The sequence below is a fragment of the Ooceraea biroi genome, chromosome 12, assembly GCF_003672135.1.
Source record: "Ooceraea biroi isolate clonal line C1 chromosome 12, Obir_v5.4, whole genome shotgun sequence".
Classification (NCBI taxonomy): Eukaryota; Metazoa; Arthropoda; class Insecta; order Hymenoptera; family Formicidae; genus Ooceraea; species Ooceraea biroi.
In genome coordinates, this window is record NC_039517.1 from 5,016,136 (window position 1) to 5,138,031 (window position 121,896).

The following is a 121,896-nucleotide window of genomic DNA, read 5'->3' on the forward strand; positions in this document are numbered from 1 at the left end:
GTGAGAAAAATTCTCAGTGAGATACGCGATCACCAATCGTTCGAGAAATGAGTGGAAAACACATTCTCTAACGAGCATCTCCCGGGCCATCGATATCCTGAAAACGGCCGAAACTTGAAAACGTGTTTACCCGCGAGAATGGAAATGAACGGCGGGTTCTCCTGGCGCTAAGTTAAATGAAAACGAAAACGCCCGTTTTCGTACATCGACGGCAGAACATCGCGGATTGTTCCTCTAGCGTAAAATCTTTAGTATATTTGATTAGATATTTTGATTAGATATATTTGCATCCATATCTTTAAAATATCTTTAAAATATATATCCACATGTTAATTTTTACAAATATATTTGATTTTTTCATATACTTAACAGTCATTTTTCATGATAATTTTCGTCTTCTCGCATGTGCCAATGGAATACCACTTTGAATTATTTTGCGTATATAAAGACCGAAAAACAAGAAATTTTCTCTTGCGTGCGTCATGATAAAAGTATTTCTGCTATTTTAACTAATTTTTCGCCTAACAGCTTGTAAAAAAAAACTTGTTGTTCTTGTTATAAAGGTATTTCTGCTATTTTAACTAATTTTTCGTCTAACAGCTTGTAAAAAAATTTGTTGTTCTTGTTATAAATAAAATTAATCTAATAATATAAATTTAATAATATTTAACAATAAATAAAACAATAAATAAAAAATATAAACACATCGAATTATACAAATTGAACACATCAATTCATTTTTTCATAAAAAATCATTTATCAGTTTTTGAAGTGTCAGAACTGAATTTTGACTAATACTTTAAAGCGATTGATCTCAAAAAGATTTACGCGAAACTTTGTACTTGTATATCGGCAACTATTCGTGTAGTATTCACGAGACAATCGTTTCGCACAGAGAGGCGATTATCTGCGATCAGAAGCTCGCGATGATTTATTTCCGAGTGCCGTGATTCGCCAACGCGTTCTCTTCCATTTACACACTTACTCCCTCTCAATGTTTTCAGAACGCATTCCATTTCCATTGCTTCGCACGGTCGATGGGGCTCAACTCAATCGTCAGATTTTATTAGTGAAATACCCAAAAATTGGTAAATAGGATTCGCTGGGTACGGAGGATTCGCCGACGATCATGGGAGACGAAACAAACAAGAAGAGTGAAGGAACCCTTTAAATGTGTTCTTTGTTAAAAAATTTGTCGCGCATGGGACCAAGATAGGTGGCTCGTGACTTGGTGAAACGTCGCATTTTGAGGCGGTCACGCCACTTAAGCCTTAAATTGGCTGTTATTTCAATGGGTTTATTCATATTCTGCAACGATGATTTGATAACGGGGACATTTATCAACTGTATCAAAGTTAGATTTCATCTAACTCCACAATGATGCTAATATATCGCATTTAGCTTATATTTGCCGCGGTGCCATTGCATCGAGCGTAACGAATTAAATCGTCTCCCTCGTTTATTTCATGAACATTGATAATTTCTATCTAGTTTGTGTCTGAAAATGATGATTAGCGAAGTTCTTGTTTTACGCTGCTGGCCACGATTTGCCAAGCGTGTAATATTAATACTGCGCTATTACTAGAACGTAATTTATTTATGTGTACATCCGCAAATATACTGTGAAATAATTCACGGGGGCGGAGCAAGAGGAGGATAATAAATCTGAAATGATGAGGCTTTTGTACAAAGACTTCACGTAACGAGAAATATTTTTTTATTATACATAAACTTCTTATACATATTGACGGTCACAAACCGGAAGTTATTTTAAAGAAAATAAAAAAAATATTTCAATGCTTAAAACATAATTTTCTGTAATATCAGAATCCATTCCGAGCATCCACGATTGTACTTTAAAATCAAGAGTGTAAGGGGGTACAAATGTTGGGGAGTGTCAAAGTCGGCTTTCGCGACAATGGCGGGACAATGGCGGCGGAGGATGCAGATTTATCCCGACGATGAACGACGATGGAAATTCCTCGTGCGAAGGGGATATGAGAGGCATCTCGCATCTGCCGGATCGCTTCGGCGCGATTTACTTAAACGTTATCACTCGCCTTTAAATCCCACCGTTCGAGATATAAATCACACGCATCGATGGAGCTCGCCCGCGTTTCATCTTGCACGGTCGATGACGTCCAATCAGATTGGATTCGATTTCAATCCGTCGAAGAATACCGGTAAATGGAGGGACTGTTGTCAGAGGGGTACATATACTTATCTTCCGAGTTGTAAGAGTGCATTTTGACTACCTAAAATTTAATGCTCGCATTCGCAATTTTCATGAGAATCTGTGACGAGAATCTGTGAGAAATTAAATTAAGGTGTAACGATTTTACGGATTTTCTCAGACTTATTATGTAATCTGTAATTTTGTAATGTGATTACGTTGGAAACGATGGAGCGTCGCGAAGCGAGCATTCCCGAAGAACTGGCTGTTCCTTTTAATTTTCAAACACTAACTAGTAGTTTGAGTTACCTCAGTTTAGCAAAGGTGCTCTACGCTTTTGATTAAGACTTCATAACTCTAGTGTACTTTGGCAAACTCTCGCAAAGTCTGCACTCTCTTCCGCTCAAATTTACTCTGGTTACCCCGTTTGTAATCTAGGTTATTGGTGAAGAGAGAGTAACCATCCGGTTTCTTCGTACACTTCATGCTTACGTTAACAGTTGGACTTTCCAACATCTATTGATTTTACATGGTCGGGGGCAGCCTCCGTTGGACTTGTAACTCTTGTTTCAATCCGCGGTGGGTTCTCGCAGACAACTCGCGGTTAAAAGTATTATATAAATGGAGAAAAAGATCTTGCGCGTAATTTTCATACATGGAATTAATGAAATTAACGCGTAGGGTTTATCTCGCTCGAAAATAAAATTACAAAATCTTTTGAAAATTACGAAAAAAGTAATAAAGATAATAATGAAAAGGTAGAGATAATTCCATAAAACTGAGGTGCAATTAGAATTCCATAGACACTGATAAATATTATAGAATAAATAATAAAAAGATTTCAGACTCTTTTTACTATACATTTTCTTTTTGATATTACAAAGAACTAAACAAAGTGCGAGAACGAGTAGAAGTGTAATATAATGAGACATTATTTTGCATAAAATAATGATTGTCCTTAAAAAAAATAAAAAATTTGCAATACAAGTGTGGTGTTCGCATAATGTTCGTTAATACCACCGAAATGTTCACTGATACACATAATATACAGCGTAAACACGTAGCGAGCATAATTCAGAAAAATAAGCATCTGGTTTTACGGGTCAGAAATCCGTGAACATTTCGCTATCTCCCTCGTCCGGCAGCTGAATAAGCCGCATGTTCACCAACGCGTCCTCCCAACGAAAATCCCGGAGATTTTTGCGAATCTCGCGACAGGGCTGGAGTATACCTAAAGGACTGAAGCTGCCGTGTACCTAAGAGCTATCCACTTGACGGTCAATTCGGAGAGAACGACGGGACCTCGAAGAGGAGCATGCTGACCGTACGGGACCACTGATGCATGTCCCATTTCCCACGGGTACCCAATCAAGCCCCGGTCCGGATTGAATCCCGCTCCGCGGAATGTCCCAGTGAAAGTGCGAAGAGAGCGAAAGAGTGAAGTGGGGGCGGTAGGGGAGAACGGGGTAAAAGAGAGAGAGAAAGAGAGAAAGAGGCGACAATTCGGATGTAGGACGAAGTCGGGGGAAAAGTCCGTGACGATGGGAGCCTCTTCTTCCCTCTCTCTCTCTCTCGTCCCCGCTCCCCATCCGCCATCTTCTCTGTACGCAAAGGGGTAGGTAGGGGTGATCTGGTCTACTCTCTGGTGCTGCTGGCGCGCGCGCTGGTGCTTTTGGCTTCCCCGGGACGGACTCCCGCCGCCACCGCCGCCGCTCTCTTCGTCGCCGCGATAGCGAGCGCGGCGTCGCGCGTCCCGCGAGAGGAGGAGTGAGCTGCTGGCCAGAACTGCTGGCTGCTGCTCAGTCAGTTCGATACCGTGCGCCGGTCGCGTTCGGTCCGCTGTGATTCCGATGGTGCCGTCGTCGTCAACATCGTCGTCACCGTCATCACCATCGTCGGCGTCCTCGACATTCCCCGTTACTGTCGCGCGTCACTGACGGGCCCCCTGCGCCGGTCGGGGAAACTGTGTCGGTGGGGGAACGACCGGTGAGCACGACCGCGTCGTTCGGAGGTCGCGACACACGGAAACGCACCGCGGCCGCACATGTGCGCTTCGCAGTAATTCAAATGGCGAGTCAGCTCCGGAAAGAAACGATACATTCAGACTGACAGAAGTCCTACGTGCACTTACAGGAGCAAGTTCTTTTATACAGATCGAAGGGTGTCTAGTTTCCTCGTCTTCCTTTTCATAAAGGAGGTCGGACAAGTCGCCGCTCCGTGCGGGACGTTTAATGTCAGCCCAGTGCGGGGCAATGCGCCCCGAGCATGTGTACTTTTGAAGATCTTTGCTTTGCCACCGGTATATAAGCCCTTGAAGACTCAGGCCGCGTCGTCCGGAACCGCAAGCACCGCGGGGGGCACGGTGCTCCTCTTCAATGGATCCTCGTGCCGCGGAGGTGGAAGAACACCGGAAGAAGACGCGACTCGAACGTTAGTGATCGGCCCCCTTCGCCCACCCTCTCAAGAGGGTGAGTATACTCAAGCGCACATATTCGGTTTACGGCGCGCGGATCATTACGCGTTAAACTTCATTATCCCCCGTGGCCGAACCGTCGCGCGTCGGTTAATTACTTTGAACGCGTAACAGCGAGGGCATTATGTTGGCTTGGGGGAGTCGACTGTGCAAAATTCTCCCGGGGACGATAAAAGTTCGACTTCTGTGTGCGTGAGTTTTTCCACATTTTAGGGGCACCGAGCTGCTCGTTGGTCGCCGCAGGGGGAGGCATTAATAGTGTTATCCCGTCTGCTGCCCTCCCCCTCGCTCTTTAGCCCTTGAAGTTACGCGAATTAATCTCCAAAGATCGCACTAATGACTCGTAAAGCCGTCCTCAGTGAATGGCGAGCCGTTTAATTTCTTAATTGAAATCCCGCGGTGGTGGGAGGGCGATTTATTTAATTGTTTGCGCGCACTCGAGAAGTAACGTTCGAGAGTAACGCTCATGGAGGATTAACAGAAAAGGTAGAAGGAAGGGGAGAGGGAACAGGGAAAGAGGAAACGACGCGTGTACGAGAGGATGCGGCGGGGTAATAATGCCGCACGCAAGCCGAGCAGGGTATGCGTGGTTTCACTGCGCCCCGTGCATGCTAAATAGCGGGATAGGCCCGTAATGTGTCGAGCGGGGGTATATTACTTACGCGCTCGGCGTATCGACCATCTCCATCCTATACCCCATTAATTAAGCGACTAAACGATGTGATTCCGGATGCCAAAACAATTCGACTCGGTGAAACGAGGAAGAACGTATCGTGGGGGATGCGTGCCGCGTGTACCGGATGGAGAGGAACAATGGCCTGGCCATTCGCCAATAATGCACGGGAAGGAATCGCATCGAAAGCGCAACATGCGTGTAATGCATTAATCTTTGATTAAATTAATGCGATTCGATCAGATGAGGCTGATCGAGGTGCCTTGGACGATGTTTTGGGGATGTTGCGAGGAAGAGAAAAAAAGAGAGAGAGAGTGCAAATTATGAGCGAATAATATTCTCTCAATATGAGTGACTTTTATCTCGTTTGGCTGTTTAGAATTTACTATGCAATTTGCTTCATTTAAACGCGCGGATTACCGGCTCACTCGGAGAGAATTTGCGTAGTTGCGATTATTTCCGCTCTCTCGGCTTTGCATCTCTCTCCCTTTCTCCCGCCTTCCTTTGACTCTGATATAATGCAATTTAATTTCTTCGTAAATTGCGACAGCGTTACGAGACATCACTCGGGAGGAATTCCTACCGCGTTAACGTACATGGGCGACATTCGCGAGATTTCCGAGATATTCGTTAATCTGATTTTCTTCGCGGTGCATCAGGATAACTCGTTCATCTCTGTCATAAACGGACCGCGTTAAATTTCAGCCGTGCAGTTGTGACGCAAGGACCAATTCGCATTTCGCTGAGACCGCGAAAATCTCGCGAGAGAACCATACTTAAAAAATTATGATGGAAAAAGGGGTTCCCGTTTGTGCACACGATAAGCATGCGGGCTGCATGTTTTATGAAACGAGATGCAAACGCGGGCAACAGCGTCCGCATCTCATTTACTACGTTCTAGCACTCGAGATTACGAGAAGGAGACGCAGCGCGAAAAAGAGAAGAAAATCTATTAACTTCCGAGGACGTTTCCCCAAAACATTCTCCGGCAAGCAACGGTAACGATAAGAAGGACAGCGTGCACGTCCGCGGATTATACGTGTTGTTTAGCAGCAAATTGCTCCCAAGTATCTTTAAATTTACTAAATACGTTATCTCCCGCTCCGGCTCCTTTCAAGGAGTAACAACAGCAGCAGTAAAAGTCCACGGAAACGTACTTCCGGAAAAGCCTCGACTCCGAGACATAACTCCTTCTGCACTCGCGCAAGTTTCGGCGGATAAAGTCGAGATGCAGGACCAACATTACAGATGACTTGCTTCGCCGGGTTTGCACGCGGAAGTGTAAAAGAGCTCGTAACTTGGAAAGGAGGTTCTTCCGGGCGCGTGGATCTCCCCGAACTTTTGTCATTACATTAATGAGCGCGGTATGCCCCGGGGGTATTTAGCTCCGAATCCCCAAACAGCTTTACGAGCGCGGCAAAATCGATCATTCGGGACGGGGAGGAGGGACGGGTGAACCGTGAATTAATGTACGAGAGCTTGCTGAGTTGGGAAAGAAAGCCCGAGACGGCTTTTCAAATGAAAGGAAGCTGTTCTCTTCGTCTGGGGATATTAAATGTAACGGTCCCAAGGTCGTGGCGGAGTTCCGATCGGAGTCTTTATTAGGATATGTCCGGAAGCCACGTTGATCCGGCATTATCGCCCCTGCGCAGAATACGGAATGAAGTGCCTCGGCGATGCGCCTTCGTCGCGCTTATTTGTAATGAAGCGACGATCGGGATTTCCAGAATGGGATTCGACGGCGATATCGCAAATCGCGACTCCCGCCAGCGCAGTTTGGGATGATTAAAACGGTAACTTTGTCCACCCTCCTTCTCGACCCTCGTTCCTGCAGCTTTTGTTTGAGTATCGATATTAAAGTCCGTCGATTGTGTTGACTTTCTCGCGACAGTAAGATGACTCGGTCGTCGGTTTCAATCGCTCGCAGTCACCGATCGCTACTATTAACGTTCGCGAGAGCGCAAGATTTAGTAAAATTCCCCGTTTTAAATCTCGCGTTCGCGCAAAAAATGCACGGACGTGATTTCAAGTGCGGGAAATATTCCGGAACGTAGAAGAGGTCACATGTGCGAGGAATTTCGCAGCGCTCAACGTAGATTTATACGGCTTTGACGGAACTCTGGCGGAATACTCGACCTTCACGTTGCAAGTTCCGCAATCGCGTTAAAACTATATGGAGATTAGAACGAAGAATCGTCGGTGGATCGTTCCGACGTTCGACGAGTAAATGGATTATATCAAGCGAAATACGCGATTTGACGAAACTGCATTGTTCCAGTTGCGGAACGTAGTTAGTAGTGGAAACGAGCAAACACGTGCTACACGAAATGTCGGGGACATTCCGCACGCGAGACACGCACGTTTTGTTTAGTCCGTTAATTGAAAAATAACAATTTCCTACTACAATTCTGTCGCTATCTCGGTAGCGGAACAGCACTCGCATGCTTCCATTATGTACGCGATTTGTTCAAAATTGTTTAATGGGATCCGAATGACGTGGACTCGACGAAGAGAATTGCTGATTCCTGAAATTTAGTTTAGGGCATTTCGCGTCAATGAAAACTCGGGAATAAAATAAAAGCTTCATGAAAACCTCACAAAACCGAAATAAAATCAGCGTTTCATGTCGCGTAACGATGCGATGGACGACGATGAAGCGCGCGCTAGTGGACGGTCGCGGTAACGCGCCATTTTCGTCACATATCGGAAAATACTGCGCGGCGTTTTGTATAATGAGCCGGTAATTATCCAGCGACGGGGATATATTGGACGCCGCCCGGTTAGGGGTATTTTTAGTGTCGGCGCATCTCTTCCCCGAGGCCGGCCTACTGGAAAATGTTTCACGGCGCTATGACCAACAGGGAGAAAAGGCACGTTTCCCCTCCTTCTTCCCCCCCTTCGCCCTGTTCTTCAGGCGAGACCTCAGACGTGTCGCGGAGTAGCTCGAAGCGAGGGACACGATAAATTCTTTATACGTGTACTCCGTGTCCTCCATGGATTTAGGGGTTGGTTTTGTGCAACCCCTCGAAGCTAGCCGGGGAAAAAAATGTGTCAACAGAATGAAAGAGGAGTGGACTCTTACTGTGGAGCAAAGGAACTTGTCGTTTCTCGTTTTTTCTCTTTCTCGTTTAGCGAACGTAAAAATGCGTGCATGCAGTTTCATTTTTGCCGATATTGAAATTCTCGTCAGGCGTCGCGGCTGTTATTGATATTAAAATTTTATAAGCTCGCAACCGTGTTGTTTCCTATCGATATGAAAATTCCATCAATTTGGGACGCTCGACGGGGCTGCGGAACGTTATAAAAACCGCTGAGCGCGATATTGGCAATGGACACATTGCCGATATTACGGTAATGGCACGAAATGTGCATTTCGCGAAAACGTCATGTACACCCATTTCTCCGCGTCTCTTTCTTTACAATCGCGATATGTAGATTTTGCGATATATTGTAAAAAATCATCGCTTATATCTCACAATTTCACGTGCACCACATGACAGAGAGCGCGCCTGACAATTATTGGTTGCTCCGTTACGTTTGTTAGATGGTACAAAATTCAATTTTTTCTCGCTGAAAAATAGTAAAAATAGTGAAAAGAAGATTGCAAACATTGATGAGAATTGACACTGAAGCACGAGTTTAATGAGTATTTTTCCAATTTATGTTGGATCCTTGATAGATCTAGACTGGCTCGTTTGATGCTCGTTTAGATCTACATCTAAACCCTCGGCTACCCTCGGATCCGCATTATTGATGTCGACTCACACCAGACTAGTTTGTTGTCTCGATGTTGTGAGGCATTCATGTTTACAAACGTTACGTGCAACGTCACATGCAATCGCTCGATGGAAAACTAATCGTTCTCGAAACGCAGCGCAGCTGCGCCATAGTCGATTTCATAAATGTGGATATAGTCGCGCGCGTTGCGAACGGGAAACGATGGCAGGCGGAAATAAACGCGCGACATAGACATTGCGCTGCCGATAGACATCGTGATCTTTATCGCTTTTTATTTGGGCAACTGGGCCACCCCGTTGAGCTGGATGCGACCGTTACGGTCAACTTCAGTCGCTCCGCCTTAACTTAAGCGGTTCGCTTCGCCTGCAAATATTTGGGGAACCCGGCGAGATCGTCCCTCTGCATTCTCGCGAGCCAGATGTGAGAGAAATACCGATGATGGCGATGAGGTCATTGGGTATACGTATAGATATACGTGCACGACTGGCAATGTAGCCGCGGGTCGGTGCAATACGTGATCGGAAGCTACTGAATACGTTTCCTCAACCGCAGATGACGAGGAGCGGGGAACCGGCGATTGCTTCGATATTTAATAATAAAAATTCACGATCGCTGACCGCATTTCCGGGTTTCCACTTGTCGAGATTGGTATTAGTAAAAATTGTAGCGGAAAAGTGTTGGCAAGTTGATAAATCACAAAATGTTGTTTTCATATCATTTTTAACTGATTTGATAGAGACTTTAAGATAATGTTTCAAAGCTTAGCGCAAATTAAAACTTTTGTCACTCGATGCGCCTCCTCCTCCTCACATCGAAATGTTATATCCGAATTTGTTCAGTTTGTTTCCAATCGAGAAACATTCCATTAATTAATTCCGCGGATGTAATCGCATTTCAGCGGTTTCGATTTTGCTGAGATTTTAAATTTAAAATAAACTCGCCCGCAGAGCTAACGGAACAAATCACTCGTGATTATGTTTAATACACAACGCTAATTGGAATTCTAATTTAACCTAATTACGGACAATTTACGCTAAAGTAAACGAAATTTCGATGTGTTTGGAAATAATGCGATCGTTGTCTTTAATCTTTGTTATCATCAAAGGGATTCGATCGTAACGCCGGGTTACGGATTTTATAATTTAATCTCTCAGCTAATTGCTTTTCCCGCACGTACAATGTAATGAATATCACGTTCCATCGGCAGGAGGAGTTGCTTAACAAATTCGCTAACACAGTGGCCCGCAAATCGTTAAAAGTTGATGCTTTTAATTAAAAACAAATGCCAGTAGCTTCATGATTTCCATTGGAGCGGGATTACATGCGGCCGTTACGGGACGGGGGATCTTGTGTCGGAATCTGTGTCTGGGTCAATAAAAAATCCATTTCGCACGGCGAAAATGGAAAATGTCCCGCTCCCACGTTCAATTCCGAATCTGAAATACCAGATTCCATATCGCGTCGAGTCAACAAACATGTGCACTCTCGCACACAACGTGTCTGCCCTCACAAACATCGTACTTCGCGATTTCAGCAAACGGAATTGACGCAAATGCGACGTATCGGGCCACGCGAGCTCTCACTGGCGCGAGGCACTTTCGCCATTATCAGAGAGGTCTCGTTTACGGTCTTGGACTTGTGAGGCCACGCTGAGGCCAATCTGCACCGTGCATAAAGCAGGAGACGACGACAATAAAAGCGACCCTCTCGAATGAACGATCTTTTCAGACTTGCACGTCCCGGTGCGGTGCGGGACTGCGTCCGCTTAATAAATGATTTGCACGAGTACCGAGGGATGTGGGCGGGAGGGAGGAGAGGGGTGAAGAAATGCGAGGCAGTGGTTTCACCGGCAGCGCATTCTTCTCCCCCCGGTTGCTCATCCCCGTCGTGTCCATCCTCGGTATGCGCGTCCTGCCTTGTGAGGAACATAACATCCGTCCTGTTGCGTCGTTGCGGGTCCTCCAGGGAACTAATATTTCCCGTGCACTGCGACAACCGCGCGGATTCTCTCCGCGGCTTTGACACGTGTCTGCCCGGATCGCGAGCGACCTTGCGACACCACTAACAGGTTGTTAGACGTCGCATATTTTCCATAAATTGAAAGAAATGACATTTTTCTTTTCTTTCCTTCTTGTCCCGTTGCCGGCGCATGATTCCTGACAGTTCTATGTTAGAGCGAATATTGCTTTACTAAATTAGACGAAGAACAGTTTTGCCACGAGATTTTGCCAGGAAATGGTAAACTTTTATTTCGATTTATTTATATATTTATTTCCATTTAATTTTTATATTACTTTTTATTAATTTTTATAACGTATATATGATATGTTGTTAATTTATATGTAATTTTTTCGAATTTTTATATTACGACGTGTCCATTTTTAATAACTTCTTTTAATAACATTTTTAATAACTTCTCATTTCGCAATGCTTAATACCACTATTAAGCATTGCGAAATGAGAAGTTATTAAAAATGTTACGAGATAAAGAAGATAAGAGATAATTAAAAAATCGATTATAATCGATAGTGGCGGATCGCTCTCATCATTTAGGATTATTGCAAGGATAATTTACTTGCGCGAATGTCCTGACAACCGCGTCACAATGCAGACGTTGCAAATTTGCAGGGAAAGTGCATTATAATTAGTATTCAATGGCTTATTTAATAATTCGACAATCGCGATCGCGGCGGAGAGCATAACATCCGTCGCGGCTGCTTACGCTTCGTGTAACATTCCGATTTGTTATCGCATGCGATAACAAGTCCTCCGCGATCGCTGCGCGGAATAATGGACATTTTTATTCAGCCTCGCTTCTCGATATCTCGATTTTGCGCCGTTTATTCATCGTACAGTTGCTTTGTATACCTGGAACGCTTCACCAGCCGGTTACGTTATATAAAATGATTGACTCGCACTACTGGTTGAATAACTGGTCACAATAATGCGACGAAATCAATAATCATCCCAACACCGCGCTCCGTTGTTGGTAATTTTAGAGTGCTATCCTCTTTTGTGCGCGAACCGCGCCGTGTATTGCATTTTGGAAATTTAATATCTGGGAAACAACGGGCATTGTGTGCAGTTACGGGTCTTTGATATCATTGTTTACACTTTTACACAATTTCACGTGCACGGTGCACCACATGACAGAAACGCGCGCGCCTGACAATTATTGTTTGCTCCGTTACGTTTGTTAGATAGTTAATCCTCCGAATGAATCATAATTTTTTTCGCTGAAAAATAGTAAAAGAAGATTCCAAATATTGACACTTATGAAGCACGAGTTTAACGAGATTTTTTCTTGCCTCGAAATATGAATAAAAATAATCTGGAGAGAACACAATACGATGAAATAATAAATAATATCGAACGAATTAATAAATAATATCGAACGTGCAATATGATGAAGTAAAAAACAATTGAGCAGAGAACGCGTAACGTAACACACAGAAAGGCCAACTTCTTCCACAGGAGTGTTCGTATTTGCTCACCCCTGTGGGCTTCAGATCGAGGTTCAATCATGTCGCAAAGTTGCTAGCTAAGAAAGTCAATAAGCTTCGCGACATTGGATATCAATCATCAGGCCGAGGCGGTTTCGTGACAACGTCTCCCGCGAGCTTGCGCTTGTGAATTACCCACGCGGAAAACCACCCCACCTGTGTCATCTGACATTTCTGCGTCGCTGAGACGCAGGGGTTGCGACATTAAGCGTCGTCGTACGACGCGCAAATCGCTGTTGATCTCGAAAGGACACAAACTCTGATTCGCGATAGCTCTGCACACACAGTCGGTGAGCCAGAACCAACCCCGGAGTACGGGGCAATTAAAGGAGGATTATGTCGGAAACCACATCCTTCGCGGAATCCCCTTCCAGGGCATTGGCTCCCGTTTTCTTAACGAAGTCCCGCTAAATTCGCGGGATCGATATCCTTCCCTCGGTAATGCACAAAGTTTCCCGTCGACAACGGCGACGCGGGGGAACATTAAGGGAAAACGAATGACATTGCTCGGACATGTAGGACACGAAAGGACGGTGTAGCCACGGCGCTTGTCGGTGTCGCAGTGTTCCTTAAATGTCGATTCTCCTTTTAAATTTTTTGAGCGGGTGCACAATTCTTTATGTGGGGGTGAACTTTATATTTCCACGAGTCGTGAAATTGTTACGCCATATTTACTGTCACAATGCAAATTTTATCATCGATTTCCAATTCTGATATAAAAGCAAATAATGGTTCGACTATTTTATTAATTTTTATTTAATTTTAATTGATGAGAATTGTAATATACGCATCATTAAGCACGTTTTTAATTTCTTATATGTTTGGAGTAACATTATTATACATTGCAATTATCCGATAACAAACTTTTGTCAGTATAGTAATGCAATTTTCGTCATCATCTTCTAATAATAATAATGACAAATGTAAAATCAATTTTTATTTAATGTTGATTCATAAGAAATTGTAATACATGCACCATTAATCGCGAGTTTGACTCCTTCTACGTGCTCAAATTGATATTACATTGTAATCACATTCACTAGCAAGCAGCACATTTGTCCGTGTAACTTTTATTGCAATTGCAATTTGCAATTTTTATTCCCATCTTCTGATTATGATAAAAACAAATAAAACACCACCGCTCGAAGGCACCCTATGTGCGCGAGTTGTGCTCGCAATGGTCATGTCGGGTACACAAAGTACAGCTCCTCGATAAACAAAGTGAATTTCCCCAACGCATTCATTAAACACGTTGTACATCATCCGGGACGGCGTCGCGACGCCCGCTCGCGGAATACGACGGGGAGTCCCGCGAACGATATTTTTACGTCGACGCGGACAGGTACGGATGGCGACACGCGCAAAAAGAGATAAACGGGTATCCGTTATTTCCGCCGGTCGGTTTTGCGCGACGAATAATCCTCCCGCGCGGAAAACACGCGCGTTTAACATCATCGCCGCCGATGAGCGAGAGGCGACCAGCGACAACGGAAGGAAATTGGGTGGGAAATCTCGGTGAGGTGAAGCTTCACAGCACTTCCCATACTTCCTGATGTACTGCACGATTGGAGGATTATTCTCGCAAATGTCCGTGATTGAGTAATTTTCATTATCTCAATCGATTGTGCACGTGTACGCGCGCGCTCGTCATAATTTCGACGATCATCCGAGTTTTCCCGTACCAGAAGCGAGAGAAGTATCTCGATTGCTACGCCGGATAAGCGTGTCACACACGTATTACACCGTGATCTATTATAAAACTTCGTTCATTACGCTTCATTCAGTGGCACAAGATGATACGATCGCGGCGAATAAACGTGGTTGGCGCGTGATCCTCGCAATCTGATGCAGTCTTGATACCGCGACGCAGATACGTGACGTCACAAGTCGTTCGTGGGTGGGAGAAATAATTCAGATCCCGTGGTAGTCTAGCGTTACATAATATACAAACGTGTAGGATCCTTAACTGGAACGGCGCGATCTAATCCCCTGGTAAGAAAGCTTGTTCTACATGAAATATAGTGTGTAATATTATTCCAGCGGATGACTAGATCCCTAACTCTAATGGAATAGTATTACGTCGGATCCTTATCAAATGGGGCCCGACTAGAAGATTAAGTAATCTACTTAAACCCCAGGAGAGTTAACTGACGACTAGAGGGTAAATGATGGATTAAGTGGACTGCTCACAGTCCCACCTTAATGTAATTTATGTTAAGTTAAGTGACGGATTAAATGGAATATCCCCGTAGCGTGGCTTCTTGGTATCGTCTACACTTGCTTTATGAACTAATTGATCGAATTTGATGAAATTGAAAAACGCTCACGTGACTGACGAGGTTACGATGCCGCCTTTCTAAAGGGTCTCCCTCGTGGCTCGGTGTAAAAGCGTGAGGAAATATGGACATGTTCCTTCGTTCCGTGGCACGTCCTCAGAAATGGAAACCGCGACACATTTCTCTCTCGGTCCATTTCTGAAATTTAATAACTTTACGTTACTCGGGTTGTACGGTAACGTCGAGGGTAAGTTTATATAATACCCGCTCGGGGGGGGGGGGGGGGGGTGGAAGACGAGCCTGTCGCGAGACATACGAGCTCGCGAGATCGACTCAATTCTGTGGTTTCGAATAAATCTATGGTAAAAAAAGAAAGAAAAAGGAGTAGTACGCTATGTAGGTGCATTATGTACATACATTTGTTAACGATACGGGCTGCCGCACCGCGCGATACGTTTGCACTGTACTATACATATTTCATGGGAAAGAAATCTTCTCTCTCTCCTTCTCTCTCTCTCGCACGTGCGCAGCCACTGAATTCCAGCAGGTGCACATTTATAATCGAAAAACTTTACTCGTTACCGGCGCGCCGCGATATTCGCGCGTAATCGCTTTTATTCGCAAATTTGCGAGCCCGTTTGTTTTTCTTTTGCCTTTTGGCAGCGGCGGCGCCAGCTTTCCATTCGTCTCTCATTAAATATGATATAAATGCCTTGTGCATACGAGCCCGTCGCGTAAAAACAAACGCGCTCGAACGCGCCACTCGCGAAATCTCTCTAACGAGTTTACACGCTTGCTGCGCGACGTCATGATCGCTCATGGGTTTTTTTTCCAATTTTTCGCGCGCGTAAAAACGCTTCTTGGTGGGAAATAAATGATTATTTCGCGCGGCGATATGCGAGCGGCGGGGCTTTTTTGTCACTAGCAGATGTTAACGATGTGATTTGGGATCTGCATTAATCGTTATTACTCCGATGAGACTACTCATGTACCGTATACGAGAAATTGGAAACTGCTCTTTTAATTAATTCGAATAATTAGCGCGCGCTCTTATGCAACGCGAGACTCGCTCTTGAGAGCCACATTGAAATTGATTGCGCTTCGAAAACCTGACCGTGCATTATTAAGCGCTGATGCTATTAGTGTTGCGGATCATGACGTTCCGGATGACGCAAGTCGATTCTTTATAATTGTCCCAAGAATTTTACTCTTTCGCTACGTCAGCATCGATTAGAAGAGATTATAAACAATATAAACTATTATTAGCGTTACGCAATTTAACAATTAATAAGAATCACGTTCCTTACTCCATTGTTTCAACTGATATTATTAAAGATATAACTTTTCAAGCGTAAAAACAAAATGGATTTATAAGAAAAGAATACTTTCTTAAACTCGTATTTAGTCTACTGGTTATTCATGAATGACGACCATAGTCGACGTGAGAAGGAAGGCTTAAGGGCGTGTTTGAACGCCCTTCGTTCAAATACTTGATCCGCCTCTTTAATATATTCAATGAGACAGTGTGTCCTTAAGGGGGGAGCCTGCTTTAGAACGCTGAAAATAAGGTATATTTTACGAATTGTTTTTGGAGAAACTATACAGCGGATCATTATAAAACTTTTATGCATTTATTAGTACATGTTTAAAGATAAAAAAATTATTTTTTGATTTGAATATATCGTCTGTAGAGGTCGTCCTGGAGAAATCTTAGTGCAGCCGCGTCGCCGGCATTGCAAATTGGTGAGCATTCTCCTGCCTCCAAATTTCGTCTAAACTGAAAAATTTAAATATGTTCTCGTTATTTATGAATTCCCATCGTCGATGAACCAAAGAGAGAAGAAAAAAGTTGAAAAGTGCCAAAATGGTGGAGCTTAGAACACAAAAGTACGATTTTTAGGTAAAGTTTTTGAACTTTTTCATGCAAAAATAATTGTTTAACTTAATGTTTTTATGAATATTAAAGGTTCATCGACGATGGGAATTCATAAATAACGAGAAAATATTTCAATTTTTCAATTTGGATGAAATTTGGAAGCAGGAGAATGCTCACCAATTTACAATGCCGGCTGCACTAAGATGCCTCCAGGACGACCTCTACAGACGATATATTCAAATCAAAAAATAATTTTTTTATCTTTAAACATGTACTAATAAATGCATAAAAGTTTTATAATGATCCGCTGTATAGTTTCTCCAAAAAAAATTCGTAAAATTATACCTTATTTTCAACGTTCTAAAGCAGTGCTCCCCCCTTAAACTGGCACTATAATTAATTTATTTTTCAGTTTATCACGTAACGAGCACGAGGACTCGGTGGAATTAAGCCGGGATTAATCGCGCCTTGCAATCCCGGGCTTTCATTAGCCGTCGCAGTTGCACGCGTGCACGAAGCTCATCAAGTCTCACTTATAGGTGCCATAAATGCGTTTACAACCGTCCTAACAAATTCAACGAGCGCATTTGCAATGTCGCGTTTATCCGAATCAATTAGCAGAGCGGGAATCGCGTTTACGATGGACTCGACGGATTTATTATTATATAGTCGCAGCGGACGATATCTCGATTTAAACTCGGCTGTGATTAAAATCCGTTATTATTCGCAGATCGCGATAAAACACTGGTCTCCATCAGCTTGTCGTAGATCGCGTCGATTCCTACTCATAACTTTCATAAATTCGTCCGCAGTCAATTTAATGAGTGCTCTCTTAGCGGACAATATCTGTCGGAGCATCAGTTCGAGTTTGATGGATTTGAATTTATTGTTACGCGCTGCATAGTATCCCGCGACCGGATTGGTGCGCCGGAATCGTCGGCAGCTCATAATTAGCTAATAATTAATTTGGCTTTCATTGTCTGTTGCAGATCATCATGTTGCGAGGGCACGCGTGATCTTTCTGCCCACCATGCACAATGATGCGTCATAATCGATGATACGGCTGTGACGTCATCCCGTCAGCGATCTCGGCACAGGCCTGTGGTCAGCCTAATCTGCCTGGTGTCCCGAGAGTACGTTTCCGGAATTTCTCTCTCTCTTTCTCTCCTCTCTCAACCCCCCTCGAGGTTCCACGATGTGACGCGAGTGCTCGGCGAACTCGAACCGGATGTTGCACCGCACGATCAGTGGCACTCGAGGTCGCCGGGACGAGGCGGCGGCCGGACGCCCGGCACCGGACGAACTTCCGAATTAGGGCGAATAAGCCTTCGGCGATCGAACCCGGACTCTTCCCGCAGGCCAGAAAGAAACGAGATTGACTCCAAGATGGAAGCCCCTACGGCTTACGGACTTTTGCGAAGATTGGGTTACCTTCAGCATTCGGTCACCTACGAGATGGTGTATTCTAATATGGACACGGAGACGATAGGCAACTTGATGCATTTAATTTTGGCACTTGGCGAATACATAGGAACCGACCTTGACTGCAGGCATTACCGTGTATGCTCCACGCTGATCCGTGGCGTCACAAAATTCATTCTGGAGAACGTTCCTGACAGCTTGACTGCTTCGTTACGGCAGCCCGACCCGCAAGAAGAGTTTACTCTCGAAGAGGAAAACAGAACGCCCTGAAAAACAGCGACCTCGATCGCCACCGCCGTCGTCGCCATCGGGTGCGATCGATGTATCCCGCGGATAGACGCTTCCGGGACGGATCCGTGCACATGTATGTATAAAATGTGCGGCGCGGTGTAGTGTGCGAACGACCAGAGTCAAGGTCGAATCGGCCATCCCGGTCGGCCGTCCGGCGGACCGATATCTGAATCATGGACGCGGTCGGAAATAGCACGCTCGATATCCTGATCGCGTCTCCTGCTAGACGCTGTTCCTGGCTGCTGAAGCCTGAGCGCGCTTTATTGTCTCCGATTGGCAGTAACTGAAGCTAAGATCGAGCGTTAGCCTCCCCCCTGCCTTCTGCCTTCGTCCCCAGTCTCCCTCCTATTATCAACCCTCTTGCCTCTTGTATTATCTGCACCGCTCGGAACTTGAAGCGGATGTACCGTGGCCGAGATAATGTCGATGTTACGAGGAACGGTGTCTCTGGAGGGACATTAATATATCGGAAGCGGAATTCCGCTCATGATATCGCCATGAGCAAATCGTCGAGGAGGATGAGAGATCTTTGAAATCGCGCGCTCTGCGGACGTGCGTACCTCATGAAGATAGCAGTGTCATTCCACGGGATCAAAATGGACGTTTCTGCGGGATTTACTAATCGCGCGAGCTCGATGAACCGAGCGAGCGCTGCGTGATCGCGCGCACACACGTGTGACTTACCTAGTTTTCAATTCGAGGCGAAGATCTCCGAGCGTGCGGCGCGTCGTTTATCATGCTCGGCCAGCGCAGTCTCGTAACTGTCTGATACTCCTGCGAGTGCGACGGTGAAAGATTACAATAGATCGCGAACTGTCGCGAACGTCCGCGATTGACGAGTGATATATCGATATATCGATATATCGCGGCGTCCATTACGCAGAAATTGCGTCATTACGAGTTATACAACTGTTGCTGCCGGAAGATCTCAGGTCAGCGTTTCCGGATCTCGCGCAACGTGCGCATGGAGGGGGAAAAAGCGCGCTAACGCGACTTTAAACTCGGCGGAAGCAAAAAAGCAGCGTGACGCGGCGTTTTTCCTCCGGCAGCGGCGGCGGCGACGGCGGCGGCGGCGGAGCGCGGCAACAAAATATGGAAGTGCAAAAGCGGGTCGTACGAGATCCATTTCGAAATGTGCCATTTTAACCACTCCGTGCGGAGGAGTGTTTTATTGGACAGCGAGGAGACCGGGCGACGCGTAAACGCCGCTATCATGTAGAGGAGAGGAGGTTAGCGAGATGTCGACCCAAAACGCACGAGAATTCCGTTGTCAACGCTCAGCGTTTTACAGGTACGTAACTCTCTCCTCTCTCTCTCTTACTCTTACGTTTTTTCACGATATAAAATTATATAATTATATAAGAAATTATATAATTATTTATTACATATCATTTCTTTTTTTATTTTAACCTCCTTTCCTATTCCATGTCGACATGAAATTCACGAAAAAGTGAGAAAGAGCGTTTCAGTTTTTCGTTAGTTTAATTCAAAGATTGCTAAAACTGAAAAATTGAAAGAACGTTAAAACATTCGTGGAACTTTTGAATTTTTAATATAAAAATTCCCAACTTTTCTTATGGCATTATAGTAGATACGTATAGTATTACTTGTTAAATATCTCCTAAACTATTGCCGTGTATCGAGTTATGTGCCCCCATGTTGTTTTAGCAATGTATCAGTATACTTGATCCTTGGTCGCACAGAACTGTGAAACACTTGACCCGATTTTCCAACTCGCAACGTACTGCGACGCCACTTTGACGAGCGAGATCAACGAACCTTGTTTGCTCTTGCTTCTTTGGCAACAGTCAGGACTAATATTTTGAGACTAGGGACTTTCCGCGCCCATTATTGAAACAGGATCGATATAGGATCTTTACGTACAAAGGAACGTGCAAGATTTTACTTTTTTTGTAAACAGCGGCTTATGTAAACAATATAATAATGCAACGGAAAAAGCATATGAGGAACATGAACCGCAGACGGTACGATAAAGAGTTACTTGAACAGAAAATCGATCAAATTAAGCGTTGCAAATTAAAAAAAAATTTTCTTTCCAAATTTTGAGTTTGATCCTTCGTGTTTCTAGCTGTACCAACGAATTGCATTCGAAAATTCGTTTGGTGAAGATAAGGTTACGTGAATTCGATGAACGGATCGCGCTCGGTGATTCGCCAATTGAGTTTCGAGCTGTCGAAAAGCCGACGACTGTTTCGCTTTGAAATTCTCAAAGCCGCTAATTTGCCTCGGGCTTATGCCATGGCCGATTCGTCACCTGTTGATCCCATTCTTTTCGCCTTTGACGCGAATTGAACCGGATTCAATGTGTCAACGCGCCCGTCGGAATTTATGATTCGACAGGAATTAAGTGACTGCGAGTAGCGCAGCCGTTGCTTTGGGCGAACGTTATCAGCCCGTGCAGGCTCGCTCGGAAATGCGGAGCACTCTTGACAAACGGAAGAGCTTCTTTTGGGAAAAAGGACGTGATATTGTTTTATTACGACTTTCCTTTTAAAGCCTAATCTTACTCTCCTTGCTCCATACCTAAATCATTGTTATCAATATTTATTAGAATATTTCAGACGATGCTTTTAAAAGCAGGTTTAAAAGATTAAAGCTTTGCATTTGAAAAGAAACACATCGAGGAGTATATACAGTAAACATCGAGGATATAAAAGTAAATATTCTTCCTTTGGTATGATAATCCTTGTTTTTAAGAGTATAGCTGGGATGATAGAAAACGAAGTTATCGAGATGTATTTTTGCACACACACATTAATATCAATCTTCTCGACACGTAATTCATTAGAGATGCTTTTGCTTCACGCTCCCGCTCAGACCTTTGTAACTTTTTACATCGAGAATTGCATTGGTCGCCGGAATCGATCAGCGGCAAGTAGTTGTGCTGAATTTCGCGCGAGGCACGTAACGCGATTAGAACGCGCGAAAGCGCAATCTAATTTCGATGATGAGCGAACGGTGTATTGATCCGAGTGGAAAGGTATAAAGGAGCTGCAGAAAGAAATAATGGAGCTGTCAGATTGCGAATGGGACTCTTAACTTGTGCAATATTAAGAATCGAATCGGCCACCGTAAGACTTAATGAGGCAGCGATGGGTAAACTTAATTCTATAATTAGACAGAGAGGAGGGGGAGGAGGGAATCGATTATCCTATTCCTCGCATATGATATAACATCATTCCGATGTAACATCATTACGGAACGATGAATAATATATCGAATTACATAAAGCGTCGATACACGACGGATGTTATATCGAGATCGATTATATCAGGATAACATGCATTTTTAATGCATTCCCGTCACGGTTGCTTCATCCAGTGTAACTAAATGATTTAATGAAAATTCTATCGTGCTTACTCATGCGCGTAATTCAGATGCAGACGTAATTCAGGAATTTCCCGGGGGACAACCGATAATGCGAATACACAAATAATGGAAACGCGCTAATGAAATTGAATAGATTCGTTGGAAAAATATTGTGTAGGTTTGCAGTCGCAAATGAGCCGCGAGGACGTTCTAAAATTATTTCCCCCGTTTTTCAGCAGCGTTTACGAGAGGGAACAACGGTGTTCGCTCGACGAGCGAGCGCGTGAAAATTCAAAAGATCGCCTCGTCACTTTTATTCAGAATCAATCGACGTCTTCCATATTTTTCCACACTTTTTCCCGCGTCCGTATCGATAAATGTCATGCACATTTTCAACTTAGAGTCGCGATTATGTCACATTTTTCCGTCGCAGACACCGTCGTCCCATGTTTTCCGCCGGAAATCATCACGAGTACCCATCAGGGACCATCGATACCGGTTGTCGACGAGCGCTCGAAAGTTGTTCGGGCTCGTAAACACGGAAATCATGCTCTCGAAGCGCCCCGCGGGCGTTAGGGCGAATTTCCCCAGTTAATTTGCACGTTACCGGTATTGGCATTACCGTGTTAACGAGAATGAGAACGAGTTAAAGGGGGGGGGGGAAGGGAGGAACGCGAATTCGAAATCGGATCATAGTCCAGCGATCTTCTTCAATCGATACCGAGCACTCGGACGGTAATAACTTGGCGATCTATAATTACGTTACGGCAATTTTCCCGCCGTAACAAGCTCGCAGTCGACCGTAAATGTCCGCGCAAATCGAAACTAAGGCCTCCACCGTTGAACATTGTGCTCGCAACGATTATCTGTGTGTCTGAATCCCGATTCGAAACGCGGCCTCGCGAACGAAGAAATGCTTCGAGATGGCGATCGCGATCGTGTTTCCGCAGATCGCGCGGGGATTATGCAAAAGCAAGTTATTTTTTCATCCTCGTGACGCGTCAGAGGAATTTGCCGAGGAGGTTTTGCTGTCGGGTTTTCCGACGTGCGTCGCTTCGCTGGTGGATTTGCGGCTTCACTCTGCATTGAATCCGTTGAAGCCGTCGATGGATAAAGGTCCCTCGGCACACGGAAAACGCAGGTCGCATTTCGCGCGGTGGTACGACCCCTTCGTGAACATTTACGTCCCTTCAAAAACACGGGTACAGTGAGAGACTGATGCTTCTTCTATCGTAAAAATCTATCCATTTATTCCGTGCCGCGCATTTCATCGCGGGGCAATCTTCCATCGATGTACGACCTGAGAACCAATTTAACGGTCCGTCGCGGTGGATAAAGCGCGCCTTTCTTCTCCTGGAATATATGGCGTAATAATAGTAATTATCACGGTTAGTGGAGAGAAAGAGAGGCGCGGATACGATGAGCGTGATAACCTCCGCCTAAATTTCGCGCGGAGAATAAAAATTGAATTAAAGTTGTTCGAAATTTTTATTAACAACTTAGTAAATCTATCTCTTTGTCGTTAATTTTAAAATATTGATAATTATTGATAATTTATGCATAAAATATGTCATCCTATTCAATTAATACTTAATTAATTCTGATTCGAACCAATCACGACGGATGGATTAGTTAAATATTTTTCCTTCATTTCGATCGTTTCTCATTGCTATTACTGCAAATATGAGAATTAACACAGCGAACGTTCCTTCTATTTTCCAGAGAAAATTCCACGTACAATCTGCAGCAGTTCTTTTAAAAATGTATTTAACTCTTTCATTTTTATTTTCATTTTGGGAGAATATTACATCATTTATGTCCCGATAATTCATCATCGAAGTACCTCGTTGTATGCTTCATTAGTTCTGATTTGAATTAATTATGACGAATAGAGAAGCATTGCACATTTAACTTTCAGTTTTACTATTTTATTGCTATTGGCATAATATAACGCGCCGGTCAGCTAAAACTAAAGATAAATTCGCACTCACATCGCGTTTCCTTTAAGTTGTCATATTACTGAATTGAAAAATGATGAATAAGTGAGTGAGCTTCCAGCGCATTTCCAGAAATTCCGAATGTCAGCAACGATATTCCACGACTACGGATATTTCGCGAGCTCTCAGTCAATGAAACAATCCTTCCTTCAATCCAAGTTGTTGGAAGATCCCGAGGGGAGAGTCACGTACGAGCGATATTCAATTTCGCGAAAGCGACATCAGCCGACGGTGAGAAACGCGAGTGTAGAATTACGCGCGAATCTACTTACGTAACGTGTAGTGCTCGGCACTCGGGATATTATCCGGGAGGATTAGTAGGGTGACACTTCCGCATTAATTGATTCGTTATCGCGATAATCTCGCGCGAAATCAAACCGATAAATCCGACAAAACGGCTAAACTAATAAATCGCCTCGTTATGCATTAGATTGGTGAGTTCTAACGTTCTTCTTTATCTTTGAAAATTCTCGCTTTACTTTCATAAAGAGCGCCCACCGGGTCTCGTGACCCGATTTTCGAAAAGCTCGGGTCAACTTTCCAAAGTCGCAAGAAGACGAAAACGTATTTCAGCTTTAAATCGTTGTTCCGTACCGCCGGGGAAAGCTAATACCGTAGATGCACCTAATGCACACGGTAAATAGAGTTAAGCCGACAAATTCACCGCAAGTTCACACGTGAAACACTATCGCCTAACTTAATTCGCCTAACGTTGTCGCGGAGCGTGTCGACGGAATCGAAAAAACGGCGGGCGCGAACGAAGTTAGCTAGATTAATTTCTTGAAAACACGATAAGCTCGTAAAGCTCCTGTAAAAACTCCATGCACTGTGTGTAGTTTTGATCGTGCAGTTGAGCTTTTAACCTCGTAAAAACCGGTACACGCCTTTTATCATGCGATAATGTCATAACGGCGTGTTTTCGATGAAACCGGAAACACGCTCACCCCCTGTCCCCTCCTCCACCCTGTTGTTGTTACCGTTTCCTCTCTCGCTCGACCAAACGGTTTTAAAACCAATGGATTGGCCGAGGGGCACGAGTGACAACGGAAAGGGACTCTTTTTCGATTGTTTTGCGCTGAAAAAGTTTTTTTCTCTTGCCTGGTCGTGGCATCGCTTTTTGCTGCCGATTCACTCCTCCCCTCGGTACATCGCGCTGTACATTTCCCCGTGGCGATAACGGTGATGGTCTCAATGGCGTTAATGGCGAGCGCGCGTGGCGACGAGTTCGAAATAATTATTTTGACATTCATCAAACGGCGGTGACATTTAACCTTTGTAACCCCGCGGCGGGCAATAAATAATGCAATTATAAACGATAGCTCTGAATATCACCCCTTTCTCTCTCTCTCTTTTTCCCTGTCGCTTCGCGAATCCGAGGGTTCTATGAACAATTCATGACCGAGGTTCTTCAAGAATGAGATTGAGCCATTTTCTCAGAACTTTCCAACGTTAAATTTTTAATGTTAATTGTTTATGGATACGAAGAACCAATCACAAAATTGCACAATGTCTATTCAGAAAAAAAATCTATACTGTTTAGGAATGCTGGAAAAGTATTACATATGTAAGAGACAGCATAACGAGTAAATAAAAGCGATTTCATGTACGTGAATTTCTTTTTTATCCATGATGAATTATCGGCGTATAAATAATGCAATGTACTTTTGAAATAAAAATAAAGACGGTCGAGAGAGACAGAGAGAGCTTAAATAAATTTTTAATACACTTTTAAAAGGATTTGCTTTTGAAAATAGACTGTGCCTGCAATTTTACTCTGAGCAATTAAAGCAGCATTCTCTTCATGTTAATTCTTATATATTATATTTTATATATCTTATAATAAGATGGAAGTCAAAGAAAAGCGTTTTACACTATTCCTTCCAGTACGCCATTTTTCACATCTGGAGATTCTTCTATTTCAAGATATTTATATATATTATATATTTATTATAATATTACATAATTATATATTACAGATAATATTTTATTTATTTATTGGTCTAACATTTTTTATGACATTTGTTATTCCGGATTACCTGTTGTTCGTCGGAGCTACTCGAAGGACTCGCGTAACTTGTGTAGAGATTTCTCACGTTCGTCTGGTCGCGAAACCGCGACTTTTCCTTCAGCTGCAAGAAAAACTCGCGTCAATCGCATCAACTCACTAGAAAGCGACTGGATGCTCGGGCCACGGTACAGTCCCTCAAAGAGCTAATTACGCCGCGGAGCGCTCCTTGTTCCCACCGCATTAAAGGGAACGGAAAACGCGGTCGCGTCTCATCACGGAATACGCGATGAACAAAGGGTCGTCCCGATTTCATTGGCTCTCGTAGTATCTATCCTCGAGACACTCCACGCATCTTCTCGCGCGTAACACAGACAGTTCCCAACGCTTCCGTTGTTTCCGTGAATTCAAGTTCCGATCGAAAGCGGAACGAAAAATGTGAACGGAGGATGAGAACGCGAAATTGACGTATCGATTAAATCGAACATCGTAAATTCTATTCTGTTGATATAATTCAGTCATAAGCGGTTAAATGTGTTTATTATGACGCAGTGTTGCGCGTATTATAATATTATATTATATAATTATTATATTATTATTGTATTATATTATAGTTATTAATTAAAGCATACACATGGGGAAAAAGAGTAAGTGAAAACGAAGTTCCACTGTAAGATATTTTATAATCTAATCGCAAATGAGGACGTTACAGATTAAAAAAGTTAGTACACGCGAACTCTATTTTGTCCTTTAAGACTGATTTTTCAACATATACAGTAAGTTGTGAATGTGTATATTATTCCCAAGTATTACATGAGATAGCTTTTAGCTTGCAGAAACGCTCTTATATGGAAGCCTCACACGCAGCAAAAGATTTAATCTCGTCTTACCTCAGTATGTTCTCTATCATGCTTTCATCAAAGTGAATTTGGATTTATTATTATATTCCATACATAACTTATTATTATTATTACTGTTACATTTATTACTAAAATGTATGTGAGAAGAGAATATTATAATATATTAAGCAATGTTGTTAGTAATACAAACCTCAATTATAAAATATTTCACGATCTAATTGGAAATAAGAATGTTGCAAATTCGACATTACATAATTCGCGAAAATTCCCATTTCTTAATTGATTTTTCTTGGCATATGCGGGTCTCGGATATCGAAAACGCAACGACGTATTATTGAGCGTATTATTCTCAAGTGTTACGTGAAATAGCTTTTAGCTAGAAGAAACGCCCTCACACGTAACAAAAAGTTTAAATCTCATCTTATTATATGCTCGAATGCACTGCCTCGTCATTAACGCATTAACTGCTCAACGAATATCGCATATCCTGTTGTACGTATTATAATGAAATTTTCAAACCATATTGCAAAGCATGTAAGAAGCTTTATTGTCATAAATGAAATATCCAATTACGTAACAACGTTCGCATTTTTTAAACTTTTTATGCTTGTTATAAATTATATAATTATATAACATTAAGAATCTTAATTTTTTAAATTTTTATCCTTGTTATAAATTATATAACATTAAGAATCTTACAAATGTCGCGAATTTTATTCATTGCACTATTACATACAAGGTGAGGCACCTAAAACAGGCCACCTGAATATCTCGGCTGTTATTGGTGATAGAAAAAAATGTGTCAGACCAAACTTACATGGTTTCGAGGGACACATAATTTGTTCTAAATAGGTTTTTATTAGGTGGACGCGTAGAGGTCATATGAAAGTCAACTTCGTTTTTTTAAATGGTATGATATGTTTCTTTACGTACCATCTAGTAGAGCGTTTGAAGATGCGCACATTGATCTACGAGTCAAAATCATTCAAGGTCACTGAAGGCTAAAATTTCTAAGTGCTAGAACTTTTTCATTTCTGAGTTTACGGTATTTTCAATAGCAGAGAACTCTAGGCAATATAAGAAATAATGATATGAACAACTCAGAACTTCTCGGAAAAGAAAAAATTTCTAAGAGCTAGAACTTTTCATTTCTGAATTTACGGTATTTTCAATAGCAGAGAACTCTAGGCAATATAAAAAATAATGATATCATCAACTCAGAACTTCTCGGAAAAGAAAAAATTTCTAAGAGCTAGAACTTTTCATTTCTGAATTTACGGTATTTTCAATAGCAGAGAACTCTAGGCAATATAAGAAATAATGATATGAACAACTCAGAACTTCTCGGAAAAGAAAAAATTTCTAAGAGCTAGAACTTTTCATTTCTGAATTTACGGTATTTTCAATAGCAGAGAACTCTAGGCAATATAAAAAATAATGATATCATCAACTCAGAACTTCTCGGAAAAGAAAAAATTTCTAAGAGCTAGAACTTTTCATTTCTGAATTTACGGTATTTTCAATAGCAGAGAACTCTAGGCAATATAAAAAATAACGATATCATCAACTCAGAACTTCTCGGAAAAGAAAAAATTTTAAACTCGAGAACTTTTTCATTTCTGAGTTTACAGTATTTTTAATAGCAGAGAACTCTAGGCAATATAAAGTAAATTATTTTCCCTTGCAGTTGGCCTTCAGTGACCTTGAATGATTTTGACCGGTAAATCAATGTGCGGATCTTCAAACGCTCTACTAGATGGTACATAAAAAAAACATATCATACCATTTAAAAAAACGAAGTTGACCTTCATATGATCTCTACGCGTCGACCTAATAAAAAACTATTTAGAACAAATTATGTGTCCCTCGAAACCATGCAAGTTTGGTCTGACACATTTTTTTCTATCACCAATAACAGCCGAGATATTCAAGTAGCCTGTTTTAGGTGCCTCACCCTGTATATTAATATTAAACACATTCGAATACGCCAGTGAAATATAAAAGTGCAACTGAAAAATCCAGGAGCCACCCACCAGTGGCGCTCGCAGCAGTCAACGTGTTAAATAAAAAATTCATTATACCATTACACAATATTAAACATCACATTCGAACGGAATGTCATATGTCGGAAACATCAAAGCGCCACTGAAAAGTCCGCGGGCCAGCCACTGCTGCGGTCAAAGCGTATTAAATAAAACAATCCCCGAAGCAGATCAGGGAAGCATTATCATGTCGTTTGTACGTGTCCCGCAGGTAAAGGCGAGGGTGAACGGGGCGGGGACCGACAGGACAGGAAGCCGTCTCGTTTCCCGCCGTGGTGGTGGCGACGTCGTGATCGGCAGGGTCCGGGGGCCCATGGCCGGGAATTGTCTCCGTCAGTTCTGGTGGTGGTTGCCGATCGCGATCCTGTCCGGGTGCCTTTCCCCCCTCACGGCCGACGCCGGTCATATCACCTGCACGTCCGTCTATCCGGAGGTGGTATACGGGGAGCGATCCCCCTCTGACGTGGTAATCTTCCTGGGCGAGGGGTGCCACAGGGAGATCAACGTCACCGAGATACAGGATCGTGTGGAACGCGTGAAGGACCGGGCTGGTCAGCTCACGATCAGCGTGTTGCCGAGATCCCGTGAGTGCACTGTCTCTTCCGATTTCACGTCTAATGCTTCATCCCTCGGTATCGACATACCGTCGATAATAGAAACGTGAAAGCATCATGTCGCTGTCGTTATTTTTAAATACGATACTTCGAGGGGAAGCTTACTGCAGAGTACACATACCGGCGTGTGATTGAAAATTACTTTCATTTTAACATTCTTCTCTTTTCCATATACTCAAAGTACAAGCTTCTCTCAAGAAAAATTTCGTATGTCTTTATTATATTTGTAAATCGCGTGTATGACGCGATTGGAAAATACTTTTAATTATAAGAGATAAGAAAATTGATACATCAAATAAATGATATTTTTTGACAGTTAATTATTGGATTGACCGGAGAATCCGTATAAATTTTGCGAAAAATATCCACACCGACTTTCCGGTCAATCCAATACCAGAATTCGCATGCGGGAAATAGCAATAGTATTTAATAATTTTCATTTCGTGCATTTAAGTGGATTGTAATTCTGAATGCATTGATTAATCCGAGAGTTACTTTCCGTATACAGTAATTAATTGCATCGTCCGTTCATTCGCGTGTTCGCTGCACACCAAGGGAACAATGTTAAATTTTAACGTAACATTCACTTCGGAGAATAACGTTATTACACAGGTATCCGCAATATATAGAGCGTGCGGTCATAAATGTGATTACTCGCGCGCTTCCGTACACTCGTGTATCAAGCGCGCGTGAATCACGTGATATCCAATACTCTAATTACATTTCAAATCGAAATACTCCGGTTATGCGTCCGGCGTAAGTGGTCTTATGGTTTGGCGAGCCGCAAAGAGCCCTCAAAGCGCTCGCGCTCGAATCGTACTTATAGTCGGTCTAAAGCGCGACTCACTCGCGAACCATAATCTCAAAATTATGGTTCATAATTTTTTTGTACTTACAATAGTAGCCGATTATTCTTCTCGCGATAATTTTTATTCTCTCGAATAAAAATCGATGTGTGAAATATAGCGTCCATTTCATAAACTGCTTTGAGTGGCATTCTTGAAACAGTTTTCTTTTTGCCAAAGACTCGGATTGTAACTGAGATTTTTTCTATAATTCATCATAGCGACAAAATTCTTTAGCTTTCTTATAAATTTCTCAAAAATTTTCCAGAAAGGAATTTTGTCCATCACATTCTTATTAAACCGCGGTTATATCGCGGTTTCATGGTTGTAACGAGATATGAATTACTAAAGTAATCGTATCTCGTCAATCTGATGTGATTTTGGGATATAATACGCGATCAGCGTGGCGCAAAATTGACACACGAGTTTCGAGAGGCGGTAATTCTCGTCATGCGCGGAAATTCTTCTTGCAGGGGGTGGTCGCGCGTCACGAGGATTCCATATTCAGAAAGTGGCGCTAATAGCGTTTCTATCCCGCGTCGTTTGCGCCATTATACAGGGTGGTCCACTTAAATCGATCATCTTAGATATTTCACTTGTTTTTGATGATACGAAAAAATGTCTAAGGAAAAAGTTGCACCGTTCGAAGGGGCTATCACGATGACAGAACAACAATTTTTTCAAGGCTATTTTTTTCGGAGATTCAAAGGTCAAGATAATTTTTTTAAATGGAACTACATATTTTTGTTTGCGCAATTTTATAGCCAACATCGAGAGGAGTTCAGCGACCTATGACAACATGACCTTTTAATGATCTTGAACGCGGGAAACAGAAAAATCAAACTTTATGCTCTTCAACACAAAAATTTATTTAAGGAGGTGTTCGAAATGATGTCCTCTGACTTCGATACATTTTCTAAGGCTCCATGGACGTTCTACTCATCGAAGCCACCTTAGATTTTCGACGGTCCAATAGTTCATATTTCTTCTATTTACTTGTCCATGGTTAGTGAACATTGATTCATCGGTAAACACTCTCATGTTCTGGAATTCAATGGAATGTAAGATTGAAATAATTCCATACATGTATTGTGTGCGTGTGTGTATGTGTATGTAAATATTTATGATCGTGAAATGCTTTCGCAGTTCAGTTCATTTCCTGAGCTTCTCGATATCAGAGTTTAAATATGACTGATTATACGAAAGAGGAAAGAATAGAAATGCTTCTTATTTACGGTGAAAGCGGAAGAAGCTCTACAGAGGCGCAGAGAATGTACGGCCAAAGATACTCTGAAAAGCGTTTACCGTCTCGCGCTGCTTTTGACCGTCTTATTAAAACATTTCGTGAAACTGGAAGTGTTTGTTCACGTAAGAAAATGCGACCTCGTTTGCAAACTAATGAACTAGCAGAAGTTACTGTTTTGGCTGCAGTGGCAAATAATCCACATATCAGTTCTCAACAAATACAAAGAAATACTGGTATTTCCAAGTCAAGTGTTTTACGCATTCTTAAACGCCACTCATTTCATCCATATCACATTGCATTGCATCAAGAACTTCATGGAAATGATTTTATTAATCGAATAGAATTTTGTCAATTGGCGCTACAACAGTTGGAGGTCAATGAATTCTTCTTCAACAGAATATTGTTTACCGATGAATCAACTTTCACTAACCATGGACAAGTAAATAGAAGAAATATGCACTATTGGTCCGTTGAAAATCCAAGGTGGCTTCGACAAGTAGAACGTCAACGTCCATGGAGTCTTAATGTATGGTGTGGTGTTTTACACAATCGAATCATTGGCCCTTTCTTTATTGATGGTACATTAAATGGTTAAAAATATGCTGATTTTTTGTCCCAACAATTACCAAACTTATTGGAAGAGGTGCCGTTAGAAACTCGTTTACAAATGTGGTATCAGCATGATGGTTGTCCGGCTCATAACGCACGTGTTGCACGTACAGTTTTACACGAAATGTTTCCGGAACGCTGGATAGGAAGAGGAGGACATATCAGTTGGCCAGCACGTTCTCCTGATTTGAATCCTTTAGACTTTTTTGTGGGGAATGTTAAAGAACACTGTTTACAACGATGTACCAACTACACAAGAGAGCATAAAGAGAGCGCATTTTGAATGCATGTGCTAGTATAAATTCAGAAATGATAGAAAGGGTAAGAATATCATTTGTGCATCGTATTAGAAAATGTATTGAAGTCGGAGGACATCATTTCGAACACCTCCTTAAATAAATTTTTGTGTTGAAGAGCATAAAGTTTGATTTTTCTGTTTCCCGCGTTCAAGATCATTAAAAGGTCATGTTGTCATAGGTCGCTGAACTCCTCTCGATGTTGGCTATAAAATTGCGCAAACAAAAATATGTAGTTCCATTTAAAAAAATTATCTTGACCTTTGAATCTCCGAAAAAAATAGCCTTGAAAAAATTGTTGTTCTGTCATCGTGATAGCCCCTTCGAACGGTGCAACTTTTTCCTTAGACATTTTTTCGTATCATCAAAAACAAGTGAAATATCTAAGATGATCGATTTAAGTGGACCACCCTGTATATATCATAATCGCCCGCGGTCGCGCGCATATCCGAACACGTACATACGCATGCATATCTGAATAGAATCTCGACGCGTTTTCGCGAGTAACGAGCGAGGAGTATGTGTGACGGAGCGCGTAGCGGGTTGTCGCGTTATTATCCCGGAGGTAGCGATGCATAGCGACGCGTTTTACCGAAATCGATAGCCAACTGGCGGACCTATTGAAAATTGCGCCATTAAATCAATATGTGTCCATACACCGACCCCGCTCGCGTTTCTGCTCGCATCCCCTCGGCCCTCCCTCGCACGGGGTTGCTCCACGTGGAAGGCGGAGGCGGAGGAGATCCTCCGCGGCCGCGGTAGTCCGAAGAAAGCGATACGACACGATTAATTAATTTGCAGTGACGTGTGAGACTGAGACCGGCGGCCTCGGCGCGCTGATCCACCTTCTTGGCGGGGGTGACACGAGGGCGGTGATAGCCACGCTCGACGCTTCGATTTGCGAGGTAGCCGCTAAGCTCGCGCATCTTGGGAATAAACCCCTGCTCACTTGGACCTGCCCGTTGGTGAGTGTTGTCACGTTCGCTTGTAGTTCACCCGGTTACCCGAGTCGTTGAACGGCACCAATTGCCAATTAAGATACGGTTCCCGGGGTGGCTTGAGAAACGAGAGTTTATGTGGATGTAACACGTGAAATAAAACTGTCCTGCTAGAATTGTTTTGTGTTGTGCAAAAAGATGAATCACGATGCTTTTGTGATGAAGAAAATGTGGAAATGTTTGAAAGATTTTACGTTTTGCGCGGAATAATTGTGTTTCTTATAATGTCGGATTATTGTTGATTTGTATCAAGAGTTTAACTTAAAAATTCGTTTTAGATACTGTTGTTATTTATGTAATTTTATGTGAAACTCTTGTACAATTATAAAATAGATATCTAAATAACAACCGAAACATTTTTTTTAAAGGAAAACAAGAACTATGAACTTTTTTATAAATAAAACAAATGTAACATTACCTAACAGAGTTTACATTTTGCCAGAATATTTAAATGTTTTATTAATACCTCGAGCTGTTGATTCTAGTCCGTCCAAAATTCGGTTTTCGTAAATATTCTGTCAGTATTTACATAATCTAAAATTACTGTATATTTGAAATAATCTCGAACAGAAACTATTTCTGTCCGAGAAATATTAAAACAAAATATTAAAAAGAAAAAATTAAAATATAATTTTACAAACAGATCTACAAATATATTTCGAGAATTAATTAAATATGTAGAATATTAAACGCTATACTTTTTAAATGTGCGCTAATCACTCTAATTCGTCTTAAAAGCCGATTTTTGTACATTTTCTATCCATTTATATATATTGTTATTTTCTTAATTTATTTGAATAACTTTAAATTTAGAGAAATAGACTAACATTTCCTGCCCAAGTGACATTTATTGTGCTGATGGATGTTCTATTTTTTTATTCCAATTAAATCAGCGCAAACTGTTTTACATGCAGAATCCGACGCGTGTTTACTTATTGTCACTCGCGTCGTACTTTGTCTGACAAATGACAAAATATTTGCATCGTTGAATAAATGTATCTCAATCACACGTGTATGAAATCATTAAAGCTAAAGACTCCCGCCAAGTTCAAACGGAAAGGAATCTTAGAGAGAGAAAGGGAGAAAGAGAGAGAGTTATAAATTCCGCGTTTATCGCGACACGTTCGTAACAAGTTGCAAAGTGCGAGCGGTGTTATTAATCGTTGCGTCGCATTCTTTTTCGTCGGGGTCGCGAAAGTTAAAATAACGAAAATTTGCATGCCCATAAATAATCGTCGCGTGCAGCGACTGGTGGGCCGAAATTCAGCCGAAGCCATAAATCTTTCGCCTCGCTCGCTGCGCAATTGATTCCAGGGAAAGGGCCAATTTTAACGATCGACCGTCGAACTTACAGGCACGCCATTTCACAACTTCGAACCGGACAAATGTCCATTTCCCGTTATTCAGTTTCGTAAGTGACGCGAAATTACGGATTGCTTCTCGCTCGACGAGGAAATCGGATTTGCAGTGTTTCCCTACCCTTCCCCCTCTCTCCGACTTCCGTCAATCTCAATCGAATGTCTCGAAGCGCAATGTAGACTCTTAGGCATGTAAGAAGTTATAAGAGATACAATTTAAGCAATAAGCGAACCACGATCAATCGCAATCGAGATTTCGAATCTCGAAATTGAGTCTCAATCTTGATGGTGATTGGTCGATTCGCTCACTGCTAAAGTCTCGCTGTTTATAGTTTTCTCGTTCGCTGGGTGGCTTATTCGTCACGGATTTTCACGGTCATCCGTGATAAATTTGGTCACGAATTTTGCTCTCGAGGAACGGGACAAATCGCTGTTTCACGAAAAAGGCTCGACCTTATCTGTTCGTAAATCTCTTGCACGTTCCTCGAGGCAACAGTTATGTCATCGTTTCAGCGAGTCCGACGGATACTTTCGTCGGCTACATACGGACACGCTCCTCGGTACGCTCGGGAGTGGAATTGAATCCCTCGACGCCATTTCTGTCTGTTACATTTAACCTTTAGCGCATCTCCGGAGCATTCTTTAACAGAAAAAAAGACAAAGCAGGAATAATTTTCGTCTTTATTTCTGTTAACGATAAATCAACTCCGAGGAGGCGGAGGAGCGCGAACTCGGTGGAAACATCTTGGCGTAAAGTAGATCGTAGATTTCGTAGATTTTATCCCGGGGAACGCGAGTAAAAATTTCTTCGACGAAGTGTACGCGCGTATCTTGCTCCCCCTGCAAAGAAAAAGAAATGAAAATAATATGATCTACAGAGATCATATTCCCGCAAGAATTCATTCTACGACGGATGGTATTGATCCCGAGTAGACGTGCCGTAGACCAAAAATACAACGTCTCGCGTATCGTCTCGTTAAAATTTGAGAGGATCACGAATATATCGATAACTTATATTCCAGAGAGATTTAAAGGAGAGGGATCTATCATCGATTATTAGGCTCTCCCCGTCATTACCATCAATGGCTGACGCCGTGGCCGAAATATTTCTGCACTTGCAGTGGAAGACTGCGACCATTATCGGTACAGGTAAGTTTGGGGCCCATTTTTACTGTAATTGTTAAATAACCATAAATCCTATTATCGGGCAGACGGCATTAATGACGATGAGAGTGCTCTATCTAATTAAGTCTTAATCACTGTAATTTTTATTTTATTAATTCGAATCTTTAAATAAACTTTAAATTTAAATATGGATAAATATGATACCTAATAGAAGCAGTTGTCGACGTATATTTTTATCACAGTATCAGTTTCACAGTATTTACAGTTTTACAATACATTATTCATTCAAGTTTTGGATCCCGATTTAGTATCTGTTTAGCGGATAATTAATGTTGACCGTTGTTGATGTGATTCATTAGTCAAGCAGTCAATTAACATTAACTATCCGCTGAAAAATCAAAATTTTACAATATACGAAATAATAAAAATAAAATCTTCAATAATCGAGATATAAATTTATCACGTTAATTATTCTTAAAAATTAATTTATGAAAAAATTTGATTGTAGAAAGAGAAAGAAACTGTACATTGCTATGCATTTTAAAGCCTTTTATTCGCTAGTGCAATCGTATTGATCGTCGTGACTTGGGAAATACAACGAGAATGTTCTTTTTGCTTTCTCGCAAAGGAGTCCTGCACACAAAATCCGATCTAAATATACATTTCTCCGACGGGATATGGACTTTATGACAGTTGATAAAAGTTTACGATCCTTATTAATATACGACTTAGAAAGAGAATTATGTAGCGCATTTCGCAACTCTCTGAAATGTGCGAGAGTGGGATGTGCATGCAAAAAAGCTCATTTCAACGCGTGCTGCGCGGTGGAATTACGCGCGGCTTCTCGCTGCTGACGTCATAACTCGATCCGAAGTCGGATCGGGAACGTTCGGAATTAATTCGCAAAACGCAAATGAGAGAAGGGCCGCAAAAGAACCGCGAAAGGGTGAGGACAACGGCACGAGATCATCAGATCAGATTAGGATCTTATATTCTCGCGATCGCGTTACGCGATGCGACGATGCGTGATTTTAATTTCACGGAAAGGAAAGGCAGCGAACACATCGGCTAAACTAGAAAAGCCCTAGCTGCATTAACAAATTAATAAATTTAATTAACTAATACAGCCTCGCTATGGCTTTAACATAAACGAATGATGCACGTTGTCAAATGCCAAACAATCAGACCAGTTCCTTATAATGGGACCTATAAAGGTACATCCGAATAGACTCAAATAGACCCATTAGTGTTAATCCGTGATCAGCAAGGCTCGATTAACCTTGCAGATCGCGAGCCGTGGTCCAGCCTGGATCGTGCTGTGATCAACGCATTCCGGAGGATCGGCGTCGTCCTGCGGTACCACTTGATCCTCCCCCATCGCGCCACCCTCGAGCAGATCCGTAGGATCCTCAGGTCCGTGCACAGCGTCTCTCGTCGAGGTAAGTGTAATGCATGTTTAATCCCTTCTCGCGGTCAGTTGCATGCCCGTTATCCCGCCCTCGCAAGAAAGGAAGGCAGAAAGAGAGAGAAAGAAAGGGGAGAAAACGATATTTATTACGCATTCTGGAATAGAATGCGTAATAAATGTAAAATTTTATTTTGAGCTTTAAGTTAAGAGATAACTCTCCAAAAACAAACTGGCATGTCGGGTTTGGCGTCTTTCTTCTATTCTATATCTATATTAATAAATAATATTACAATATGTTATAATAGAGAATACGAAGTAATAATTCAAGAAACTGAATTTCTCATTGTCAAGGATTTTATGACTTGAAGATAAGTAACAAATAGGATTTAATACAAACACATTTAATAGGATTTAATACAAACACATTTAATAGGATTTAATACAAACAAGAAAGAGAAGGTAGGGAGAGAGAAAAAACTCGGCACGCTTCCGCCGGAGCGAATTACCGAAACTTATCGGATTGAAAATTGAATTAAATGGCACGATACACCGTTCCTCGCCCCGAGGGAATATGCCGCGAAGCGCACCCACGGGTGTTCCTTTTGTTCCTTTGTCACCTGCAATCCAGTCGCAAGATATCCGCGCTGGTCTCCGCCACTGGTCTCTCTTCTCGGAACGCAATTTTCTAAATATAACGCAGTTTGATGATGTCATCCGCTCTCGAACAATTCCAGAGGCGAGAAGTTCGCGACTTGATTGTTTAATCTCGTTTACCCCGGCCTTGAAATTTAATATAGAATCTGCCTCGTGGAATTGATTGATTGATTTTTCGAGTTTTAAACAACGGCTTCTTTTTGCAAGAAGATAAAAAATTTTTCTCGTGTCACGAGCTGAGGAAGGATATAAACTGTCCGGTTTCGGGTTAATGCATTTAAGTACTTTATGGGATTTGGACTAGATTTTTTCGTGCTAATTTATACCGAAGTTGTCAAAACTTGCGGTACAAGCTTCTCACCTATTCTAGTGATGAGGGGTGGTTCTATCTGCAGTATGTAATTCTATACCCATTCGGTCCACCGCCTGGCTCAATCATCGTCTGATACCGTCAGAAATCGGATCAATAATCAATACAACTCTATTGATAACTGCATTTTTTTAATTCAATTTATTATTTAAGGTCGCTTTGAATTTAGGATGGGATAGGTTTACATTTAGGGTGAAGAGCTGGACCCTACCGAAAGGTCGAGTCGGGTCCAGACTAACCGGACTCCACAAGGCGCATACCAGCGCGGAGGGGCCTCAGAGAGGTCCGCCTCTGGTAGTTCTAGGGTTTCTCCAATCACTTTCCCAGACAGACCACAGGAGAAATTTTAGTGGATAAGAATCCTACACTCCTCTCAGCTCCCTTTCCGGAGGAATGAAGGTTTCCTCCTTAATAAAAAAGTCACTTTAAATTTAACTTCTACATAACACTGAGAGTCGACTTTGATCATCAAAAATATCCATCATTAAAATAAAAAATAAATGTAAAATTTTTTTATGAATGGAGAATTAACTTTAAAATCTGACGCTTTTAATAATAAATGAAACATTAATGAGTATGAATCAAAGCAAATGCAGAACATCATACGTGTGAACTGGTAGAACTATCGCTGCTTACGCGCTCTGAGAACTAAATTCATCATAAATGCAAATCCGTTTACCTTGTTTATAACTCTTTCATCAGGTCGGGCGAAAATAGGATAGTTACACGGGTAGAATTCCGAGCGAATAAAACTGCATACAACCCCGCGGACTGCTCACGCGTGACGTAGCTTTACAGAAGCCTGAAGGAAGTTACTAACGTTCTTTTTTTCATCGTGTATGCGCGTAGAGACGTACGGGAGGCTCGCCCAATTATAAATTAGAAGTTTAACGGCTCGTAAAGTTCAGCCGTCCACAAGTTCTCCAAGTGGGATACGTAAGAAGGAGAAAAAGTACACTTACGCGCCTCTTGAGGATCGTTGCAGCTCAACGAGTCTTTCTCGCAACTCCGCTGAAACATTCTACTATGTTAAAACCGTCCGCAGAGGTGACGCTTGCATCGCGATCGCGACTTAACGCCTTCATGGAAGTGGGCAACTTCGTTAGCGACAATTTACTGCACCCAGCAGCGTACTCGTGGATGCAAATGAGTCGAGTGATGGCGCAGCGACGTGGCCCCTTTCAGGAGCAACCGCGCGCTCGAAGGCGAACAGTTTATTTCAATATGAGATACGATGTAATCAAAGCCTGCCTTAATTCCAGTCTTATGAATGGATGAGCAGCAGCTTCGCGTTTCGCTGGAATTAACACGACTACGATCCACCGCGCGTGAGGGCTAGGGGGGAATTATTCAGCGATTACTACGTCAATTACGTTTAAGGGATGCGAGCCCCCAAAGTGGCTCTCCGCGAGCCACTTGATTGTTGTTGCATCGAGAATCCGCTATATCATCCCGCTGTGTTTTATAAAGCATTCGAGGGAGAAAGCACCTCTCTCTCTCTCTCTCTCTCTCTCTCTCTCTGTTGCTTTAATTAATATTAATTACGCAGTCTCACGCGCTCGGCGCTTTGTCCCACCCTCCGCCCGATATTTTCAGCGACGATATTTTAATTAGAACCTCCAGCTTTAATGCACCCCTGAAAATGAGATTGTAAGATACCAGAGAACGAGCTTAATCGTCTCTCGACTGCGGTGGTCACTCCACCGTTCGTTTTAGCCAATATATCATTTTCCCAATTTACTCTCCATTGTCTGGTCGTTTTTTTCTTTTGTCATCTTCTCACCCCCTTTCTCTTTTATTCGTGTGCATGTCATCGCGCGGTGAACATCGTGCAACAAAAGAGTATTGTGTATCAGGTATGCCTAAGGAAACAAATACATGCTTTAACCGTCATTATTTAACGGGTAGAAAAAAGATGAAATATATCTTTATGGGCAGTAATTTCTTCATCTGGTCGAACAAATTTCGGTCTGGAATTTTCGATTTTTCGAGTATCACACACTGTCTCTGATAGTCTCTGACTATCTCGTTCTCGGGAATCACTTTGCAGTTTTATTAAATATTCCTTTATCGAGAGAAAGTAGGATAAATACTAAGTGCATTTCATCATTATATGAGCGGTAAATAGTCGTTATTGTTCGCCGTTATCTGCGTTTAATTTTGCAACGCCGGGATTTCTGAGTACGGCAAAGAAAAGCAGAGCAACAAGAGTATATTAGATAAGTCTAAGGGGAAAAATAGGTTTTCATGTACCTGTCGTGTAACGGCAAAAAGGAAAAAGAATGATTTGTATTTTTATGGACGGGAATTTCCCGCTGCCGTTCGTCGAACGGAATTTCCAATTTTTCGGGCATCACCAATATTTCGTTCCCGGATCACTTTGCAGTTTTATTAAATATTCCTCTACTTCCTCGTAAAAGCGGGATAAATGGTAAGCGCGCGTGTTTCATGATTATATCGGTGGTAAATAGTCGTTATTGTTCGCTATCGGCGTTTAATCCCGCAACGCCAGGCGCGGCAAACAAACTCACCGATAAATTGAGTCCCGTTCGCTAACGATGGTAACTGCCGTAGCATCTACTTGAATGTAATTCCTGAAATGGCGATGTATTCCAAGCAATGTCATCAGGCAAAATCGAATACCGATGCTCTCGATAGTCCGAAGAATTCGGAGGAACTTCCTGATAAAAGAACCGAAGCGGACACTATTTACTGCTTACTTTTATTTATTGCTGACTGTTAATTGGACCGTTAATATAAGTCAATGATATTATAAAAAAGGAGCAAAATTAACTGTTAGCGGTCTGCGTTAATTTCCATGAACAAAGAAACTAAAGTTATTTTAATCTTTTCAGCGTAGTTTATTGTAACAGTGATTACACAGGCAGTTTATATTATTTAGAGAATTTCTCTCATGGAGATTTTAATGAAACACTGCTTTGTGCAAATTATAATTACGTATAATTTTGAATAATTGAAAAATTATCTAAAAAGCTGCCGCGGGATACTCTGTTGAGTCTGGCTCAAAGGATTTTTTAAAATTCTGCTTCTTTTATTGGAGTACTGCTGAATCATGTATTATTAACGATCCGAATCAACAATCGTAACAGAGACGAATGGAATAAATCATTCAATTTCAATTCGCCGTCATAACGTTTCCCGCCGGCCGGATTTTTTGTCTACAGATTCTTATTTATCCTCGAACACATCAAACCCCCCACGTCTCGACGTCTTCTTGCACCCCTTACGCACCCTCAAGCAAGAATACGAGCACGCACGAGTACAAATCTAATTCCTTTTTGCCCAGCCACTGTGCTTTGTCTGCCGCTACTCGACGAGATAACGAGCCGTGTCCTGATCGAGCTGGATGTCGCGTGGCAGACGTATATTCAGAACTCCGCCATTCTGATGATCCACACGGAGGATATCGACCCCTTTCTGCCGAAGGACGACTCGCCGCCCCTCATTCCGTCGACCCTGGCCCGTCGACCCTCCACGATCACCACTCAGTCTTCCAATTTTTCTACCTCGAATGTAACACACGCCGGCATAAACGCGACTCTCAAGAGCGAGGGGAGGACCCACACGTTGCAGCAAACTCCACCACGCTTTGCTCCGCCAAGGAATCTCAGCAGCATTACGTTGGAAAATCTGCTGGCGATCGCGCCCCTCGATCAAAGGTAATTGTTAATAATATGTTAGTAATTGACATTTAATAATTTATTAATAACTTGAAGGCACTCTTCAGGGGTTCTGGTTGCGAACGTGGGAAGTATTTCGCGTGGAATTTTCGACTCTTCAGAGATTCTCCATGAAAATCAATTTACTGATTAATTGCAATAGTTTACTAGGGAAAATATGAAGATAAGATAAATTTGTTAATTTTTGATTTGTGTATGTAAGGGAAAAGGTTTCGCAATGTTTGCAGCTTTGATTTTGAGAGTGAAATCTGTCCTTTATTGTGATATGTATCTCATAAACAAACGAGATACAACTGTTCGTGATATGAGGTAAATTTAATAGAATTGTGGAGAATGCTTGATCAGTTTGATCAAGCTTAATTGCCATTCAGATTTCTTTGATCATCTATAACAAATTATTTCGTATTGTGAATATATATTCTACAGAAATGTTGCTAAATTGACAGTAACGTGCTAAATTTTACTAAATAATTATTATTATAAATGTTAACTATTATATTATTAACAATTGCAGTTAAATCATCCAGAAGCTTCGTGTTTGAATACGAATAGCAACGGGTCATGAATAATTTGTAGTCACGTCGGCAAATTAATTAATGTCCGAAATTGCATAATTAATTATCAGTTTTTCGGAAGATTTAGCTTATATTTCCTTTTCTTATATTACAAGAAAGAGGGAACGTTATAACTGCTTGCAACAGAAAGATTTATGATGGCAAAATGTCAAGAAAAGTCTTTCAAGGTTTCTGAAGATTTTCCAAAGGATCTCACAAAATACGAGTCTGTAATGAGAGAATGACTTTCATCTTTATAAAGAAATATTCATAATAACATTAAATATACAGACTCGACTAGGTGCACTTTTATTCCACAAAAAAAACATTTTTGCTGCATCGCGAATCAACATTTAAATATCAAAAGCATCGTCGGTTTTTGATAAATAACAGTCACAAGCATCGGAATACGATTCTCAATAAAACATAAAAATTTATTTACGATACACATCGCGCAACGTGCAATTTCACAGAGGCTTCACAAACAAAAATATCTGTGCCGTATCACTATAAATCAACATTCAGATATCACTAAAAGCATTGTCAATTTTTACGTAAATACAAGAGCAACCAGATACGATTATTAATAAAATATTTAAATATTCGATACATTTTTATAGTATAATACGTGACGCGATGCGCAATGTCGCAGAGATTTCGCTGGCTTCTCAAGCTCGTTCGAGTGGAGTGCGGATTACAACTGTTACAAGGAGTGTACACCAAGAAATTGACCTTAATCACAGATCTTCGTCCTTGCGGCGACAGCGTTACGTAATCACGGGTCAGGGAAAAGGGATCCCCGCACCTCTCTCCCCGCGTATCCAGGACAATGCCGAATTATAATGCAAATCGCGCTCGTCGGATCATCGAGCCGAATTAATCGCACGCGTCGATTCGTGTAATTCGTCTCGTGATTAACCCACCGGGGGGAGGGGGAGAGGAATCCGCGGCGGGGCGCCGCGACGCCGCGTCGCCTATATGAGACGTCCGTCCCTCAGTCCTCCTTGCTTCTTGCTATTTTCTCGACACGTGAATTTTCCTATTTTCCTTCCCCTTCTGTCCCGCGCAGGTACGACGTGCGGAGGATCTTCAACGGCACGCAGAACTACGCGACGTTGGGGTTGCTCGACCACCTGAATGAGTCGCTGAGCGTGCTGACGCGCGACAACAGCACCCTCGACCGCCATAACAACAAGATGTACACGTACGCGCTGATGGATTGGCGCGACGACGGCTGGGAGCCAATCCTCGCGGTGATCGAGCGACGTCGGCATCGGTTGCTGGTCCAGCAGCTGACGCCGAGCGCGGTCGCGTCCTTCAACGTCGAGGCACCCGACCTGCCGTCCTGCGACGACGACGCCGACTGCCCGGGTGAGCATCGCTACCTTTTATTTTGTAAGAAATTATGTTTATAACAATGTAATTTGATTTTTATCCAAATTGAGTGAAAGATCAATCAATAATTCGACATATTAAATATTATTGGTGTTAATTATTAGTGTCGAAATCTTATTAAAAATAAGTCTTATTAGTAGTCTCGTTAGTAAAAATGACTTTAACGAACAATTACTTGATCATTATCCATCAGATTATGTTGAACACGTGTCTGCGGTGCTTGCGGTGATTGCATCGTGGCGATCGTAGAAGATATTATCCAAAATAGAATGGGATAATTGTGGAATCCTTATTCCACAAGGAAAAGGCGCGAAAGGAAAGGGCTCTCCCTTCGTGCCTTTCACCGCAGATCGCGATCGATGCGCGGTACCCTCGAATCTGAAAATATCGCCTGACAATATCGTAACGAGCTAATGCAGTGCGTTAATTATTTAACAGGTGGCTTGGCTGACATGTCTTTCCGTACCACACATATCGTAGCTATTATTCTGGGGTCGCTGCTGTTCACCTTTGTCGCCATCGCCGTCGCGATTATAGTTCGGTGAGCGATCACTTTATTACGCTGTATCACGTCATGTCATTTATAGCTCACAGCCAAACCGTAGAAAGTGACTGTGCGTCAAACGTTTCGCTCCCGTAATTGCCACGCATGCTTCTCCTATTTTTTTTCCTTTTTTATGTAATATTTCTGACACGTGAACGTACGCAGGTTTTTATTAACATTAGCTATTTGTTTATAATTTTATATGTTTTATATCATTTTTATTGTTATATAATAAATACATTACTATATTTTATTGTATTATATATAATCTCTTATAATTTAATAATTTTAATTGTATCAAGATTGTAATCATAAAGTGAAACACAATAATGCTGAGATTTTTATTTCATCATTTTTATTTACATTTATGTTAATATATTTTTGTCACATTTATGTTAATACATAAGTGCATGACACTTTGCAGGAGGCGATTGCTCAAGAAAAGAATGTCTAAAGGCCCGTACAAAATCATCCTGACGACGTCAGATTTTGTTTTTCCTCAAGTGCCTCCAGTAGATTCGAGAACGGTGAGTGAAGCTTGGAGAAAATGCGTTTCTAATCATTTTTATCATTTTAAGTGTTTAATATCATACAATAATGATTCAAATGATCAATGCTCCGATTATTATCCGATTTTCTTTTCGTTAGTTATATAATTTTCTATTATTTTCTGAAATATTCAGAATATGACGCGACAAGAATCGATATCTTTTATTAAATCCGGCGACCAAAAACAAACTTGTCTGATAAATCTATTTGTGGCGTTTATGTACTTTCTGTCGTATGCAAAAACAAGACTACTGCTCGGACGTCTTTCAAGGCGCGAGCAATTTTTCAGTGTGTTGAATCAGAATTGCGGAATTGTGGTAGCGGCGCGGAATTAACTTTCGTTTTGCCGTTGCAGGGAGAGAAATTCCTCGTGACACGATGCTGTGAGTACATTTCGCGCACGAGAGGAGGGTTGCTGTAACCCTGAAAGGATATATTTCATGCGAGTAACCGGTCGTTACGCGAGCTTCTAAATTATCGGTCTACGTAGTAGAGAGATACCCGATAAAAGTGCTAAATGTCACACCAGTCCGGTGCATTATTCCAACGAGCAGACTTTCAATATCCCTACAGATAATGTCCATGTATTAAATGTTAATTGAAGCATTACTGTAATCTCTATTATCATTAAATATTTAATCTGCCATAATTCTTGATACATAGAAAGCATCGCACTTATTTCCAAATATTTCCAAAAGATGATCTTTTTTGACTAAAAACTTTATATCTTGAGGATAAGAACATTTTATTATAAAAGGAATTACACTATAGTTATACATGTATATCACATTTCATTTATGTTGTATATGTTATTATATTTATATCATATATTAATTTATATAATTAATTTATATAATTAATAATTAATTTATATAATTAATTCATATAATAAGTATTTAATTTATATATTACATCCATTTAATTTATATTTGCGCAGTATTTTATCGCATTTGGTACGCGCGTGTCCTCAGGTAGACGAGGGCATCGAGGCGATGCTCTGCTGCTGGCTGCAGCAGCTCCAGGAGTTCGGCGGACCGGAAGTCGAGAAGCCGGATCTGCTCCAGCTCGGTAGCGTCAACTCCCTTAGACCGTATCTGCAGACCGGCGCCGGAAATGTACCGCGGCACACCTTCCTTAAGGATCCGCGTGCTAGGTATAACGTGAGTATTACCGGACATCGCACTCTCATCGGCGACAACCGTCATCACCTCGTCTGCGAGAATCGCAGTTATCTTTCTTACTCGTCTTAGCCGTCTCGGATTTTAGTGCAGCGATTTTAATCGATTTTCGATTTAATCGAGTCGAGGGATTGGATAACTCGCATAAGCGCTTGAAAATTCGCCGGAAGCAACGCGAGCGGATAGTCACGTGGAAGTGTTCTGCAACGCGGAATTAGATTTCTAATATTTTTTATTATTTTTTTGCATAAATTTTAGGCCCAGTTGTTTCACTTTTAGAATAATTTTATTGATTGCTATGAAAAAAAACTTGAGTTTTCGTTGGAGTGGCACTTATTATTTATCGTTTTCTAGATATTTAATAATTTTCTTCAATATTTTTGTTAATATTTAATATTATTTCCTAATATTTTAAAATTCTGTTATGCGATTGTGTAATCCGATATATTCATATTATATTTCTATGGGGCTATTGACGCCTTGTATCTCGGCCCCTTCATCTTGATCACTTCCGCAAATTTTCTGCTCGACGTGACGCTCGATATTACGCGGGGGTGTCGGGGGAATGTATTCCCCTTACTTACATCGATATTCATTTTCGCTCATCGTAGACGTCGACGTGTCTCTTACACGGTGACGCTGATTAATGTTGCGAGTTCCATAATATGATCGGACCGATAAGGGCCGCACGTGTAATGAAGATTGATAAGATGCTATTAAAACGACGTTACGTCAGAGCCGCGAGTTAATCGCCCTTCGCATTCTCGCGCGAACACTTTCAAATCGCCTTGGGGAAACTTGTGGGCGATTCAGCGGATGCGCGATAGCGTTACCGTCAATGCGATCCCGAATTAACGTGCGTCCTGATTTTCGATAGGGTGACTTGGTTCAATTGAAGGAGCTGCCCTTTCAAGGTACGTTCGAAGTGAAGAGCAAGGCCATGGACGTGCTGGTCACGGTAAAGGCGCACATCCTTTTATTCATACCTCCGAGTAAGATCGCAGCGATCGAATTACCGCGATCTGTTTCGTTTCTAATTTTTGGTAGATCCACGGGCTGCGGCACGAGAACCTCAATCCCTTGATTGGATGCCTTAACGAACCTACGAGACCCTGCCTAGTGTCGGAGTACTGTTCGAGGGGCTCCTTGGAGGACGTGCTCGTCCAGGACGAAATTAAACTCGACTGGTCCTTCAGATTATCCCTGCTTACCGATCTGGTGCGGGTAAGTAAGATCACATCTCACGTACTTAATGCGCGTATCATCGTTCGACAGACTAAAAAGACCTGTCAGAGATCAAGATGCTTTTGTTGGATTCGTACACAGACTCATGCTTATTGCGTATTTTTAGTTGACTGCAATTTATGTGATTAATTAGAGTTAAGTAGATTATTTAGATTATTTAGAGTGTCAAAATAATTTTAAAATAATTTGGAATATTAAAATAATATCACAATAATTTGGAAATTAATTCGAATTATGTAAGAATTGTATAAGAATTTGAATGGAATTAAAAAATTAAAACAGATTTACAATTTGAGGTATCAAAATAATTACGCAGGGAGAGACAGCTAAGAAAGAAGGCTAAAAGTATTTCAGGAAAGCTGAAAATCTTATTGGCGAAGTGTTTATTAAATTTATATTCTAACCCGGGAATTGATTCTCGAACATCGTGTAGATACGATTTTAGATAGCTTGATCCTCACTTCTGTTCAGGGTATGAGATACCTTCACAGTACCCCCATTCGCGTTCACGGCTATCTCACTTCGCGCAATTGCGTGATCGACGCAAGGTGGGTTCTGAAAGTCACCGATTACGGTCTGCCTGCATTTTATGAAGCGCAGAACATAGTGCCGACGGCGAAAACAGCTCGAGGTGAGTCTGCCCTTCCGACTTTCCGCTTTGTTTTATTACAATCCCCCTCTGGTTCTCATGTACTCTTTTGCCTCGTGAAATTTCTTAATTAAAACCCGGCTCGGAGAACGGGCACGACAAAGACCGCGATGTAATTGTAGCAGCGCAATGTCTTTCCAAGACATTGCGCTGTTGTAATGAGAACAATATCATTATCTCGTTGCCTCAAGCAGCATGAAAAACTTTATTACCAATCGAACTCCGTTAACAAGCGTTCCTGCATCTCACTTCTCACTTGGAGAATCCGTTACGTTATGTAATAATTGCTCGAGTTATAATATGCTGTTAATTAAGAAGGCCACTCTGCTAATTGACACTATTTACTGCGAGATCCAGGAGACTCGATTGTTTCCATAATGAGAACGAGATTCAAATAATTAACATATGAACGTAACGCTCAAGCAGCCGTTAATTTCGATAATAACTGCCGGCTTATTGTTCGGTAGACCTGTTATGGACCGCGCCGGAATTGCTTAGGTATCCGAGTCTACGGAAGAGGGGCACCCAGCCAGGGGATGTCTACAGTTTCGGAATTATCATGCAGGAAGTCGTCGTCCGCGGGGAGCCATTTTGTATGCTTGCCCTATCTCCGGAAGGTAATGTGCTCGCAATTTCTATCAATGATCATTCAAAGCGGAACGAAGGCTCTTTGCCGCCTGTGATTTTCATTGCGATCACTCGGGCATACTACGGACGAGGAAAATTATCATCTCGACGTTTTCATGCTCGATCACGCGATCAACACATTTTCCATTTTCAAAACATTTGTGCGCTTTCGCGACAGATTTCCAATCGCAGCTTCCGATGTTGTTATAAATTTTAAACGCTCTTTTGCCAAGTTATTAAAACCACCCTACACATGGGGGCAGTCTAAGTGTTAATGGAAACATGGAGATATAGCAATGGTGTTGTTGATCAAGTAAATGATCGATCGACAGCTTAGTGCTGTTTATGTTTGAGGCTGAAATGTCAGGTATCTAGCACGTGTCTCGCAGATATAATCGAGAAAGTGATGAAGCCACCACCCCTAATCAGACCGTCGGTCAGCAAGGGCGCCGCGCCACCGGAAGCCATAAACATCATGCGCCAATGCTGGGCAGAAACTGCTGAAATGAGGCCCGACTTCGACGACGTGCACGATCTCTTCAAGAAACTGAATCACGGGAGGTAAGACCAGCCGTGGGCTATCGAATTCTCGAGGCATTCAGAATCCCCGAATCCGGAAATACCGAATATATATCTTCGATCGGAAGTGACAGTAACGCTATCGGAACCCATTCCTCGCGGATTTTATCACGATCCGATAGCAAAAGCGACACAGTTCCGATTGTGATTTGTTTTTATAATATAATAGCAAATTCTTTTGTTCAATCGAAAACTATCTTTTACTATTAATATTATATAAATATATTTAAATACATTAAATTAATTTAATATATTACATAATATTTAATATATTTCACCAAATTTAAATATATTACACTAAATATTTTAATAATACTTAATAATAAAATATTTGCTTTGTCATATATTTAAAAAACAAATAGAAGATTTATCATAAAGGAGACATTTCTATCAACGAATTTTACCTTCTTTCAAGAATAATCTTGACAACAGTCGCAGACCGTTAGTAGACATCGCGTTTCGTTTTCAGGAAAGTAAACTTCGTGGACACGATGTTCCAAATGCTCGAGAAGTACTCAAATAATCTGGAGGAACTCATTCGTGAGCGCACGGAGCAGCTTGATATGGAGAAGAAGAAAACCGAGCAATTGTTGAATAGAATGTTACCAAGGTAAACAACGAGAGTACTCAGGATAGCGTTTCATTTCATTCTATCAATTGATTTCGTCAAGGTCGGTTGCGGGGCTACTTTGCCAATATTGACCCGCTTTCTATTGTTTGAGGATTAAAATCAGAAAACGAACCAGCGGAAACAAAATGACGAAGCTCGGCTTCGGTGCTTTCAGCTCGGTCGCCGAAAAACTGAAACTCGGCATGCCCGTCGATCCCGAAGAGTTCCGCGAGGTCACAATCTATTTCTCGGACATTGTCGGCTTCACGACGATATCCGCGCGCTCAACGCCCTTTCAGGTGGTCGATCTTCTGAATGATCTGTACACCTGCTTCGACGACACGATTAACGCGTACACGGTCTACAAGGTAACAGTAAATTATTAATATATTGAGTTGTAACATACATGCATTTACTTATTTCAATTTAAATAAATTCTCTCGAATTAATGAATACTTTCCAGTCATTTAAATTATTTTCAATTTGAAAGTGTGATCGTATTTATTGGGCGAGGATACAGGGTGTCGACAGGTGATTAATTTCGTAGAGTATGGGGAAGGCCATATCAAAGAATGCGTTTTTATCGGAGGGCTTCCAATATTTTAATCTCACAGAATGCGTGCGTGTGTGTGTTTCAATATCATAGGTGGAAACTATCGGGGATGCCTACATGGTCGTTGGCGGCTGCCCTGTGAGAATACCCGATCACGCATCCCAAGTGGCAACCATGGCACTTGACCTGCTACATCAAAGTGGAAAATTCAAGCTAAAACACCTCCCGGACACGGCACTCAGGCTACGCATCGGTCTCCATACTGGTTAGCATTCAAGTTTATCGAATAAATTCTGTTTATCACCAAGACGTGATAATTATCGCAGGAAACGATAATCGAAAAGTCGAAACTGTTCCGAATCTTACTGCTCCAGTTTTCTTTTTGTTATGCGACGAATGCCAAATTCGGAAAATCGACGCGTCGCTCAAAATACAGGAGGGACGCTAAATTCGACGGCACTTGAAAAGCCATAAGTAGTGAAACTTAAACAGTAAGCGGATCGACCAGTCACGATCACGAGATTTCAAACTACCATTTCGAAACTCGTAAGTGAATCTTGATTGTAATTCGCTTACTGTTTAAGACTTACGATCCGATCTTGATATCCCAATCGTTTCGCGATTAAATCGGAGATTTCTGAATTGAGGTCAAGGCGTTTGGCAACCTTTGGCTTGCTTTTGTTGCTGCTGCTTATATGTATTTTTTATTCCACTCGGGTCATCCTCTTGCCAGGTCCCTTTCCTCGAAGCCCTTCTAGCGATCACAGGTAGCCACCTCCCACGTACGACCGTCCTCCAATGATTTTCGGCGACCTCCATCTTTTTACATGGACATACTTGGTCATGCAGGCCTTGAAGCCTTCGATGATCTCAATTTGATGAGACACTAAGTCGTATGATTACGAAGGAAAATCAAACAAATTAAAACTATAATTATGTTTGACTTCCGGAAGCTTAACTGAAAAATAATGCGGTAATCATGTAATAAAAATGATCGTTCAAAGTGCCAAGTATTTAGTTCAGGACGCACGGTAGGTTTTAGATTTAATTTTTAATTATTAAGTTTAACTTTAATTAATATAAAATATCTTTTTATACATAATATCTTTTCTGTGAAAAATCACAAAATCGTGTCGCAGCATATCAAAGTTTGACTTACTTTTTCGATCAGATCTTTACTGAACATCTCGTTTATTTACTCTACTCGGTTCGCATACGAAGCACTGTTTTTGCTGAAATCACTGACGTGATTTCGATACCGCGATGCAACCTAGATTTTTAATAACATTATATATCCTAGATTTTTAATATCATTATATATAACATTATATATTATGTGATCTACTTTGCTTCCTCATTTTGAAAACACTCATTATTCACAAGCCACTACAAATGAAGTATTCACGCGTCTATCTAGCTTCGCAGGCCGGAAGCGCCTGAAAGCTGAATTTGCAAATGGAATCTCATGCGAATAATTAGAAAATTAACCGGGACCCCTCGCTGTGTTAATTCATGTTGCTTCCGGTTCACGAGCATTCTCAAATTTGGATTTGTATGGAAGTGATATAAATCGGAGAGGGAGCAATCCGCCGTAATCGCGCAGTTTCGCTTTAATGGCAATTGCGCGAGGGCGTTCTCGCGTGCCCGTAACCGGAGGAGGCATTAAGAAGAAAGAGGGATTCGCTTATTCTTTTCTCGCTCTTCGTTCTCGGCAGGCCCGTGCTGTGCCGGCGTGGTAGGTCTGACGATGCCGCGATACTGCCTCTTCGGCGACACGGTGAATACCGCCTCGAGGATGGAGTCGACCGGGGCACCTTGGCGTATCCATTTGAGCCAGGCGACGAGGGATCGATTGACACAGGTCGGCGGATACCACATCGAATACCGCGGTCCCACCGACGTCAAGGGCAAAGGCAAGATGCCGACGTACTGGCTACTCGGCAAGCAGGGCTTCGACAAGGAGCTCCCTATGCCGCCACCCCTCGGGTAAGCTGTCCCGTCCGCGGGAGCATTTTCCGAATTTCCCGACCATTCTCGCACCCTTTCGACGAACTTCTCGAAGACTGGAAAGCTTCAGGCTTTTCCGTTCGGTCGCCGCGTAGACGCGCGAGATCGTGATTTAAGGCCCGGCGCGCAAGCGAGGGTGCGGCACCCGGAGCGACCTTATTAAGTCGAATTTATTGCACGATGGTTTTCCCCGATTTTATATTCGACGCGGGTATGTCACCCCTTTTTTCTTTTCATCACGCTCCAGTATTTCGGCCGGAATGTCGGAAGGGGTGACGAGGGTAGTTCCCGGATAAGTTGCCGAGCCGACCTATTGCTTTTGAAGAGCGTATCGCGCTCCCTAAGTCGTCGCGCAAGAGAAGGGTCGGATTTAATCAACGAAGTTGCTTGTATTCCTTCGATCAAGCGTTAGTACGTCGAGCTCCGAGAAGCAAAGAGAGAGACGGATAGAGAGTGAGGGAGGGAAAGAGACTGGGAGAGGAAGAGAGGAGGATGTGCTCGAGAGTTTTTAATTATGCAACAATTACGGGGCCGTTTGTGCGCGCCTGCGTTAAGTTTATCCCAAGAACCGGCCGACTTACCCCCAATACGTTATTAATTGTTCGACGTATCTGTGAAAGTGATATAACGATGAAGTTCCCTCTCGCGCGAGCTGCTCCTTTGCCTCTACCGACGGTGGAATAAAAAGTGATGACCTAGATGGTGGCGTGCGTAAACGGGGAAAAAGCTTGATAATCCCGGAGTTAACGTTTATATTATGCACAACGTTTATATTATGTTCCCGATCCGACGCGCAACCCTTCGGTCGCAGGTGACGCCGTCAAATCTGAGAAAAATAGCTCCCGGCTTCTGCCTCACGTGGTGTGTGGCAAGAAGTTTGCAAATTGAACCGTTAGCGCTAATTAGCTTACACGAAGCCCGCAAATGTCCCGCGCAATTAATATTAAGTGAACGGTTCATGGGATTGTTCAATTTTGAGAATTAACTGAACCACTCGTACAACGAGGAATGAATCTTAAAAAACAATTGCGCGGTTGAATTGTGTCAGTTAATGATTCGTGATGATTATTCATCCGGAAATGCGTGATCTTGCAAGAACACGACAAAAGACCGTTGAATTTATTTTTGTATTTATTATTGTAGACATAGCGTATCATTATTTGCACTCTATTTGCTTTCCAGATATTTAATGTTTTTATCTGTTGCTATTGTGTCGCTGCATCAGGGAGAACCATGGGTGAGTAAAACTGGCATGCAAACAATTTAGCATTCACATCGATCGTATATTATTACTTTACGTTTAATAAATCTCTTGTAGATGCCACATTTTATTTAAAAAGCTTTGAATGTATTACGTTCGTTCAATGTATTTTTATAATAATTTTAACTGTAATATTTTTTATTTATGTTTATTATTGCTTATTTAACATTCTATATCCTGGCATTGGTAACAAATATTTTATCTGAGCAACGATTTCAAAAAATTTTTATTAAAACTTTTATTACGAATTTCGCATCAGTCAGCTGTAAATAATGTAAAATGAAGCACAGCATATGAATAAATATCCAGTAGAGACGACCATCGACATCGAAATGATATTTATGTCAAAACGTCAATTTATGTCAAAAATCGCTTTCTACTTTCTTTCAATTTATTCTCTTGTCGAATAAAGTTAAGTTCTTTTCCCCGGCGACGTAATCGTATCATTCTTCAATTGTGGCCATAATCAATTTTGTAACACTCCTTCTTCCCAATTTTTCAGTCAGTTTAACGAGCATTATGCACGTCACAGTTTACTCATGAATAAACTTCCATTGAAAACACCTGGTTCCCTGGGGACTCCGTTTGCATCGGAATGTCAATTTATCTGAAAAATTCTTCCATTCGTACTCCGGTGTGTGAATCGCGTTACGAAAAAAAATAAACCATAGAAGAAATATACAGGGTGAGGCACCTAAAACAGGCCACCAGAATATCTCGGCTGTTATTGGTGATAGAAAAAAATGTGTCAGACCAAACTTGCATGGTTTCGAGGGACACATAATTTGTTCTAAATAGTTTTTTATTAGGTGGACGCGTAGAGGTCATATGAAGGTCAACTTCGTTTTTTTAAATGTTATGATATGTTTTTTTACGTACCATCTAGTAGAGCGTAGAAAATGCGCACATTGATCTACGAGTCAAAATCATTCAAAGTCACTGAAGGCTAAAATTTCTAAGTGCTAAACCTTTTTCATTTCTAAGTTTACGGTATTTTTAATAGCAGAGAACTCTAGGCAATATAAAAAATATAGATATCAACCACTCAGAACTTCTCGGAAAAGAACAAATTTCTAACGGCTAGAACTTTTTCATTTCTGAATTTACGGTATTTTCAATAGCAGAGAACTCTAGGCAATATAAAAAATATAGATATCAACTACTCAGAACTTCGCGGAAAAAGAAAAAATTTCTAACGGCTAGAACTTTTTCATTTCTGAGTTTACAGTATTTTTAATAGCAGAGAACTCTAGGCAATATAAAGTAAATTATTTTCCCTTGCAGTTGGCCTTCAGTGACCTTAATGATTTTGACCCTTAGATCAATGTTCGCATCTTCAAACGCTCTACTAGATAGTACGTAAAAAAACTATCATACTATTTAAAAAAACGAAGTTGACCTTCAGATGACCTCTACGCGTTCACCTAATAAAAAACTATTTAGAACAAATTATGTGTCCCTCGAAACCATGCAAGTTTGGTCTGAGACATTTTTTTATATTACCAATAACAGCCGAGATATTCAGGTCGCCTGTTTTAGGTGCCTCACCCTGAATATATGCCAATGTATATAAATAAATCGGAAGCTCAGTGTATGCCGATTTTCGCATACATAAAAGAGTTGAAAAATTCGACATCATTCCTGTTCTCCCTAGAACCGCGAGAAATCCAGCGCGACGTACATCGAATTTCAAAATGAGCCTCATATTTCATTCACAAATGTGCAAGTTCACTTTATCTTCCCCTTGCTTCCCGAGATGATCGAGGGGAAAATGATTTATGTCGCTATTCCGACTCACGTATCCCCGTCTCCCAATTGCCGAAGGCTCGACGAGAGTCTGATGCTCGGAAGCCATCAGAGCGGTCTGTCGAGCGAGTCGATAGGCTCGCAGCTGCCCGTGATCCCGTCACAGGATGAGGCACACGAAGATCCGCCAAGTTTCGCTGAGCCGCAACCCGATCGCCAGGATTCAGTCAGCAGCGGAGTCGCCAACGGCGACAGTCGGGCTGCGTCCTTCGAGGAGGCCGCCGGTATCAGAAGGGTCGCGGTTTCTGTGCATGATGAGCGGGTACAGCTACTGCCGAGCTACTCGCTCAAGTCCAGCAGCAGCGACCCCACTGAGGCCGGAAGGCAGGATGCGGGGATGAAGAACGAAAGTGAAATTCGCGGCGGGACCGTGACTAAGAGCCCTTCCGGTGACACGCAGGCGTCTCTCGGCGTGGCGTCGTCGATGTCCAGCGCCGACCCGAGTGCGGCGATCCTCGGCGCGTCCACCAGCTCGCTCACGTCGATCGCCAGCTCGGCGACGTATCGGCAACCGCCGGCGAGGTATCGCCGCTTCGTCGCCGGCTGCATCGACGAGAACGACCTGAGCACGCCGTACAATCATTATAGGTGTCTATCGCCTAATGAACATCACGGTACGTGTGCTCGGAAACTTGAAAATTCTGCATCAGCATCTCCTACTTCTGGAATCTTAGAGTTTGGAAATTGTCGGTTTGATGATTAGATTTGGCGATTGAGTATATAACGAATATTGATTGCCATTCAAGACTTGAGTTAAATATGATCGGTTGCAAATTGAAATCTCTAGAATGCGTGAAATGTAAAAAAAAGGAAGAGACAGGGAGAGAGATAAGAATCCGAGAGATCTGAATTTTCATAATAAAATTTTTAATACAATATGCATGATGTGTGAAAATGTATTTATGTATAATATTTTTTTATATACCTTGAGAAAAAGTGACATTTATCTATAAATATCTATTTATGTTACGAACCTCCGCGCGTGAATTCAGTCCCGCGCATTACATTTTATCTGGGATAAATCCAGATTATTCACATATTCCAGAAGTGGAGATCTGACACTGGTGGATTATCGCATCGCGTTTTTATTCTCTCAAATTCCAGGGAAGGGTCCTGGATGCCGGATGCTCAAGAGGCAATTCAGCCTGGACCGTCCGGACGAGTCGGTGTCCATAATCCCGGATCAGTCCAGCGCAGTCACCCAGCATAGGCCGACTCCTCGTCTCTACAAGCAAAACAGCGCGGGCGCAGCCAATGACTTGGAGAGGATCGAGGAAGTGCCGGCGATCACCGCTGGGCCCCTCCTCCACAATTATCGCCATGCCGCTTCTGTTTCCCTCTCCGTCGAGTCCCTTTCGTTACGTTGAACTCTTGTTGGAAAAGGAGGAAATTCTAGTCATTATGAGCGTAAAATCGAACATGGCACACGTGAAGCAGCATAAGAGAGAGAGAGAGAGAGAGAGAGAGAGAGATGCAATTACGTTATAATGAATATTAAGAGTGTCTTTATCAGTCGATCAAACGTGCGTCAACGTCGGTTAGCTTTAATCTTAGTCCGACTTATTTTTTTCTATCGGAACTAATTCTAGCTTTAATTGTTAACGATAGTCGTACTTTTAGAGATAAATCGGAGCAACCAATTGAAATTAGAGATTAATCGATGGAAACCGGTTCCCTAAACTATTCGCGCTAACAAGTATAACTGAAGAAAGGACTATCCTAAGTATCGCTGCAACTTTGAGGGAGCAACTTTAAGGGAGGAGCGGCAGTTTTGAAGCGCGTGAAGTAACGCGTGAATATTCGCGCCGTCGTGACTCGTTGCTGCCTCGTTTGCATTTTTCATTCGGATATACGTACGTTTCATGTCAATGTTTATAGTAAAATACCCGCGGGCAGGGGAGTGCAGTTCTATAGCTAGAGATCTAATGATTAAGCGTGTTGTAAAGTGATTTCACGATAATCGTAATCGTTGGTGCCAAAATTAGAACTGGGACTCGCAGGCGAACCGTTCTTCGAAATCCCTCCGATGTGTACCTGTCACTGTGTTGCACTGTGTTGCATTCAACTTAAACCTGTCATCGATAGGTGACTTCCGGTCGACGACATCGAGCCGTCGTTCATCGTGAGTCTCTTGTTGACACGGACGTCCAGCGGATATTCCACTGGATGTCCACGTGGGATTCGAGCGATGGAATATTTGGAATATCGAGTGCCGGGGAAATCCCGGATATCCAGGAAATTCTATTGCATCTCCGCGCCACGATTCGTGCTACGAGACGTGAGGCGATCCTTACAGGAGTGTACTGAAACGTACTTGATATTTTAGACGACTAACGTATCTCTCATTTTCGGATTTTTTCACGATATCGCTTTCCACTTATAACGTAAGATCGTTTTTTCTACCTTGCTAAGAATTGAATGTCGTCCCCGTAATTGTACCTACCATCTATTGTCGTCAACGATCGCGCATTCTTTATCGAGTATACCCGCCAAGTTAAGCCAAGTCGAGTTACTAAAGTCGATTTAAATGAAAATGAGATTCTAATGTGATAAGATTGTACCTTTACGACGTATGTATCTCGAAAGGTGAGAAACAGATTTATAGACTATTAATTAGGTTATTAAAAAAAAGAAAAGAAGAGCAAACCAACCGAACGGAATATTTATCGAGTCGGCGTTCATAATTTTTTGCTAAATTATGTCTCGATGAAAAAGATCCAGCTTTTCTACGTGACGATTATGTCTCTCGGTCAAAGTTCATGGTGCGATTGGTGGACCATGATATCGATCGGAAAAGAAGCTTTTAGATGGCGATCAGCGATCATCTCCCAATTAGACGACAGAGAAGCGCTTCGCTAATCAGCAGGTACGTAAACGTAAGTACGATGAACGTTGTTATCCTTATCACATTTCTGGCCTAATGGCGCCATGATAGTGGAAGAAACACTCGGTTTTCATGATGCGCTGTTGTCTTATGGGGTGGAGTGGATTAACAAAGACGGTGTCTTAAGACATGTGTGGGCGCTCGCGAAAAGTGGATAAACACTTTAGCCACAAGTAGATCAAGACTTTATCCGCAAGTGAATAAAGACTTTACTCTTCAAGTAGATAAAACGCGATTACGTTCTCACGTTTTGTATTCCCTTAACTTTGTTTCCCGGAAACTTCGCGCTCGCGGAAAGCGAAGTACGCGGGAGATAAATCAAATAAAATATTACTGAATCTCTCTCCGCGCTGTTCTTCCAGCTGCTAATTATTTGATTGAGCGCACATTTCTCCAGTAACTTTTTAACCTTCTTTTTTATTATCTTTGTGTTATTATTAAAACACACTGGAAAATTTTATTTAAGTCTATTCTGCATGTTGAACGCAAAGAGTGCAATCTAAACAGTCCATTTTTGTGGCTTATAATTAAAAAGCTAATTACATCAATAAAGCACTATTAATGATCTGAACATTAAAATAAACTGTATGTTATTAATATTTTGCTAACGATGGTATCTCTTATCAATGACATACTAAAACCTGTAACTTAAGCAATCGATCTGATTAAGGATCTTTAATCGAGCTACATCAATCAATCAATTAATTAATTAAATTTGAATATTGCAATTGAAAGGGTTGTGATAAGTCGAGATTCAATCAGAAAAGTACGACTGATTCTATGTCGTTGCTTTTAAAAGATCGACGAGCAAAGATCAGTCTTTGCCGTGTCGCAACTGACGTAAGAGATGGCAGATCGATTTTGGAAGAATTTCTATGTGCGTCTTGCGTCAAGTGAGATTGCTATGCAACACTTCCTTTGTGATCATAAATCGTGAACGCCAGCGAAGTGAGAAGAAGCGTGACGCTTCGGATGACAGATGATGTGACGTAAACATCCGGATATTGTCAAGTGATCATGATAGACGATATTCCGTTGACTGTGCGAATGACGTGCTGCGATCAAATATTTGATCATCGAGATCGAAGCGGAGCTGTTCGATAAATTATTTATTAATTTCTTACATCGCGACTTGAGAGAGAAATAGAGAGACGTCCCGTTAAAAGCAATTCGAGAAACAAAAAATAGAAAGAATCTTTAAAAAATATCGATAAAAAAATTAAAATTAGATTTACTGAGATGTAATTTGTAAAAACTGAGATTTATTTGTATAAATAATTAACGCGCACCTTGGTATAAAATATAATAAATTGTGTGTATATGTGACTCAGCTAAAATTTTTATAAGAGCAACATAGTTATTATTTGTGTGTAATATTTTTGAAGACACGCAGAATTGTGTTATTCTTTGTATAAAATAACTTTTACACTTACACACGAGTGTCGAAGGAAACTTGTTCTCACCTTTTGAGCGGAAGATCTTCTTAATACGAGTAAAAATTTATGCATTAAATTAACGTGTATCGACGGTGCATTCAGAAACTTTAACGTTTGACAATACATAGTTATAGCGAAAATATTGTATCGTGTAATTATTCCAATTGAATATCTCAGATCTACAATTTCTAGGTCTTCTTCGAAGCGTGACTACGAGCGAATCAACGTCGTTTGAGGAACACAGATTGCAACGGAATTCAGAATTGTCGTTTATTAATTACGAAAATTAATTAACAAGTCGAATGACGATGAATACGAGTATAAGCGGTCAACAACGGGAATAGGGAAGACACACCCTCTTATCGCGGACGACAATCTCCATTGCACTAATATTCATCCCTTTGCTATCCCTTTGGCTTTGTTCCGCGACTAATCGAGTCAAGGAAAATAAACTGTTCTAATTTTTCCAAAGCAGGACTGTACGAGAAATTCGCATCTCGCGCGTATTTAGATTCGAACATCTCGAATGCTTGCCGAAATGATTTGATACAAATCATTCGTATTCGATAGCAAAACGGATGGTTAAACTATTATACTTCGAGCAAGCAAGACGCCTCGAAGATGATCAATAATAATTGATTCAAATAATCGAAGTCTTACATTCTAAGTAAGATGTAAAATATTCGAATAGTACGACTTGTGAGTATTCCAACTCGTGTTTAAAACTCTATTTCATATTTAAACTTCTACCCCCTTTCTCAGCGCGACCACGTCCTGAAATCGGCATATTTTTCCCATTATGGTGCATGTCAAAATAAACGTGATAAAATTTATTAAGGCTGCACATCCGCGTCCCCATTTATCCAGCTTGATCTACGTTAAGTTTCAGGTACAGCGGTAGCTCTTTAGTGGTCTCAACTAATTTCCCTCAAGAGAAACGAAATTCGACTGCAAGCACGGCGACGGCGTTTCCCCGCGAGCGAGGGATGAGATTATCATTCCTCGCTCGGGGGGAAACGCTGCGGGCGCTTGCCTGCTTCGAGAGACTCAATCTAGCATTATGCATCAACTTTGCAGGCAACTTTACGGTTCCAATAGTTGTACCTACGGCAACAAATAACAAATACGTATACGACGTGCCATCTCGTTCCCATATATAATACAATTCAATAAGTGTGCGAGGAAGAGGGCGAAACGAACGACTACTCCTCCGACCTTATCACGCGTATTAAGCGATTCACACGAATTATTACACGAATTATTCATCGCGGCGCTGATGAGCCTCGTCGTTAGAGTCGTTGTCTCGCAATAAGCGAGACGTTCTTCTTCCCTGATCAAAAGAGGATTCCTTAACACATTGTGTACCGGAGTTGCATTCTCCAAGTCCTTTGAACATTTCGGGGCATTTTTAATAAAAATTCTGTTTCACGCAGTTAAAATTGTAAGAATTGCATTCTTTGTTTACCTTTCTTTTATCGAGATGAAACTTATATGATAATTAGTCTGAAAGTGCTGAGACAAACATGTTCGTCTGCTATACACAATATGTCAAGAAATTTTCTTGATTATCGAATTTATCGCGGCGCTGATGAGCCCCATTAGAGCTCTCATTATTTTCTCTGGGTATACATACCCGCCGAATGGTAAATCATTCTCCCTGGATCAGTAGAGGGTTCCTTAAGCGAAGAATTCCTCTCTCGTTCCCCACTCGCGGTCTATGCGAGTCTCGAATCAAACGCACTCGTCGAAGTCCGATCAGTTTCTCGTCGAGCTCTTCCGTTAGATAGTAGAAGAGAAACACCATTCGGTCTTTTCTATTAGGTGTATGCAGCAGTTTTAGTCATTTTTTGCACGTTTTTCGCTTTAGGTGCATTGTTTTCCGAAATTATGTTTATCGTTAAATCATGACATATGACAGCGAGAATTTATTTGAAGTTTAAGTAATAATACTAGAGCTGAAAAAAGTCTAAAACTTTTGCATACATCTAATAGATCAGCCTCGACGCATTCGGTGCTAATCCGGACGACAATCGTTAAGGAGTATAATTGTATTTTTTAATCGCTGTTAATCGTCGCTCGCGAGAGGAGGAGAAAGACAAGAAGAGCTCTCGACGGGCGATGATCGGTACGTGAAGTATTCAAAGTAGTGAAAGACACGTACGTGCGGCCGGGCCCACATACTCGACGGATATACGTACCTCGATGTAATCCATGTAGCCACGAATGTCTTAGCGATAATACGATGCTAGGTGTAAGTAGCTTGTATCATAATTCATTCGAATTATCTCTCTGAGCGATTCTATGTGTGACAGACATCCTCGAAGTAAGTACACGTGAACGGATCGAACAACTGCTGGGAACACCCAAATAATCCTTTGCCACTCAGGCTCAGATATTTGTTACTTTAAATGTATTTTGAAAATTTTTTTGGACTTCTTGCGCGATATTTATTGAAACTTTAATAATTTTAATAACTTTAATAACGCGTGTCAGGGGTCTGTGTCACGCGTAACGACGTTTAAACGATGATATAATATGTATATAATAATTTATGATACAATAATTTATGATATAATATGACGAGTTGCCGAAATAAAGAAGTTGGAATAAATTGAGATAGAAATAACGAGAAATGAAATCGGATTTTAATTTAACCATTTTACTCGTTTCGATTTATTTTCGGAATGTATCCAATACATGTATTCGGAAGAGAAATATTCTTACGCTTGTTATGTAGTTATTATTCATTTATCGGGGACTGCGGTAAGGTGGTTAGAGGATAAGTTTTCATGTGAAATAATTAAAAGATGAAATATGTAAAGATTACAACTATCGAACATACATGAATTGACAGTACAGAGTTAATGCATCTTTTCATAAGGATGTCCGTTAATCAATCTATAATGATTGTTATTAGCAGCGTAGCGAATACGCTAAATGCTTAATTGATGATCAAATGGAAATGTTACGCTAGAATGACTAATTTTTCTTTCTGTCAAGTACAAATTATAATTTATTAATGCAGCATACAATCATATTATTTAACATTTAAATAATATTCTCTTTATTACAAGATTTTTATTTATTTTTCATATTTTATAATATTTTTCTACATATCTATATTCTCTATATAAAATATATTATAAAGTATTCTTAAAATATTTTTTTCTCCTTCTCTTATAAGAAATGTGTTATGATGTTGTCTTTTCCTCCAACTCTTTTTGAAAATTATTATATAAAGTTGCCAACAAATTTTCAAGTTGCACTTACCTACATGTAAATTGTCCAAACAAAGATTGCGCACTTTCGAATAGTCTCATGTTAATATGCAATGTATATACATAACGTGTTATTATATTATATTTAACAAACAAACGATTCTTGTGCGGACTCAAGCGACTCTGTTTCTAAAATAAAATAAGATCTTCGCTACGCTGCCAATCATCGTTTCTACATCTGACTGTGAATAGAAGAGAATCTAATTGTACGTATGACTGTTATATGTTACAAAGATGTTATATCGAAAGAAGATCTAAATGCGTAGCGTAGTAATCGGTGGCGACGATTGGATATTTGTATATTTCGGGTGCATTTTGTGCGATTGTATATTCGTTATTACTAATACTTCAATGTTACTGAGTAACATCTTCGGCAATAAAGATGATCACGGCCGTACGACGGTTAAAAGCTTGTTTCTTAACGTAAATCCCTTTAGCAATTCATTATCCCGAAACGACAGCGGCGTTACTTTACTTTTTAATTTACGTAAATAGAAAATCATTTTACACACTCGCAAACATCAGAACATTACTACATGTCCAAACATATTTTTCCATTTTGTATTTATTACTATTTCAAATCATACGCTTCGGTAGGCCACACCAATATGGCGTTTATATGTTTCCCCTTTACGTCTGCTTAGCCACGCCGCGGGGGAAGATCTTCTCTCCTGTTATTCTTTCCTCCATGGTCTTCGCTATGTTGCCAATCATCGTTTCTACATCTGACTGCGAATAGAAGAGAATCTAATTGTACGTATGAATGTTACATGTTACAAAGATGTTACATCGAAAGAAGATCTAAATGCATAGTGTGGTAATCGATTGGATATTTCTATATTTCAGATGCATTGTGTGCGATTGCTTAATATATTCGTTATTAGTGATACTTCAACGTTACTGAGAGAACATGTTCGGCAGTAAAGATGATTACACGGCTGTACGATGGTGAAAATCTTGTCTCTTATGTAAGTCCCGTCTCTTCAGCAGTTTATTATCCCGAAACGGCAGTGGCATGGCGTTGCTTCTTAATTTACGTAACGTAACTGGTAGAATTCAAGCTGGATTTCGCACTGAATAAAGCAGATACAAAATCAGTGATATATATATATATATATATATAATTAATTATATATATATATAATTAATATATAATTAATATATATATATAATTAATATATATATATAATTATATATATATAATATATATATATATAATATATATATATAATATATATATATATTATTATATATATATATATATAATATAATATATATATTATATAATATATATATATAATATATAATTAATATATATATATATAATATATATATAATTATATGCAGAATTATCGCAATTTCCTATGCAAATTGTGGACTACATTAGGAGCACATGAAAGAAATATAAGGAGAAGAATTTAAAAATCGAGAATTTAAAACATTTTAAGAATTTAAAGGAAAATTATAAATATAATGAGAAATTGTAAATATAACAACACATACACACACTGAATGCATGATTAGAAACATAATTTATCTAATCTTACTTACTGTTTTATTACGTCAGTGATCTGCTGTATATTTAGACATTTGACGACAGTTTACTTTATAATAAAATTCGCACGTGTCATCATAGAGGGAATAATTAACAATAAATACTCCTTTTCTAATATTTACAGGTCGTGATTTATTAGTCTACATAACATCAGTAACAAAAATAACAACTTCTTTGATTACTTATTGCTAGATAATGTCGTCATCCTTGTATCGAAAATCTTGATGACCTGACTGAGACTCAACATGATGCGTTTTTGGCTGTTTTTGGAGCCTCGAGGTAAGGAAAAAGAGAAAAACAAGGAGATCAGATGATCGGTATACTGTGAACTGTACTCATTGGATTTACCAGCCGCTGTAAACAAACATCAGAGAAATCAAATCAAAAGAGGTTCTTTAAACGCACACAAGCTACGTATCATGTCTCGAACGCACACAGTTGTGTGCGTCACGAGACCATTCCCTCCATATGCTAGAAATGCTAACGGGGTGAGAATCTAGCATCTATGCTTCTATGTCGTAATAATAACAGGGTGAATGCATCGTTTGTGGCCATTGCGCCTATTTTGGCCATCTTCGTCATTTATTAAGATTTTCTAAGTTAGGGTTGACTGTAGTGCGCAGCAATTTATATAAAATTGTGTAAGATATATTTATATATTCATTTCGCGATTGCTGCGCACTACAGCCAACCCTATAACTTAGAAAATCTTAATAAATGACGAAGATGGCCAAAATAGGCGCAATGGCCACAAACGGTGCATTCACCCTATCACAATAATGAAAATATCAAAAAATTCAGCTGAAACAATATTCAACAAATTTGGAAATCGTTTTAAATTATCTGTGAAATCTAATTAAAATGTGATAATTTTAGATCTAAATAAAAAGCTACTATAATAAATACTATAATATAATATATAAATACTATAATAAATAAAATTATAAAATGATTATATAAATCAAATTATTATTTATATCTAAGTAAAATTATTATTAAATAGGATTATTTTCAACAATTTCTTCTCTCAGATAGACGTTATGTAAATTTTGCTGGAATTGCGGAGACACGATCGTAGTTTTTAATGATGTAATAACAAGAAGTTGTCAAGAGGAGTAGAACAACCACCGGCTTTCCTTACCCATAAGAAGGGTCTGGTTGCGACCAGACTGGTGCACTGTACTCGATGTGCGGTTTATAAACGGGTTTCGGGATGAACTTCTCAATGTAGACGGGCTTCTCCACGTATTCCACATATTTCACCGGCGGCGGCGAAAGGTAGACGTGATGCACTTCCGGCGCGCTGTAGTAACCGGCTTTATAACTGAAAGTGAAATGGGAAAAGTTTAGAAAAACTTACTAAATCTATTAAACAGATTGTTAAATGGATTATTTTCTGAATTTCAATCTGAATGTGGCATCTATGTACGTTCAAGCAACCTTTGTGACGTCTAACAATATTTAAATTTCGGAGATTTTAAAAAGAAATATTTTGTTTTATAACAGTACTTGATAAATTACAAAAAGCTATAAAAATCACTCTAGTTACTCTACCAGATTTCCAAAATATCAAACTAGCGCCAAACGTGTCCCATATATGCAGCAAAATTATTTATGAAAAGGAAGAGACATGATATTGATTGGGAAGCTTTCTTGTTCAAAAATGTCACAACAATCAGCGTGTTAAGCTCATAAAAAGATTATGCAAACCGCAGATTTTTTACCCTTTCGCGACGCCAAGGCCGAAGCCAAGGAGCCCAGCGCCGAGCAGCTTCTTCTTCAAGAACAGCGTTCTCTTTTCCCTGGTATGCACTGCACCACCATCAACCTGATCTTCGATAGCGAGACCCCCGAGATTCGGCGACAGTTGGTTCTGTTGGACAGCATCTTCCGCCGCTGCTCTCAACATGAGGAAACAGCAACAGACGGTGACGATGATGAAGACAGTGCCGCTATGCATCTGCTCTCGACGAACGATTTGCATTAATATCGCATTTGCATGCACCGACCATTCTCTTCGGCAAAGTAGCGATATTTACGCGCAGCCAGTAAAAAAGCAAGTAGCCAGTAAAAATTTACGACAGCGATACGGAGAGAGAGAGAGAGAGAGAAAGAGAGAAACAAGATTTTCCATTCAAGAAATGAATGACAAAAAAACAAGAGAGACATTTGGAGGAATTGAGGCTGTAATTGAAATTAGTTGATGTCCGACTTAATTCGCTCGCCAATTAAATTCTGTAATATATTTCTTATATATAAACTCTATTTCATTTTTATGCTTGGAAAGTTATGTCTTCAACCACTAGACTGTCGCTTAATGACACGCGAGTTTCCGTAAAGTGCTCCATCACCTATACAGGGGTAACGGTTTTAATAACTAAACTAAACTTAACTAAAAATGATTTTATTAACTCTTCGACATAGTGAATAAAAATAAAATAAATCATTTGTATAATATACATAATGTAAAAGACAACATTATACTGTCATGGACTCGAAATTAATCGTCCTAAAGCCGACGTTAAGTCGCCTCTGTTCGCTCGAACTGGACAGTTCAAGGATATTCATAGTCTGTTTTTGTATCAAGGCTGTTTTAAATATGATCTTATGATATTTATTAGCCAATCAGACAGTTATATTATCTACAAGATATACAGATTTATATTACCTAAAAGATATACTTAAAACTATCTCGTTAGAAGAATAAATCATGAATACTGCCCTAATAGTTATGTTAACATAATGAGTGAAAATGATGGAATAGGTAAAACGCGTGATTCTAATTACTAAAATGCATAACGCAGTCTACATTGCCCGCAAGCCCAATATTTAGCCGACGCTGCCTTGTAATGAAAGGGTAAATCTCATTAAGCAATGGTAATAAACGCGCCACACACACACACACACACACACACGCGCGCGCGCGGCGATTCATTTCCCCGAGAAGCCGGAAACCGCGCTTAATATCGATAGGGAAAGTGAAGTTCCTCGTGCGCGATTTCCTCAGAATCCCGTTCGAGAAACCGGTTCCGGCGGCGCTTACCTTGCGTCCTCAGTAAGACACGATAGGAGTTACGGTGATGACCCACCGAGGAGAAAGAAACCCGAATACTGTGACTTTGATCGAGGGAATCGTTCGATTTTATACCGAGTTGCCCGCGCGGTCGCAATTCCGGAATTGCCCCCTACCGCTGCGCCAAGTTGGGAGAAGGGCGAACAGAGGCGGCTTGACATCGGTTTTAGGACGATTAAACCTATTGTGACACCCGGGAAGCATTGTTGCACACGTTGCGATGCGAGCTTCCTCTGCCAGAATTGCACAGCTCGACTTTGTGTGCCATTCGACGTGAATCGTCAAATGGAACTCCCCCGTGGGAACCTCCGTGAAGCCTTTCGAGCGATTTCTTCGGACGAGGAAACAAATTAATCTAATTCGTTTGCTTGAAAAGTAGTTTTTTTACGTACGGTCGAAGCACGACTTCAATTCTTGCTTGTTATGTTAATTAGGATCCACTATAGCCGAATCGGCACGCGAAATATTAATTTGAACTTCTTGGAATTTTATTCAAACAATTTTTAATATTATTTTATTATTTGTAAGATAATGATTATAAATTTTCTGCAGAGTAAAAACAGTTCCCTTTATCTCTCTTTCTGTTCCTTATTATTCCTATACATAAAATAGTAATTTCAAATTTCCTCTGATACAAAATTCATATCCCATCACTTTCAGAATACAGCAGCAACTATCCTGAAAATCGTGTTTGGAGATATTCAACGTTTTCGGAGATTTCCGAGACTTGAGACCGGAGATCTGCTCGATTTGAAGCTAGCTAGCGTGATGGAGGAACGATCCATCATCGGCGGTCGTTTAGATAGGACATTAAACAGGAAGAACTTGGCATTCGCGCAGCAAACTCAAAGGAAAGAAAGAAACGGAAGAAGTGGAAGAGGTAATAACGAGAACACGATGCGAACATCGGATGCGAACCGATTTATCAACCCCGCGAGGTGACGGGCGGATAATGCGCCATTGTGTCGGACTGCAACAAGTAGAGCGCCGGGGGAGAGAATGGAAGAAGCGTGAGAGGAACACGTGGAGAGAGAGAGAGAAAAAGAGAGAAAGAAAGAGAAAGATTGAGGAGAAAGTGAGAAACTACGCAACGAATTTTCCACTCTTTCTTCATGATGTGCCCCTCGAGGAGTGTATTACTCGCCCCCTCCAACCATCTCCTTCCGCTCGAAACTGCCGCCTTTCGGCGAGGCACACGTGCCTCTGCCTGGCGCACGCAATCGAGCTCGTTACGTGCGCGATCTCATATACACGCGTAATCATCGACGACACGCATCGCGGCGCGTAAGCGCGTACGCGCGGAATGCGATCGACGTCGACCGAATCACAATGGGACCGTGCCCGGCCCGCAAGCATCACGTCGTTATCTGGTGCACAAGCGACGATCAGCGATTCCGGCTGTGATCGTTGACGTATAACTAGCGTGCACTTGCGTTATATCGTGTTGGCAGCGTGACAATAAAATTGATATAAACGGTCTTGCAACGCTGCAACGAAACCTGTTGTCGCGATCCGCTGGAATTGATATTAAACTTGGGATTAATAAATTATGCGGGAATAATTAAAAGCAAGACTTACGGTCGCTTCTAGCTTCACTGTTTTACGGTGATGAGTTTGCGCAGTCATTCATTTCATGTTAATTATGGTTCATTGAGAAAATCCTCTGCGATATTTTCTGATAAATAAACACATAATATTTTTAACCGACAATTGTGATCAATATTTTATCGTGAATTTTTTCTCGTTTGCCTTGCAAATGCTTTACATTTTCTTTTATTCCATAAAAATGTAAATTTTGATTAAAAAAAAGAAAAGAAAAACTTTTCTTGCTTACTCCAAAAGATCTCTTAAAGTCTAATGTAAACCTAAAATTCAACGCTGGATAGAATGGATGGGCGAGTCGACACGCGACAACAATTCGGCAATCAGCGTAGAAAGTATCTGAGAGTAAGAGCGCGCGAGCTTTCGCAAGTGAACGTGAAGCAGGCGCGAAATTTCACTTGGGACACGAAGGCCACCACGAAGTGCGGACGACGCATTTCCAATATTTTTTCGACGTCCCCCGCACGTAGGTAGGTAGGGGCGGGTGGCTCGCGACTCGCGGACTCGAAGACGTGCTTTCACGTCTCGCGGGTGCAACGCTGGGAATTGACAGGCCATTTGTGCGAGGATATTAGCATGGAAATGGAAATTCGGCTCGCGCTCTTATGGGAAAACGTTTACGCGTCGAGGCACGACTTGCCAGGACGGTGCACAACCCCTTTGTCATTTTTCAAATAGCGCCTTGAGATCATGTCTTCAGTGCACATAATTTGCGCTAGCAATCAAGTTTAAATTTGGTTTCTATTTAATATCAATATGAGTGAGAGATTAATTGTTAGAAGTTACGGATTCTGTTCTCTGCGATGGCCTTAACATAAAATTCTCTAATTAATTCGACGTTCACTTTTTGCGTAAAATATTGAAACGCGAAAAATGATTTTAGACTAAAATAATAAGAATTTTTTAATTAATTTTAATTTAAAAAAGCTTTACTTAGGTAATTGATACTGAGATAGTAAATGCCAGTGTGTTAGTTAATTTTGACTTCAATTTTATCCATTTCTACTAATTATTTTTATAATTGAACTACCTTCTCGCTCTGCTGTAAAGTAGTGGCATAAAGACGTACAAAATAATGAAGAATATTTTAGAAATTTAAGTTGTATTATTTTTTGTATAAACAGAATTTTGAATTTTATAAACAAAGACACCAAACTTATATCTCTAAATTATATCAAATGTAAAAAATCGAAAAGAAAAATATGGAACAACTTTGTGACTGCGACATTCCTGCTTCGTGATCAACCTATTCTATGTCTCTTCTGTAAATCTTCATAAAACAAATATAATAATTCGAATCAATGCATATAGCCCGCATCGGGATATGGAACATAGCCGAAACTGCGCCGTGCAGCAGGTCGACCGTGCACGTACTAAATTCGATATTCACTCTGGCTTTTGTATTCTTTCTGTACTCTCTCCCAAGAGAAAAGCGGCGTTTCACGACATCCGCAAACTTGTAAGGTTCACCACGAGAACTCCTCGCATACCGCGACTACAAAGCAGCCTCGTAAATTATTCATCTGGCCGACATTAGCTCTTTTCTGGTGCCGGCGGTACTTTTTACGAAATATGGTTGTAACAAGAAAAATCTTTCGGAAAATTTATAATGCAAAGCCTCAGGATGTGGTGCGCCGCGAATGCCGGATACGCGCGCGCCATATCCTTTGCACCTCGTACACCGCGAGATATTACGTATGACACGTAATAGTTCTCGTATAAGTATCTGAGTAGCCTGAGGAATCGTCCACCTGTCTGGCAGCTTGATTGTCTAGACGAGCTATTGGTACTACGTGCCTTGGCATACATATTTTGGCAATGACGTATTCCCGAAGTGAAATCAATCGGTGTTCCCGACGAGTGCGTGTCTGACCTTCCAAATAGTACATTGCGCAATATCGATATATTGGGCTGTTTCATTATCGAAAATTAAGTCGCACTTTTGGTAATTATTTGCGTGATAGCAAGATCCCAGATAGCAAGCGCACGTCATCTGAAGTCAATTTAAATATTCTTAACAAATATTAATCATGTTCACATGAATGATCAATATTTGACCTGCAAATTTGATCTCATTTGACCTCAAATTTTGAGTTATTCTATATTTTTCTTTTCAATTTTGCATATTTAATATAATTTAGGAATGTAAATTAATTCGGTGTCTTTGACTATAAAATACAAAATTCTGTTTATACAAAAAATAATACAACTTAAATTTCCAAAATATTCTTCATTATTTTTTACATTATTTCTTCATACCACTACTTTACAGCAAACTACTTTACTACTTTAAATAATTAGTGGAAAAATTAAAGTTAAAACTAAGACACTGGCATTTACTATCTCAGTATCAATTACCTAATTAAAGCTTTTTTTAAATTAAAATTAATTTAGTGAAAAATTTTGAAGTCAAATGAGGTGCTTGATGGTTATTATATACTTGAGTTGTTAAAATGGCATCTAATGCAAGAGAGATACAAGTTTGTTTGGCATAAGGATCCAAGGAGCATACAGGATAGGTCCGAAAGTATGGTGAGGTCCAAACAAAATGTATGCCGGAGCGGGGGGCCTCAATTGTCAAATGCCTCTGGCAGTTCTTGGGGGCCCCTCCAATCACGCGCCCGACAAGTCACGGGAGAGATTTTAGTGGATAAGAATTCTACACTTCCCTCAATTCTCCCGCCTCAGGGGGCTGAGCAGGACTTTAGAAGGTTTCCTTCCCCTTAATAAAAAAAAAGATCCAAGGACATAAAGAAGAAGTATATTATGCATAAGTTTGTTGCTTTAAATGCCTTGAAGCAAAAGTGTAATAATAAATTATAAGGAGTTCAAGGTAGAGAAATACTTTCTAAATGATGAGAACGTTTTGTACGCTCCATATCTGATGCCCGAGTTAGAAGGAAAATAATTTTAAGCATAATTTCATAAAATAATTTATTATTAATATTACATATCTCTGTTTTATGTTGAATAATAATTGTGAAAGTGTAATCTCTCTTATCTTCTTATGCATAAAATTATAAAATATATCAGATTATAAATCTTTCTTTCCAGACAATTTTTTATAAGTTTGTAGTTATAATGACTACACTGCACAAGGCAAATAATATTTAATTTTCTTTAGTAATGCAAAATTAAAGTCTCCCTTTCTCTCTTTCTTTCTCTTTGCATTTTTCTAAAACCAGCATGAACTAAAAAGTATATAATAAAAGTATATATAAAATAAGTATATATAACTTTAATATTCTAAAAAAACATGTAGTTTCTTTAAAGCAAGAAAAAGAGAACAACAATTTTGCATAAATGGAGAACAATAAAAGATTGGACGACGAAAATGCGTAAAAATAAAATACAGCTGCGATTATTTTCTGCTCGCAAAGGTTTCCTCGTAATTCCTTTGTGATTCTGTTTGTTGGTGGATTATTTAATTAGAGATTATTTAATTAGAGAATTTGATTCTACGCGGCCGTAGGAATTTCAATAAAACAAGATTACATCTCGTCGTTATCAGTGGGTCGAGCTAAATTGAAGTCAAGGATTTCGTCCGACGTTAAGAAACGCACGTCGCTATCCTCTGAGAGCGCTGAACTGCTCGTCCCTCTCTTGTAAGTTCTTCTCCTCCTGATGACGATGATGACGATCACGAGCGCGACGGAGAGCACGACCAAAGTCGCACCGGCTACGACGATGATCTCCAACTTCTCAAAGCTTCCGCCCTGTCTCACCTTTTCCGGATTGTACAGACCTGCGAATGTTTTATTTTGTCAGTAATTTTGCATAAATTTCAATATCATTCAATATCTGTAATAAAAGGTAGCCCCAAATTTCCAGTATTCGATAAAATATATATTAAAAGAATTTATTAGAATGTATAATATAGTTGGCATATTAGCAGCTTAGAAAGATTAAAAAGCAATAATTGAAAATTGTGTTGATATAATTAATTTCAACAAAACAAACGATGTTATTTATCCCAAAAGATCTCAGAATTATTCTGAACTTCTCGAAAAACGTGCGGTTTATATCGAGAACGCTTTCTCTTTAATTGCTTTCTCTGTAATCGGATTATTAGACAATAATAGAGGTAATACGTAACGGAACAAGAGAAGGACCAATTACAGAACTTGGTTATACACTTCAATGTTGCGATCCACTTCGGGCAGTTTGAGGAGACAAGTATAACTAGACCAAAGTATAACGCTAAATATAGGTTTGCCAGTTCTTGTTACGATAATTGTCACAAATTTACACAGTGTCTTCCCTTGCTGTGATTTAATCGTTTGAGTTCCTCCTGTCTCGAATGTTATCACTAATATTTTTCCCCAATTTCACGATTGCTTAAAAAAGTGCTTAAACAATCGTATGTATATACTAAATGTTCTTTTGGCTTATTGTGATATATAATTACTATAATTTCATGTTATATCTATATATTAATAATATCCTAATTATATTCATATTATAAAAGTAAAATGATAAACGAAAATAACATTTAATGTACATACAACTTTTCAATTTTTCTTTATAATTCTTTTATAATTTTCTTTTATAAAAGAAAGCATTGAGATTTTTGTTAACCAATAAAGTTCTAATTAAAAATTGACATTAATAATGAATCTACCGCAGCGCTTGTTTAAAACTTTCCACACAGAGAAATTGTCAGTGCTTGCGGTACTCGACGGCTAATATCAGAATTTTTACTTTACTTTTCCTATATGTATATTATGGATTTTACCAGATTGATCATAAAGGTCTGTGCGTTTTGTCGTTGTAGTTGTCTTCAACTCAAAAGGGGTTTCCTTAGTTTCCGGCTGCGTTGGTTTGACAGTTGTTCGTGGCAATTTCTTGGTTTGAGGTTTGATCGTTGTTTTCGCGGTAACCACCCGCTTGGGCGCCGACGTGGTCGTGTTGGGCATGCCTGGGTCGATATCATCTTTTGGATTTATCGGGAACCCTGTCAGCGTGAAGTTTCTTGACGGTGCAGTCGTGGTTTTGCTAGCCAGTGCTTTAGTGACACTGTCGGGTATTGTGTACGCAATGCTGTATCCTGCAATTGTAATTAAGTATCTTTAAAATTTTACTTTAAATAATGTTTGATAAAATAAAATCCCAAAATAAAATAGTCAACAAAGGAAAAACATGTTATAAATGCCTCGTTAACGAGACTGCCACATGTCACGGTTTCAATAACTTGAGTTTATTCAGTGACGATAGTTGATTTCGGTTTCAGGATTATCCGAATTCGTGTAATCGAATCGAATCCGATTAGATCACTGATCGACTTGCATTGACGATCGAATGTGAATCACAGTTACCTAATATACAATATTCAGCGTAATCTGGACAACACATAGAACGTTCCACACAATCGACTGTGCAAAAGCAGCTCTCCGGTCCGGTTCGTGTGTCAAAGAAAACGGAACTCTCCGTGGCGCCAAAGAAGCATCTGTCTCGACAACTCTGTTGCGAATTCACGATTTCGACTTGATCTGAAAAATACGTAAATCTTCTTTAAAGAGTATTGTACACATACAATTAAATTATATACAATTAAGAAATACTTTATTTCTTTTTCTGCAACATATTTTAAATATCGAGTTACATAAATTAATAAAATTCTCTTTTATTTAATAAACTGAATTTTTATATTTAAAAATTGTTACAATAAATTTAATCTGTTATATAATATATCCTCCATTACTAAGTACAACTTACAAGAGATAAATTAGATATCTTGAATAATGCTAATTTCTCAGAAGAAGTGATTCAGTAATTATCTAGCGGAACTCTCTCTTATTTATGAATTAATCCAATATATCTTTCAACTAAATTATATGCGAGACTTGCTGGGAGAAGAAATTAGAGTAATAAAAAGTTGAATTATGGACTGTTTTTCAGATCCTTTTAATGCTTTTTCAAAGTTTTAACAAGTATCCTACGACATTTGCCATTACCTTATTTCAAGCTACACGAATGTTTCCAAGTTTTCATGATCAAAAGATTGAGAAATAAACTTACCATAATCACTTACGGTTACACTAATAGATTCGTTTTTAACAATGCACTCGTCCCTTTGTAAAATAGCGACGTCATCTATCGCGATATCGCTCACGTAACTGGTACCTCTCACTCCTTCTATAATAATCTATAAAAAGTATTCAAAAAGTAATGCATGAGCTCTATGAGATCCCAATTGTTAACATACACAATACAATATACATTATAATAAGACTATAAATGAAAGTCTGAATTTAAATTGAAGTAAATTATTTTGAAAGGTATTACTTGAATGCTTTATTTATTTCGAAAGGTATTATTTGCACAAGCTGCATATATTGAGCATACAAATAGTAACGCATACCTGAAAGCTAGCATTACTTTTCGGTAGATCGAAAATACCGTGGAACCATTGATTCCCTTGGTTTCCACTTTTAGTAAACAGCAATTGCGACGCAGTGTCCTCTTGTTTGAAATATATGTTTAAAAAACCGATCGTGGCACCGTACATATGGTACCTGTTGGCAAATACATAAAAACAATAAAATTTATGAAATATCACTGAAAGAAATGTGCGCCTTAAAATATTACATTAATACTCATTTTATTGCAGCATAATAAATTTTAGCAACAAATTCAAGAAATTCTGAATTTATGATTCACAACACATTTCATTTTACATTAATTACCAGAACGAGAAACACCCCGATTCGGTTAACGAAGAGTTATATAGGGGTGATATGATTCTTGCCGTGTCGTTCACCAATCGGCCCGACGCCTCGATGTAGAGATAGTGTCCTGAAATGAATCAGCAAATGCGCAAATGTTTACACGACGATCGAGTTTTTTCCTCGCATTTTAATTTTAATCTAACGTCCTGACGAACGTTGATTCATACGCAGCAGATACGTGCCATCGTTTCCGGCTCCCAGAGTATGATCATGCGTCGGCCCGGTGCCGATGTGTAAACTCGGTGTCTCGAAATTATGGCGTTTCCAGTCGAAGTCGTGCAGCGGGTCCTGTTCCCACCAACATAAATCCGGATTCTCGAAATCGCATTTCGTTGGCGCGGACGCGTTCATACCTTGTCGTGCAACATTGAGAAACATTACGTTAGAACGAGCACCGCTTACGAATGATATTTGATTTGTCGCGGAAGACAAAGAGAAAGAAAAGTATCCAGGTCTTAAATAAGCTCAACTAGAGTGAAGATAGAAAAAAATAGAGTTATATGATGACTTTGTAGACTTTGTAAGATGTAACTATTAGGTGATTATGTAAGAATAAATTGATTTCGTGTTACCAAATATTGAGCAATTATATACAAAGCAATTAATTTAATTTTTTTTAATTTTCTCTGTTCAATAGCAAGATTATTTAAGCATCGCATGTTACTGGTTTTGAACATAATTATTATTTCAAGACCACGACGTGCTTTGTATGAAATAAATAATAATTGAAAGAGGAGACAACATCATCTGTTCATAACGAAGTAAAATTTGTTAGTTGTAGCACCTCGACAATAAGGGATCGTTACGTTCCATTGGCGTCCATCACAATAAATTTCTGAGCTACCAATTAGAGTATAGCCAGGTTCGCAGAAGAATACTAATATTGAGCCATTCAGTTTTTGCGCCATAAATGAGTGCGCCGGTGTAGGCGGTGCAGAGCATTTCGAACCTAAATGTCACATACAAAAGAATTAAATTATATTAACTTGCTGTTGCATTCTTTTGAATATCTATTATTATTAAAAGCATAAATTTACATAAAGAATAACTTGACACCAATGAGAGAATAGATTGCGATAAATTAATAATATAAATATTAATATTAAAATTAATATAAATAATTATACCATCGCATCTACTTATTATGACACGCGGTATATTATATCATCACGCAGCTGTCTCACACAGCTTTCGATACGTTCTAATTAGAATACTCGCGCAAGCGTCACTTTGCAGCTTGCGCGATAAAAATAAAAAAGAATTTATTAATTTTGTTCTTTTTTGTTAATTATTTGTTATTTATTTTTAATTATTTGAAAAACATGATCTCAGTGTATACAGGGTGAGGCACCTAAAACAGGCCACCTAAATATCTCGGCTGTTTGTTATTGGTGATAGAAAAAAACGTGTCAGACCAAACTTGCATGGTTTCGAGGGACACATAATTTGTTCTAAATAGTTTTTTATTAGGTGGACGCGTAGAGATCATATGAAGGTCAACTTCGTTTTTTTAAATGGTATGATATGTTTTTTTACGTACCATCTAGTAGAGCGTAAAAGATGCGCACATTGATCTACGGATCAAAATCATTCAAGGTCACTGAAGGCTAAAATTTCTAAGTGCTAGAACTTTTTTATTTCTGAGTTTACAGTATTTTCAATTTAGCAGGGAACTCTATATCAATATAAGAAATAATAATATGAACAACTCAGAACTTCTCGGAAAAGAACAAATTTCTAACGGCTAGAACTTTTTCATTTCTGAGTTTACAGTATTTTTAATAGCAGAGAACTCTAGGCAATATAAAAAATAATATCATCAACTCAGAAAAGAAAAAATTTCTAAGGGCTAGAACTTTTTAATTTCTGAATTTACGGTATTTTCAATAGCAGAGAACTCTAGGCAATATAAAGTAAATTATTTTTCCTTGTAGTTGGCCTTCAGTGACCTTAAATGATTTTGACCCGTAGATCAATATGCGCATCTTCAAACGCTCTACTAGATGGTACGTAAAAAAACATCATACCATTTAAAAAAACGAAGTTGGCCTTCATATGATCTCTACGCGTCCACCTAATAAAAAACTATTTAGAACAAATGATGTGTCCCTCGAAACCATGCAAGTTTGGTCTGACACATTTTTTTCTATCACCAATAACAAGCCGAGATATTCAGGTGGCCTGTTTTAGGTGCCTCATCCTGTATATGAGATACTTATTTCTTAAACTGTAAAATAAATTGTCATCAAACGTTGCCTGAAGAAAAATTAGTCGCTGCGGCATCCAAATAGTAACGTTCAATTAAATCTCGTTTTACAGAGTAACAGCAACAAATTCGGCAAAAATATCGGGTCACAGGGTCCATTAGCATTTTGACGATCAATTTCACCATATACTGTTACACTCACAATTTTACTTACTCACGCACACAGGAGTAGGTGTGTCCCACTGGCCACGTACGCATGTGGAATATTTGTTACCCACGAGAGTGAATCCATCCAGACAATTGAATCGTACGATTCTGCCTTTGGCCCGAACGCGAATTTTTCCGTTATTCAATCGTACTACGGGACAGCGGACTAAAAAGGGAAAACGAATATCACGAAACACCCTCCGTTAATAAGACACGTTAATTTAGATATTGATTCTCGTATCTAATATAAATCAAATTTATTCAATACAATTCAATAATGTATATAAAATAAAATTATTATATATAACATGTCTATTTTTAAATATTATGTAATGTATTAATTTATTATCTGCATTTGGTTTATTGGAATAAATGTCACTTGTTATGCAAGTGAGATAAAGTTAGCGTCACGGTATTTGTTTCCTGATATGCGCAGCAAGATTAATAACAATATTGATAAAATGAAGTAAAATGGAGCACGATAAACACGCGCATAGACATAACTGTGGCAATGGAGTATCGATTGTCGAATTTGAATTTGCAAACACCTCGCGATAAGTTGCTCGATAACATTATAATTAATTATATCAGTATAATCGTTTGTTGCTTTAATTATTAACTACTCATTTACGTATAATAAACCTTCTCGTATAAATTTTATTTATCTGTACGAGCACAAATATACATTATTATGATGCACACAATAAAAATTTCAAATGTAACACTATTATTTTTATTAAATTATCGATATGTTGTAACTAGTTCAATAAATAATATTACGTTTTTAATTGTCGCGAACTGATAAACGTTAACTGCAGAAAATTATTGGATTGACCGGAAAGTTCGTGCGAATCTATTTTACAAAATTCAAACTCAAAAAAACCTTGTATTAAGAATTCATTCGAATCAATATTACAGTTGCCAGGTATATATACGTCACAGTTACTTCACATCATCCCCATTCGAGCTGATTTCGTCGCGAAAATATATTTAATAATTATCTCGATTATTTCTGCTTACGCTGCACCTGCCAAGAACAAATGATGCATTGGCTGAAGAAGAAGACAAACAGCAACAAAATCCATGAAGTGAACTTCATCCTGGCGTGGACTGCACTCCGCATGCACTCGCGCACACACAACGCGACCGTGATTTCGCACTCTTAGATTTCGTTTTTTAAAACACTTTACGAGATATACAATATAGTTTATTCGAAATATACGTCAATTCTGTACAAACAACTCGTCTTTAAATTAAAACTAAATTCACACACGCGCGCTACCGATATTCCCAATAGTTTGGAAGCTTTACACACCTCTGCAACTACGATTGACGACAAGGTGGCTGAAACTATGCCAATTAGACCGAGAAAGATTGCGGGAGAGAATTGGACTTATTTGAGCGTGGTGAAAATATGAATGGGAACATTCGGTATTCGTCATTGCATTCGGGGCTGTTCTTGTAGCCGAGGGCGGGAACGCAGTTTCCGCTGGCATGCGAGCGATAGCTCTTTTATCGTCTTCCGGTGCTTTATCTTCGTCGTGCACGTCTCCAGGCCTTGACGAAAATCCCTGGAGATTGCATTTCGCGTGAAGTGCGTCCGGCGCCTAATCGATGCATTCCTGAAAATGTGAACTTTTCCATTCCCAAATCAGTATCTGAGATGATAATCTGTCGTTTGGTGTTTGAAAAAATTCGATTTACAAAAATTCGGTTATCGAAGAGTTCGATTATCGAAGAGTTCGGATTTATTGAACAATTGGATCATTGAAAACGAATTAGTTTCAATTTGGTATTCAAGGATCTGTTCCAACAAAATTGTTTATTAAATATTTAAATAATTAAATTTCTATGTGAAATTCTTTTATTCTTTTTCTTCAATGAAAAACTTTTTATTGTTACATTTTCACTTTTCCAACGGTCATATCTATCTATATATCTATCTATGTATATCTCATATTTATCAAGAATATTTATATAAAAATTATTACAAAACTTCTCTTATAAAAATCTTTAATTTTAATTTTTTGTATTAAATTATATTCAATCGGTTTTAACTATCAATGTAAAAAGATAAAATAATGAAAAAAAGGGAACAAATTTAAGTCTAAACAGAAGCGTAAGTTATTTTTAAGTAAGTTATTCACAAATGTATCAATAAATACATCAAAACTCTTTATACCTGTTTGAAAGACGGTAACTTTGAAGCCTCTTTAGCTCAGTGGTAGAGCACTGGTCTCGTAAACCAGGGGTCGTGAGTTCAAACCTCACAGGAGGCAGGTGATATTTTTTGCGATTGTTGTTACAAACAATATTTATATTTTTTATCTTTCTACAAATGTTTTAAAATAATTAAACATTTACCTAAGTAATTACTAATTATTTGTTAATAATTAGTAATAGTTAATAATTCATTTATTTATAAGAAACACATGTCTTTCACGAAATATTTATAATAAACGTATGTCTTTTATTAAACATTTTTATTCGCATTAATACTGGGCCGTAAAGTCCGTGCGGACATTTTAACAAAATGTAACTGCACAATTTTGTATTAAGTATAATATAAAATTTCGCGATTAAATTTTGAAAAACAATTCACACAGATTCTTTGGTTGGCCTATTAGTATGTTACATATTTCTCAGTATTTAACAAACCAAAACATAACAATATTAACATAATAATAATTTTTGAACATAATTACAATTACAAAAATTGATATTATACGGTAAATAATCATTTTGTTTCAAGTGCCATGCAGAAAACCGCCAATTTGCAATATTTGAGCACCAATCGCAAGTCGCAATATGGACCAATCGCGTCTCACTATCGTTTAGAACTATCTAGTTATCTCGCACGCGGTTGGCAGAAGTTGCGTGAAGGCGCGAGAGGAACCTAACCATTCTGGCGCCGGCAATGCTGCTGTTCGATTGTTAGCCGGTGTTATTGCGATTCTTGCTGTCCTTGATCATTTTCGTATTTTCGTGTGATCGGCAAGTTGAGATCGGTTGATAAGATGGGTGACGAAATGCCATATCGCACGGAATACGCGAAGAGCGATCGTTCCAAGTGTCAGCTGTGCAAGAGCCTCATCGGCAAAGGGAGCCTGAGACTCGCCGCTGTTGTTCAGGTAACCGTCCCGCTTCCGAGAACTCGCGCGAGTGGAATTGCGCGTCAATGGAACAATGGATGCGTTTTTCGCGTCTGTTGCTTCGACGTCATCGCTCAATGTTTTTCTATTTTATGCGGCATTTCCGTAGCGTATCTTCCAATTGTCAAGCATAAAATCTTCCGTATATTTTAATGGTTGCTTAATATAACTGTTAATGGCGTTATCTCGTTATACGCATACTGCGTGCGAATTGAATTATCATTAGCTATTGATCTCTTTCGATGACTATATCTGTTGATATCATCCCGAATGATCGCGTCGATTGCGTGATATCCGTGACACGTATCAAACTGTTAGGCTATTTGTTCTTAATCAATTTTTCTTTGTAGCATTGGCGTAAGTTATTTTCATTGCAAGTTAAAATCATCGTATTTTCCCATCAATATTACAAAGTTTTAACGAGAACGGTGAGGAAGAGACTCTCCTTCAGTATTACCTTTTGTTTTTTTGGTGTTTTTGAACTGAAGAATACGTAATAACAGATCTTATTTTACTTACAAGAATATTAGGAGAATATATCGATGTTTTTATGATTTTTTGCATTGGCTGTAAACAATAAACTAAATAAATGCAATTAACCGTAATTTATTATCACAATCTGATCTCTCCAACATATCTTCTCTTCGTAAGGAAACGAATCTTTAATATTACCATAGAATTGTTTACGTCTTTAGAGCCCAGTTCATGATGGAACGGTACCTAGGTGGTATCACTTCAAGTGTTTCTTCATGAAACAAAGACCAAAATCTACTGCCGATATAGCGTGTTTTGATGAGATTCGCAATGAAGATCAAGATGCGATTCGAAAGAAACTTGGTTAGTACACATTTCGAGCACAACCTGTAATTTTATTGTGAGTTATGGTTATTGCTTCATTTTATCCCATACCTTTATCTGCAGAGGAGTCTCTCAGTGCACCTGCCCAGACGTCCGGAAAAGGGAGGAAGAGAACAAAAGCTGGTGCCTCTGGTGGTGTCTCCGGAGACTTCAGAGTAGAGTATGCCAAATCCAACAAGTCCACATGTAAAGGTTGCGAGGAGAAGATAATAAAGGGTGAAACCAGGATATCGAAGAAGGATTATGAAAGTGAGGAAGCCAGAAGGTTCGGTGGTCTTGACAGGTGGTATCATGTGGAATGTTTCGTGAAACTCAGAGCAGACTTTGGCTACTATGAGAGCGGAGATAAGCTTCCAGGTGCCAAACAGCTCTCAAAGGAAGATCTTCAGAACCTGAAAGATGCACTGCCCAAAATGGCTGCGGGTGATGTACCACCACCCCCTAAGAAAGTTAAAAATGAACCGAAGGACGAGGCAGAGACAAAGGCAATCAAGAAGCAAAATGATGGGCTCTACGCTATCAAAGATCGAATATCGCATTTGGACAAGAAAGAATTGATTGCTATATTGGAGAAGAACCACCAGGACATTCCAACGGGCATATCTAACGTAAGCGCATCATGCGTGTTTAATCAAGAAATATCTTTATTTATTTTTGCAGGCTTGAAGTAGACACTGCGAGAGATATTTGTTTGTGTAATCACAAAGCAGATTTTTCATACCTCTAATCAGAAACCTTATTTACAGATTGTAAACCTCGTGTCTGATATATTGTATTTTGGAGCTCTGGAACCCTGTCCGATATGCGGAGGACAGCTCGTATATAATTCCGGCTTGGGTTATAGATGCACTGGCGATGCGACGGAGTGGACGAAATGCGAGTATGTTACCCAAGATCCGAAAAGGAATAAGTGCGAGATACCAAGTGCCTCGAAGAAAGACTTTCCAATTAAGTAGGTTCTTTCATTAAGCAATGAAGATAATAAATAAATTTTATTCTAGTCGTCCGTGAAAAACATTTTACGTCAATAAATATTAATAATAATCTTTAAATTAATATGATAATAAACAATTATTCTCACTCTGTTTCTAGGCCATACAAGTCTGTGGTAAGGAAACGGATATTTGAGATGACTGCATCGTCGTCGTCGAGTTCTGTTAAGAAGGAAGAGGATGAGGTAGACGGGCCAAAAGTGAAAGGAAAGCCACGGCCCCTGAAGAACATGCAGTTTGTTATACTCGGTCGCACGGAGAAAGACAAGGAAGAACTGAAGAAGGAAATCTTATTGCTGGGTGGTGTCGTTACCACGAAGCTTCACGGTGATCTGGCTGCTGTAATCTCGAATAAGAACGAAGTGGATAGGATGAATAGGAGAATGCAGGATGTTCAGTCATACGATATTCAAGTAATCACGGAGGACTTCGTGGAGGAAGCTAAGGAGTACACGGACGCACCCATTATGCTCCTGAAGAAGAAAACCATCTCCGAGTGGGGAGGCGACATCAATGCCAGGCTCTCCAACGTCATCGCCAAGTCCAACGCTTCCAAGAGCAAGAGCAAATTTGAAAAGTCCGTTTCCGGCAAGGTGAAAGTCAAGGTGAAGGGTGGCGGTGCCGTGGATCCCGCCAGCGGCCTGGAGGATTGCGCGCACATCTATCAGAAGGGCAAGGACAAGTACACCGCGACATTGGGTCTGACGGACATACAATTGAAGAAGAACAGTTTTTACAAAATACAGATTCTGAAGCACGACAAACACGAGAAATATTCCTTGTTCAGAAGTTGGGGTCGAATTGGTACCACCATTGGCGGGACCAAGTTGGACTACATGTCCCTGAAGGAGTGCATACAACAGTTCGAAGCACTGTACGAGGAGAAGACCGGAAACCAGTGGGAGGACAGAGAGTACTTCGTGAAGATGCCGCAACGGATGTATCCGCTCGACATAGATGATGGAAACCAGGAGGTCGCCTCTCTAGACTCGGACATCAAGAGCAACCTGCAAAAGCCGATTCAAGATCTGATGCGCCTGATTTTCGACGTGAACGAAATGAAGAAGGTCATGCTGGAGTTCGAGATAGACATGGACAAGATGCCACTTGGAAAACTGTCCCAGAAGCAAATCGAGAAGGCTTATGCGGTTCTCACGGAGCTGCAGGAGATACTCAAGAAGAGCAGCGTAGATCGCACCACGCTGATCGACGCCTCCAACAGGTTCTATACACTGATACCTCACAATTTCGGCGTGTCCGGGCCGAAGATTCTTGAGACGTCGAAGGAGATCAAAGCCAAGTGCGACATGCTGGACGCACTGCTCGAGATGGAGATCGCGTACAGTCTCCTCTGCGACAAGACCGATAAGAAGGAGAATCCGCTTGACAGTCACTACAAGCAACTGAAGACCGTCATCGACATACTGGACAAGACGAGTGAGGAGTTCAAGATGATCGAGCAGTACGTCAGGAACACTCATGCAACTACGCACATGCAGTACGAGCTTGAGATTGATGACGTGTTCGTCATCAAGCGAGAGGGCGAGGAGCAGAGATTCAAACCGTTCAAGAAATTGCCCAACAGGAAATTGCTCTGGCACGGGTCGAGAACCACGAATTTCGCGGGAATATTGTCCCAAGGTTTGCGCATCGCGCCGCCGGAAGCGCCCGTTACCGGCTACATGTTCGGCAAGGGTATATACTTTGCCGACATGGTGTCGAAGTCCGCGAATTATTGTTGCACGCACAGCGGCAACCCGACCGGTCTGCTGCTTCTTTGCGAAGTCGCCCTGGGCAATATGTACGAGAGGTATAACGCGGATTACATCGTGAAGCTACCGAAAGGCAAGCATTCGACGGTCGGTCGCGGCCAGACGCATCCCGATCCTCAAAGCGTTTACAAGACCGAGGATGGCGTTGAAGTGCCCTACGGAACTGGAGTACCTGCCAATATCAGTAAACAGTCAGCGTTGTTGTATAACGAGTACATTGTATACGACGTGGCTCAGGTGAAAGCGCGATATTTGCTAAGAATGAATTTCAAATACAAGTAAGGAAGAGGATACGTAACGCAGGGGTGTGATGTTTAAGTATCTTTTGAATTTATTAATTCGGTTGTGAGCGGAAAGTCCGTGCGGATTTCTTCAGCAAACTTTAAATGTAGAACTTTGTATTATTTGATTCTTGATACAAACAGAAAATTTTGTATTTCTAAATTCTTTATTAAAAAAATCCGTATGGACTCTCCGGTCAACCCAGTACACTTCATTATACGTTTAAGAATTTGAATATTTATGGGTATGTTCCTATTTGCCTACGTTCTTGATTAAAAGTGTTAAGTCTGAAGTTTCTGTTTGTGCTACAAGTTCCAAATTTCGTGATGTTACATTTTTTTATTCCCAGTGATAATATCTTCGATTGCAACGTGTTTTACGTGCCAACTTTTGTACTTTGTTTAAGTACACCAAATAATCTGTACTACCTCGAATAATTATAAGATTATTCAATAAATGCTATTAAATCAAGAATTTCCTTTGCAATTGCATAATCCTAATCCTAATGTGTGTGAAATTGAATAATATTTCTTACAAATGAAGCTTACTAGTTGAGACGCATTATTCTACTTAAATATGAAAATAGAAACGCTGACGAGTTGTATTATTTAGGAATAAAAATGTTTTCTAAACTTGAATTTCATATCGTTCAAAAGTTGCATCTCTGATCTAAAATTATCGAGTCATTACTAATTTTACATAAGATTTGTATCATTAGGCATATTTAAAATTTGATTCATAACACGAAAACGCTGCTTTCAAACTTCATATTGTGGCTGTAGTCTAGTTAACGTTTCAAACGCTTCAGAACGCTTTCTATTCTTGATCTTGATTAGTGATGTCGCCACTTTGGTTAGAAAGAACTAACCGCACGTCCGTACGTACGGCATTCTACGCGCAGTTCTCGGCAGGCTTCCGCGTGTCGGTTGTGCTGCATCGGTGCACCGAATTTACCTGATACACGGCGTGCCGATTACGTGCGACGCAGTAAGTCCAACGAGTGATAATCGCTCACGTGCACGCTGCTGGTGCCAAGATTGACGAGTTCGAGTTCGTAAAATATGGCAGCTAAAATGCAGCATCCGTTTGAGCCACCAAGCTCGGCGAGTTCCGAATGGTAAGTGCAAGACAATTATTCCTTAGCATGCCCTCGCAAAGGGCAACAAATGATTTCACTTTCTGAGGAAAGAAAAGATTAACATTCGTCGTACTGAGCTGTTCTCGCGCGATTTCTTGCCCACCCACACTGACGCATTTGCTACATGAGCTGCAAATTTATTTATTTAGTTATTATTAATAATATAAATTTATTATTATTATTATTGAATATATTTTCTAACGAATATACGTTTTCTAATAAATTTTTCGAATAAATTTAAAATTGATAAATGTATCATTGAATGCGATGCGATGATAATCAATCTATGCACGATAATTATCATAATGTATCAGCAAAAAATGATAGTCCAAAATATTTCGTATGATAATGTTATGAAATGCATGATATGTATCTCTTTAGATTCAAAGTATCAAACGGGAACTTGGATGGAAAGTTCAGCGTGCACCGCCGGCAATAAAATAAATTAAGTAAAACAAATGTCTCAATGCTGGAATTCTTTCTTTTTTTTCCTGTACTAGCGACGATGGCGACGTGTGCTCGGACGACCGCGAGATGTTCCTCGTCGACGAGCTGTGTGACGATGCCGAGCACTGCAGGCACTGCGACACACCAACACCGCAATCACCAAGGCCACCGTCCACAGGTAAACCATCATCAGATAAGCTTGTTCGACCGGTTTTACTCTTCTAGATTTCTTGCTATTCCAAATACCAGCAACCGAACGAATAAATTAAACTACTCTGTTATGATTGTGAAAACTGATGCACAAAACAAGGATAAAATATATTTAGCTGAAAAAATGCAGAGTCTGAATAGTTCTGAAGGGTCAGTCTCTCATTGATCTTGAATCATCTGATATAAAATTGCTCGGTGATTTACCATCTTATCAAGGGATGAAACTTTAAGAGATAATAATCTTATGATAAAGCAATATTTAATCGATGCAAATGTGCTTGTTAAGCTTGCTAAGCAGATGCATTGCTTGCAGACTCAATGGTCCCTACGAAGTTGCACCTGTGAGAGAAGATGCAAAAAATCCCATCCTTTATGTCACTTAATGAATTCATCAAAGATGGCTAAAAAGTATACAAGATCCTTCCCACCTTAATCCTACTCCTTCTACTATTCAATAAGTCCTTTCATCAAGTAGAAGACTATATTAACATCCTAAAAACATGAATTAATTTCATGGAAATGGTAGAGGAAAATAAGCCATGTATAATAATTATTATATTAAATATATAATTATAACAGGCTCGCAAAAGTCTCCAAGGTCACGCAGACAACGTACCACCAGTATGTCACAGTCGAGCAAGAAAACATCTGCAGAATCGATCCTCAGGAGCAAAACGCGGACTATTTATACGGCTGGTAGGCCGCCCTGGTACAATTCAGCGGGTCAACAAGTGGAACCCTTCGTAATCGGTTAGTACTCGTCGTTAATCCATTTGACTATGGTCTTCATTCATGAAATGGCTTTTAGATTAAATATAAATTTAAATCGCAATATAAAATTGCAGGTATTTGTGGTGGCAGCGCATCCGGGAAGACGACGGTAGCAACGAAAATCATAGAATCTCTGGACGTGCCATGGGTGACTCTCCTCAGCATGGACTCTTTTTATAAAGTACGTTGAGTAGATAAATCTGATCGATAAAGCAGCAAAAATACCTTCTTATGGTTGAGCATGTCGTTCGCCGGAGCGTAATAAAGAGCAAACACACGCATCGTGTAGATCATTATCATCAAGTACTTACCTTACAGGTGCTAAACGAGAAGCAGCACGAGATGGCTGCTCGAAACGAATACAACTTTGACCACCCTGACGCGTTCGATTTCGAACTTTTAAAGACCACGCTGCAGCGTCTGAAGGAAGGACGGATGGTGGAAGTTCCTATTTATAATTTCGTGACTCATCGCAGGGAAAGCAGAACGGTAAGTTGATCAACTCGTCGCGATTAACTTCCGTCGACTCTCGCGCTGAAAATCGATTTCGAGAACCGTTTCCGCTCTTTTTCAGAAAACCATGTACGGTGCCAACGTCATCATCTTCGAGGGAATACTTACCTTCTACAATGTCGACGTGTCGAAAGTAAGTAAAAACAAGGAGAAAAATTGAGACTCGCATATAACAATAGAATGTGATGGAGTAACCATGCGAACGCTTCCTCTAGATGTGCGACATGAAGATTTTTGTCGATACCGACGCTGACGTCAGGCTCGCCAGGCGCCTGCGGAGGGACATCTCGCAAAGAGGCAGAGATCTGGAGGGTGTGTTGAAGCAGTACAGTCAACACGTGCAACCGGCCTTTTATTATTACATCGCGCCTCTCATGGTGCACGCGGACATCATCGTGCCGCGCGGGGGAGACAACGAAGTGGCGATCGAGCTCATTGTTCAGCACGTCCATACTCAGCTTCAGTTGGTAAATTGCCAGTTTTTCCTATATAATTCAATAAAATATATAAGAGAATATGCGATTGATCTCTGTACGGTTTGACTTTTTCAGAGAGGCTTCAAACTGAGGGAAAAGCTGGCGCACTCGTACATTGGCCAACCGTTGCCTTCGTCATTGTATCTACTCCCGGACACGCCGCAAATAAAGGGTCTGCACACGTTTATACGAAACAAGGAGACCTACAGAGATGAATTTATTTTTTACTCGAAACGATTGATCCGTTTGGTCATCGAATATGCGTTGTCTCTGTTGCCGTTTGAGGTATCGATTTATTTTTGTCAATTTGTACTATCGCGTCATTCGATATACAGCTTTTAAAAAAATCTTTTAAAACAAAAGAACTGTTAGAACTGTTGCGAAGAAAATTTACTCATAAAAGTACAACCAAAAGAGATTCAAATGAGTAAAAACAATTCTCTCTCGAATTTCTCTCTCGAGCCATTCGCTTCAAGATCTTTTTTAAAATGAATAAGACGTATCAGATGTGTGAGCTTCAATTATCTAGCAATGTAACGCGTTTGCTCACGCAGGCGAGAGAAGTCGGCACTCAAAGCTCATTGTTTCCCTTTTTCAAAGGATGTGACGGTCGAGACGCCGCAGGGAGTGTTGTACGGTGGCAAACGGGGCGCCACGGACAAGATATGCGGAGTATCGATACTGCGAGCCGGCGAGACCATGGAGCAGGCCGTTAGAGACGTGTGCAAGGACATTCGCATAGGGAAAATTCTCATCCAGACTAATCAGCAGACCGGCGAACCCGAAGTAAGCGCTCGAAAATTTAACTTTGCGTCCAAGCTTGAAACGTTCAAGCTCTCCCGATTGTTCAAGAATAAACTGGTGATTTCTCTTCTGCGCCACAGTTGTATTATCTCCGGCTGCCAAAGGACATAAAGGACTACAGAGTGATACTGATGGACGCGACCGTCGCGACCGGCGCCGCCGCGATCATGGCGATCCGGGTGCTGCTGGATCACGACGTCGCCGAGGAGAATGTGCTGCTGGCGTCGCTGCTGATGGCGGAATCCGGCGTGCACTCGATCGCGTACGCGTTCCCGCGGGTGAAAATCGTCACCTCGGCGCTGGATCCCGAAATAAACGAGAAGTTCTACGTCTTGCCCGGCATCGGCAATTTTGGCGACAGGTACTTCGGCACCGAGCCATCCGACGATTGAGGCAAGACTCGTAGATCTCTAACTGAAGATGTATATCCGCTACGTCGTCGCGTGAATTGTGATACAAACAAAGAGAAGGAGGAGAGAAGGAGGTACGATAATCGATAATTTATCATGTCTTTAATAAAAAGCGTGTTACATTAATGTGATATATCACCCACACTGTCGCCCTTCGCCCTTACTGCGATTCCGTTTCGCGGACTCTATCGCTTTAGGATGTCGGCGTCGTCGTATCGTTATCTTCGTGCGCGTAACGCTGACCTTTAGATATGAATTTACGCTCAGAGAGGCGTCGTGCCAACGCCGCCCGTTTCCGCGATATCGGCCGCGGTGCCACGCAACTGCCTGTACCCTCGCGAGCTAGCTCGATGCGAGCGTCTCCACGTGTCCAGATTGCCGCCACCGGGATTGCTCGGCTGGCTCAGGAGGTATGTTATTAATCGATCCAGAGCGGCCAAGTCCTCGCTCGTATTGCCGGAATTCAAGATCTTGCGCGACCGCGGGTAATCTTTATCCTCGCTTATTATCTCCTCGACGTCCTCGTTCTCCTTCATGTTGCTCCTACCAGCAGCCCCGCAGCCGCGAAGCCCGAATCGAGGTCCGATCTGCAACAATTTCGTGTATCAACGCGTTTGGTAACGTTCGCTACCATCATGGTTGGAAAACCGTACGCCACAGATCATTTTCTTATTTTTCATATTGATAAAATAGGATGTATAACTGTCTTTATAAAAATAAATAAAAATATTTCTTATATACATAATTTCTACATTGTTTCTACATTGATTTTCATAAATAATAAATTATGATAGCAAATAATAATGAATAAAAATAAATTAATATTAATCTCTTTATATTATAAAAAAGAATTGCTGTCGCACATGTGTGACATTTAATCTTTCTCTCAAGAAAACTGAAGATGTGGTAGCGAACATATTAAAATTGCGAATCATCAATAATTAAAAATAAAAATCCTAGAAAGTTTCTTAGTGACGAAACATGATGAGATTGAGATGGATGCTAAAGTACCTCTTCCGGCCCGTGCTGTCCGTAACTGAGTCTTTGCACTTTCCTGAAGGTCTCGTCATTCATCGCCTCCCTTACTGCCTCGTTCAGCGTGCGCTCCAGCGCTCGTTGCTTTCTCTTGCTCAATCCGTCGTAGTAACTAACATGAAACGGAATTTTTATTATTACATTCATTTGTTACTCGCTTTCAATATATTTCTCTCATTCATTGTAAAATATAGAGAAGCATAAAACTCCGTTTCTTTTTTTTCATATTTAAGTTCTCGTGGCTAATTCATTACCTCGAATTCAGGGAACTGTTATCTCTCGAGATATTCTTATCGCGGACAAGACGGATATCGTGTTCCCAAAACCGACGCAGTTCCGGTGTGGACGTGTACGGCGCGGCCACTTCTTTAATCTGGAATGAGGGATTACACAGCAGAAGCAAAAATAACGTCGGTTTTATTCTTAACGCGCGTGATAACAAAATGTCAATTCTACAATTGACATTACTTAATGGAGAACACATATATGTGTTATCGTATATCGACACGGTATACGATAAAATAGTTCACGTCATTGCCACTTTGACTGTTCGCCTCGTGCAATTAGCGTTACGGTGCAATTACGGTGTGTGTAACGCTAATTTCTCGTCGGTGAGGTAACGATACGAGCGCAAAACGGATTGCGGCTGCAATTTGCAATGGTACGCGGGCACACCTGTATCGCGTGCTAACTTTAATTACCTTCAGGACTATTATCGCTGTAATAAAGATGCACATTACGTTGATAAATGTCAGACACGCGCTGATAATGCCATTGCAGAAGAACTCTACGGGCAAGTAGTCGCTGTAGATGTACTTATACGAGCTATTGAAGTTCGTGTAGGACTCCCCTTTGATGTGGGGCATCTTTATAGGGCGGTATATGAGCCATATGCATCCGAGAGCCCAGAACAAGCCCTGCGAACCATAAAGAAGCTCTTAGTCCGATAGGCGCAATTACGCCATTACGCTAATCGTCGTTTACGTTAATTAGCATCATTACGCTAATTATTCGTCTAAGAGAAGAAAAAAAGAATGATCATTACGTCTCTATTTCCTTATTTAATCTATTTTTTTCTCTATATCACCTTACTTAAATTTAAATCTGTTTATTTTTTAGTATTTTAATAAGTATTTTAATGTATTTGATGCAGAGAGCATTAGCTAAACACTAAACACTAATGAGATACTTGTGCTTTTTCCAATATTTTACTATTGCGGTGTGCGATGTCACTTGTGCTTACGCAATTAACAACTGGCGGCAATAATGAGGCCGATATAGCGACGCCAATTAGCGGTCCATTGCTGCCCTGCAGCAGAGCGACTGCAACACCTGTGCCAGATGGAAGAGCCCAAAGAACACCCATCCAGAGCGACCTGTAGTTGCCTCTGTGAAAAAAAAGTGATTAGCAATTATAATTTGTAATTATATAATCGTATGATTGAAGCGTGTGTCCTATTGCATCATCAACTGATTGATTATACAAATGATCATTCTCCCGTACCTGCCCTTCATTTCGTCGGTTGGCCAATCGTTGTAGCCCCAAGGCATCTCGGTTGTGCCGAGAATTAGGCCAAATATGAAGCCGAAGAGTATCGACAGAAAGATACCGAGCATCAGACTTTTCAGGCCGACCAGCTGCAGATCTCGGTCAGCTATGATAGTGCCGAAGGTCAGAGACATCACGGGCCCCTTTGGCCAACGACATAAAACGCCTCAGGACAATTGCAAATAATGACGCGCAAGAAAATATATTTCGGACCTTTACAGTAGAAATAGCTAAAATTTAATTTGGCTTCTGGGTTGGAGCCACGTTCCTTGTCATTTTAATTCCATATTTGGAACAAAAAATGATGGGAAATATTTCGGTTCCAAATCGGAACCAATTATAAGAATGTACTTGTTTATTAATGCATTTGAAGAGGTTTACCATAAGGGGCGAGACCAGCATAGCCGCAACGACGTTAGTCGCGCTATTCTCGACTAGACCGAGGGCAGCGAGGCAGCTGCAAAGTTGTAATTCCTTCAACATGATTGTCGTTAACACAACTGTCGCAGTGACATGATAATTAAATTATGTAATAATCAAATAGCAATTGTCACTGAAGGGTGAGGATTTTTTTCTTTTAGCAGTACTAAATGATGATCTTGTTTTCATCGATTTGAGTAGACTTACCGGAAAGCGTCCGTATTTCTATTTCACTAAATTATGAATTTAGAAATTGCATATAGAGCAGCGATACGAATTATTTTAGCTTCTTACTCCGCAGTTAATACCAGCAGCACGTAATCAAAGGTCAGATCACCGCCGCTGCGAACACCATCAACAACCTGCTGCACCGTCAACTTCGACCTGATGGATCCAACGAAGGATTCCCAAGCATTGTTACGATCCTCCGACTCTTTCCGCCTAAACGACATAAAATACGTGATGGACAATTGCGTTTTTACCCAAGTTTCATTAAGAAAATCAAGAAACCTGCGAGCAACGTCGTCCTTGATCGCTGTAGTGCTCACACTGCTATACGTGCATTGCGTCGGGATTACGCTAAAATGATTCACGTGATCAATGTCCATTATTTCCGAAGCTGTCGATATTGATTCACTTGCGCGATTCTTCCCACTTAGCGAAAAATCACCTTACTATCGAGTTCATCTTGACGCCGATACCCATCTCGGTCAGGCAATGTATGCAGTTCTCGCAGGGCTCGCCGGCGGGAACCGGAAAAATCACCTTCCACCATAAATTCGCGTTCACATTCGGAAATGTATAGATATATATATCGAAGGAAATATTTGCGATATTCTTTCTCTCTCCGTACCTCATAATACATGTCTTCCTTGTCCTTGCACCACACGACGTGTTCTACCTTAAGCTTCTTGAGGAGCTCTTCTAGGACCTAGCGAAGTACATTTATTCATTGAATATATTTGCTTATTCAATAAGCCAATTATATTTATGAAGTAAATGTATCTTTTATTTATTAATCACTTATTAATTAATCACTTGAACAGCTTATCTTAGAACTACCGTTTCTACTCTATCGTACTCTACCGTTTCCATCGACACGAAGACCGGCGTCTTCGACCGTGCAGGATACCCGCGAAGACGCCTCCTAGAATCGACGCCAACGTCGATGCCGACATCATCATCCTCGTCGTCATCATCAACACGACCATCATCCTCCAACGAGAGCAACTGTGCGCGTGTCTTCACTTCTTTCAAACGCAGATCCACCTTCGGTGAAGCAGTGATCTTACTCTTGCTTCTCTCGACTCTCTTCCGCTTCAGGGGCACGCCGAACACGAGCTCGTGCTCGTAGCTCAGTGTGGGAATGCAAACCAGAAACACGACACCCCCGGGCATGCTTGCTGCGTTTGCTTGATAGTTTCTCTCGAAGAATTTCATTCACGCGAGCAGCATCGCGCGATCGCCAAGACTGTCTTGTGCTCCTCTTCGCTGTGCTGTGATCTTCGGAAGATCGAAAGTATCAACTTCATTAGCCTGCGATAATTATTTTATTGCCTGGTTCGTAATTGTCTCGCGAGTTTGATGACGACTTTGACCTTCAGCCGTAAACGTGACACTGAAAATGCTCAAGTTCAGTTCCTATCAAGAGGAATCAAGCCACGTCGTAAAACTGTCTCGTAATTTTTCCATTTTTCTCAGGAAAGTGAACGTTAAAAGCATAATGGAGAGAGCGTAACAAAAAGTTTGTATATTTCTAAATGACTCGTGAACAACTAAATATTATTATTTCTTAAATTTTCAGAATGATTATTGTCGACGAGAATGATCTGTTCAAGATGAACACATAAGGAATCAGGAAACGATGCAGGTAAGAAACTGCAAATAAGGATGTCGATGTAACGGCGTTTTAAGAAATAAACATTTATTTTTCTTTAACAAATCAACAGTGTAGAGACTAGTGTCTAGAGACTAGTCCGACGTTTCTTTTCTTTATCCAGTCTAAGTAACTAAAGGCCGCGAGGAATATTCCGTTTCGAGGGGAACCTCCAAATCCGTGCAAAATCATTTTATTTTCATTTTACCACTATCGTCGTAAGAAACTTTCCGTTTTTCTCTTTTTGTCGATTTTCTTCTTTTTTTCCATAAAACGAGCTTATACCCTGTCACCGTTGTATAGATGCAAAAGTGACTTAGCATCAGGGATTACGCACGCTAAATTAAGTACCCCGCAATATGATGCGTTCGCTAGAACAAGCCTGTCCAAGTTTATCGAGCAAATGGACCTCATTATCTCCAATCTATTCGTTTTTTAACCATCTCAACTGATCAGTAACAGCTGTAGACTACAATGTAATGAGTGAACGAAAAGATGGGAACGCCAGACTCAAGCTTTAACTAATCTAGAGATGCTGAACTTAATAATTAACTTATATACGTTATTTTTATTAATTTCTAGCTAACTTAAATTAAATCCAAAGATTTCTTTCTATATTGTCCAGTGTTTCTACTTTTTTTCAGTTACTGGGACGAAAATAGCAGTGTTCTGTTCATTAAACTCGGACAGGCTTGATCCGGTAGGAGGTATAAGCGTATAAAAATGCCGCAAACTCCCCATGAATCATGGGGTGACCTGATCAAGGATCAAAAAAGTCCAGTTTCATCTGAGAATTCTAAGCTAATCGTTAATAAAACTCTATTGATCGCGTTGTTGGGTGCGACTAGCGTGAAGATGACGGCGGAATGGTTTCCGCGTGCGGAATTATCCGGAACGCTCGATGACAAGGTTCCACACGTCCTGACGTGATCTCATTCGCTCTCGACAACTCGACAGTCAAAAATAAGCCTCCGGTCATCGAACAAGTTCTGCCGGAAAATTGTTCCCCTCGAGAATCTAGCAGAACTCGACGTTTCCGCTTCCCGCTTGCGCCGAGCGATAGCTATAATTATTGATTATTAGTACAGAGTAGATTTTTAGTATAGTCACGTACTAGCGACGGTAACAAGAGTAACAATAAGAACTAGAGCAGCGAACGTGTGTCCCAAGTGATTGTATTCCGTTTCTTTCTCTTTTCTCTCTTCTCTTTTCTGTTAAATTTTCTCTCTCTTTCAGACCGTCGCTAAAATAATACTAATAAATGATAACAAAAATAGTTTGGATGAAGATGCAGCTGAAGAATGAAACGGATGAGGATGCTGGCAATTCGTCTAGTACCGCCTCTAAGAAAACTCGTATGTACATACTGCGGCTTTTACGTAGCTAAGTATTGACCAAGCGATGCCGCGTGGCCGGTATCGACGGTACTGTGCCTACCACGCGCGCATCGTACGTTACTCACGAGTATCTTACTTACTGGAAAGAATTTTTCTTTTAGTTTTTAAGGCCATACAAAGGGAGAACGGCGCGCCGGTGTCACACATCTGGCCCGTTCGTCTCGTTTGTTTTAGCAAGACGGTAGCCGTATCGTTGACTGCGCGTCCGTTCACTCGTAAAGGAAGAGTCCTAAATTCAGCTGGAACTATATATAACTCTACGCGACTCGTACTCGCGTAGATGCATGCATGCATGCGTGCGTACATGCGTCAGGATCACGAGACCTGGTTGCCAGAATCTCGTGTGAGGCTGCGACATCAGACTAACGAATTCGGGCTCCTTGACGCAGATGAATCACATACAGTTTTGGAAATCGTAAAGTTACACGCGAATGTACAACTTTTGATTATGGCGATTTAACAAAGTCACGCTTCGTCATTGTTAGAAATGTTGTTTGTAACTGGTCATTAATTTGCAGTATCAGTAATTGACAATTTGAGGAGTGAAATGTCTCTTCGCGCGAACTTAAACACAAAAATCTTATTTAAAAAAAAAACATAAAAATGTCGTCGAGAAAATGTGAAAAGATATTACAGTAGAGATGAAATAAGACTATGAATTCTTCTAGAGTTTGATCTGGCGAAGTAAGCAATTATTCACGCTCGAGTACGAGAAACGTTCCACCACAACCTATGCATAAGGATATTCTACTCTAATCTCGTCAAATGTCGTTTTAGTTAAGCTTGCTCGTGCACTTAAGCATCTAACTAGACTTCGAGAACTAACTAGACTTCGAAAATGGCTTCTTGTGAAGTCGGTAGTCTGATCGCAGCCTGAATCGCGCAGCACATATCAGCGATGATCGAATAATGCGATTTCGGTGCGCATTCACCGTCGAATCAACCCCCAAGAGGAGGGTACTCTGAATATTCTGGTAGATAAATCTGGAGGCAAGCTTGGCGACGCGCTTGTTTTTTTTAGAAGATTTTTGCATCGACAAGTGAAATTACCGCCGCCGACGAGGGCGACGGCGAGTACAACGAGTAGTTCCACAGTCCTTAAGGCCACGACGTCTTAGAGACGGATTTAAAAATTAGCCCATGCTCCTAACAAGCGCCTTTGTTATTGAACGCGTCTCAAGCCGGGTTTTCGGAGGAAGCGACAGCGGTCCAAATTCCTGTTTCCTGCTGTCCCTCCTGTCCCCCTTCGCGAGCGATCAGGATATCGAACTCAAGCAAAAGCTCCCACGTTTCAATTCGCAAACGGCATTCGCCGCTTCGTCGCGCTTACTCACGAAAACTAGGAGAAACTCATGCATCGCTTTAACTTTTAGAAAAATATCTCTCTGTCCCACTCTCTTGTCTCTCCTCGCGCAATCCTTCCCAGCGAATCGACGAAAATTCTTTCGCGTTTTCCTTTACCAACGAAACCCAATCAGAAAGAACATTAACGCGTCTCTCTCGCGAGCAGAACATTCTCCCGTCTTGAGACCAGTTCTCGCGCAGATCTGCAGACTCCGCTCGCATTAACGAGACTCGGATGAGGAGTCGTAAGATCTCTGGCGCGGAAGGCGGCTTGTTAGGGGCAGGTATTCTCAAACGGGGGCACTCGGGCGTCGCAGGAGCGAAGTGAGCAACGTGCGCCGTGGCGGTCGCCGGAAGGGCCGACGCCGTCGACGCTCGACGTCCACGTACGCGGACGACTGCTCCTCGGCGACGGCCCCCAAGGGTCAAGCTTTCTCCTCTTCCTCATCGTCGATGTCCTCTGATGATTCTGACGTGGAGGAGGTGATCAGGGCGGTTGACAGGCTCGGCAGGCCGGGTGAGCACGCGAACGAGTTAAGACGTCGCCTCTGGACGCCCCAACAATCCGGCAATGAGTGGGAAGCGTTGTCCGCCGTTCTGTCCGTCCGGTCGAAGCAGCCGAGCTCCATCATTGACACCCTTCTCGCGGGTACCCGCGGACCTGAAAAGCAGAGCTATGAATGCCAACTGTGAGAGCCGTTTGCGGAACGGCGTTTGGCTGAGCGATCGCCGGTACTTTTCAACAATCATTTCGCACTGCTGCGGAAAGAGATTTACTCTCTAAGAGATCTAACGTCTACCAGTCCAACCACCAATATCCCGTTGCTCCCGAATTTCAGTTTGAACATCTAACGGTAGTATAAAATAGATTGTTTGTTCCTCCTTTGTTCAGAAATTGGTTCATTCCATTTTACCACAAATTCTTTTGTGAGCGATAATTTTTTTCTTTTGACGCTGATTTGCGTACAACTTAGACAGGAGATTGGCTGGTTAAGTCTAGACAGGGAGCTTGTGTATAGTGAATAAAGATTAATATCGTTTTTTGTTTGGAGGATACCGGCGCCCGCCACGGCGCTATTGCAAATATCGCAGCGTGATTTGCCAAATCCGAAAAGCTACTGATGAAACAACGTGAGTAGACAACTAAGAAGCTCATCTGCTCGAGTACTACTCGAGTGCTACTGCTGGGCTACTGCTACTATGTGACAACTATTCTTCTATTATTCAACGCAAAGCAAGAACTGCTAAAACTCCTAAAGAAGACAACAGTCTTCCTACGAAGAAAATCGCTTAAGTAAAACGGAAATTGGGTGCGTTTAGGCATGCAGCCCGTTCTTGGAGCAATATCTCTCTGCAGCGAAACTGCCAGTGTTCAAGTACATCGTGGGCGGTCGACGATGTTCGACGCTCATTTTGCAATTGCCCGCAAAAATAGCCGCGGACGTATCTACACACAAGGCGCGAGACGAGTGACGTCCAGTCAGACGCATTAAAAAATAGCATGCATCAGGGGCTCTCAACCTTCCTGTGCGCCTTCCTGTGCGTCGCAGTTTACCGGATACGATCACAAACGTTGAAGCGATTCGCTGCAGACATTCAAGATATCGCTCGAGAACTCTGAAAAGTATAACTCTCACGTGTCAACGATATATTTCAGCCAAGAGCGCGGTTCGGAGGGGTTCGGGGCGAGACGCAGAGACCGTAGAATTCGATCGGAGCTCGAGATGCGATGCGCGACCGCGAGAAAAACGTGGGCAGGAGGGTGGGTAAGGAAAAGAAAAAATAAAAAAGCACACGTACCCTCCTTCTGGTTTGCGTCACGTACCCTTGGTTTTCGCGGGGGATTCCATTTGCGCGGCGATGTACTCGTCCGTTTCATCCACTTCGTCGACGGTCTCCTGGCAATCGATACTGTCAGGCGTGCACACGCTCTCCCGTCGAAATAGGCCAATCACGGATTGGACTTTCGGCTGTTCGATTCCACCTGGAAAGACATAATGAGCACGTTGAAGCACCGCTGGGAATAAGTAGACCGCGAATACCCCCTACAGCTGACAGCCTTTCAAGCGAGTCTCTTCTCCTTGAAAAAGCAGACTTTATACTCATGATGTCAGCGGAGTCCTCGTGGCTGTTAGCTTTTTTAAAGCTGACTTTTGAACATTAAAACTCTGACAGCAGAAGTTAATTACGGCAAACGTTAATGGAGCTCTTCGACAGTAGAAAATACAAGCAATACTTTACGACTAGGAAAGACGGATAGAACTGCTGATAGAACTAATCACTCGGTTGATTGGTCTGTCATCATTTCTTACCTAAGAAAGTGGCGGACGGCGAGCTGTAGGCGAGGTATTCCTTGTTGGAGCACCAAGGCGGGAACTCGTTCTGCTTGATCGGATGGCCCGACTCGTAATCGTCCTCACGTTTCCACGGTAACATAGTTTCCGTGGCCGTGGGGGTGGTTACCCTGTAGCCTTCCGCACCTGGATCAAGATATTACGGGCTCGAGAAGATGATCGCGCACAGAATGGCGATTGCATAGGCGATTGCGCGGATTGAAATCGGTTACGATTCCGGCAAGTGCCGTTCTCGGCGCTCTAAGGCACAAGAAAGGAGAAAAAAAGAAATAAAGAGAAATATATCTCTCGTCGGTCATTTGCGGTATTCGTATTCTCACGGATCTGTGGGCGCACGTGGATTCATGCGGCGCCGCAATCCGAACCGCCGGAATCATATCCATCTCGGTCTCCGCGCCGGCGAGGCGAGGACGAATACTCGAGTAGTAATGATCACAATATATTAAATCAACAATATATTAAAACAAAAAAGAAGATAATAGACGAAAAAGAGTGATACGCAAAAAGCAGGAGAATGATGAGAATGGCAATGCGAGTGGACAAGATGGACGCGCGATTTCGTCGGTGTGCTGGACGATAAAAACACAAAAAGATGGAATACGCAAAAGAGAGACGATTGGCAAATGCAACACAGAGAGCCGATGATGTCTGGTGGCTTCTCCTCATTTTGCAACGACAACGTACCGTCGCGTCCTATTCTCAAGTCTCCCTCGTCCGTATTTATCGTGTCCATCGACGTAGTAGCGGTGGTAGCATGTTGATTGTCCGCGTTTACATTGGGCGACTCTTTCGTTTAGAGATTGCAAAATTTATTAGTCATCTCTCATTGCTCTTAAAAAGGCAGTTGGTTAAATTAATCGATACGAGTGCACGCGAAACTGTACCAAATTTCGGCTTCAAATCAAAGAAAAGGATCGAGACGTCCCGATCGCTTTTTCAATCGCGACCGCGCGGTCGCCGAGATGTACAATACTATTTAACTTTCCCATTCAAGTACTAATTTAATAATTCGCATTCAGATTGGATTAGTTCGGACCGGGTCCCCTCTTACCGGAAGTCCGCGCGGTAAATGTGATCGCCGAGTCCCAATCCTCTTTGCTGGAGGTTTGCTTCGAGGTCTCCTCGTTCTCCAGCTCATACAGCACGCCGTTGATGTAATCTGTGATCACAACGAGAGCCCCCATGAGACATTAATGAGGTTTTCAGGTACGACTTACCGTCTCTAACTTGTCCCGCACGTACCTTGCGTGAATAATTTCGTCGAGCCGTTCTGCTGGAATTCTGGAAAGCTAACGTGGTTCTGTTTGCCGTCCTGCACAATCGAAATCGATCAATGAGAGCGTTTGGATTGAGATGTATCGGGTGAGACGATCGAGACTTACTTTGACCAGCTTCTTGCTGCGTTTGTGGCGATGCTTGTGCTCTCCCATCATCCGCCGAATGTTCATGTGCATCTTGTAATTGACTTGCGTCGACAGATCGCGATCGTTTACCGCGTGCCGGCTGTAGCTCAAGCGCCGATGCTGAATGATTAAAAGAACATTCAAACAAAATCTTCGTACCTCAGGCACGACGCGCGCAGGATGCTTCTACAGTATACTTTTTAGCGATTATCTGCTTGATGAATTCCGCATGAAATTTCAATGAAAAATTTTCACGAAAATTCCAAGCAAGCAATAAACAAGATATTTAAAAATATCCAGATGTTTGATCAAAAATTAGGAAGATTAAGAAAGGTATTTCTTGATTCTTTTTTCGGATATTTTCACCTGGAAAAGCCCAAGCGAGGATTCGTAATTCTCTTGGAATTATGAATTAAATTAATCATTAACTGAAAACTGTATTCTTATGGTCGAGAGAACGTCGTGGGAGGATATTGTTCCTATCGCGTGCAGCACATTACGTAACAGATCATACATCACGACCGAATGCCGGATTTGAGGAGAATCCAGAGCTGACCATAATCTCTTACCCTTTTGTATGGTTTACAAAGCTCCTCGGCGAGCAGATGGTGAATTCTCGCGTCCGTCAGGTCTTTTTTGGAAGGATTGTACTCCAGCTCCTGCAGATCGATATTCCATCCCGCCTCGAGCTGGCTGCAGCTGGGACTGTGGGGTAGGAGAAAAATACGGGGTTTTAGAGCGCGCTGTCACTTCATTATCGAACGATCGTCACAACGAGCGAGTTTCGCACCTCCCATTGAATTGTCCGGTGTTGCTGTAATTACGGAATATCGCGGACATGCTCTCGGTGCCGCTGATGTTGCCAATCGTCGAGGCGTTCCTCCTTATGTAATCCAGTGCGTCCTTCATCGCCAGCTTCGAATAGGTCTCGAGGATCTTTGGCTCGGCACCGCAGTGATCCCTCACCAGATAAGGCCGGATGAATTTGTTGTCGAACCGCTTGAATCTACGACAAAAGCAAGCTGGATAGTGGTCTCCTCATCCGCTCCGCAGACACGTCCCGAGTAAATCAACACGAATCATTTCTCGCAATGAGAAACCCCTCGCTTGACGCGACATCAGTGATTATTGTAATGAGTCACAATCAAGCTGATAGCGCTTTCTTGCAACGTAGACACGATTCTTCTTCTAACGATAATAGGAAATTATTCTTATAGAGAAAGTAATTTCCTAATGCTTTATTATTTATGATTATGATTATGATTATTATTATTATTATTATATTTATATTTATTATATTTATAAGAAAAAGTTTTCGCGAAAGATTCTTCATTTGAAAGAGATTAGTCTCTCCCGCTTACTGCTGACACTTTTATGTAGATGCCCGCTTTCAAGTTCGGGCACCGTCAAGCCGAGGCAGAGAGAGTAATCGTTACTCACTTATCCCGCACGTGGTAGTTGCCGTGCTTCCCCAGAATGTCCTCGATACCCGCCATCGTGTGATCCATTATCTGAAAATCGCGGAGACGTTATTTACCGTATATGGCGTGCGACGTAGGCGTCACAGATCTGCGAGGATCGTACACACGCGAGCGAACTGAAACGTAAGCAGAACTCGGTCGTGTATCGCAGTCCTGGTAAAAATTGCCGCTGCGTATACAATTTTGTAGTGTGCGACAGTTCCTGACACTGACAAACATCATCCCATTTCGTGACTCGACCTTATTCTTCATGCCATCTGTACCGATTCGACTCGGGGCGTCTCCATCAAGTTTGAGTGCCAGAGTGGCGCCCGCGAGAGCACGACGCGAACGACTTGGTGTCGCAAGAGATTTTAACGGCCACTTTTAATCGCCGACGTGCTCAATTTTCTGTTAGAACGATCTAAAATTGAATCAGCTGATTTACTGAAATTTGATTCACCAGATAAATGCTTTCATAAACTGTAAGTAAAGCTGCGCTAAATATACCAAGTCTTATCTTCGCTTATCGTTATTCATGCAGACACGAAATAGGAGAAGCGCTTAGACCGCGCTCGCTAGCATTTTTCGAAACAGGGAAGTATGATTCCTGACGGAAAAAAATTGTGATTTCAGGTGGACGACTGGTTCTACACAGCGGCGACAACGATTCTCGCGATAACGAACGAACCCTCGCATCTCCGCTTAAGATCGAAGGACACAGTCCTCTCTCTTTCTTAGCAATTCTTTCAGAATGATCCTCGGAGATCCGAATTACAGCAATGGCCTACACACCTTCTCGTGGATCCTCTCGTTCATGGTCGGCTTCCTCTTCTCGGCCCTCTTGACATTGAGGAATCTGACGAGGGGTTTGATGGAGATCCCCTGGAAATAGGAGCGCGTGATACACACATGGGGCGTATGATCGCGAAACGCGGTCGCTCTTGACGCGAGCGGATTATCGGCCGGCGCCGAGAGCGCGAGGATAGAAGCGGCTACTGATAAAACGCTTGACGCAAAAGTGTATGCTCAAGTGTGGAGCGCGACACAGAGATATTAGATTTCCGATCGATCGCGCAACAAAGAGACACACGTGCGGAACCGAGCTCTTTTCTTTTTGCGCTCGGCGTCTTTGTCGGACGCGCCGCGCGTTGATTCCATCGAGTGATGATCCAATGATTTTCCGCCCTCCCTGTGGACTCTTTCTTCCCCGTGCCTGTTTCCCCATGAAATTATCCTCTCTTAGGGCAGGAAACGCGTACCGGAACGCACACGTGCCGCGGCTCAAAATACGCGCGATCATCTGTTCCACGAAGGACTGACTGAATCGACCCGGTTTCTATTTGAGCAACATTTGATGACAACAACGAAGACGACGACGCGTGCATCATTGTCGGCTGTGCTATTTTGCTGATCCGCTGATGCCATTGGGTCACCTCACCTGGATGAACACGGTGAAATAGATTACGGCGATGGTGGTGGTGACGAACATCGGCTGCAGCGGCACGTGTTTCGGATCGATCAGGAGCACCAGAGCGAACGCCACGGCACCCCGTAAGCCGCCGTATGACATCACGAACTTCTCCACTTTGTCCAGCTTGTGCAGCCGGAACTGGTTCGCCAGCGCCGTCAGCACTATCACGCCTGGAACACGAGATCGAGCGTGATTAAAGCGCGGCTCTAATAACAACTTGGTGACCCGACACGTGACACGTTCAACGACGTTTGATACGCAACACGTTATACAGTCCGCTGTGAAAAAGATTCAGAATGTAGATGACACACTGATATAATGAAGATCGCGCAGGCGGCATTTTTGGAGAAGGCACAACGTTGTCGTGCGTTCAATCGTGTTTCTTATCACATATTCCTTCCTGGATTTTGCGCATTTTGTTGTCCCCACAGAAAACTCCTCTCCTAAATCGATATTTTACTCGATCGCGAGCCAATTACCGGGAGGGTGCCGATTTAATACGTCTAATGGAACGATGTTGTCATGCAGGGCTCCCATCCGCTCGTAAACCTTCCACACGATCGAGTGACAAATTGTCTGATTAGGACAAGAAGCCATAAGTGAAGCGCGTCGCTCGCGCGCTAAGCCGAGTGACGTAAGGTGCTCATGTAAGCAGCGGTCAATTGTCTCAAGTCCCATTATGATTTCATCGCTTAACCGTATCGCCTTACACGCTTCGCTTGGCGACCGAGCGACGCCCTTAACGCCAGTCCGGCTGGTCCAGGTCAAGGCCCGCGTGATCGTGTACAATTCTTCGACACTGCTCATAACGTCACTTTTCCCCACTCCCCGCGACAACATTCTTCCGGAGCTGCTACGAGCTGCTCAGATTAAAATTATGTCGTTAAAGCACCAATATTCTATTGAGCGCCTACTCTTGCAGCAATTTCTAAAGAGACAATGTTATTTAAATTCTTTAAATTTGCAGACGGTCCTTTTTGCATTTTCTACGTTCCTTAAATTCTTTGGGTCCCTCTGGACCGACTAATTTTCTTCTCGTCAAGCAGTTGCGCTCTTTGAACTCTTCCGGAAGGATGTTGACTTGTTTGATCTTATTAGCAAAAGGATTTCAGAAGCTGGAGTTCTGTGTATCTTTTTCAAGCGGAGTTTTTCCTCCAGGTTGGGCGTGTTGCATGTAATCGGGTAAAGTGATGGAAAATCTACTTGCCTACGGTGCGATAGACCGAGCAGAAAAGTATGGTCATGACGATGAACCACGTATTCCAGTTGTGCTTGTTGTTCACCGTGGCGACACCGAGGAACATGAATATGATGGTCTCCGAGCTGCTCGACAGCATCTTCATCGTATATTTGATGGTCGTGTGGGACTTGTGCGATATATTGGCTTCGACGTAGTTTTTCATGGTGATGCCGCAGAAAGTTATCCTGCAATCAAGGCAATCGAGAATTATGGGGCGACCAGCAAGTAGAGCGCAACAACCGTCTACCGTTCTTTCAACGATGCTATGGCCAAACATCGTTTATATATGTAAATGCGGGTAATCAACTGAACTCGCGGAAGTAAGGCGCATTGATTAGAGTCTTATTGGCATCGCTCTATTTAATTTAATATTGAACGTATGCATGAAGTTTAGTCTTTCGAGAATTCAAGTTTTAGGAGGACTCGAGCTTCCGAAACTTTCGAGCATGAGTTTTAGTCTTTCAAACATTCTTGCTCTATTTACATCGTGTAATATACAGAGAACAATTCAATCATCACAATCATGTTTTAACATTGAAGATTTTAACGTCGACGATTTGAAATTGCAAAACAGTGGCTCAGAAAAGAAAAATTACTAAAATTTATACATACATTCAATATTTCTCTGTATAGCAAATCTATTTGCTCATTTTCATAAAGTTCTTTTTAGTATTTCTCTCAAAAATTGAATCAATAAAAATTGAATCGAAGTGACTCTTCTAAAGAAAGTTATTCTCAAGATTATCATCGATGTTTTCCGGGAAAACGGTTCATATTTGAGATCCGTGACGTCTTGAATCGCAATGAAAGGACGGATCGTCGAGCTCCGATATTTCTCAATTTAGCGATTACTCGTGAAGACGTTATTGGAACGGGTTTCGAGACGCTGGAGATGTTACCACAGCGACGCCGGGACCGATGATTTACTCACGCCAATATGCCAGACATGTGGAAGATCTCCGCGTTCAGGTATGCCAAGTACGCCATCACGAATATGAAGATCGGCTCGATTACGCGCACCTGGTGGGTAAACCTAGTGACGAAGCCAGTGGCGAAGCCCCAGATTATACCTATGATCGTGCCGCCGATCGCCACCACCAAGAACGACGCTAGGCCCGCTAGCACATCCGTGTAGATGATCCTGGAAGGGCCCATCTCGCTGTACGCCTCGAACATGTGATAGAGCACCTGCGTATCCGCAAATGTCTTTTTACTTGGTCGTCCTAGTCACCCTCAACATTCTCCTACCCCCGCCCGCCTCGCCACGAAACTAACGGTGGCGAACTCTGATTTTTTCTTTGCCTTTTTGCAACTCTCTCTCGCACGCTATTCTCCCCTCTTTCTCCAGTCGGCCGGCCCGACCCAATTTTCGCGAGGGGGTGAAACGCGGTCGATCGCTCGGAACGACTGCAAAGGTTAGAAAACGGTAAATATACTCTGTATTTACCGTATTCAACAGAGGGAGACGATCGATCCGGTCGCGTTTGTGGATATGCCCGAATTCGATCGGCACGATCCGCTGCGCAGATCTTGATTTCCGCTTGAGCGACAGAGCCGCTTCCCCGTGCGAGTTAATCGCGCGTGAAGGATATTAATAAGCGTCCAAGCATTGCTTAATTGGCTTAATTGCGTAATCGCAGACGCACATATTTACGGAACTCGCTTGCGATTCGACGGCGCTCTGCCTTGCTCGAGCGAAGCGGAGACATGTGGAGCTCGCGAGCAAGCAAGTTGTTCATTTTCAAGCACTCGGCACTTGACCCAGCCAACTGCAGTCGCCGCGATCGATACCGTATCGATCGCGCCGACGACCAGTGCTTGTCGCGAAATCACATGCCACTTTGCCGTCATTTATTTATCGGCGATTCTAACGCGACGCCTCGGCAAAATATCAATCAATGTCAGTCGCTGACCGCTCGGCCAGCTGCGAGCCTGCGAGAAAAAAAGATGACCGATCGCACGAAGATCGCCGGCTAATTATCGTTAGTCTCTCCCCTGTGTATATTTTCGATATCGCTCCTGCGATATCTCGCGTGTTCGTTAATTGAGACAGTCGCAACAGAATCAAGTCTTTCCAGCGGAGCTCGCGTTTCACCTGTCTCTACGCTTGCCCCGACTTTTCTCTGCGGTATTTCACCTGCATAAAGGTTTACGGTTCTTTTATCGAAAGCACTCCGCCCTTTCCAACCTTCTCTGTAATATAACACGCTTGTTATTTCAGAAAGAGACCGCAATTCTACCGTTCGGTCTTCTTTTCGTTCTACTTGTTTATATTTCACTCCCAACATAGAAATGTGTTTAGTGTTTCAATATTTGAAGCTATTTCTATGTTCCGCGTTCATTTTACGGTTAAAAAACGCATAAGACTTTCAATTTCTTCAAAAGAAATAGCGAATTAATTTGCGCGTTTATAATTTATAACATATAATACTCACGACAGTGACCGCATCGTTCAGTAAACTCTCGCCGAACACGACGATGTACAGTATCTCATTCACGTGGATCTCCTCGAAGACCGCCAGCACGGCCACCGGATCGACCGCGCTGATTAGCGCCGAGAACAGGAACATGTCGAGGATGGGAGTCTCGCAGCCGAATATGCCGCTTTTCCCCAGCAGCCACAGCGATACACCTGCACGACAGAGATGCCGCCACGTTTATTTATAGCATGCCCTAATTTGCCATCCGCAATCTCGGCGATCCACCGCCGATCATTGCGATTAGCATCCTTAATCCGTTTTAAGTGCGTCCTATCGAATCCCCGCTCTCTCTCTCCCGCCGCCGACTCTGTGATTATTCTTATCCGATTATCGATCCGCGAAGTCACTGAACGTTACTCGCGATAAGGGAAGAAAAAGATTCACTTCGTCGCCGAAGATAGAAATTAATGTTATTGGAAAGCTCACCCACGTGTTATATTCGTCGAAGTTCTCTCTCTTTCTCTCTTTTTTAATTCTTATATTTTTGATTATCGATCCTTGGGCCAATTACTAACGGATTCATCCAGTGACGTCATCGGTGACCGCTGCTGATGTTTCCATTCACGCCATGACGGTCATTGATGATGACCAACGTACAACTACGTATTAAGACACGCGAATAATAATATTCTAAGACGCTATTTTGTTGCAAAATTATTTTATATACGTACTCTAGGCTATCAGATGTTTTATGTAATCCTATTGCTATTCCGCGCTTCGGGGCAATTGTTCCATGCTGCTTAATATCGTTTTCTCTCTCTTTCTTTCTCTCCTTTACTTTCCCTCCTCTTCTCGGACTCGATTCTCTAGAGAGCGAAAGGGGATGGTTTCCTCTCCATATTAAACCCACCGAGGGATTGCCGACAATTACGGTGTAGTTTTTAATCCGCCGCGGCCGTATATTAATTAAGATCGCGCGGTAATTTCGCATTATCGATCTCAGCGTTTTGTTGCGGCTTAAAAGCCATCGTCGACACGCGCTCGGCAAAAAGGGACGAGGAATTTTCGCTCCCGCCGCGAGTTTTCATTGATTAATCGCGTTAATCGAATATCGTTAGACATTATCGCAACAATCATGCGAACCCGGACGAGCGTCGTTGAGAGTAATTAGATCTCCGTGTAACGCTGTCGCCGCCACTTTTCGCTTTTCATGTTTCTCTTATCGCGTCTGCATTCTTCAGCAGCGATCGCATAGAGATTCATTGGCGCGAGTGTTTGTGTCCTCCAACACGTCGCGGGATTTGCGTGTGCGTGTGCGATAGTATATGTGACAGACTTTCGACGCCACAGAATTCCAGAAAAATCAGATTCGTAGAAGATTATGACGGTACGAGCTTCGGCAAGCTCTTCTTCTTCTCTTCTCATTAAAGAAAAGAAATTTATTTATTTAATAAAGAAAATTCATCGGATTTGAACTCGTAATTGCGATAATTGAGGATTTGATGTGAGAAAGTCACATACTTCTCACGATCAAATATCGGGAAAATAAATTACATTTATTACATAATATTATGTCAGAGAAATAACCAGAGAAGGAGAAAGAGAGAGAGAGAAAGAAAAAAATAGAGCACGTTGTGGTCCATTTGCATAAATGTAAACGCTTCTATAAATATAAATGACCTGTAAACATCCTACAGTGCTATTGAACTTGGCACACGAATTTGGCATACCTCTCCCTCTTTTGCGCTAGAAAATTGCTCTCCCAAAACGTGACAACCCGACAACCCTTTACGCGAAGCCTTCAGTCCCAATCGATGATCTCGCTCATCGCTTGCACCCGATATATATATTCTATCGCTCCTATATTACATTTTATCCTCCCGCCGGAATTTTTCATCACGATCTAAATTCCGCGCAAATCGGTTTCCTAACGATTTTATCTTCCTTTTGTTGTCGAGCGAAACTTTCCTTCGCTCGGTTATCATCACGCGATCAAAACACCATCATCATACTGATAACCGTTATCGTGTCGGGATGACAGCTACCACACGCTTCGTCGTCATCGCCATCGTCATCGTCGTCGACACAGACACATACATACACGCGCACGAGCACAAACACGTGCCGCACGCTTGTCGTCCGCTCGGCGCGCGCGTTATTTTTGTCCGCGGCTTCTCAGGCCGCGTTTCCTCTGTGTTTCCAAGACGAACATCCGCACTTAGGCCAGACCACGAACAGATCGCTACCAGAAGCAGAGAATGAAGGGAACGGAACCCATTATATCCGCGGCCCTTTCCGCGCACGTACATGGCCAGTTGGTTTACGGAAAACTTCACTGATCTCCGTAAATTTTCACTTCGTGACCTCTGCATTCGATCTTGCAGATGATGGCAACGTCATGACTTTTAATAATATACAAACTGCCGAAAACGTTCGCCGTTTTCTGCCGAAGCGCGCAATCCGCGTTAGGAACGTGGATTCGAATTTCCTTCGCGAGGAGTCATTTATAGCGAGCCTCAGAATCGCGCAAAAAATTCAGTCTTATCATTACGTGCTGATGGCGCATTTGACGGACGCGGGCAGTCTGGCACGACCGTAACGGGTCTCAGGGGAATCATGCAGGCTTTGAAAAGACTCAGCTGATCCCGGCGCGGATAATGTGATCTTTTAATCAAGGAGCGGTAACGATAATCTAATGATATCAGGATTGGACATTTAAAACGATTCTATTAAAGCGATAATGAAAGAGCAACCCGTGTTACTCCCCGACCTCCCTCGTCACTTCTCTGACGCAATGCGCGATCATAAGTCTGCGGGTTTATTCGCGCTCGCGTGACATTTTACGCTCGAGATCGCGCTCGGATAACGTATTCGCGCACAGGCTTGCTCCCCTGGGTTCTCTCAAGCGGTGTTCACGTATCCGCGAAATCGGCGACGGTACGTTGGCGAGGTATCCGAGCCGGAACGAACGACGGACGCGATAAATAATAAAGGAACAATGCGAGTCGCAAAATTCGGGCGCGCGCCGAGCGGGCGCCGCCGCGGCCGTCTCGTCATCGCTTTACCGACCTATCGACAGCGTGTTAAATATAGTCCCAATGACGGCGAACAGGAGTATCGTCCCGAGGTGGTCGAAGAACAGCCGATTCGGCATGAAGTAGCCAGCGTCCAGGATGATGGGCGGCAGCATGTACAGAAAGAAGGTGTCGGGGGTGAGAGGCGATACGTGGACGCTCGTCGCTTGGAACAGCAAGAGGCCGACAACCACGCCGACGGTGATCAGCAGGCAGGACTCCGGAAATATCTTGTTGAGCTTCGGCGTCATGTGGAAACCTAAATGTTAAACGTGCCACATTAAGTTGGAGGTCAAGGAGAACCAAGATCGCTCCAATCTCGATGGCGTCTTGAATCTTGAGTGCTGCGAACATTGCACTGGCAGTCGAGATTGCAACGATCCTGGCCTGAGGCTGAGTTCTAGTTGATCTTCCAAATGCTTCAGGACACGTTCTATCTTTTTCCTTCTTTCGAATGAAAAGATTTTATATTTTTAATTATATTTTTAAGACGATCTTAATGTATAACAAGAACAAACTATGAATATCACTTCTAAGACCCCGAGTGCCGAGAATGCCGCAAAGTGCCGCAGGTGCATCATGTCCCGCAGTGGCCCACGCGATTCTACGGAGCCATCAATCTCTGGGTAGTCACTGTTGCGTCGATTGCACAACAAGATGCGTACTCGTATATTTCATCTATCGCTCGATATTCCCTGCGGGATATTTTCCTGTTTGATGCTGCGCAGACCGGACGAGTCGTTCGATGAAGCGTAGCGTAAATCACGATGAATCATTTAATCTCAGCGATAACCGCGAGGGTTCCCGAATTCAGCTATCATCCCGTTCGCTCGCTCGCTCGCGACAAAGTACTTTTATGATCCTCTGCGCGGTGCAAAAGATCGAATTTTTATTTATCAAGTTAAAACCTTTTGCTGAAGCGATCGCGCGATCGGGGTGCATCTTGCTCGCCTTTACCGGCGACTTTTGCCACTGCCCCCGTCAAACGACAGAAATATCAACGGCACGACTTGTTGTTGTTCGACTACCGCGTTCCTGCGTACTCACGCGTGCTGATTGGCAAGAGAAACTGCACTCATTGAGCGCCTCGTGGCATTTCTCAAGCAAGCATCCGATAAATAGGGCAATCGCTTCATGGATCGAACTCGCTCGGCCATCCTCATCGCGAGCTGCAAGATGGTCTGCGCGTGCACTCTTTGAGATGCCCTTGAGCGCCTTTGAGTACTTCAAGCCTCCTCATGCGTCTCGTAAAATGCAAATTCCCGGTTTGACTGACGCGCGCGAGCGGTTCTTTCAGTGCCTGCTGCATGAACTCGTTGCGCATTTCGACTCTTTCGGTTCAGCGGAAGTCAATTACGCCGGGCGAATTGCCAGAATGCCGAATTCCCGGCGACATTTTCGGCGAGATGAAAACCCTTTGTCCGCGCGTGGCCCCCCGCCCCCACAGCGTATTCATAATAAATTATTAAAAATTCCGAATTCCGTTTCGTGGCGGAACAAGCGTAATGAGCCTTGCATAATGTAACGAGAACGCGGCAACCTGTTTTCAATGACATTTGCTGCGTTTCTGTTACGCAAGCAAATGGAAAAATATGGTGCACGCTAATGTATTCATCGAAAAACGCCGCCACCGTGAAAATTGACACAGGCTGATACCCGGCCAAGCGGATAATAAAAGTGCGCCAGATGTTCTAATAACAATGGGCGCGAAACGCGCTCGCGGCGAAACAATTTTTAAGTAACGCAAATTGCCCATTGTCAGCTCAAAAATTGTCACGTTACGTATATCGCGTCGCCAATAATATCGCGTCTAATTTTATCGCGCGCGCGTTGCTATTCAGGAACATTAATTACGACTATTACAAATATTTGCCTCGTATCTGTTTGCCACTTAATTGCAAAAAGCCCGGCAAAGTGCTTTCGCACTCTGAAAATCCCGTTGTTTACGTTAAATGGCATGCTCCAGAGAGGCCAACACGTGTCGCTTGCACTGCAAGTGCAGCATTTCAAGAGAACACAGGAGCAAAAATAAAATTCTCCCGTCAAACCCATCTGCCAACATAAGATGAACAGAGAACGAGATTTCTCGCCGGGACTTACCAATTTTCGCGATGCTGGCGAAGAAGATCCAAATTCCGATAACAAAGGGCGTCTCGACCCGCGGGAATTCCACGCTGATGATGTGGTACTCCGGCTTCGGTGAGACCTCGACGTCGGCGTCGGCGGAGCGCGCGGCGACCTGCGAGTCCTTGGGGTGCTGGCCGGATCCGTCATCGCCGTCGTTGCTGCTGCTCGAGAGGCTGCGCAGGGTGGCGTCGTTCGGTAGGGCCGAGCGAGCGACCGGGCCCATGGGCCCGAAGCCCAGGCCAGGGTACGCGCCGTAAGGGTCCCCTGAGAAGTCGCCGGTGTCGATTTGCGGTCCATGCGCCACCGGGTGCTGCTCCGCCGACCCGGAGCCCAGCTCGTGAAACGGCGCGGGACCGGCGGTGCCGCCGCCTCCTGGACACCACAGGAGAACGACGGCGAGGAGCAGCGCGCGGGCGATCATCGTGGGGATGCGGTTATGGGACACCATGGCGGCGCGATCTGTCGTGGACGATCCGCGCCGTCGACCGCGCACGTCGCTCGCCGGTGAGTCACTGCTGTCGGCCGCAGCAGTACCATCAGAAGGGAACCGCCACCGGGACGAAGGGCACACGCTCGCACGCCGCGTGTTTACCCTGCGTTTCCAACTCCCCTTGATCCCCGCGCGGCAACAGCCAAAGCTGCACCCCGGGATCGGCAGGGGCGATTCGCCGGTTGGCTTACCGGCGGCTGCCTGCTACCCTTCACGAGGGTGCGATCGTATACGCGCGCGCGCCGTCCCGCGTGTCCCCGCGCGGCGTGATCGTTCCCCGGTCGCCGTGCTGTGCAGCAGATTGACTTGCGTGCACGCGTCGAGTTGCAGCGAGCTTGCTCAGGCGCGACAAGATCAACTTCCGCTTCCGCTGTTGTTGCTTCTCAAAGCCTTTTCCCAGTGATAAATGATTCTTCGTTTGCCCCGCTATTTCGCGAGAATCACGGCAGCACGTTTCCCGTACTTGTCGTCGTAACTCGCTCGTAATGTCCGCCGAGGATGAACGGAGGACCCGCTCGCATCGCTGCTCGCGTTGACGCTGATTGCCGCGGCGCAGCGATTGGACGTGGACCCGGTGATCGCACGACGAACGCCGGCGACGATTATCGTCGGCCGTAAATCGTTAGAACGTCAAATCCAATAATTAAGCGTGACTCACACACCGCTCAGCTGCTTCGCTGGGACGTCGCGCGCTACGATGACAGCTGCTCGCCGTGGTCCGTGTCCCTCGCGCCAAGCGGCGCCGGAAGACGTCCTCGCCGCACCGTTCTTCCCCAAAACTTGCTCGCACTTGGCCCGGAGATCGAACGAGGACCCAGCTGCGATCGCATCCCCAAATGGAAGAGACCTCCAAAGCGGGCTACTGGTTTTTGGCTCGCGACAGCGATCAGATCCGAGCGTCCTCGTACCCGGCTCGGCGAGTCTACGCGGACGAGCGGAGCAACGTAGGCACACGTTAGAGGCTTCAATATTTCGTATCTCACGATTCGATTCGTCCGCCGAATCGAAAGGACGGTGGAAAACACGGTGTGTCTCGGCGTCCACGGCGACGACGATGATAACGACGACGACGACGACCGAGGACGAGAGCGGCAGCGGTCCTGCTCGTCTTACGCACCGCTTGCGAATACCGCGGCGCTCTCAAGTCTTCACGGAGTAGTTGCTCGGCGGTGAGCGCGAGGTCTGATCGACGCGGGGCCGAGACGGCCCGAGGACGTCGGCGACGCGGCGGAGGTACGCGGGGGAGCGCGACGACGATAACGGGCGCGCCGCATTACGAGACACGGACGGGCGACACATCGGAAGCGGACGTACACGTCGCACCTTCGCCTTCGGCGTGCCTCTATCGACCGACCGAACGACCGACGGAACGACCGACACAGCAGCACTGCACGGCACGGCGTACTGGCGACTCGCGTCGCGTCGCGTCGTCGACGGTGGCGGCGACGGCGACGACGCCGTTAACGCCGAGCGACGTGGATCCGCTTGCCAAAAGCGTGCGTGGGCGCCCTGCCGTCGGCACTGCCCTCTTCGTCGGCGGCAATAGATAATAACCTAGCGCGTACACTAGGCTCGGGGTTCCTCTGCTACCCCCTTCCTCTCCGCGTCCATCGTTCTCCTCCTCTGCTCGCCCCTTCGCGCAACTAACCCCTCGTGAGTCTATCTGTACGTCTCTCTCGCTCTCGCTCGCTCTCACGATGGAAGCTTCCAGCCAGCTGATCGTCGATGAAATCCGCGCAAGCGTCGCGACGCCCCGATATATATATATATATATATAGTCACCCCTACAGCGGCGACGGCGACGGCGGCGCCCACGTTTCGCGTCGCGACGCTCGCCGGCCTATGTCGACGCTACGCTCCTCCGAAAGTTCTGCCGCCAGAGATACCCGCCGCATATCGGAAGGACATACGATTATTGCACCGCTCGTTATCAGTTTGTGTTGGTCATTCGGACGGCCTTTCGTGCGTTTTCCTCCTCGTCGTTGTCCAGACGTCATTGTGAACTCGCGTGATTGTCGCGTGATGCGAGGGGTAGTTTCACCCCTTCACACCGGCTTCGCCGGCGATGTTTGTGCTATCCGCACGAGCGGGTGTTCGTCATTTTTGTGCCGCTCATAAGAAGCTTTCCGAGGCGCGGATGTTATAACTTTGTCTTATTCTTGTGCCTTTGTCTCAGCTGATGTCCACGCGACAACCTGATTGACGTCGGCCTTAAACCGGTGAGACGCGTCAACGTCGCGTTTCGGAAAGACCGCCGCTTCAACCTTGACCTTGCGCAACAGGGATACGCCGGCACCGCTCGATGCCGCGCGCCGGTTGCGTTGGAATTTCCGGCGTGTGCGCGCGAGGAAAGGCCCAAGAGGAAAAGTCGCCTCGCGCCTCGGAGATCGCGCGTGTCAATCATCCGCGCGTTATCGCGTGGCAGCGGCGACACGGCGAATTAAGCGAGCGGCGCGCCTCCTTGCGCAACTCCGGAGTTTGCGCGACGCGCGATAGGAAATGCGGTTAAGATAAGGGATTTATTGCGGTCGAGCATGGGACATGACAAAAAATAATCAGGCCGTAGTAGCTTCTGCTTGACAAACGCTCGCCCGTGAGCGAGATGTCTGTTTGCCGAGAAGGATAGGGAAGCGCGTGCACCCCGCGCGACTCGCTTTTACCCTCTGCGCGCTGCTCTCCTAGCTCCCACGTGTACTTGTCGTGCATACCTGTGTCGTGACAACTGTCCGGCGTTTATCAAGATCTAACAAGATCTAACAGCTTACGGAAACTGTTTTCCACCCCCTCACTCCCTCCCGCCCCTTGCGAAGTAATGTGTCGCCGCGCGCGACAGCGAGATCCAGCTGCACGGAAAAATCGCTAGCCTGCTAACACTATATTTGCGCACGTTGTACATACACTCTTGTCTTCCCCCCTCTCATACTTTTTTTCAGTAGCGTGCGATTAATTAAGTCGCTTTGTGAGATTATGATTAATCTTAATTAGGTGCGATTTCGGATTGCGGGCGCCGTACCGGCTAATTATCCGTTTCGTCAACTCGCAATCAGCGGAAGTGGGCGGGAGGAGTGCATCTGATGACTGGAAAGCTCAATCTATTTGGTATTTGTATACGCCAGTGTACGAGGAATCGCTTGTTTGCGCAACGATAGGGCACGATTAGCGGCGGCACGATAAGGAACATGCGTCCTTGTGGATTCTTGTGCGCGACGAAGTAGTTCGCGGCTGTTTGATTTAGGACCCTCCTCCCTCCCTCCCTCTTATCGCGCCGCTTGCTGGAAAAATCGGAGCGCGGCGATAAAAGTAACGCGAATCCCGCGCTCGAAAAATCGTTCTACGCTCCTCCGTCGCGACGGCACCATCTCGCCGTCCTCCTTAATGACGACAGATTAAAAGCCGGGTCGATTTGTCCCCGACGAGAATCGCACAAGAGATGACTATCTCTCGCGAATTCCGCAGTTCCACGCCGAATGTCTCTGCGTAATTAGTCTCAGGACGGTCCTCGTGCCTTTAACGTCCACCCGACGTTCACGACGAGTAGATAGATCTCATCTTCCACATTTCATTTCATTTCCCCCTGGTGTCCCTTTATAATTTCCCGCGTTAACGACTCCGATCTTACGTCGGATTTGCGCCTCAACGGAGGGAGATAATTTGAAAATTTGTCGCCAAATCTACCGTTAATAAAAATCTTTTTTACTAAGGCTTTTTATTATGAAAAACCAAAAGCAATGAGACTTAAGATTATTGGCCGCGTTTTTCGATTCGGTAGCGTAATCGCCAGATTGCTCCGGCTGCATCGTGCGGTCCCCGAGGAGGAAAACAAAGCGGAGCGCGAGCCGGCCCGATCGAGCAACGCCGAGGAGACACTTCCGGATTAGCCCTGGGATTGACGCGCGTTTTTGCGTGCGTGCACAAGCGACTCATTATCGGTAATTACGCCGAGACCTGTAATCCCTTCGTGCGAATATCGTTGATATTCGTGACGGACGGGGAGGCTCTCGTCGGGGCCCCCGAATGGCGCTCTAACGAAGGAGGCGACATCGATCCGAGCGAGCGCGCGGCCAGAAGCGGCCTGGATTCCGAATTCACCCTCCGCCGCACCGGCTGCGTGACGATTGTACGCGGCATTAACGGCGGCTTATCCTGAAATTAGCCTGCCGGGTATCATTCCCGGGGCCAGGGGCGGGTTTATACCCGGCTATCTGCGGGGTCGCGCGAGGCAAGGGTTCGCAAACAACCCTGCCGGGAACGGCGACGCTTGTTGCAGCGGGGCACGCAATCGTATAACGACTTCTCCCGTGCTCCATAATGCAAAGCGTATTCCGGACTCGACCCGCCACAGCGTTACCGGTCGTCGCGAGTTATGACCGCCCCGGTCCTTTAATCAGATCTCGGACGCTCGAAGAGGGTGGGGGCGAGGGGTGGAGGTAAACGAGGGTTGTGTGGCGTCATTATTAACAAGCGCTCTCTCGGCGATCATCGTGCGCGCGACTGAACGTCGTCGCGAGCGACACCGAGTCGGCACTTGCGGACGGTATTGACGTATCGCGCGACTAGAATGACGCTGGATGTATCCGGTGACGTTCAACACGCGCGCGCCTGCAATCTCAGCTGCATATGTAAGCTGCGTGTCTGGGTTATGTAACGCGGCTCGTGTGTCGCGATACCGTGCACATACGCTCCTTACGCGCGCGGCGAGACCGCTTGCGAAGAGTAGAGGGTTTCAAAGATGGCGCGTTCTCCCGGTACGGAGGGGTGACAATTTCTCTCTCTTTTTCTCTCCATCTCTCTAGTGTAATATGTTTGTTACCGCCGCGTGCGGTTAAACAGCTCCACATTATTCTTTTTTTGATATTGATAGAATGGACTTTATTTGTCTTTACAGGAATGGAACAGAAAATAACGCATGTATGACAAAGGCATATTGTGTTTCCCTCGCTTCAGCGAATGTAAAAAATACCGAGATGCAAACGCGAGCTTCGATAAAATCAGATAAAAAGTTTCGACGCGAATTCAGATGCGAAAATCCATTACGTTTATTGCGTTTCAGAGGAAACTAGCCGCGGAGCGAGCCGCGGGGAGGAGCAGGGGGCTCGTATCTCGCGGTGGCAGCTTTTCGATCAATTTCTCGCTCTAGATATTCCCTAATGTTGTCACGAGGAACGCGCGAGATTTAATAAAGTGCCGGACGATACGCGAGACCGAATTATTTTGTTCGTCCTGTTTTCTGTTTTTATCAGTAAGATTAAAGAGTGCGGGGCGAGCGGGGGATGCTCGTAGCGGATGCGCCTCGGCGTTATTTAGAGGAGGGTTGCATCACGCTCTCGTCGCATCGCTCGATGATTCGAAAGAGGTAACGGCGCTCGGCTCGGCTCGGCTCGGTCAGCGCTGCGTTAACGGGGCCGTTTCGCTTCGCCCCCTCGCTCGTTTTCCGTTCCCCCAAAGGAAAGCAGCGACGAGGGTGAGTGAGTATTCTACTCGTAGTAGAGGGTGGCGTAGTAGAAACGCGAGGGTGAAACGCGGCGGGAGAGAGACGAGAGCACCGACTTGCTTGGGGGAATTCTCGCATGTGCTCCGGAATTGTCAACATTCGGAGCGATGCGAAATTTTCGTTACCGCGGCGATACGGCGGATGGCAAGCTAAATAATAGTCGCTCGTCGCATATTAATGAGCTTTATTCCGGATATCAACCGCTATTTATATAATCGCGTCGGTTATGTGACGTCGCGCATCGATATCCAGAGAAAAAGGACGGAAGGCCGCTATTTATGCGCGCAAAAGGATTCGAGTTCGTTAACTCGCGCGATTATGACGGGCAATTTTCTCACCCTCGACGATCATCGCGACTATTCGTGGATGGCGGTTACGTGCCCGTGTCTTTATTAAGACTTTTTTCGGGTATTATGATGTTGTTGCGATGCTATTACGCGATATCACGATTAACGTGCACAAGAATATTGCGGTTTGTCCGATTACGTTCATAACGCGCGATTAGACGGACGAGTTCCCTCTTTTTCAAGCACACCGCCGGCGCGTCCGCGGGGGTAATGTCGGCACTGAACGATCGCGAGTCTGTCGTCTGACCGGCCGATCGCATCGAATCGATCGCATCGCGATTTTACGATAACATTTACGAGAACGGCGCGGCTGCGGGCGACGACCGCCCGCGGGAACTCGCGAATGGCTCGCAATTAAGATGTTAAACAAACACCCACAGCGCCGATGGGTTATTAATTAGCCGCTATTCATTCGGGCGATCGCGTCCCTATGAATCCGAAATGAGATCGCGCGCTGCGTTGTCAGGCACCCATTCCGCTCCCCGTCCTCCTCTCTCTACACAGCCCCTACCTTCTCCTCCCCATCGTTACTAACCCCCATCCTGTTCGCGGATGCGGCCGGATGCTGACGAATGCAAAGGCAGCGCGCCCAGTGACGAATGAAAGGAGAAATTCGCCGCGAGTTCGCGAACTTCCTTTCGCGATTAACTACTCTCCTCTCCTCCTCGCCCCCCCCCCTACTATTTCTTTTACCCTCGTCGTACAACCAGGTGCATCACAGCGCGATCGACTTGCTGCCCCGAGCTGAAACTGTGAGACGCACCATCGATCTCACCGTGTCTCTCGCCTCGGGGACCTTTCAGGTTTATTGGGGCAGTATACAGGACCTTCGAAAGGATCACTTATCCCTGCACGCGCGCGCGCACGTATCCACTTGTGCTCTCGCGTTGACGGTGCGTGCTGGTGCGATTTACTTACGACGGAACATTTATCGCCACGGAAACTCGCTCGCTCGACGAATGCGATATTCGACTAACTCGATTAGGACGTACTAAAGAGAAAGGGGGAGAGAGAGAGAGCGCGGGTGGTAATTAATTCATTGGGGAACAGTACGTGTACGCGTCCGGCGTGAATTTAAATTCTCCAACGCGAGCGTTTCGCTCCCCTCCCTCTCCCCGCGCGTACAAGTATACATTTGTCAATGCTGTTTAATGGACACGCGTGGTTACGTAGATACGGGCAATAATGCGATTCAAGTTATTTATATTCCTGGCGGCGAATCGCGGATGTGGATTAGGCGAGCGCGGTAAGGATTTACGGTCCGCTTCATTTTCCTGATGACCAATAGAGTCGATAAAAATTCAGTGTGGATCGAGAATCCAAGGATTGGGAGGAAGGGGTAGTTTCCGAGGATCATTTCGTATCGGCATTAATTAGCGCGCGCGCAGGCGTGTTCGAGGAAGATTCGATTTAATTAAAACTGCTAATCCCGAGAATGGATATTACGTAAGACGCCGACTGCATTTTGAGAGAATCGCATCGAACCGACCCCGCCGGAAGCTGCTCGGCGGGTTGCGGGAGTCCGGGCGCGCGTCGTGTGCGAGTTAGCTTGTGTTCGCCAACGACGACGTCTTGCGATCGCGTCTTTTATCGCCTGTTACGCGAACGCGATTACGCAACCGGCCGTGCAATTGTACTCCGGCGACCGTGACACAATGCCACCCCTTGTTCATTCCGCTTTCTTGAATTACGCCGAGGTTGGCGACGACGATAAATAATCGAGGATATCCGCGTGCCCGGTCCGCACACGATACTCCTCATATAAGTTATGTTCACACATATATCTGGGGGATAAAAGCTGAACAATATCTATGCCGCCATCGGGCAAGTCGTGCCCCATTGTGCCACGGTGTTTCGCGTTAACCGCGCAACAACCAGGCGAAGACAATACTGGTGGAGAGAACGGGTGAACGAATATTGATCGGCCGAAAATTTTCCTCAGGTGATATATTTTTATGTTATTTATTAACTTGGTTTTATGTTATTTATTATTAAGTGCGAATACTCGTGTATTCGCTCGTGCTCAGGCATCTACGGATGGAATTGAGACGTATCAGATAATTCACGACGGATTAATTGCAATCAATCGCGACGAGAACCTAAAGAGAGGCGGTTACGGAGGTACTCCAAACAAGGAGTGAAATAGCGTCGCGTCTCGTCG

General features: G+C 42.6%; 6 protein-coding genes and 1 non-coding gene across 10 annotated transcripts; 4 read left to right on the plus strand and 3 right to left on the minus strand.

Moving 5' to 3' along the window:
* Window positions 1-19,578: 19,578 nt before the first annotated feature.
* LOC105277764 (retinal guanylyl cyclase 2) lies at window positions 19,579-63,993 on the plus strand. Of its 2 annotated transcripts, XM_011336370.3 has the most exons (22): window positions 19,579-19,716; window positions 28,871-29,243; window positions 33,071-33,234; window positions 35,648-35,774; window positions 37,037-37,189; window positions 41,490-41,862; window positions 43,507-43,808; window positions 44,271-44,373; window positions 44,801-44,903; window positions 45,897-46,085; window positions 46,981-47,061; window positions 47,151-47,327; window positions 47,820-47,979; window positions 48,465-48,614; window positions 49,014-49,185; window positions 49,673-49,813; window positions 49,989-50,181; window positions 50,460-50,631; window positions 52,082-52,352; window positions 53,599-53,610; window positions 55,459-56,054; window positions 56,545-59,511. In XM_011336370.3, exons 2-22 carry the CDS (start codon window positions 28,973-28,975, stop codon window positions 56,805-56,807), a joined length of 4,173 nt encoding a protein of 1,390 aa, XP_011334672.2. In that variant the 5' UTR covers window positions 19,579-19,716; window positions 28,871-28,972; the 3' UTR covers window positions 56,808-59,511. The 2 variants fall into 2 exon arrangements, with proteins under 2 accessions (XP_011334672.2, XP_011334673.2); XM_011336371.3 differs by lacking the exons at window positions 55,459-56,054; window positions 56,545-59,511 and adding an exon at window positions 63,683-63,993.
* A 1,737-nt stretch (window positions 63,994-65,730) lies between these two features.
* Window positions 65,731-80,268, minus strand: LOC105277762. Its single transcript, XM_011336367.3, has 12 exons — window positions 79,430-80,268; window positions 78,417-78,575; window positions 76,781-76,945; window positions 76,179-76,349; window positions 75,955-76,063; window positions 75,630-75,783; window positions 75,287-75,413; window positions 74,584-74,757; window positions 74,004-74,315; window positions 72,832-73,013; window positions 66,318-66,553; window positions 65,731-65,917 (listed from the first exon to the last, which is right to left on the minus strand). The coding sequence occupies exons 1-12, from the start codon at window positions 79,530-79,532 to the stop codon at window positions 65,731-65,733; spliced, it is 2,079 nt and encodes a 692-aa protein (XP_011334669.2). The 5' UTR covers window positions 79,533-80,268.
* Window positions 80,269-80,616: 348 nt separating this feature from the next.
* Window positions 80,617-80,688, plus strand: Trnat-cgu. The gene has a single exon. It is a non-coding gene; the product is annotated as a tRNA-Thr (tRNA).
* Window positions 80,689-81,291: 603 nt separating this feature from the next.
* LOC105277761 (poly [ADP-ribose] polymerase) lies at window positions 81,292-85,939 on the plus strand. The gene is made up of 5 exons (XM_011336366.3): window positions 81,292-81,540; window positions 82,257-82,398; window positions 82,483-83,027; window positions 83,166-83,371; window positions 83,512-85,939. Exons 1-5 carry the CDS (start codon window positions 81,427-81,429, stop codon window positions 85,463-85,465), a joined length of 2,961 nt encoding a protein of 986 aa, XP_011334668.2. The 5' UTR covers window positions 81,292-81,426; the 3' UTR covers window positions 85,466-85,939.
* Window positions 85,940-86,321: 382 nt separating this feature from the next.
* Window positions 86,322-90,357, plus strand: LOC105277758 (uridine-cytidine kinase-like 1). Its single transcript, XM_011336360.3, has 10 exons — window positions 86,322-86,582; window positions 87,104-87,228; window positions 87,840-88,010; window positions 88,106-88,212; window positions 88,350-88,520; window positions 88,606-88,677; window positions 88,760-89,011; window positions 89,096-89,305; window positions 89,621-89,806; window positions 89,905-90,357. Exons 1-10 carry the CDS (start codon window positions 86,527-86,529, stop codon window positions 90,214-90,216), a joined length of 1,662 nt encoding a protein of 553 aa, XP_011334662.1. The 5' UTR covers window positions 86,322-86,526; the 3' UTR covers window positions 90,217-90,357.
* LOC105277759 lies at window positions 90,321-95,042 on the minus strand. Of its 2 annotated transcripts, XM_011336362.3 has the most exons (12): window positions 94,325-95,042; window positions 94,092-94,169; window positions 93,909-94,003; window positions 93,749-93,817; window positions 93,533-93,679; window positions 93,200-93,275; window positions 92,774-92,961; window positions 92,513-92,657; window positions 91,971-92,186; window positions 91,524-91,642; window positions 91,246-91,381; window positions 90,321-90,821 (listed from the first exon to the last, which is right to left on the minus strand). In XM_011336362.3, the coding sequence occupies exons 1-12, from the start codon at window positions 94,676-94,678 to the stop codon at window positions 90,498-90,500; spliced, it is 1,947 nt and encodes a 648-aa protein (XP_011334664.1). In that variant the 5' UTR covers window positions 94,679-95,042; the 3' UTR covers window positions 90,321-90,497. The 2 variants fall into 2 exon arrangements, with proteins under 2 accessions (XP_011334664.1, XP_011334663.1); XM_011336361.3 differs by having other exon boundaries at window positions 93,533-93,817.
* Window positions 95,043-95,151: 109 nt separating this feature from the next.
* Window positions 95,152-115,613, minus strand: LOC105277760 (probable Na(+)/H(+) antiporter nhx-9). Of its 2 annotated transcripts, none has more exons than XM_011336363.3 (17): window positions 113,381-115,611; window positions 111,276-111,539; window positions 108,222-108,418; window positions 106,718-106,974; window positions 105,754-105,971; window positions 104,514-104,716; window positions 103,868-103,957; window positions 103,053-103,123; window positions 102,403-102,618; window positions 102,182-102,317; window positions 101,592-101,732; window positions 101,452-101,521; window positions 101,261-101,368; window positions 100,894-100,995; window positions 100,168-100,335; window positions 99,681-99,839; window positions 95,152-98,516 (listed from the first exon to the last, which is right to left on the minus strand). In XM_011336363.3, the coding sequence occupies exons 1-17, from the start codon at window positions 113,853-113,855 to the stop codon at window positions 98,281-98,283; spliced, it is 3,111 nt and encodes a 1,036-aa protein (XP_011334665.1). In that variant the 5' UTR covers window positions 113,856-115,611; the 3' UTR covers window positions 95,152-98,280. The 2 variants fall into 2 exon arrangements, with proteins under 2 accessions (XP_011334665.1, XP_011334666.1); XM_011336364.3 differs by having other exon boundaries at window positions 98,379-98,516; window positions 99,656-99,839; window positions 113,381-115,613.
* Between the last annotated feature and the right edge of the window lie 6,283 nt (window positions 115,614-121,896).

Excerpts from the sequence above, each read along its gene's own strand:
- LOC105277760 (XM_011336363.3), bottom strand. The coding sequence starts at position 113,855 with ATGGTGTCCCATAACCGCATCCCCACGATGATCGCCCGCGCGCTGCTC. Across the intron at positions 108,419-111,275 it reads ATTTAACACGCTGTCGATAG|GTGTATCGCTGTGGCTGCTG; the intron begins GTCGGTAAAGCG and ends TCTGTCGTGCAG. Across the intron at positions 104,717-105,753 it reads CTCGGTCTATCGCACCGTAG|GCGTGATAGTGCTGACGGCG; the intron begins GCAAGTAGATTT and ends CTCGTGTTCCAG.
- LOC105277764 (XM_011336370.3), top strand. The coding sequence starts at position 28,973 with ATGGCCGGGAATTGTCTCCGTCAGTTCTGGTGGTGGTTGCCGATCGCG. Across the intron at positions 44,904-45,896 it reads CTCCAGTAGATTCGAGAACG|GTAGACGAGGGCATCGAGGC; the intron begins GTGAGTGAAGCT and ends GCGTGTCCTCAG. Across the intron at positions 49,814-49,988 it reads TTGAATAGAATGTTACCAAG|CTCGGTCGCCGAAAAACTGA; the intron begins GTAAACAACGAG and ends CGGTGCTTTCAG.
- LOC105277761 (XM_011336366.3), top strand. The coding sequence starts at position 81,427 with ATGGGTGACGAAATGCCATATCGCACGGAATACGCGAAGAGCGATCGT. Across the intron at positions 81,541-82,256 it reads GACTCGCCGCTGTTGTTCAG|AGCCCAGTTCATGATGGAAC; the intron begins GTAACCGTCCCG and ends TTACGTCTTTAG. Across the intron at positions 82,399-82,482 it reads TGCGATTCGAAAGAAACTTG|AGGAGTCTCTCAGTGCACCT; the intron begins GTTAGTACACAT and ends CTTTATCTGCAG.
- LOC105277762 (XM_011336367.3), bottom strand. The coding sequence starts at position 79,532 with ATGCGGAGTGCAGTCCACGCCAGGATGAAGTTCACTTCATGGATTTTG. Across the intron at positions 75,784-75,954 it reads TCGGGGTGTTTCTCGTTCTG|GTACCATATGTACGGTGCCA; the intron begins GTAATTAATGTA and ends ATTTGCCAACAG. Across the intron at positions 66,554-72,831 it reads CGCTCTCAGAGGATAGCGAC|ATGCATAGCGGCACTGTCTT; the intron begins GTGCGTTTCTTA and ends CGTCGAGAGCAG.
- LOC105277759 (XM_011336361.3), bottom strand. The coding sequence starts at position 94,678 with ATGAAATTCTTCGAGAGAAACTATCAAGCAAACGCAGCAAGCATGCCC. Across the intron at positions 93,276-93,532 it reads CTGCTGGTATTAACTGCGGA|CTGCCTCGCTGCCCTCGGTC; the intron begins GTAAGAAGCTAA and ends ACAACTTTGCAG. Across the intron at positions 92,658-92,773 it reads ACCGACGAAATGAAGGGCAG|AGGCAACTACAGGTCGCTCT; the intron begins GTACGGGAGAAT and ends TTTTTTTCACAG.
- LOC105277758 (XM_011336360.3), top strand. The coding sequence starts at position 86,527 with ATGGCAGCTAAAATGCAGCATCCGTTTGAGCCACCAAGCTCGGCGAGT. Across the intron at positions 86,583-87,103 it reads AGCTCGGCGAGTTCCGAATG|CGACGATGGCGACGTGTGCT; the intron begins GTAAGTGCAAGA and ends TTCCTGTACTAG. Across the intron at positions 87,229-87,839 it reads ACCAAGGCCACCGTCCACAG|GCTCGCAAAAGTCTCCAAGG; the intron begins GTAAACCATCAT and ends TAATTATAACAG.